Source organism: Prionailurus viverrinus, chromosome B2 (assembly GCF_022837055.1).
Source record: "Prionailurus viverrinus isolate Anna chromosome B2, UM_Priviv_1.0, whole genome shotgun sequence".
Classification (NCBI taxonomy): Eukaryota; Metazoa; Chordata; class Mammalia; order Carnivora; family Felidae; genus Prionailurus; species Prionailurus viverrinus.
The window spans coordinates 50751475-50895653 of NC_062565.1; the positions used below are offsets into that span (position 1 = coordinate 50751475).

At 42.4% G+C, this 144179-nt stretch overlaps 1 protein-coding gene across 3 annotated transcripts; it reads right to left on the reverse strand.

Annotated features, from left to right (window-relative positions):
• Positions 1 to 25252: 25252 nt before the first annotated feature.
• On the reverse strand, positions 25253 to 100888 carry ELOVL5 (ELOVL fatty acid elongase 5). 3 transcript variants are annotated; one of them, XM_047858250.1, is made up of 9 exons: positions 100745 to 100888; positions 96321 to 96865; positions 52717 to 52782; positions 49494 to 49681; positions 34775 to 34852; positions 33864 to 34035; positions 31730 to 31854; positions 28247 to 28381; positions 25253 to 27126 (listed from the first exon to the last, which is right to left on the reverse strand). In XM_047858250.1, exons 3-9 carry the CDS (start codon positions 52772 to 52774, stop codon positions 26983 to 26985), a joined length of 900 nt encoding a protein of 299 aa, XP_047714206.1. In that variant the 5' UTR covers positions 52775 to 52782; positions 96321 to 96865; positions 100745 to 100888; the 3' UTR covers positions 25253 to 26982. The 3 variants fall into 3 exon arrangements, with proteins under 3 accessions (XP_047714206.1, XP_047714205.1, XP_047714207.1); XM_047858249.1 differs by lacking the exon at positions 96321 to 96865 and having other exon boundaries at positions 100745 to 100887; XM_047858251.1 differs by lacking the exons at positions 96321 to 96865; positions 100745 to 100888 and adding an exon at positions 84083 to 84169.
• Between the last annotated feature and the right edge of the window lie 43291 nt (positions 100889 to 144179).

Consider the following 144179-nt stretch of genomic DNA (forward strand, 5'->3'; position numbering starts at 1 on the left):
CCTCAGCCCAAGGGGAAAACCCTGAATGGTGTGAGCCAGGCACTGTGTTCCCATTTTCCTGTTATCCTCACTAGTGATTGGCTTGGGTACGGGTGTGAATTACAGTTCTGGCCAATGTGAGGGAGATCATTTGAGAGACTTCCAGGAAAACACATATTGTGTTGTCAGCATTCAATGCCTTAAATGCCATGGCCATCTTTTGAAAATGAGAGATAAGCTGACAGGCTGAGTGAAGTTGGTTGAGTAGAGAAATGGAAAGAATCATCTGGGTCGTCGGTAATATATCTGAGTTGCTTAATCAACCCTGGAACACATCTACCTCTTGAATTCTGGCTATATGAAATCTTTTTCTTCCTGTTTGAGTCAGAAGCCAAAAACATCTTAATACAGTTCATGCTGGTGCACTGATGAGGCAGTGAGGAAACTCCTGGGCTTTAGAATTATGGGGACCTGGATTTACATATTAGTTCCTCCACTTCTAGGTTGTTGCTGATGAACAAACTACTTTAAAACTTCATGACTTAAAAAAAAACACTAAGCATATATTGTCTCTCAGATTCCATGGGTTGCAAATTTTGGGGATGGCTTAGATTTTCTCCTCTCATGAGATTGGAAACAGGTATTGGCTGGGGTTGCAGTCACCCGACAGCTTAGCTAGAACTGGTGGATCTGCTTTAAGGGACTCACTTGTGTGCCCAGTGGCAGGCCTCAGTTCCCCACTGCCTGCCCTTTCCAATAGGGCTGTTTGAGTGTCCTTTGTTTTATTAATTTTTTAATTTTTATTTGTTTTTTTGAGTCAGAGAGAGAGAGAGAGAGAGAAAGAGAGAGCAAGCTGGGGAGGGGCAGAGAGGGAGAGAGAGAATCCCAAGCAGGTTCCGTGCTGTCAGCACAGAGCCTGACACGAGGCTTGAACTCATGAACTGTGAGATCATGACCTGAGCTGAAACCAAGAGTCATATGCTTAACCGACTGAGCCACCCAGGCACCCCAAGTATCCTCTGTTTTAAATAAAGATCTTATTATTTTGGTATGAGAGGGCTAACAGATCAAGAGATGAATGCCAATGAAAAGATAATTTGTTATACAGTCAGGTCACAAGGGGAAGGCACATCTCCTCCACAGGAAGGCACTGGGATTGGCCTGGGGGGCAGAGGCAATAAGGGGAAGTGGGGGCAAGAGCCTTTACTGTGGTTTCCATGGGAAAGAAGGGGTGAAGCAGGTTGAGTAGGTGTATTAGGATTGGTTAATTTGAATTATTGCAGCAGGCCCTGGGGCATAACGGCCGATCCCTCGTTGTCTAGTACCTGGCCTTGGGGTTTACTAGTGGCCCAGAGTGTGGGAGCTCAAGAAAGGAGGTGGTTGCGGATATGGGTCATGGACTGGTTGACTTGCATGTGAAAAGTGTGCTCACAGACACATTGTTTGTTATCTCTAGGAATTGGCTTGCCCAGGGAGTGGCAGTCCCTCCAGGGTCGTTAAAGCCCTAGATGTAAAAGCATAGAAATACAAAAATAAAAGAAATGATTAATACACCTTCACAACATGGTGGTTGGCTTTGCCCAGAGTAAGCAGTCCAAGAGAACAAGGCAGAAGTTGCAATGCTCTTTGTGATCTAGATTCAGAAATCACACACCATCACCTGTGCCATACTCTACACAGGCCAGTCCTGATTAAACGTGGGAGGAAACTACTCAGGGTGTGAACACCTAAGAGGTGGAGATCATTGGGGGTCATCTTGGGGGTTACCACACATTTGAGAAATTACTTAACCTCCAAGTCTCAGTTTGTCTGTCTGAAAAAGATGGTAATAATATTATGGCAGTCAGACCTCTTGGTTGCAAGCAACAGAAAACAATCCTGGCTTACTCAGGCAAAAGGTGATTTTGCTAGATAAATTCAGGGCAACTCACACAATAGAGGGAGGCCTGGGAGCAGGAAATGTCGTGCAAGGTGAATGGTTTGGTCAGGAAATCGGTGTTGATGTCACCCCCACGGGACACTGGATATTGCTGCCTGAGCTGAATTCCCACCACACAGCTGTTGCTATGAATCACTCTTCTGTCTCCTGAAGGTTCCACCGTGCTGGCAGAGTGGGGACAGGACAGTCTGGCCCCTTCTGCTTCCAAGAATTCAACAAATGTCCACTGCTTCTCGGGATCCTCATGAAGATTAAACAACAATATATGAGTCTTTGGAAAATTGAGAGTCATCAGTAATTGGTTGTTTAATAGAAGGAAGAAAGCAGTCACCTTGGGGGTGACAAAGTGGGTTCAGAGATCTCAGGTAGAGAGGGATCTTACCTTAGACTCCGAAGCATCCTCATAATGTGTCCAGACACACTGATCACTTCTAATCACACCCTCATCCCTCCCCTGCTCTTATACACATGTACACATTCTTTGTTTTTCCACCTTTATTGAGACATAATTGTGTAAGCTTAAGGTGTAGAAGGTGATGATTTGATACATGTCTATATCGCAAATTCATTAACCATAGTAAGGTTAGTTAACACCTCCATCACCTCACATAATTATTATTTTTTTGGTAGTGAGCATATATGCACATTCTTAATTTGCTGAGTTTTATACAAATCCTATCTCCATTACGATGTGGTTGTTCTGTGACCCGGGTTGGAGATTAGGAAACAGTGTGACTAATTAAGAAAAGCTAAAGTAGGGGTGCCTGGGTGGTTCAGTTGGTTAAGCACATGACTTCAGCTCAGGTCATGATCTCGCGGTTCGTATGTTGCAGCCCCACGTTGGGCTCTGTGCTGACAGCTCAGAGCCCGGAGCCTGCTTCAGATTCTGTGTCTCCCTCTCTCTCTGCCCCTATCCCTCCCCCACCCTCCCAAACACGTGTGCACATGCGCGTGCTCTCTCTCTCTCTCCCTCAAAAATAAACATTAAAAAAGAAGAAGAAGAAGAAAATCTGAAGTAAAACCTTCCTGTGAGAATTGCAACCGTGACCCCTTAGTGCTCTGATAGGAACCACCATTAATTGCACTAACTGGTGTTGGTTCCTCATTGTGTCATTATTACGTTTACTTGTCTCTCTGAATCGGCAAGGCATGGTAAGATGCCTCTTCCCCGAGAGCCTGCGCTTTCCTAGCTGCTGGTGTGGGTCTTACTATTCAGACTCAATCATTTCATTCAAAGGGCCTCACCTGTCTTAGGTTTGAACTCACTGCGGCTGATGTGTTTAACTTGTCAGTGGTTCTGAAACTTTAGTGTCCCTGAAGATCACCAGGAGGTCTTGGTAAAACACAGACCGCTGGGCCCCACCCCGAGAGTCTCGGATTATAGTAAGGCTGGGGTGGGATAAACATATTGCCTTTCCCAAGCTTATTGACCACAGAGGCTTTTTAAACATTTTCCTGGACTATCTCCCTGAACTAATTTCCACCAGACTTTTGCCAGGAAACCTTGATCTATAAGGTGTCTGCTACCAGATCCCCCCAAAGTGGAAAAAGCAAATAGGTTCTTCTTGGATCAGTGGGATAGTCCTATCTATTTTCTTTTAAGTTTATTGATTTATTTTGAGAGAGAGAGAGAGAGAGTGTGAGTGTGGGGAGTGGCAGAGAGAGAGGGAGAATCCCAAATAGGCTCTGTGCTGTCAGTGCAGAGTCCAACTTGGGGCTCAATACCACGAACCGTGAGACCATGACCTGAGCTGAAATCAAGAGCTGAATGTTTAACCAAGTGAGCCACCCAGGTGCCCCTAGTCTGTCTTTTTTAAGAGGAAGGAAATTAATATAGGAACAGCTGGTGAGTCAGGACATGGGGTGTGGTGCCTGCCTGCTGAGTGGTACCTGTGTGAACTTGACAAGCCCTTTGTCCTTTCAGAGGTATCCTGTTCTTATTTACAAAATAAGATCTGTAGGAGACTAGGCTGCATCCCAACAAACTAATATTTTGCAACCTCACAGCTCCCAGAAACATCAGAAAGGGATGGCTGAATAATGTTTGTTAATGGGAGACATGGGAAGTAAGGAAAACAGTTTTAAAAAGTCTTTTAGAAGTCAAGGATAGATATGGGGAGAAAATACCTTAATGAATATGAGGGATGGAGAATGTGAGATTGCATTTAGTTTCCAATGGCTGCCTTAACGTAGTACCACAAGCTTGGTGGCTTAAAAAGAACAACAAATTTTTATCAGTTCTGGAGGTCAGAGGTCCAATATGGGTTTACTCCAGCCTCAGCCAAAGTGTCAGCAAGACTGTGCTCCTGCTTGGAGGCCCTAGGGGGTTCACCTCTGTTCATTGTCTGGTTTCTGAAGGCCGCCCACATTCATTGGCTTCTGGCTCCCTTCCTCCATCTTGAAAACCAGCAACATTGCATCTCACTGACCATTCTCCCTAGTCACATCTGTCTCTCTGACCCCAGCCAGGAGGATTGTCCCCTTTTGAGGAACCTTGTGATTAGGTTGAACTCACCCAGATAACTCAGGATTACTACCCCCTCAAGGACATCTGCAGAGTCCCCTTTGCCATGTAAGTTAACATGGCTACATATTCTGAGAACCCCCATCCTTGGGGGATGAGGGGGCATTATTTTGTTTTCTATATGGATGAAATTTTGTGTTTAAAGAAGTGTGGGTGTTGAGAAGACTCACTCTTCCTTTGAGTCCCACTGATGCTCTGTCCATATCTGTACTTTCTCTGTAACTTAAAAAGATTTTTTTAACGTTTATTTTTTAGAGAAAGCACAAGTGGGGGAGCGGCAGAGAGAGAGGGAGACAGAGAATCCAAAGTGGGCTCCATGCTGACAGCAGCGAGCCCGATGTGGGGCTCGAACTTATGAACTGTGAGATCACGACCTGAGCTGAAGTTGGATGCTCAACTGACTGAGTCACCCAGGCACCCCTTTGTATCTTTAATAAAACTGTTCTCACTTCCAAAAAAAAGTTAAAAAAAGAAAAGAAAGAAAGACAGGAAGAAAGAAAGGAAGAAAGAAGTGTAGGTGTTGACATGAAAAATTGAAATTAGACTTCATAATATATGGGGTAAAAAGAAGTAGAAAGAGCTGATATGAAAAAAAAAATCCAAGAAAGCAGGTAAGTTACAGTAGGAACAAAAATAGTTAAGTGTTAGATACACATTAATTCTCTGTGAAAAAGCCAGAGCAAATATTGGAGGCTTAGCATGGGATTGTTTTTCTGTTATATAGCATACCTTCACAAAACAGAACTTAAAACCTAAAACTCACACCATTTAAACAGCAAGCCTGTGTTAGCTTTAATGAAATTAGTCCTGCATGGTTTAGCTTGACTTTCACGGGTGGAAGATGGTGGAGGGAGCCCCACCAATTGTCTGAAGTCATCACAGAAACCCAGACAGTGTTTGAAAGAATTGTTAGGAACCTGGTGAGGTGAGGACAGCCTTGCCTTTGTTTAGTGGCTTCAGGGATGTGGAACAAAAAGAAACACAGTATTTACATTCAAGGTGTGAGTGAGCCTGGGCCCAAGGGGTGGCCAAAGCATCATCCAAAGATCAATCAGATGGTAAGAACTAAATTGAAGTAAAAGTATCCCAGTGAAGGGTGTACACCATGGTTTTCTCAGCCTCAACACTACTGGCATTTTGGACCAGATAATTCTTTGATGTGGGGGACTATCCTGTATGTTGTAGGAAGGTTAGCAACATCTTTGGATTCTACTCATCTGATGCCAGTAGCACCCATTCCCCATGTTGTGACAACCAAAAATGTTCCCAGGAGTTGCCAACTGTCCCCCTGAAGGGACAAAATTGCCTCAGTTGAGAACCACTGGTATAGACGGAGAACAGGTAAGGAGAAGCAGTGAGCCAGTAGGTGGAACCCAAGAGCCTAGAGAGATTTTCAGGACATGAACCAAGGGAACGGTCTCCAGGACCTTTTGCTGGACCTCGTGGGCTGGCTGGGAGCCACCAGGAGCGTCCAGCTGGCTGCATATTGGTCTCTTAGTGACTGTGGCAGCCTCCAGGTCAGAGGAGCTCAAGCACAATTTGTTCAGGTGTTGCACTCTGGCTATTGTCCATTTGTTATGCAAGCACAGCCTTTAAAAGACAATTCACCTGGGCAGGTGACATGTTGTTTGCAATATAAACAGCTTGGGATCTATTATCTTGTTTCGCTCATCTGGGTTAACTGTCAGTCCTCAGGATCCCTGATTTGTAGAAGAAGGACAAAAGGATGGCCCTGGAGAGATTCCTGATGCAGGCCGGGCCACCTCAAACCTATACCGATGATTTGATGCAAACTAGAAAAGTTGCACCCCTTGTGGATCAATTCAAAGAAGGTGTCCCTCTGGGCTGGTCAAGAGTGGGGCCGGGAGAGCGGATGGCACCTGATCTGTAGCCCTGGCCCCACTCAGCATGGCACCCTGCATGGTAAGCACGTGCCGAGCTCTTGGGCTGAAAGGTCAAGCTCTGTGACCCACATTGGGTTTTACATATCACAGGAAACACGTGTGAAGCTTGATTTCAGACATGACATTGGGATGCTCTAGCTATGAGATAACCTAATGCTTCTTTACCATCAGAAATAGAATTTTCCTACAACCTATGGTCAGGAACAAAGGCAATAGATTATGAAGTAATGAGCGAGAGGTGGTTTAGGAATAGTCTAAGGGAGAAGAAAGCAGAATGCATAGCTAGAGGAGGCTGTACCTATTTGCTTCTGTGTGTCTGAACTATTCATTCATAAAGTATAGGACCTAAGTGATGAGGGAGATGAAGAGATAAATAAGGAACCTGTGCTTTTTTTAAAAGTTTATTTATTAAAATTTTTTTAACATGAGGGAGCATGAGTGGGGGAGGAGCAGAGAGAGCAGGAGACACAGAATCTGAAGCAGGCTCCAGACTCTGAGCTGTCAGCACAGAGCCCGACCTGGGGCTTGAACTCACAAACCATGAGGTCATGACATGAGCTGAAGTCAGATTCTTACCCGACTGAGCCACCCAGGTGCCCCAAGTTTATTTATTTTGAGAGAGAGAAAGCAGGGGAGGGGCAGAGAGAGAGGGAATCCCAAGCAGGCTCCATGATGTCAGCGCTGAGCCCTATGTGGGGCTCCATCTCACGAACCATGAGATCATGACCAGAGTTGGAGCTGAAATCAGGAGTCGGACACTTAACCGACTGAGCCACCCAGGTGCCCCTGATAAGGGAGCCGTGCTTTTATGAGTGAGGGCAGACCTCTGAAAGCCCTCCTAAGTTTCAAACACTGATGGCCCAAGGCCCCTGGTTCAGGAGATGCCATTCTGCAGAGCAATCATGATCCACTGCCTGCCTTCCTGTGAACTGCCTTCAATGACTGCAGAAGACCAGCCGTGTTGACCCTCTTCCTGGACGGCCTAGGTGTCATCCTGCCAAGGAGCAGAGAGATTCGAAATCAAGAAAACCTGCATTAAATGCAGACGTTCCTATGTTATACATGAAGACCCTGAAACACAGACCAGCTACTACCATTTGCAAGGACCTGGGCTAAGAATACATGCGGAGACCCACACAGCTCAGGTCTGATGTTTAAAGAGAATTTGTTCCACCCTGTATGTACATGGGCAAATATATTTTCATAGCAACAAAATTGGGGAAAAAAGTGAAATCTGTGGGTTTTATTTGACTGAAAGTTTGTAAAAATTTTTAAAAATGATGATTTTGTGATTATTGCACACTTGTGGGTATTGTTATAACACATTTAAATGAGCACTAAAGAGGGCGACTGGGTGGCTCAGTTGGTAAGCTTCTGACTTTGGCTCAGGTCGTGATCTCATGGTTTGTGAGTTCGAGCCCTGTATTGGGCTCACTGCTGTCAGCACAGAGCCTGCTTCGGATCCTCTGTCCTGCTCTCTCTCTGCCCCTTCCCTGCTGGCACTCTCTCTCCCTCTCTCTCTTTCAAAAATAAATTAAAATATTATTTAAAAAAATGAGCAATAAAGACACACAATTCATGTATAACTATATATTTATCCATAAGTTAATGTTTTTGCTTTAATTTCAACAAAATCAATATGTTGTTACGATTAAGATTTTCATATAATTTGTGTTATATTGATAGTAAAACCGAACTAGATTAACTTTCTTGAATCTTAGGTTGTTTTCCATTTCAAATTGGATAAATGTTGCTCTGCAGAGGCAGCGATTGAAATTATCAGTAACATTCTTTTTTTTTTTTTTTTTTTGAGACAGAGAGAGACAAAGCATGAATGGGGGAGGGTCAGAGAGAGGGAGACACAGAATCTGAAACAGGCTCCAGGCTCTGAGCTGTCAGCACAGAGCCTGACGCGGGGCTCGAACTCACAGACCGTGAGATCATGACCTGAGCCAAAGTCGGACGCCCAACTGACTGAGCCACACAGGCACCCCGTCAATAACATTCTTAATTTTAAATATCAAGCTTTGTAACGGGGTCACATGATCCATTGTCATTATCACACACTATTACGAATATTGAAAATTTCATCCTATAAATTAATTTATATCATGATTTAACAAATCCTTTAGAACAATATCTTAAAACAAATCTGGATCCATATAATATAAAGAGTTGACACCGCGTTTCATGCATATTATGTGGGTACCTACATACACACACATTCAAGAGTAACGTGAGTTGTGTGTGAATATTGTGCTAATTCAGGAGACCCTCTAGAACCCAGAAACTGGAACATGAAGAGGAACAAAACTCCATGGGCGAGGAAGGTCTGAAGAGCTAAGCTGTCCTTCCTCCCCTCCAGGAGCTCCCGCTGCCCGGGTCCTCCCCACTCTCCACGACAGCGTCTGTTTCTGACATCAGCCGCAGTGCACTGTACAGACTTCTGCAGGTTTGCGTGAGCTCACCCATTCTTTGGGGAACAGAGCAAAAGTTAGAGGTTTGCCTGGGAGCTGAATGGTGTCAGCCACCAGCAGATGTTCAGGATTACAGGTTGCACTGAGCCACTGTTTAGAGTCATGTGACAGAGGGCCTCTTATAGTGATGGGCCCTGGCACGCCCAGCCCAGGTCTGTGGCCAGTGCTGTATTACTTGCTAAGTCACCAACTAGATATTACTGTGGAGGGTTGAATGGTGACCCCCCAACAGATACAACTATACCCTAATCCTTAGAACTTGTTGACTGGGACCTCATAGGGAATAAGGGTCTTAACAGACGTGTTAAATTAGGGATCTCAAGGTAAATCATTCTGGATTATCCAGGTGGGTCCTAAGTACCATGACGAGTGTCCTTACAGGAGACAAATAGAGAGTGGGGGGGAGAAGAGATTATATAGATGAGCAAAGTGAGGCTCAAATGGGCCAAGTAACTCACCCCAGGCCACATGGTTGGTAAGCTGAGATTGGAACCCAGGTCTCTTGAATTCCAAAGACCTTTAAGCACACACAGAAATTTCCCTGCTGAGTCATATACCCCGCAGCAACTGAGATACATCCCACGCGTGGTGGTTTCATCTGTGCTACGTGGTCTTTGTCCCTCTGCTTAAAAGGGGGAATGATTCTTTCAGCACGCCCTCTGCCAACACCGGGCTCTTTACCAGCACCTCGCAAATGAGATATAAGTTACAATGGACTGACTATTCTTCCAACTCAGTAGATCACGGGAACAGTGTTTCTGTGTCATAAAGAAACAAAAACTCATAGTTTTTTTTTTTTTTACATCTATTTAGCCTCTGGGTCGTTTGGGTTTATTTGTAGATGTTGCCAAGATGAATCAGAAATCTGGGGAAACTATTTGTCCTTGGAGAAGGACAGCAGTCAGGGTGGAGTTTTGTTACTTTCTTTTTGCTGATTTTGAATGTGTGTTAAGACTATCTCAACTGTCCCAGGAGAAATAGTTAGAAATAAAAGTTTGTGTTCTTAAGACTTAAAATGTATACTCTGAGCTCACTTAAGCTACAAGGGACTGTTCTCCAACTGCTGACAAACCCAAATATACTGTGTGTGTGTGTGTGTGTGTGTGTGTGTGTGATGGTGGTAGTTGGAGGAAGAAGGTCTGGTTGACATGGTTATTTTTATTTCGTTACCATTTATTTCTTTTCTTCCAAACAAAAATTTACCCCATTTTACAGGTGGAAACATTGAGTCTTGCTGAATCAAAAGGGTTTACTCCAAGTTAATCCTACCAGACAGACTTAATTACAAATGCTATGCTTGTCTCCTCAAGAAACCATTCTATTTAGTGAAAACGAGAGCTGTTATACAATGAGTTTTGAGGCTAATTTTAAAGCAAGTCATGTGTCCCTCCCGTTGCTCTGACCCAAATATGAGACAGAGATTCAAAGCTGCGTACAAGGAAAACCAAAATCAATAAGGAGGCCCGACATGAGCATTTTGGTTGATTACGGGAACTCAAGCCTCATTTTTCAGCCGCTGCGATGCTTCATTGCTTGGGATTCACCTGATGTTCCAGTTAGGGCACTGCCCCCCAAGGCTGTGCAGAGGGGGATCTGAGTCCAGAGCCAGGCCCAGAGATGACTTTGTGTCACTGTTCTCTCCAAACCCTGATTTCTAGAGCAGTCAAGAGATGCTAATCTGACCTCTCTCACAAAAATGGCCTTGCACTGTGCTAACATTAGCTAAGAGGTTTGAAACTCCTGTTCTCTCTTGAAGGGCTAATGGTTGAAAGGGAAAGAGTGCCAGGCAGCTGACAGTCCTCACAGTGGCCTGGGCTGGGAAGGGGTAGTGCAGACAGAAGGTGCTGGAAGGTTACTCCCGATCTCACTTTTCTGGATCCCTTCTTTCTGGCCAAGGGTCCTGTACACAATCTTCCTGGAACTTCTCTCTTCTCTCATTTCTCTACACCAAATACCTGCTTCCAGGGAAGAATCTGATAAATTTGTTTGCATCAAGGAGAATGGAAAAACTCTTTTTTTTAATGTTTATTTTTTTATTGAGAGAGAGAGGGAGGGAGAGAGTGGGGGAGGGGCAGAGAAAGAGGGTGAGAGAGAAATCCCAAGCAGTCCCTTCACCTGCCACAGCACAGAGCACGATGTAGGGCTTGAACTCACGAACTGTGAGATCATGACTTGAGCCGAAATCAGGAGTCAGATGCTTAAACAACTGAGCCACCCAGGTGCCCCAAGAATGGGCAGCTTGCATTTTGCAGACCTAAAAAAAAAATAGGGGATCTCTGTGTTTTTCAGATGTCAGGGCAGTCAGGGAAGAGGTATGCGACTGGCTCTGGGGGACTGGGAAGGTATGCACAGGAAGGTTCGGGTGAGAGCCGGACAGGCATTTTCAGAGAGGAAGACAGCCACTAGATAGGGCTCCAGCGGTAAATGAAGGAAGCCGTGGGAGCTAAGGAGGCAAAGAGCAGAAAACCTGGAACTGAAAACTCATGCTGGAAGTATTCGTTTTCTTTCAAGTAAAAGATTCAAGGAAAGAAAATATATGTAAAACTCACTCATTTATACTTTCATTCATTCATTCAAAGGAAATGGTATTTGCTATCAGAGAGGTAGCAGAGAGCAAGCCACGGACAAGATATACATGGTCTCTCTATACCTGGGAGATGGAACTTTCTCTCCAACTAGCAGGGTGAGGCTAACATAATTTCACGTGGTTGTCAGTGCCTTGAAAAGACAAAACAGGGTGAGGAGATAGGAGAGATGCAAGGTAGTTGCTTGGGGCAGGGGTGTTTAGATGAGGTGACTGGTCAGTGTTGCCAGGTCAGGTTTCCAGATTTAACAAATAAAAATACAGGACACCCAATTAAATCTGAGTTTGCGAGAAGCGATGACAACTTTTTCAGTACAAGCATGTCCCATGCAATATTTGGCACATGCAAGTACTAAAAAAATTATTTGTAATTTATCTGAAATTCATATTTAACTGGGCATCCTGCATTTTATCTTTTAACTAACCCTATCCTCTGAGACCCCCGTGAATGAGGTGAGGGAGAGTTTCAGGAGAGAAAACAGGAAGGGCCAACGTTTCCAGGCAGAAATGAACTTGGCTTGTTCAGGAAGCCTCATGTTGGAACAGGGGGATCGGGGGGCGGGACCCTAGAGATGTGGGCAGGAGCCAGATCACATGGGGTCACAGGCCCGTGTGAAAGTTTGGATTTTATTCTCATTTGTGCAATTTTAAGGAAAGCCCTCAGCACGGCAATTACTTATTTCCATGATATTCCAGTTGAGTATTGTGTTTCCCAAAGCAGGCATCACTGACATTGCTTTAAGACCAGAGTTTAGAATGAGAGAGTAGGTGCTTCTGCGTTGGGGGGGAGGGGAGGAGAGAGTGAGCAATGCCTCCCTTAAATTTCCCTGACCTCACCCTTCTTCCTCATTCACTACTGCCTTCAGTTTTCCTAACACTGGAGAAAGCCTTTCATCATACCATAAGGAATGAGCTTAAAATGCTACTGGGAGAAGAGATTTAGGGACTCAAATTCTTACTAGTCTGTAAATGACTACTCTAAAGTGTTTTGAAGGTGATGAATGGGAAAGCACGTAGCAGGAGTCAAGGGAAGATGGCAAAAATATGAAAAAGGGGCATCTGACGGTGCTCATGTCAGGCACTGGCAGTGTGACTAGTTGCTTAGCTGTGACCTTGAGTGTGGGCCAAGTAGAACTCAAAACGAACTCTCCCCACCTCTCTCTATCTAGATGGCCAAGAATCTCTCGTGGAAGAGATATTCAGAACCAGGCTGGCTGCAAACCACTACTGCCAGATGGCGGAGCAGTCAAAATATTGAGCTGTGCAGCCCACACTGTTTGGGTAAAGACTGAACTTGAATTCCTGCTGCAGACCTTGGTGGGCCCCAGTCTGAGGACGCTTCCTGCCGCCTCTGCCATTTCCCTCAGGGACTCACTGAATGACTCACAGCTCATTTCCAGCAGTTTGCTCCTTGCAGGGATTTCTCCCTCCCAACCAGCCTCTTCTCTGGCCTTCTAGTAAAAGACACCCTGTGCCGAAAATGGAGTCTGGACTGTATTTCTGTGAGAACAGACCTACCTTCCTTTACATGTAATATGCATTTTAGGGACCCAAAAAGAATCTTGTGAGGTGAACAGAAAAGCAGCAATGCCCCCATTTTCTAGATGGGGAAACTCCAAGAGGCTGTCTTGTCCCAGGTCCAAGTGGAAGAGTGTGGACTTCTGACTTGTGTCTTTTCTCACACACGAGGAGCCATCAGTCCACCTGAAAATTATTTAATGGGGTGCCTGGCTGGCTCAGTTGATAGAGCATGCGACTCTTGATCTCAGGGCCGTGTGTTCAAGCCCCACGTTGGCTGTAGAGATTAGTTACATAAATAAAACTTTAAAATAAAAATGTCATTTCTGTAGAAAACCATGGTCTAGAAAGCAAGACAGTATCTTCAAGGGGAAATGAGGGTCCTCTCATTCTTACAAAGGCATTTATTTCAGATAGATTGAATCACTCTGTGGTAGACTGGTTTATTCTTTCCAAAAAATGTAATGACTCCCCCATTATACACATAATGTTTACTTCAGAAGCTTTGAAAAGTTAGAAAAACAGAGACAATAAATATCACCTGTAATCCCCCCACTCAGATATAATTGCTGTTGATATTTTGATATGTATCCTTCCTGTCTTTTTTCATACACATAAGACTGTATTTAAAAAGTTTTTTTTTAAAGTTTATTTTGAGAGACAGAGAGAGAAAAGAGGGGCAGACAGTGAGGGAGAAAGAGAATCCCAAGTAGGCTCTGCCCTGTCAGTGTGGAGCCCAACGCAGGGCTCAAACTTATGAAGCATGAGATCATGACCTGAGCTGAAATCAAGAGTCAGATGCTTAACCAACTGAGCCACCTAGGCATGCCACATATGGCCATATTATATTAAAATTTTTTTTTAACATTCATTTATGAGAGACAGAGAGAGACAGAGCCCGGGTTGGGGAGGAGCAGAGAGAGGGGGAGACACAGAATCTGAAACAGGCTCCAGGTTCTGAGCTGTCAGCACACAGCCCGATGCAGGGCTGGAACCCACAAACTGTGAGATCATGACCTGAGCCAAAGTCAGGAGCTTAACCAACTGAACTGCCCAGGTGCCCCCACATACGGCTGTATTTTAACAAATTAGAGGAAAATGTGGTATAAACTGATTGATAACTTGTTTTTTCATTTAATAATACTTCCACGATTTTTTTCTCACATCATAAATTTCTTGCATCATCCTATAAATGAGGTCCCTAATCTACTCAACCCATTTGGACTTTCAGGTTGTCACCATGTTTGTTGTTGTTGTTGTTATAAACACCATCGCAATGGGCACGCTTGGTCTTATAACAATACAGTGATGTTTGTACCCAGTTGTTTGGGTAGAGGAAACAGAGAAAGTTGATAGGTGTCAGCTTGATTTACATCCGTCTTTTGGAGCACAGGGAAAAGTGAGGCCAGGATTTCAAGTGCCCCCACTGTAAATGCTGTTTCCCTCCCATGCACTCTTAATTCTTTTTCTCCAACTTAACTGTCATGGTATTTATGACCCCCACTTCTCGTAGCTCCTTTGCTTTCTCTCCGCCCTGCTGTTGCTGTCCTCATTGCCACACTTGAAACCACCTCATCAGAGCCTCCCTGGTCTTGCCAGCTGCTGGTGAGTGTTTTCTGCGTCTTGACTCTGTCTTAAATTTATTGCTATTTATTTCTATTTATTTCTATTTATTTCTATTTATTTCTATTTCATTTCATTTCATTTCATTTCATTTCATTTCATTTCATTTCATTTCATTTCATATAGAGAGAGAATCCCAAGCAGGCCCACGCTCAGTGTGGAGCCCCTCGGGGCTTGATCCCATGACCCTGGGATCATGACCTGAGCTGGTATCAAGAGTTGGATGCTCAACTGAATGAGCCACCTAGGCGCTCCTGAAAAGTTATTTCTAAGAGCAGTGAATGAAGAATCCTCGACACAATATCTGAAGTCATGCCTATAAAACTCTTTGGCAGACCATGGCACGGACCACTTTGCCTGTGAATACATCCCACCACCTACTTATGCTTGACTGGGGAAGCGGTAAGAATCTCAAAGAAAATTAACAATAGAGTGACCTCTGGATTTCTTTAATTTCTTCACTGGAAGAAGTTACCATCACTCCATTCTCTCCTCATCAAGGCACTAAGACTTTGTGAGTTCTAATAATCAGAAAAATTGGGATGATCATAATTCCCAACCTATAATTCGAGAAGCACTTAAGAAAGGTCATAAAATCAAATAAGGCTCAACTTAAAAAAAAAAAAAACACACACACACACAAAACCTTTGTTGCCGGATCCTAAAAATAGTTCCCATGGTGTCCTTCACCTTCACAATTATTTTAGTCTTTCATTCTAAATCCGAATGGCACAGAGCAGCAGAATTTATACATTAAGTTCATAAGACAGCAGACAGCTCATTAATTCTTAACATTGGTGGGATTTGACTGTTCACTGTCATGTGCTCCATTCTGAAATATATCTGGTCTGCTCTCCTGAGATGATTAAGATGTCTTATTGATAACCTCAGGGCTATTAACAACACAGTGCCCTTCTTGTGCCAGACAAGGTTAAAGCCACCCCCCGCCCCCACCCATGGGAGGGTGTGGGCAACAGCTACACTAATCATCTCAAATTCATTCATTCACAAGTTCATTTATTCAGGTATGTGAGACTTTCCCTAGGTGCCTGGCAAGAGAAGATCTTGTCCTCCAGGAGGGAGACAAAATAAGTATTTAACCTAATGAATATGTTACAAAGGAAAATAAAGCCAAGTAAGAGAATGGAGTGTGTGTGTTAGGGGGAAGGTGGTATTTTAGATCTGGTAGTTTGAGAAGGGCCTCTTTGGGGATGTGGCATTCAAGTGCGGGGACGAGTCATGGAAATCTCTGGGGAAGAGCAGCAAGAATAAGAACCTCAAGAGGGGAAAGGCTCCACCAGAGAGCCAGCAAAGACTTGAGGGTAGCTGAATGCAATTGGAGGGCACGGGGTGATCTGAGGAGGCTGGGGCCAGCTCAGGGAGGATAGGCCATGGGAAGATTCAGCATTTGATTCTCTGTGAAGCAATTGTCTAGAGGTGGCCCTGAGGCAGAGGGAAGCTAGTGACCCTTGGTCTGCTCTACCAGGTCTTTCCAATGTGCTGATTCGCTACAGACTCTCCCAGGCCCTGCACCCAAAGTGACCACCTTGGGTCCCAGCAGGCTGGAAGCATTTAGGGATTTGGGGGAGAGTTTCTGGGGTCTTGGTCACTATGACTGTCATGTTTACTGACTTGGGGGTTTTACAATTCAGATGAGCTGCTCTGGCATCCTAGGTCTATCGGAAACAGATGAGATTTTTAAGGAATGCGGACTTTATTTCTGCTACACCACCACTTTGCATAACCATCAACTATTATGTGGGGATAATTCCTTCTGAGTCCCCCTGGTAGACCATGTGATCCATATGTATTTTCTCCAGCCCTTGACAAGGTCACATTGTGTCTTAGTTCAATACCAAAGTACCATACACAAAGTGGCTTACAGACAGACATTTATTTACTTCTCAAATGTCTATTTATTGATTTTGAGATTGAGCAGAGGAAGAGGAGAGAGAGGGTGAGGGAGAATCCAAAGCAGGCTCCGCACCTTCAATGCAGAGCCTGACATGGGCTCGACCTCAAGAACCATGAGATCATGCATGACCTAAGCCAAAATCAGAAGTTGGATGCTTAACCGTTTAAGCCATCCAGGTGCCCCATAGACATTTATTTTTTTTAAGTTTATTTATTTATTTTGAAAGAGAGAGGGAGAGAGTGTGAGTGTGGGAGCTGTCAGCACAGAGCCCGATGTGGGGTTCGATCTCACGAATTGTGAGATCATGACCTCAGCCATTATCAAGAATCTGGTGCTGAACCGACTGAGTCACCCAGGTGCCCCAGAAACACACTACTTTCTACACTTAATCTTAGCCAAAAGGCCGAGAAGTGATACTTTCTTTTTTTTTTTCTTAAATTTTTTTAACATTTATTTATTATTGAGAGAGAGAGAGAGAGAGACAGAGCATGAACATGGGAGGGGCAGAGAGAGGGGGAGATACAGAATTTGAAGCAGGTTCCAGGCTCTGAGCCATCAGCACAGAGCCCGACGCAGGGCTTGAACTCACAAACTGCAAGATCATGACCTGAGCCTAAGTCAGACGCTTTACCGACTGAGCCACCCAGGCACCCCAGACATTTATTTCTTATAGTTCTGGAGGCTGGAAGTCTGGAACCAGAGTGCCAGCAAGGTCAGGTTCTGGTGAGACCCTCTTCTTGGTTGCAGACTGCCAAGTTCTCATTGTATCCTCAAGTGGCAGAGAGCAGAGAGAAACAAGCTCTCTTATTGCTCTTATAAGGACACTAATCCCATTAATAAGGCTCCACCTGTGACTTCCTCTACTCCTAATTACCTCCCAAAGACCATCTCTTTATACCATTACATTGGGGGGCAGGGTTTCAACATATGAATTTGTGGGGACGCAAACATTCAGTCCATGATACATGGTTATCAAGTGGTGACGGGATCTAAATTCAGATCCAGTTGGCTGGAAAACCTGTTTTTGTTTTTTGTTTTTTGTTTTCTTAACGATGTATCTCACTGGTTAATCTTTCCTGAGTACTTCCTTTCATCACAACATTTATGGAACATGTACTGTTTGGAGCTGTACTAGGTGGGCCCTGGGGATGGAGATACAAATAAAAGACAGTCCCTGCCCTCAAGTGTCTTAGAATAGAGTGGGCTGTCTGGAATCCATACCTCATCTTCCAGAATGGAGTGAGATCATGTAACACACAGATGCCCCACGGCCAACACACAAACCATTTTAGACTTCCTGAAATGGAGATTTGTCTTCTTCTTATTAAAGAACCCTGGGGCGCCTGGGTGGCGCAGTCGGTTAGGCGTCCGACTTCAGCCAGGTCACGATCTCGCGGTCTGCGAGTTCGAGCCCCGCGTCAGGCTCTGGGCTGATGGCTCAGAGCCTGGAACCTGTTTCCGATTCTGTGTCTCCCTCTCTCTCTGCCCCTCCCCCGTTCATGCTCTGTCTCTCTCTGTCCCAAAAATAAATAAACGTTGAAAAAAAAAAATTAAAAAAAAAAAAAAAAAAAGAACCTTGCCAGCTGCCAGGCAGGTTGTGCCATTCATGAATAGCATCCATTGAGCCATTTGTCCTTGGATGACATTGGTACTCCCTGTTCATACTTGGATTTCACTTTAATTTGGATCGTAAACTGTCACTTGAAAAAATCTTCAGCAAGATAGCCCTGCCTATCATGCAGGGCTAGAAAGACAAGTTGTCGATGTCGAAGCCCGCTTGTCACGCTGCGGCAGCTCAACTGAGTGATTTTTTCACCGTTGCTTCCCCAGCAACTGGCAAGATGCGTGGAGCGGAGTGGGCATGTGCAGAGGAAGAACCAAAAACAGGGGGCTGGAGGAAGCGGCATGTGGCTGAGATGCTGTGTAACCTCCCTGTGGCCAAAACGGTTTGGAATCGTCTTTCTTCTGTGTCTGGGAGAAGCTTAAATTCACGTCTTACTGTGATGCTGAAAAAAATAAATGCTATGTGGTTGTCTAAATATAGATTACCGTTAGTTTTTTAAAAAAAAGACTTGTGAACTTTTTTTTCCTGAAAAAATTTTTTATCACATTTACAGATATTATTTGGTATTAGCTTTTATGAGTTGGCAGTTTCTTTTACCCAGTGGCATCCCAGAAGGAAGGGAATCGTGCAATAAGTTAAAGCCCTTTAAATATTCCAAAGCTTTAAATCAGACATTTTAATATTTGGGGTTCTCTTTGAGTGACTCTCCCAACATTCTAATCCATTAACTGATAATGGGTATTTTTCAAATATATAAAATCGCACGGATATAAAACTCGCGGGCAAATTCTCTCCCTGGTTGGAAAGGAAGTAGCCAGCATGATTCCAGTCCATGCAGCCAGCATGATTCCAGTCCATGCAGCTGTAAATGCCCTGAGACGAGCTGGTCTGAGGGGCTGCTGTTGGGGCGTCTCCCTGCACAGTGAGCTCTAAAGGCATCAACATGGGAACAGAACAGCTCGTTGGAAAGCGTTGGAGGCCACGCTTTCCTCGGCAGGTCACGGCAGGTCACGGCAGGTCACGGCAGGTCAAGGCAGGGCACGTACCCTCTGTGGGATTTAGCTTCATCTGTAAAATGGGGAGGATGGCCGCTCACAGCTAGCCTCGGGGCGGAAAGCACCTCTGGCCTCACTCCGTTGGCACTTGGTACTAAGCACGCGTCGGGCCGAGTGGCTTATAAACAGTGCACATTTATTGCTCACCGTTCTGGAGGCTGGGAATCCAAGATCAAGGTGCTGGCAGATACGGTGTCTGGTGAGGGTCTACTTTCTCATAGGTGGTCATCTTCTCGCCGTTACCTACATGGCAGAACAGAGGAGCTAGCTCTCTGGGGAGTCTTGTACCAGGCAGTAACCCCAAGCTAAGGGGCTGTCCCTCATGACATAATCACCCCCCGAAAGCCCTACTTCCAGGTACCGTCAACACTGAGCATTAGGCTTCAACGTATGAATTTGGTGGGGGCGGAGGTGGGGGAGACACACATTCAGACCATGGCGCTGTCCCCACCTGACTCCCTTCTGGGACGCCTGACCCAATCAGAATGCCTTCAGGGATCTGGAAGGCTTGTGAGCACACCATTTCTATTTAGCTCAGATCATAAAAACTGCTGTCTCCAGAAAGGTGCTCCTTCTCTGGTTTTATTGCACTGACGGCTCACTTTTAATCCTTTTATCCAAACTTTGTGCTTTTCTTCTAATCTTTTCCTGCCTCTGCTTCTGCAGAAACCTCATTGCAAATCCTACCACAGGGCCAGGGACACAGTCCATGCTCACTTGGACCTTGGGCCAGAGAAATTGCTGAATTCCTTGACTTCATTTCATAAAGAGCGACATTTAAATCAAGAGTTATTTTCAGCAAAACACGCTGTAAAAAATATAAAGCTCTTAAATTCTCCAAACACTGGGGACTAATCTAAAAGAGCCCAAATAAGGGGCACCTGGGTGGCTCAGTTGCTTGAGCGTCTGACTCTTGATTTCAGCTCAGGTCATGTTCTCGTGGTTTGTAGGATCGAGCCCTGCATCTGTGCTGACAGCATGGAGCTTGCTTGGGATTCTCTCTCTCTCTGCCCCTCTTCTGCTCATGCACTCTCTCCCAAAAATAAACAAACAAAAAATAAAAGAGCCCAAACAAAATGTTGCTATATTAAATCCAGGCTGCTTTTCTTAAGACGTGTTGAGATACATAGGGAAGGCCTTACAGTCTATGGTCCCACAGAGCCAAATAGTATTCCTTGTATCATGCTCTGTGTGTTCAAAGTCTCACCTTGGAGATGAACAGCAAGTATGTTCTGCCTTACGTGTCAATGTCCTGACAAGGCAAGGAGCTATAAGCAAATTCGGGCTGTTGGGAGTCTTACTTTGCAATCACACAATGTTTAAGAGGGAAGGGACCAGAATGCTCCTACAACCCCCTCGTTTATTCATGAAAGACCCAGCAAATCATGATGTATCCTACCAGAATTTCATGCCAGTTGGTGCTATTAATAGATAACTTTTGAGTGACCACTTAAGATTAGACTATTATCCTACTTAATATCATTTTGTGAGGCAACTAAATTTAAGATGTTCAATTCATCCATTTTCCTAAGAAACTTGAGTTCCCTTACCAAGAGCTTTTTTTTTTTTTAATGCTTATTTACTTTTGAGAGAGAGAGCGAGCGAGAGAGAGAGACCCCCATCCATGTGGGGCTCGAACTCACAAACCATGAAATCATGACCTGAGCCACCTAGATGCCCCACCAAGAGCTATTAATAACTGAGCTTTAACCAAGGATAGCTTAGTGCAAATAATTTGTATTGAACAGATTTAAAATTGGATACAGAATTGATCAGCATGCTTCCTTGTTTACTTACCTGTGTGATCTTTTCATCCTTGATAATAAGTGACTTTTACTGCAAGGCTCCGTGCTAAACACTTAATATTTCATCTCTGCAATAAAATTTTTTTTAATGTTTATTTATTTATTTTTGAGGCAGAGAGAATGAGTGGGGAAAGGGCAGAGAGAGGGAGACAGAGAATCCCAAGCAGGCTCCACACTGTCAGTGCACAGCCAGATTCAGGGCTCAAACTCACAAGTCATGAGATCACGACATGAGCCGAAATCAAGAGTCAGATGCTTAACTGACTGAGCCACCCAGGCACCCCTCATCTCTGTATTTAAGTTCAGCTATCTATGCTAGGTATCTATATCTCTCTTTACAGTTGGGGAAACTGAGGTTCAGAAGAGCGAGGTAATGCTTGCAATCGCACAGTAAATGGCAAAGCCTTTATTCTAACATGTACACTGACTGTGTCACTTCCAAAGATACATAGACCCCTTCTAGAACAGGTAAGAGTGCCTTTTGTGCCCTAAGACTTACAACCCATTGCACTCAGTTCTAAAATAAGGGTGGAATTTAGGGTCTAGGTTGGGGCCACTACAATTCTCTCTTCTGAAGCCCTTAGGAAAGCTTAATATTTGAATTCTGACTGCTCTCTTGTTAAGGGCATGGCATGACTTTGGGCCTTGGTCTTCTAATACATTTTACTCAGTAAAATGAGCTCTGGATGGGTCCATCAGCAGGCAGGAGGGGCTTTGACAACCCCTGGTCACAAAGTTTTACAAAGAACTGACAACTGATAAGGGAGTACAGGAGGGTGTGAGATTGTTGGAACCTGGTACTGACGGTTTGCTACAAACAGGTACCTGTTTCACTGGGGACATTGCTGAAAAGGGCTAGATCGGTTAAAGCATGATCAAATTCATCAGTCAAGGGAAACCCACATCTATGCTTATCATTTGAACACAGAATGCCAGTAGTAATACGTGTTGACATAGTTGCTTACGAATTTGTTTACAAGCCATCATGGAATCCCACCTGTGACCCTTCCTCCAGGTGCCCCAAGGTTTTTAGACTTCAAGTGCTAGGTCTTTGGCTGGAAAGAACTGTCACCAGGGTTGAGGCCCCCTTTGCATCTGCTCAATGGACAGGCTCCCATCAGTTAATAACTAACAGGAGAGTCCCAAGTCTTATCATAACCACCGCCAGGCCCTGCCTCAGCACTGCTAGTAACAGGGAGCAGGAGGAGGGCGTCTGGGCAGGAGGCATAGCTAGGGATAATCTTTTCGAGGCATAATTACTACTTCCCCTGGGAACTCTGAGCACATGTCATCAGTGGGAACACCCAAATTCCAACCTCTTCCCACTTCACCTTATTTAAAAAATAAGCAGTTTCTCTCACACAATCAATAGTTGGGTGCCATGTGTCACCTCACTGGCTCAGCCTTCTGCCCATTCGCTCCTGCAGTCTCTCTCAGGCAACCTCAGCCACCACCTACCTAAATCCAGATGGTCTGCAAAGGCTCAGATTAAGCCCCCACCTTCACAGAGCTCTTCTCAACCAACTTGTTAGAAAAGTTCTCTCTCCCCGGGCTTTTACAGTGGTCGGTTTACATCCGTCTCGTGGCACTCACCACAAACCACCCTGTGAAATCATCTGTGTGCATGTTTGATCCCGATCCAACAAAGGCTTCTTTAGGAACTGAAGTATTATGTCACAGATCCCCGTTTGCTCAGGACACCTCCCTCAGCCCTCTGTACCAAGCAGTCTCCCAATGAGTCCGGATGATCTGGGAAAGGGGACATTCAGTGACAACCGTGTGATTGGTTCTCTGCCACCACTATATCGTCAGGTACTGGGTTCCAGTTGGCTTACTCCTACAACTTCCACCGCAGAGCCTGAGCCATCTGCACAACCTTAGACCACAAGCTGAGTCCAGACATTATATGAAAACAATGGCAAAAATCAGTCCTGGGAACTTTCTCCCTTTGGGTGAGTGCCATGAATATGCTGGCACTCAACATATTTATGGCACATATTCCTCAGAAAAGGAAGCTCAAAAAAATGTTAAAAATGACAAAATGAGGGGCGCCTGGGTGGCGCAGTCGGTTGGGCGTCCGACTTCAGCCAGGTTACGATCTCGCAGTCCGTGAGTTCGAGCCCCGCGTCGGGCTCTGGGCTGATGGCTCAGAGCCTGGAGCCTGTTTCCGATTCTGTGTCTCCCTCTCTCTCTGCCCCTCCCCTGTTCATGCTCTGTCTCTCTCTGTCCCAAAAATAAATAAACGTTGAAAAATGACAAAATGAGTTTTTTCTTTTTATTTTGAGAGAGAGAAGGCATGAGTAGGGGGCAGGCAGAGAGACAGAGAGAGAGAGAGAGAGAGAGAGAGAGAGAGAATCCCAAGCAGACTCCACGCCCAGTGCAAAGCCTGACACAGGGCTCGATCTCACAACTGTGATATCATGAGCTGAGCCAAAATCAAGAGTTGGATGCTTAACCGATGGAGCCACCCAGGCACCCCAATAGGTGGTAGTTTTAAGAGATGAGTGGAGTGAACAGGATCTTGAAGGTAACAGCTAACAACTTAGTTTACTCTGTGCTTGATGTGGTTCCAAGGGCTCTGTGTTGTATTTGCCTAAAGGCCATACAGGCAGAACAACAACCAGGCAATTAGGTCTCCACACTGTGCTTCTCACATGAGGCTGCACTGCCCCTCCACATACATGGGAAGGCTGCTAAGAAGAAGGGAAATGTGAATCCCCCCTCCCCCCCACCCCCTCCCGCCCTCCCAATTCCCTATATAGAGAGAAAAGGATGGGAACAGGTGCGGCCTCGCTCTGCTCTCTCACCCACTTACGTCTCTGAGGAGAGGAGGGCGACTCTGGCGGCCGAGATTGGGAGATACACTGAACATACTTTCTCAGCACGGCAACGTCACCAGGACAGAATCTGACGCTGCAAGGGGAGCTTGGAGTTAAGGTGGGTCAATTACTGGTCAATGCAAAATATTTTAATGACCTCATCACCAGACCAACAAATACCACAAACCACTGGTGCGCTAGAGCCAGCCCTGCTAAGTTTACGTCAGTAGGGTTATCGGCCAGGGTAATAAGTAAGCCCTATTGTAATCTTAGCTTCACCCAGCCAGTCTTTCCAGTGAGATGAACTATTTTGATCTTCGTTCATCTGATTTCTAGGTCTTGTGTTTTTTTCAAAGTGTTCTGGATTTAGAGGGGAAGGGCAAGGATCGGACTAATCACCACCACCAAACCCCCATAGCCCTCTGTATTTTTCAGACGATATCCCAAATACTGAATGCAGTCTCACATGACGTTTTTAAGGTGATATTGACAAGCTGGAAGGCATTCAAAAGCTAAGATTCCAGGGCCGCCTGGGTGGCTCAGTCGGTTAAGCGTCCGACTTCAGCTCAGGTCACAATCTCATGGTTTGTGAGTTCGAGCCCTGCATCGGGCTCTGGGCTGATGGCTCAGAGCCTGGAGCCTGCTTCAGATTCTGTGTCTCCCTCTCTCTCTGCCCCTCCCCCATTCATGCTCTGTCTCTGTCTCAAAAATAAATAAACGTTAAAAAAAAAATTTAAAAAAAAAAAAAGCTAAGATTCCAGCCTACACTGGGGACCACGTGGTACGAAGGGGATGGAAGGAACATATCAGTGCTCTGTGTACATGGTTGGATCTGTAGGTCAGACTGGGGGACACGAAATGGTCTTTGGCAAAGAAAGCGACGGGGCTTTGGGACTAAGGTGGGCTCTCATTACTCTAGAGAAGGGGTCAGCAAATTTCGGCTGCAGGTCTTGTGTTTTGCAAGTAAAGCTTTACTGGAACACAGCCATGCCCATCCATACACGTATTGTCTATGGCTGCTTTTGCTCTACACAACGGCATAGAAAGTCGTGGCAGAGACTGTATGGACTGCAAAACCTAAAATTTGTATTCTCTGGCTCTTTACAGAAAAAATGTGCAGACCTCTGGTCTAGACCTAGGAAAGTAACTAATCGCCTGAAGGTGTGGGGAGGGAGAGAGGATGGGAGGAAGGGGGAAGAGGAGAATTTTGGTAGGGGAAGAGGTGAAAGTGGGGAGAAGGGTGGAATAGAGGATGGGAGGAAAGGGGGAAGGGGGCATGGAGGGGAGGGGGTAGGGGGAAAGGGTGTGCTTAGAAAGCTGGGACCTTTGGTTGGGACATCAGAAAAAGGCCGAGGAAACCATTAGTGGGGACTGACCACCATGCCTCACTACATGGGGATCTGTCCTGATGTGAGCTGAGCAACAGGATAACCTTTCCCACTGAATTATTTACATCTACCTGGGTGAGTTCCTACAAGGTGAAGAAAGTGGATTTTCCTCCAATGTGTCAGAATTGGTAGCATACAAACAATGTAAAACGCGAGCACAGGTAATCAAAAATGTTTTAATGATTAATGTTCAGACATTATTTAACAGTGTGGATATACCCAGGTGAGCTAAAGCACACTTTGACAGCACACTATTGAATGTTATAGTTTCTGTATTGAAATATGTAAAGACATTCGCAAACTAGTACCTAGGAAGACACACATTTACAAATATACACATTCTAGATTTGATAAGGTAAATGTAAACAGATGCTGTGACTCCTTCCAAACAGAAAACCCACAAGACTAAGAAGAGAACCTCAGCTCCCTATAATATGAATGTGCAAAATTAAAGCATGATAAACTGATATTTACATAAATATCAAACCAACAATTAGTTTATACATTGTCGATGACCTTCTCAGATGCGTCACGAGTGGTTCAATGACTGTTTTTTCCCCGAATGGAGAAGATATTCAGAGACTAAATTTCAACACTTTAAAATGACACACACAATAGTCCTTATTTGTTTGACCACTGCCTCAAGTGTGATAGACATGATTTTATGATAAGCAGTCTTATTTTTAAATAAGCAGTTCTACACAAATCTTTAGATTCTAAGCAGAAAAAAAAAATGACAGATACCATTAGATTTACATTAAACAAATTATCTCTATCCAATTTCCCAGTTCTCTTAGGCTATAGCTATCTGTTTAATTTTACCTTAAAATTTTTTAAGGTCCCTTTTCCCCCCGGTTTATTCATTTTAATAAGCTAGGCACATTTTAAAAGAAGTTTGTGTCAAAACAGACAGCAGCACAGGAATCAATCCAAATTTGGACCCTGGCCAACTAGTTCCCCATTGTTCATCTATGGGATTCCGTCAAATGGTAAATATTCAATCATCTCTTTTGAAAAGTGTACATCCTCCCTCTGACGAGTGGAAAGCAAAATGGGCGTTGTTTCCTGTATAAAAACACTTAGCACTTCAGATATTTTAAATGTCCCACTCGCCCTACATACTTCCTAAAATCTTGAAGACAAAGAATATATACTTAGGTTTCATCAAAACTGCTTTAGAGCCCCCCCTCCCTTTTTACATTATTAATAGTGGCACTCAAAATAAAAAAATAAGATCTGTTAAAAAGTTAAACTGACTGTTCCACTAGAATTGAGCCTGCCTGATTTAAAGCCAATATTATAAAACTGAAGGTGCCATTTCTGATTTCACATATACAAGTCACTTGACATTATGTGTCACACGCTAGTTCAATAAATCATGGTCTTTGATTTTTCTAAACAGAGCTATTAAAAATGAATAAAAACTTGAGACATATCCTAATTTAAATTAATAAGCTTTGGGCCCTGCTTTTTAAATTTTAAGGCATGTGTGTTTTTCTACTGTAACAACATTGTACAAATTTACAGTCACATGCATGATCTACAGTAAAAAAAAAAGTTTGGATTACAGTGTTTTTAAATTGTGAATCACAATTCAGCACCTATCATGTTATAACTAATAAGGCAACAGCAGTGTCGTATACTACAATAATACGCCCTCCACAGTCTAGCGCAGGGTCGGTGAGAGCCCAGAAATGTTAAAAATCTTATGCCTACGTGTATAATCTGTATAGGTATTCTAGGGGTTTTGAACTGATGAAAGAGGTCCTACATGAGTCACACTATTGTAGGCCGGACTAGTTACAGCAGCTGTTAACGAGCATCGGGCACAACTCATACTGTGCTTACAATCAGACGATGGGTTTTGGAGGTCTTCAACTCTTCCGCTTCAATCCTTGCGCTGCTTCCTTGGCTTCACATGGTTTTCCAGGGAAGAAAAGCTGTTGGTGTGTCCGTTCACAGCAGCCACGGACCCATTCTGGTGGTCTTTCAGGTGCTCTTTCCTCCGCGAGGCCCCCTTCTTGTTGTAAGTCTGAAATGAAGAAGGGCAGACAGGCCGTGTGAATGGGTGCTCTGCTGGTGGATGGGGGTGCCCTGCTTCCCTAACTCCAACCTAGTTTCCTGCTAGCATCCAATACCACGAGGTCTGCAGTCAGGCGACCCTGGGTACATTTTTTGCCACCGGTTTTAATCACTTTTTCTTTTTTGAGGCGTAGCATGAGGTAAGTTCAGGGAGGTATAGGCTGCGATATAAGTGCTATTCTAAAAATTAAGTAGAAAATTCAATTTGCGCTTTATTTGGCTTCGCCCTGTCTGTATCCGGATGGCAGGTTATTGAGGTTACAAAGCCACACCAGCTTCTCCCACTCTGTAGTAGTAGCTCTCCCGTCACTCACATCTCTTATCTTCAAGGTCTGCTCACGAGCTCACTCAAACACACCATGTGCAGGGGTGTGTGAAGAAAGGTGCCTGTGGGCACAGGGAAGGGGCTGAGCCCCCAGGTGGCTGGTCGACGGACTGGGCTTTACTGCCTCCCCATCCATGGCCTCTGCCCTTGCTCCCGACCTCTGGTGCCTGCCCAGAACCAGGCACTGCACGGGAGCAGGAACACACGTCATCCAGGGGTGGCAGGAAGCCACCAAGTGATCCACGGGAGGCAATCTACCCTAAATGGACCCTTCTGTGAGTAAAACTTACCTCACATCATGCACTTGGGAATGAACTGAGCCCCCAAACCCAAGCAGTGGATGTGTGAGAAAACTGGGACAAAGAGGCAGATTTCTATCTACAGCTGAGAGCTGTGAGGGAAATTTCTTTGGATATTTAATTTCATCACAAAGTTCTGAGCAGTAGGGCTGTGAGACTGACTGAAATCACCCATCACGTGTCTGCAGGGGGCCCTGAGCCATCCAACACGGAGCTTATTCAACAGCTCTGCTTTCCCACATGAATCCCGAGCCCTCTTTCCAAAGATGGAGCCCTCTGGAGGTTTGGGACAGATTTCAGCATCTCCTATGTTGGCAGGAGTCCCCCTCCTGTAGGCAGGGGCTGCCCTGTCACTGTGACAGCAAGGGTCCCACGTGTTGTGATGGCCCCCTGAAATGAACAGATGAGGGGCTTTTTAGCAAAGGCCACAGAAGAGTGAGATTTACCTGAATGTAGAAGTTTGTGAAGAAAGCAATCAGAGAGATCATGTATCCGATCTGGAAGTACAGCCACCCAAGAGGGAACGAACACGGCCAGATGACCCCGCAGCTGGTCTGGATGATTGTCAGCACAAACTGAAGCTGGTGGGAGAGAGGGGATACAGCTGATCAGCCATGGCCCATGGACACAGTGCCACCCCAGACTGGCTCTCCATCCAGCACTCCTCAGTCTGTGAATGAATACTTACAGGCCTTTCTGGTGCAGAAGTCAGTCACTTCATAAACACTATGCATACATTTATACATAAATTTATCCTACACTATATATTTGCCTTTGTCTTAAAAAAAAAAAATTTATTTATTTATTTATTTATTGGGGGGGGGGGAGGGGCAGACAGAGAGGAAGAGAGAGAATCCCAAGCAGGCTTCAGGCTGTCAGTGCAGAGCCCGATGTAGGGCTCGAACCCATGAACTGTGAGACCATTACCTGAGCCAATACCAAGAGTCAGAAGCTTAACTCACTGAGCCACCCAGGGACCCTGTGCCTTTGTCTTATATATATTCTTCTCCCCTTCCAGGCTACTTCAATCACCTTTTCTCTAATTCAGAACATAGGGATGCCTGGGTGGCTTAGTCAGTTAAGCGTTGGACTCTTGATTTCAGCTCAGGTCAAGGTCTCATGGTTCATGGGTTCAAGCCTCATGTCGGACTCTGCACAGACAGCATGGAGCCTGCTTGGGATTCTCTTCTTCAATCTCTGCCCCTCCCCTGCTTGCACTCACATGCACATGTATAAGCATGCTCTCTCTCTAAAGTAAAATTTAAAAAAATGCAGAGAATAGTTAAAAATACCATATTGTACATACGCAAGCTGTTAAAAGAGAGTAGATCTTAGAAGTGCTCACAGCAAGAAAAAAACTGGACCTATGTATAGTGACTCTAGAGGTTAATTGAACTTAATTGTCCTAATCATCTCACAATACATACATATATCCAATCATTATACCATATACTTCATACAATGCTACAAGCTTATTATATCTCAATGAAGCTGGGTAAAGAAATGAAAACTTAATCCCCCCTCCACATACAAACTTTAGGGACCCTGTATAGAGAGATGCAAGGTATTTAAAAACAATGTTTACTTATTATTTTTGAGAGAGAGCAGGTGGGGGAGGGGCAGAAAGAGAGAGAGAGAGAGAGAGGGAGAGAGAATCCCAAGCAGGCTCCACACTGTCAGCGCAGAGCCCAAAGCAGAGCTCGAACCCACGAACTATGAGATCATGACCTGAACAGAAATCCAGAGCTGGATGCTTAATTGACTGAGCCACCCAGGTGCCTCATAGAGATGAAAGATATTTTTTTGTTTGCTTTACCTTTTTAAGGGAGAAAGGAAGGGTGTGGGGGGTGTATGTTTAAAGATAACAGTGTTATCTCTGTGGGATATGCAATCCCACTGGACACTCTTCTGATTCCTTATCCATGTACCATTTGGGTTTGAAGAAGGCTGGTCTGAACTTCTATCGGGATTTAATGCTAAGTCCATAGATAATTTCTGATGAATAAATCTTGAAAAGCATGTGGAATTGCTTGGAGAAACAGGGAAAAGGAGTGAAAATGAGGTGTGGCTCCTGAAGGGTGTTGTCTTCTAGAGGAATAACAACAGGGGGCAGGTTTCTGTCCACCACATATCCCAGCTCCCAGGGTTTTTATGTAGAACTGTTTTTTGTTTTTTTTTCCCTTCTTCTCTTTTTTAAGGTTAAGTATTCCCGGCTAAGAAATAACTAGGAGTGGTGCTTAAATCTAAGCAAACTGAGTGCAATCTTCTACTTCAAAGGGCAGAGCTTAAATGGGGAACCAACTTTCCCAGTCTGTTCTTTTAAATGCTGCTTCTGCGTAGCCAGGGCTGGGTGGTATAAATCAATTTCTGCATCACTTCTCAAGTGTAACAAGAAGGTTAAAGAACAATTATCCCTTCTCACAGGTGACTGAAAAAATTAACAAGGACTGCAGAGCAGCTGGCAAAGAGGTGATAATGAAATGTCAAACACATAAGTAGTTCAGACCATCTTCTCAGATTTTTTTTTTGCCAGATTATTAAATATTGGAAAATCATAATTGACTTGGAAAGATTGGAATCAGCTTGGTTTCTTTAGAAAAATGTGTTGATAGGGCAGGGCTAGGGCTAAGGGTTTAATGTCTAAACCCTCAATCAGCTAGCATTGGCCTATTGCCTCAGCATCCTCATCCACAAGATGGGGATAACAACATGAAATGAGACTATTGGAATAGTCCACGTAAAACTGCTTCCTTACATAGACTCAACAAATGTCAGTGTTTAAGATTAGTAGTAATATTAATAATTAGTTCACGAAAGAATTCACAAGGGGAGAGAAGTATGCGTCTGTAATATGCTGACAGCTCGGGGAAGCTTAACAATGGATGGTGAGACAAAACCACCAATGCAACAGTTGCCCTGGTGTGGTGAATCTCAGGAAGGAGGCTGTCATCTGAAGCACAGCAGGTGCCATTCTCACCAACAGGTGCTTTGCTACACGGGGGCTGAGAGGTCACCTGGCACCTGCCTTAACAGACATCCTCACTGCCTAACAGCTACAAGTAGCTGGGACTCCTGCAACCTCGCCCTCCAGCTCCTTCTAAAACTCCTGGAAACACACACACACACACACACACACACTTTGTGCACAAACTAAGGACAAAGGGCCTAACTTGAAGTCAGGAAATTAAGATTCTAGTTCTCATTCTACAACCCAATTAGCTGTGTGCCCACAGGCACAATTTCCTCACCAATTAAAATTAAGAAAATTTTCCTCTCTGCAAGTAGTTTAACTGGATCAAATAAGAAAGGGCGCGAGAGGCACATGTTAGATGCTATTACTTTATTTTTATTTTTTAAAATTTTTAATCTTTATTTACTTTTGAGAGAAAGAGAGAGAGAGAGAGAGACTGTGTGTGTGTGTGTGTGTGTGTGTGTGTGTGTGCGCGCGCGCAAGCAGGGGAGGAAGAGAGAGAGAGAGAGAGAGAGGGAGACACAAATCAGAAGCAGGCTCCAGGCTCTGAGCTGTCAGCACAGAGGCAGACACAGGGCTCCAACTCACAAACCGCGAGTTCATGAACTGAGCCGAAATCGGATGCTTAACCGACTGAGCCACCCAGGTGCCCCTATTTTTAATTTTTTTTTTAACGTTTATTTATTTTTGACAGACAGAACATGAGCAGGGGAGGAGCAGAGAGAGAGGGAGACACAGAAACCGAAGCAGGCTCCAGGCTCTGAGCTGTCAGCACAGAGCCTGATGTGGGGCTGGAACCCACAAACTGCAAGATCATGACCTGAGCCAAAGTTGGACGCTTAACCGAATGAGCCACGCAGGCGCCCCCTAGAGGCTATTAAATAACAATACAGCCAGGAAGAGGTGGGAGGAGCCACCGAGTCCGGGGAGGAGAGTCCTGGGAGGGAGAGTTACGTACCAGCTGGCCCTGAGTGATGTACTTCTTCCACCAGAGGTATGGGCGCATGGAAGGGACAGATGACAGACCGTAGTACGAGTACATGAGGACGTGGATGAAGCTGTTAAGTGTGGCACCAAAATAAGCTGAAAGAACAGAGGGGATTTGGGAAGGAGAATGCATCAGTGTTCTACACATAACAAGTTAAAAAAAAATCCAAAATTCTTTTCAAATCCCAAAAAAAGATGCTTTCGAATAGGGGCTGGCAGATACTGCAGCAATAAGCACTTCACGGACCTGTACTCAGAATTCAGTTGGCACTTGGGCAGGCAGCTGCTGGGATGCTTTAAGGCCAGGGTCAGCTGGAGCTGCCAGGGAGGCACTGAATACAAGAGTCAGGAGGCCGCCACCCCATTCTGGCACCAAATGGTTTTGTCGCCAGACTCCTATCACCTAGCTGCTTTTCTTTACATGCCCAAGTGTCTCAGACTGCTGTGCTGAAGGCCTGGGGAAGGGAGCCGACCAGCAGTATGTTCACAGCTGGTTGTCTGATACACGTGCTTAGGTTTGAAGAGGCCTTGGAAGGCCCACACACACATATATGTGTGTTTATATATACATATATTTTTTTTCAGTAATACAATCCAGAGTCTAGTTCCTTAGAGACAAAAGACTCCTCTTTTATCACATGATTTTTAAATTCCAGTAGAATCACCAATTCTTTTTTTAAACTGTCCTCCTCCTCCACAGCAGGAAACACAACAGAGCTCTCCAGCTTTCCCATGAGCCGCGGTCCACAAGACTGGGATCAGGGAGTGCATTTCTACTCCTGGCTAGCACAGTAACTGGCTGTGTGACCTTGGGCCAGTCACGTGCAGCTCCTGTGGTTGTTCCTCATGGGCCCAGCGGGGCTTGTTAAAATCCACCATCCTGCCAGTTCTTTGAAAATGTAACCCACTCTTCAAATGCAATGAGACACTGTTTCTTTTTCTTTTCTTTTTTTTTTTAACATTTATTTATTTTTGAGACAGAGAGAGACAGAGCATGAACGGGGGAGGGGCAGAGAGAGAGGGAGACACAGAATCGGAAACAGGCTCCAGGCTCTGAGCCATCAGCCCAGAGCCTGACGCGGGGCTCGAACTCACGGACCGCGAGATCGTGACCTGAGCTGAAGTCGGACGCTCAACCGACTGAGCCACCCAGGCGCCCCAATGAGACACTGTTTCTATTAGAAAGTTAAGTCATTAATCCCGAGCCATAAGATGTGATGGTGGGGGAAAGAAAAAAAAAAACAAAACATGAGAGGCCCTGGAACCTGAGCTCTACCAAACCTTCTACTATCTCCATTTCTCCCAAACCCAAAGGGAGCTGAGTTTGGCAAGTTCCCTTTCTAGTCTTAAAATTCTATGACTGCGTGAACCTTGGTGGGCCGAATTAATCAAGGTCAGTGCTATCCTAGGAAAAAACACATGACTAGACCCAAAGGTTCTCAAACTCCTCAGTGCCGGATGGCAGAAATTTTGATCAGAACATTTGTTAGAACTCCCAAGCTAAATCTAATGGTGACAATTTAATCTCTGAAAATTATGAGACTTCAGACCATAAGCTTTCTAAAAACAACACCCATCCTTCTTTGAGCATTTACTTCAAATGCTGGTGCTTGCCCCTGAAGATGCTTTGGGAGGGTCATTGTATTAGCATATATGCAAGACTTCTTAGGTGCCCCTCAGCTAAATCTGTGCTTCACCAGTAGTCTTACTCCCTGGTACTCCCTCAAGGGTGTGCTTCTGTCTTCTTGGCCTGCCTGTATCAGTCAAACACCTTCCACACTGTAGAGAAACAAGGACTAGAAATTACCTGGAACAGCTGCCCTCTATGACAGAGGACACTGCCCCTATTTATTAATATGCCCCAGGCTGGAAATCTGGTCTTTCCCTCACTTTGCCAAGTTAGCAGAGGATGGTTTATTAGCTAGAAAAAGGTTCTATCAGCTCAATGAGTGCACAGCCACACTATCATGAAAGCAACTCAGACACAAAGTTCAAATGCTTGACCTAGAAATCTACAGAGGCAGCACCTTCTCTAAAAGCCTTGGTTTTAATTCAGCCCCTCTGCTCGCACCTGTTCCCAGACCCCGCCTCAATGTAAGACTTACAGTGGCCACAAGGGACCCAGTTCATCACAAACCACCAGATGTTCAGCATGGAGGCATGGTGGTAGACATGCAGGACCGTGATCTGGTGGTTATTCTTCCGCAAGATGAAGAAGAAGGTGTCCATGAATTCGATGAGCTTGGAAAAATAGTACCACCAGAGGACACGGATAATCTGAGAGAAAGAGGTCATCAATGTTTCTCTGGAATATCACTCCTGACATGTTTTACTAACATCTCAGAATCCCAGGTTCACTCAAAGCCTCACTGGCTCAAGTCGTTCAGCAGCTAGGAGCTCTGGTCATTTGGAGAGCATCGCTAACTAAAGAATACTGGGGGTGGGGGCAGGGGGCGAGGAGCTTTGAAATGACAACAGGGAAAAATTTTAAAAGAACCACTGACATCCTCTAAGATGAACAAAAAAAACGACATGTTGAGATGATGACCCGAGCTGAAGAGTCGGACATTTAACCAATGAGCCACCAAGTGCCCCATCAAATAGTTTTAAGGAGCGGAAGGACTGCCATGCTGAACATATAGCAGCAGCTTTTATGTAAAACACTCAGAGTGGAAGTCACAATGTACAAATAGACCACTCTCCCAGGGCACTCTGAGGAATGATTATAGCATTTAAGGCATTATTCATAACATCCTGTTTATATAAATGCTGAGAAATGCATGCGTTTCCCCCCCACCTGGAAACTAAAATTAATAGGACTTAATTTTACTAAATGAAACTGTAGTTTTTATCTTAAATCTTTCATGTTGTTCTAATTTTCATACCATGTGTATGTTAAAAAAAATTCTTTTAAAAATGTCAGTAGGAATTACCTTGGGCAGTGAAGTCATGAACTTTTTGTTTTTTGTACAATTTGTTAAAAAGAAAAACTATTAAAAAAAAAGAGAGACCATACCTTCATATCTGCTTCTCCTGCGCTGCGTGTGCCCTGACAGAAGAAGTTGTAACTGCCTTCCCATACTCCTGTCACTAACTAAAACAAACAATAAAAAAAAAAAAGAAACAGAAAAAGCCAATCACCAACAATATCAGAACATATAAAGCCCTATTCAATTAAACTTCAATTAGTTTCTGAATTTGTGACAACTGACCTTGGGCTGGCTGAGGCAAGTCTGCTCTTTGCTCCTGAGCAAAAATCAGGATGACAGGGAGTGTGGACAAAGGGAAGTTTAGATGACCTAAGTCTCAATTTCACAAGGGGTGAACTGGGAGTCACTCCAGGGTGCTGCCTTACCAAGCTGGCTCTCTCCACAATTTTCAATTCCCCAGGCTGTCACAAGGCCTCGACCAGCTTGGTGGCAGGCTCTCTGGGTCCTGCCCACCAGGCAGCCTCAGCCCTTCCTTAAACCAGGGGCTTCTCAAACTTGACTTTGGGGCATCAGAATCCCTGAAAGGGTGTGTTAAAACAGGATCACTGGGGAATGTTTTTGATCCAGTAGGCCTGGGGTGGGGTCCAAGAATTCCTAGGTTCCCGGGCAATATGGATGGTGCTGGTCTAGAGACCACACTCCCAGAACTGGTGCTGTAAAACCTAGGATCATTCAGTAAGCCTCGCCTTCATTATTTCCTGTTGCTGTATCATCCCCTGGGTCCATGAAGCAGACCTCCACAGTGTCACAGAAAGGACCCCAGAATTGAGCTGCAAGCTCCAGGTATCACCAGTTCAATATAAGGGCCTCAGTTTCCTCATCTGTACACAGTGAGGACACCTGGTCTAGATGAGACTTAAAGATCCACTGTAATGTCCAGAGAAGAGATTTAATTTGAACACCTGTGCATGTCCACAGTATTTTTTTTTTTAAGTTTGTTTATTTTTGAGAGAGAGAAAGACAGAGTGTGACCAGGGGAGGAGCAGAGAGAGGGAGACACAGAATCCCAAGCAGGCTCCAGGTTCTGAGCTGTCATCACAGATCCCAATGTGGAACTTGAACTCATGAACTGTGAGATCATGACCTGAGCCGAAGTTGGACGCTCAACCAACTGAGCCACCCAGGTGCCCCCACACTATGTTCTAAACAAACACCTACGGGGTGCTACTCCTTGTCCAGGTAAACTGTAGCTCACTGCTTCCTCCCAAAGCCTATGGTGACCTTGAGTTTTCCTGGTGACTTTCTCTCTGGTGGCCAACTGGCACTAGATGGGTACAAATGTGGTGGCCTGCCTCGTGCCTGATCTCATCTGGTATCCAGCATAAAAAACTGGCCTTGGGTCTCAAAGTGTGTTCCCCAGTCCAGCTGCATTCACATCCCATGGGAACTTACAAGACATGGAAATTCTTGAGCCTACCCTGGACCTTCAAAATCAAAACTCTGGGGGCAGATCATCAAGATAGGGCTTCAGAGTCATGATCACAGACCTTTGGAGAATCTAATACTGTGGTTTATCAAGTGTGGTCCCTAACCTAGAAGCATCGGTATCTGCCAGAAATTTGCTAGAAAAACAAAATCACAAGCCCCACCCTAGACCTACTGAATCAGAAATTTCTGGGTGCAAAGGCCAGCGGTGTGGTAACAGGCTGTTTTACAGGTGACTTTGATGTAGCTAAAGTTTGAGAACCACCGGCTCAAAGCTGTGGTTCCCATTCTAGTTGCATAACAGGATCACCTGGGGAGTTTCTAAAAACTAATGCCTGGCCTCGCCCCAGATCATTAAACCAGAATCTTGAGGGGCCTTTTACAAAGCTCTCAAGCTATTTCAACATGCAACTAGGAGTGGAAACCATGGGTTTCACGGTGGGTGAGCCACGAAGGATGACAAGGGCCTGAAGACAAACGGTTAAATTTCCACCCAGTCTGACCTCAGAAATGTCGGTAGTGGGTGTGGCCACTGCACTCTCACTGGACACCCAGCTTAGAACCTGCTTTTTTTCCTATTAACTTTCTTTCTGTGGTTTGCTTTCTGGCTTTGTCATCGTCTATACATAAAAAAGCATCAGGCATTAACATGGTCTTCGTGGCCAAAAACCAGTACAGGGGTTTGGAGCACACATGAGGGAGGCATCATTACGTGATGAAGAGTCTGCATTAGGAAGCGAAAGGTTGGAGCGCTGGGCTAGCTAGGCTGCTATCCTATCCACCAAGGCCCAGGACCTGAGACGAGCCCGCTGAGTTCCTCAGGCCCTGGGTACTTTAAAGTAAAAAGATGAGGTTGGACTAAATTATCTCTAAAGGTTCTGTTCTAATTTTCTACAATTTCTATGTTAAGACTTAAAAAAATAAACCACACACAAACTACACTGCACTATCTTTTAAATAAATTTTTTAATGTTTATTTATTTTTGAGAGAGAGAGACCAAGTGTGACTGGGGGAGGGGCAGAGAGAGAGGGGGACATAGAATCTGAAGCAGGCTCCAGGCTCTGAACTGTCAGCACAGAGCCCAATGCGGGGCTCGAACTCACAGAATGAGAGATCATGACCTAAGCCGAAGTCAGATGCCCACTGAATGAGCCACCTAGGTGCCCCTACACTGCACTATCTTTGAAAAACCAACATCCACAAGGTAATTTATAAGGTCTATTGTCCTCTTAAGTCACAGACAGTGAAGCACACCACATGCAGACCTTATTTCAAGTTCCAAGAATCAAGACACAAAGCCTGAACCCCAAGAAGGGTTGGGAGTCAGTGGTGTTGGCATGTGTGCCCTCAGAAGAGCTGCCACTTTTCCTTTTACCCCTTGAGGGAACCAATGAATTCTCTTCTGTGGCTGGACGATACAGAAAGGGAACTAATGGTTCTCGATGAGATTTTCACAGGACTCCTGAAAATGATAAGGACAATACAGCAAAGTTCTTCATGAAGATAAATTTATGCCATTTAAAAGATACATTAACAACGATAGCCTTACTGAAATTTATTAACAGTGACTGTCCTCATGTATCTAGGACATATTTTTGAAATTTTAGCATCTTATTAATTTAAAATTCTAGGACCTACCATCACTGTTTTCCAGCTACTATTTTGGTTTATAGTGTCTTGAGATACCCTGGGTTGGTTTGCTTTTGCCAACTTGAGAACAGAATGGTGTGTGTGTGTGTGTGTGTGTGTGTGTGTGTGTGTGTGTACGCACAAAATTAAAGATGGCTATATCCATGAATGCCTACCTTGGTGGTAGAGGGGAAAAACAAGGGAGCTCTCTCTCTGAGGAAGAGGAGGACTAATCCTTCCCTGTAATCCTGCAGCCACTTTGACTGAGGAAGGGTCTGTTATCTCCAGCAGAAGGGACTGACACATGCCTTTCTTTCAAAATGTCTTTCAGAAGGCAGCCAGGTTGGACTGCCTTGCTCCTTAAGCTAATTACCTTAAAATTCCATTTGCCCCTTTTCCTTTAAATGGGGGTAAATATCCTTATCTAAAATACCCACCATCTCTAGAAGCTCAAGAACTTCAGGTCTTGGGTGGATGAACTTCCCCAGCACTGAGACGTGAAGCAGGTACACCAACCAGAAGCCCTCATCCGTCCAGTGCCATTTCAAACTGCCCCGGGCCCGCCATCCTGATCTCCTAGTAAACTCCCTGCCAACCAGGCATCTCTCCCTTGCTCACCACTGCCACCCAGCACTTCCACTGGGGCCCCAGGGTCTCCCAAACCACTGAATTCTGGGTTTAAAACCCTTCAGACTCTCAGTGCCTTCAGAACCCAATCCCAAACCCTAGGCAAAGCATTCAAGTTCTTCCACACACCCCCCCAAGCTGACTTCCCCTGCTCCTTGACCTAAAGTCAGAGGGGCCCCCTTTCCTTCTCCAAGCATGCCACTCCTCACCCACCTCGATATGGCCAAGGGCACAGAGCACAGGTTTGGGCACTAGCCAGGAGGAGGTTAAATCCTAGCATCCCACATTTAGCTAGGTGACCTTGGACAAAGTATGTCCATCTCTATACACCTGTTTCTTCATTCCCCAAACAGGACAAAAATAGCAGTCCGACCTCTTCAGGCTGCCCTGAGAAATAAATGAGATGCATGGAGTGTACAAATGCTTATCCTACCCAAGCTGGCACATGGGACAAACACAATGAAGTTAGCAGTGACCATGAACTTATTCTTTTCAACCTGAGTGCTGTCTGCACCCAGGTACCCCCATCTCTAGCTCTAAAAATCCTATCTACCTTCAAAGCTTGGTTAAAATTCTCTTCATGATCGTTTGCTTGAGCACTCCAGCCTGAAGTCTATCCTTCTTCCTCTAAGCTCACCTTTGTGAGCTTGTGGTATGTGCTCATATGCTCCTCCTTTCAGCCCTTTGTTAAAGGGTCTGTTTTGCTCCCTTTGGTAAGCTCACAGAGGTGGGGACTGTGGCTCCTGCATCCACAGAACCCAGCCCAGGGACTTGTACACTAGAGGTGCTGAATAAATATTTGCTAAACTAATGATAAAGAGGTCAAGCCATGGCTTTTTGCCCCTCAAATTAAGGCCTAATGTGTAATAGCCAAAAAACCCCCACCAAAACAAAAAAAACCCCAAACCCCAAAAGATGCCATTTGCAAATGGAGAAATTGAAACAAAGTATTTTAGTCAAACTTGAATTTGACAATATTCGTCTGAATTCTTCTGTTCACAAGATGGAAAAACCAGTCCCCATCAAATGTCATAGTGGGGGGATATGGAAAGTTCAATTCTCAAGTATCCTCTGCTTTCGAAGGGATAGAGTAATTTAACACACGAGGACCAAGCACCTGACTTAAAGTTTCTCCATAAGACTCTCAGCAATTCTCCATAAAATGGGCCAGTGCCAAAAGGTTCTGTTCCCTCCATCCCCCATCAGAGGGAAACAGCATGGGGTTTTCAAGGCTATTCCCTCCAGCTCCACTGGAAACACATCAGAGGAGACAATGCTCTAGTCAAAGTCACCTTAGCTACCACTTCCCTTCAGGGCTCAGGCCTGGCTTCTTTCCAGAGAGCTGCTTTGGTCAGTTCCCCAGAAATCTGACACACTGCTGCAGACACTGCAAAGCGAGAGGGCCCAGGAGGCTGGACAAAGGTGAGGCACTGAAAGTAAGGGTAGGTCTCTCTGTCTTGGGCTTTTGGGAATCAGCTCAAAAGAGGGCAGGACTATACCTCAATGAAAAAGCGGCCACAACGCACAGCTTGCCACTACCTGCACAGTACAGCTACTCCAAGAGCAACAGTGTGCGTTATTTACCTGGCTTTTCCCAAGTAATCAAAACACAAATAGCACTACTACAAACCATATGTGCTTTCCCCTTCCTTGGAGTAAGGCAAACTTTAATTAAGCCAGGAGCATGGAAAGAGCTATAATTAAAGCTGAGCTAGAAGCTTTTTCTTCTTAGGAGACAAATTCAATAACCAAAGGTGGTTTCATGCATCTTTCCATTTAAAGAAGAAAAGTTAGGTGAATAGCACAGCTAGGTCTGGATGATTCACTTCGTGGAGTTAATCATTTCTAATATTGAGAGAGGTGACTTTTCTCATCTAACACCACAGTTAGCCACAAATGAGGCATAACCTCTAGCGTGATAACCACTTCCAGAGCACTTTCTGGAATGCCACCAAAGCATCTCAAGAAACAAGGTCATTTAACATTTAAATAAGCAGAAGAATGTCTTCTTGGGTAGCCACGATCAGCCATTCACCCCAATATTCCAAGATGTCAGAGCCACAAGATAACCCTTTTCCAAAAGGGCTGGCTGCTTTTAGTGATAGGGGTTTGGTAAGCTGTGTGGTCATTACCCCCAAGCAGACATCCATCCAGTAGAAGGCAATGAGACTACAGACTGTCCTTACTGGAATTCAATTGCATCTATAGGACCCAAAGGGGATTTCTAAGCAACACCAAGTGTGTGGTTGACATGTTCATAGTTTTTATGGTTTCCATGTGAATGTCCAAGTGTGTGTTTTTTAGATTTGTGTATAAGTTCATGTTTTCAATAGGGAAACAAAGATGAGAAGTGATATGGGTGCCCCAAGGTCACACAACTTTTTGGTGATACCACCAGGCACCCAGAATTCTGGCTCTCAGTTCACTTGCAATCTCAAACGGGAGTTCAATCCTTAATAAGAGCACGATGGGGTGCTCTACCCACGAAGAATTCTCTGCAAAAGCAGACTTGTTACCTGCATCTTTACTTCAGCAGTGGTTTGGTTTGAAATTAACCACCAGCTACTCCAAAATTCAAAGTACCTATTTCTTCCAGGGTTTGGCTAGTCACTCTTGGCTGTGCTATTATGAAATAGGGTCAGATCGAAGCATGTGGCCTTGAATTTAAAATCTTTCATGTCCGGACTATAAGGATGCCCACTTAAGATAATTCACACTCATAACTTTCAAAAGTGTTTTGTTTTTTTTCCTTATTACCAGAAACACCCTTGGGTTACTGCTGAATGAAATACTCTTAAGTCATAAGGACAGGCTCTATACACTAGAAAAGTCTTCAGAACAAAGCACAAAGAAACAGCTTGTCCTCATCCAAACCCAAAATAGGTATGTCTGGCATTTTTCCCTGAACCCTACACCCTGCCCTCTTAAGCTGGTAGTCCTTTTCTCTCACTTTTCAGGCCTCCTGAGGAGTGGCTTCTACTAAGCTGCTTTCACATATACAGCCAGAAATGCTCATTTTATATTTCATGGGGATGTTAGTGGCTAGGGAGAGCAAGACCTCAAGCTAAGACTCAGCATCCTGAGACAGTGGTGCACAATGGTTTAAGGCACAGGCCTGAATCCCATGCCTACCTGGGAAGTCTCCGTCCACAGAGAGGGCAGTGGCAGTGTGATGAACAGTCAGTGAGCTAGCCCACTACCTGGCATAAGGCAGGCACCTATATAAATCTTTGCCAAGATTCTAGCCAGATGTTTGCTCCTTCTGCTTCCAGAGCATGAAAGCCCATGAGCAGGCCTGAGGTGGTGTTGCCCCTCCTGTTACAGAAGCCCCAGCCAGGGCATCCTTTGAATAATTTAAAGAGATATCTCCATCTCTCCATCTACCAACTCTTGCTTTGCAGATTAAGTCTGCTTTGGTTGAGGATTTGTAAAGTAATGTGTTTTCTCATGCCGCCAGGCCGCCAGGCCAAGTTACACCAAAGGCTTGTGGGGTCAGTTTAGAGGTGTCAGGCCTGGCTTTGGACCAACTCCAAAGCTTGCTCTCAACTGGCAGGTAATCCTCCCCTTTCTGCTGGGTGTGGGAAGTGAAGGGAAGGCTGCATCCTTTTCTCCATTTGCCCAACATAAGGCATTCTCTCAGGGCAGTGCCAGATCAACTGAGGGCGCATAACTGCGTGGGGTGTTTCCACTCATTGAGGTAAGTTTCCTTCTGAGCAAAGAGCTTCTGTTGCAGGGGAACCGAGAGTGAGAACTATTTTATGGCAATCATTAGGCCTTTCTGAGAAGTATTAATCTCACCAGATGATTGAACTTCTCTATACCTCTGTTAAATGAGAAAAGCAGAATAGTAAATATTGTTTTCAAAGTACTTTAGTAAACAAAATCTTTTTTTTTTTTTTTAATAAAATTCAATGATCAACTACCAGGTCTTTTCAGTGTTTTTCCAAATCCTATTTCCCCACAATAATATTTCTATTTTAGGAAAGGCTGAAGGGAAAGAAAAACAAGACAGTTTAGAATATAGTGTTTCCAAAGCAACTGCTCTGTGGTTCTATCAGGACCTTTAAAGCCCGAGCCCTGGGAGGAACAGGCTGTCAGGTGCTTGCCCAGCTGCTTCAACAGTGTCAACCCCACAATTACAGAGAGGTCAGAAGGCACAAGCAGAACACCCATCTCGCAAACTTCTTTCATCTTTCCAATAAAGAAGCACCAGAAGCATCAGAAGTCTTCAAAAGAAGATGCAAAGGAAAAAAAAGTACGGACGTCTGGTTCTGGCAATGCAGCAAACTGAACAAAAACAGAACCCACTCCCCCACTACAAACTCATATACAGAAAAGCTGCACAGAACCCACCAAAACAAGTGCATCACCTCTGATGCCTAACTGTAAGGTGAGGCCCCTCTCCAATGCATTATTCAGAAAGGAGGAAGTTTGCCTACATCGAAGTCCTTTTAAAATCTTTGACTTGGGGAAGACACATTACCTGAGATAACCCCACCCAGCACAACTAGTCTGGGATGCTTATCCAGAACACCAAACTCTTTTTGTTTTCAAAGAAGAGATTTCACGAAGATTTAATAATTATTCCCAGAGGTATGACCTCACAGATGTGGCTGAAAACAAATGGTTAAGTTTGGAGAGAACTGTCATACCTCGATCACAGAGAAAAAAAGACCCGCGATGCTCCTACGTTATGGAGTGAAACAAAAGACAAGTGGCAAACTTTCAGAAATGAATGATATACAGCCATTTGAACTAAAAACTCAATAGATGGATGAGACAGGAGACACAAATGAAAATGTGGGTGAATCAGAAGAATGCAGAGGACAGAGATAAAGAGGCACAAATATTCAAAAGACAGCATGTGTGGAGTCTGGGACTATCTAGCATGTGTCTAACTGCGGAGAGAGGAGGAGAGGCCAGAATCTAGCAAACGATGGCAAAGTACTTTCCTCAACTCATGGAATATGTAAACTTTTGGACTGAAGGCTCACAAGTCCTGAATGAGTTACATGAAAGCAGAGGGCTACCCAGGCAACTGTTTTTAGTTTTTCATGCAACTTAACAAGTACCTGGAACAAAAAAGATTACCTACAAATGAACAAAAACAAGACTGCAGCTGACCTCCCTGGAATAAATCTTCAAAGTACTGAAGAAAAATAATCTAGAATTCTATGCCCCACTAAAATACTATTCAAGCTTAGAGACAAATAAAATGATGCTCAAACGGAGACTAAGAGTTTAGTCTTCACAGGAAAGAACTACTCCAGAAGAAGAAAACTGAGACTCAAAGGCAAGAATAAATTTCACAGGTCAATAGCACAGAGAAGAGCAACCCCAGAGTGTAAAGATGACGACTGTTCAGGACCTTGGAACACGCTGGGACTCAACATGACAACCGAGACATGGAAGATGGGATCAGAGCAGAAACTTCTAAGGTCCTGTGTTACTCAGGAGGATAGAAAGAATAATTCACTTTAGACTTTATGAAATCATAAAGGCATATTCAAAACTTATGGGTAACACTAAAATATACAATTAGAAGGAATGATTTTTAAATCAGTAAATGAAAAAAGAAATGTACACACACAAAAAAGGTCAAAGAAATTATTCCAAAATAATCACTACACTAAATGAAAATAGGTTAAATTTCCCCACTAAAAGACAAGAGACTATCAGATTCAGTCATTAAAGTCCTATGTATATATCTAGTAAAACAAACAAAAACAAGCGACATTTGCACAAGGAGACCACGAGTACTCAATATAACACTGTCAACTGGAAACCTGTATGTCCATGCAAAGAGAACTGCACAAAATGGTATGATAAATTGTAACACCGAAATAATAAAGAAGTTAAAATTAATTACCTAAATCTGTAAGTTTCAACATGGATTCATCCCAAAATACAAGGACTAAAAGGAGGCTATTTGGAAGAGTAGACACAGTAAACCATTTACATAAGTTAAAAAAATTCCTCACAATATATTACGTGCTATCAAGTATACATACATATGTATTGAAAAGTATAAAAATATATCCAGAGAAGAAACATAGGAACTTTGGAAGGAAGTTATATTTGGGAAGGGACTGTACTTCAGATGCATTTTTGTAATATTTTCTTTTTTAAGTGAACAATTCAAACTGATAATAAAAGATCAGTATTTATGAGGTAGATATTGTTTATGTGATTTTATTTTTCATATTCTGAAGTAGTTCTGAAATTACAATTTATTTATTTATTTATTTATTTATTTATTTATTTATTTATTTTTAACGTTTATTTATTTTTGAGACAGAGACAGAGCATGAACAGGGGAGGGGCAGAGAGAGAGGGAGACACAGAATCCGAAGCAGGCTCCAGGCTCTGAGCTGTCAGCACAGAGCCTGACGCGGGGCTCAAACTCATGGACCGTGAGATCATGACCTGAGCTGAAGTCGGACGCTTAACCAACTGAGCCACCCAGGCACCCCTGAAATTACAATTTAAAATAAAAAATTCAGAGGGTAAAAAAGAATACGTTTTAGATCTATGCCAATCCAGATCCATCTATTCAGTCAGCTATCAATCATTGCTTGCTTATTTATGTATGTATGTATATCTTTGAGAGAGAGAGAGAGAGAGAGACACACACACACACACACACACACACACACACACACACACACACAAAGTGAGAGCAGGGGAGGGGCAGAGAAAAAGGGAGACACAGAATCTGAAGCAGGCTCCAGGCTTGTTGTCAGCACAGAGCCCGATGTGGGGCTCAAACCCACAAATTGTGAGATCTTGACCTGAGCTGAAGTAAGAGGCAAACGACTGAGCCACCCAGGTGCCCCTCAATCGTTGTATTAAAATTACATGTTAAATGTTCTGAATGCTTGAGACAGTTCTAACTGCAAGGGAATACAGATACATAAGTACTCAAAAAATAATCTTGTTTGTAATCTGTGATTTTTGTTGTTAATAAAGTAAAATGGTGGTTGAGGCCTTTTCTTTTTTCTTTTAGCATTTGCAACTGTTCTATCCCAATGCTCAGGATACATTTGATGGAGCCCTACTAACAAAGGGAAGAGACACGGAGATTACAGCCATCCTGTAAGTGCATCATCTGTGTGAGGGACAGGAGGCAGAGGCCACACCCACGGAGCAATTTAATGGAAAGCCATGTGTCATGTTTGTTGGGAATAGCAGGAAGACAAGAGAGGCTAAAGAATCATTGCCTTTTAGAGCTTGAGTCTTCTGACTCAGTGTCCTCCTGCCTTCACAGGGGAACTGATCCTTGAGTAGTTTTCAAGAATGAGATGGAGACTGTCAAATAGAGGTGGGCTTGGTTAGGTCTGAAAGGAAGTTTCTTGGGGGTAGATGGGAAAAATGAAAGACACTGGTATTGGGGGGTTTGAGTAGAGCTAAGCAGAAGGCGCAGGCTGAGAGATCAGTGTCTCCTCCTGAGGAAAGGGGCCAGAAGTTCTTAAAGTTCAAAGCCTACCATGCAGTACTGACCCTGCTTCCTCTGCAGCTACTGCTGAGTCCCAGGATGAGTGCACGAGACCCAGGCTGATCAACAGGGATGCTCCCTTTTGGACTGTAACAAACCAAGCAATGAGGTTCTCTCAGCTTAGGGGGACAAGAGACCAGAGGCAGGTGGAGAGCAGATATACCAAAATGGTTGGCATACAGCAGCTGCCCGAGTGGGACTCCCATGTTTGGCACATTAACAAAGGAGTCAGAAGTGGCTCAGAAAGCCTGCCAGAGGGGACAGTGGAAACAAGTCCAACTTGGACATACACCACATGGTGAGGAAAAGCCACAAATGGCATTGTCTGGTTGGGGGTTCTCAATCTGGACCTCGGGGACATACAGATAGTTTGGAGAAACAGTGGGGCTTCCATAAAGCATGAAATATGCCCTGCCTCTCAGAGGCACATAAGATTTTTATATTTGCTACTAAGGATAGAGATTTACAATGGTGAGTGACACAAACCAAGCTGTTTTCTATTAACTGAAATTTTATTTCTGAGCCTCGTCACTGACTGTGATTTTAGGTAACACCTAATTTAATACGTAAAAGTTAAAAGACTTGCCATAAAGCCCTAGACTTTCAATCTAAAACATACCACTGTTCAAATCAGGGATCCAGAAACATTTTCTTAGAAATAAAACACCAAGCTCATGAGGTAATAAGAAGTAATGCCATGTCTCTCCTTTCAATTTTCTTGCTATCAAATGCATTAACTATAAAAAAGTCTAATTTTTTCTACATTTTAAACTCCATTTCACAGTTTTAAAAGTCATTGTTATTTTCCTTCTTCTGGTAATTTTAAAGCTATAATGACTCTCCCCCTTTTACTTCCTCGTTACCTTCCTTCTTTCAAGATTTCTTTGTCTCCTGTGAGTGACAGTTAATTTTATTTGTATTAGCCTAGAACTTGCCAAGGCAGCTGTGAATTCATGCCACAGGATTAAATACACACAAATATCAATGACTACGTATTTATTTTTTAAATTCCTTATGGACCCAAGTATACAGATAAGCAGAAGGGTAAATAACGACTAATAATCATGACCCTGCCAACCCTGCCAACCCTGCCAACCCTGCCAACCGTGTGACCGCAGACAAATGGCTCCAGCTCTTGGGACCTTTCTGTGGGATGAGGGGCCCAACTGGGATCTGTCCTCTCCTCACTTTGTTTGGTCATAAAACCCCATGACTACCCTCCTATGTTTTAATATTCAGTGGAATATAAATGCTAAGTTAAAGAAAAACAGTAGCTAAAATGAAATGAAAAAATTGACAAAGGTTATGTTACAGTGATATTATTGATGGGTTTATGTAAATACAGAAAAAAAGTCACACAAACATCAAATGTAAATACTATCTAACTTGGGAAGTACCAGGGCTTGTTTTAAACTCAGGCAGATCTGATTTGGGTTTATTTTTAGAAACTTGATTTAAGGAATTGTTTTTTTGAAACACTTTTTAAAATCTTTTTTAACATTTATTAATTTTTGAGAGAAGGAGACGGAATATGAGCGGGGAGGGAAACAGAGAGGGAGACACAGAATCCAAAGCAGGCTCCAGGCCCTGAGCTGTCAGCACATAGCCTGATACGGGGCTCGAACTCATGAGCTGTGAAATCATGATCAAAGCTGAAGTTGGACACTTAACCAACTGAGCCACCCAGGCACCCCAAGGAATTATTATTATTACTGCTTAATGTACTCACTCTAAATCAGGAGTTAAAATTGTTTGCCGACTGTATATTTCTTAAGCCTCTTTATCCAGTGCTGAGACTGCTCAATGTCTTCTCTAGTCCTCACCAAACTGTTAGGGAAAATCTGTATTTCCTACTGTGGTGCTTCTCAACCCTTCCAAGTTCAGTCACCTGCACACAGCAGCAATTTATACAACACTTTGCTTCCCCTCTTTACCCAAGAATTATCTGTTTGAGAGAGGTGAAATGATGAGGTTATAGCTCTGTCTCCAGGGTTTGGGAAACAGAAAAGGCAGATCCTTAACCACTAGAAGATTTAATAATCTTAAATATTTTTTTGTCTAGAATATTGTTATGCATAATAATAAACTCTATAAAAGCTTTCTTAAGGAAATGGCTGTATCATCTATCAATTGTGGGATAGTAAACAGTTCACTCTGAAAAACCTGACAACCTGCTGCACTTTTGTTCCTTAAACACAGAGATGTGCACAGTGCTGGGCCCGGGAGACACTCCTGCGCACCGTCCCTGCCTCCAGTCCTGCAATATCCACCTTGGAGGCTAATTAAACTGCCTTCATTCTAGAACAGGACAGAAAAAAGCAAAAAGGGAGGTTGTAAGCATTTCACAGAGTACCAAGCATAAAAGTAATGATAGTAGCATCTACCGTTCTAATTGTAAACTCTTTCGCTGCCTTCTGAAACCTACCTGGGAGAACAGGACACAGACCTGGCCCAGGTCCAATCAATACCTCTCGTAATCAGACAGTGTTTCACACCGGCGTATGAACCCAGACACACTCTTGCACACGGCCACATGCAGACAGAGATGGAGAGGTCTGCGGCTGATGGGGGGGGGGGGGGGGGGCTCATGCTTTCCTCTAGACACTAATTTCAAGATTCATCCTGGTTTCTCCCCTCCCTCACCTCCCCTATTTCTTCTTTACTATCCCATGGAGAATTAAAGCCACCATAAAAGGTTAAAAAGCTAAATGGAAGTGCTTGCAAATGTTTATGTATGGCTTAATTCCCCACCCAGAGATTCAGCGACACTTTTGTGTGGTGAGGCATTTGTGTTGCAAGCCTGAAAGGTGAAGTCCCCTCCCCTAAAAATGTACAGAGGCCGTGCTTACCCTTGGAGGGCAGCTTCCCTCCCCCACTTGGCTTTGAAGGCTGTGTTACATAACTGCGGGAAAGAGGGAGGACCTAAGTTTTGATTCCAGTTTCTTTCCTTTTTACTTCAGCTACAATGCTAGCCTTTGAGATCATCAAACATGGCTTTCAACATCCCAGTTACACAGAAAAAATAACTTGGCCCCAACTTAGACCATTCAAATCCTAAACGCAGATCTCACTATCCTCTCTTCTTAGCTTCTAAAAAAATAACTTGTCAAATCTCAAAGCTATTTACAGTTATCAGACCAGGCAAGAGGCTGACTTACCATAAAGCACACTGAACACAACTGCCACCCACTTCCTTCCTCCCCACCTCCAAACGAGAACCCTGCATTTATTAAATGCTCAACAATCAAATGTTCACAGGTCTGTTTTTTTCACATTTTGTTCATTTGCCATTCTTTGCTCTGCTTGCGTAAAAGTATTTCTGAAAATATTTAAGTCTGAATATGAAACATAACCAAAGAATCGATAGCAAAGGCTATTTTAGATGTTCTAAAAGGCATATTTGTACAAACAACTCTTGCATTTTGAAAAATCAATTTAAAACATACTCAAAATGGAGTCATGTATTTGACCTCCAGGTGCACCCATCCCACCCCCGACACACTGCCCTTCTTCATGTAGGAACACAATTCAGGACGGCGACTGGAAGGCATTTAAGGAAGAGACCTACCTCACAGAACATATAGAGAGACAGCAATGTGAGGCCAAGGTTATACACCAGTAAAATTCTCCGGCAAGAGAATGGCTGCCTATTCTTCATGTATTTTGGTCCCAGCCATACAATTAGTAAGTATATGACAGAGCAGATAAAAGTAGGTATATAATTGTCCAGAAGAAACCATCCTTTTACTCTGGTATCTGGAAAATAATAAAAGGAAAACACACAGTGATTAATAAGGCAGATAAAAAACCACAACTTTTTTCAAACATTAAAAATCTTTCCCCATAATTTTGTAACAGTCATCTAATACTCAAGCTCCTAATGCCAGCAAAGCAGTTGGAAGAGGAAGCAGGAGTTTTCAATATTTGTCATATAAGGTGAAGCTCTTTGTTACACGTTCTGAATAATAACATGTATATCATGCATGGCTTCTACATAAAATAAAAACATTAAAAAAAAAATCCTTTCCAAAGCATCTTAAAGAAAGCAAGGACAAAGCTAAAGTTTCTACTAACTGTATTTATGGACCAGATCTGCTGAATGATGCACAGACAGGGTAATGAAACTCCAGAAATGGCAGTCTTTGAACTCCAAAGTCCTCATCTTAAGTCAAGTGTCTGCCAGTCTGCCCAGCATGTGCAGACTCAGAGAAAACATGCTATTTATCTAGCTTAGCAACAATTACTGATTAGAAAGGCAGCATCTGCTATGAGTGCAATGGTCAACAACAGAGAGGACAATAATTTTAAAGAAAAAAAAAAAGACGAGGCAATAATGACAGTGAAGTGACTATTTAAGGAACCATGTGAGCAGCAGAAGCTTGAGAGGGAAGACCTACACTGATTCGGGGCAGGGGAGGGGGCGCTACAGGTGCAGGACAGATCTCCCTTCCCCCACCCTTTTCCTAGGCAGAGAGGAGGAAGATTAGTTCCACAGAGTCGCCAGCAGCAATCTGACAGCCCTCTCCTTGGATGGGGAGAAACTCTCTGGCAGCCAGACCCCCTAGGCGTTAACCTGTCCCCTGCAAGAGTCAACTTCTGCCTGTGGCTGACTCCCAGGAAGCCACTTCCGCAGCATGTTCCCGTCTGCATGCTACTTTGATGAGCCCCCAAAACCTATTGCTCCTCAATCTGATCTACCCTCTAAGGCCACCCACTCTGGAGCTCAGAGGCGCATGCAGTTTTCGCCTTCTGCAGCTTCAGAGAAGCAGCATCTAGTGGGGAAAGTCTCTGTTCCTTCTTGGACCTCCTGACTGGACCATCTTGCTACATTCTCCAATGCTTTTTCTCTTGATCTTGCAGGAAAAGCACCCATCCATTTGGGGAATGGATTGTCAGTCTCCTTTCTTAGAGACATTCTAAATTCTCCCTGGGTTTCTCTGTAGTGCTCCTCTCTTGGCTTAAGAGGAGATGCCCTCCACCCTCTCCTCGCTACTTATGCTAAGGTGGTAGAGGGGGTTACCACAGTTCTGCTGAACTGGTAGTTCTTAGAAGTCCTTCAGTGAACTTAAAGAGGAGATTCGTAGCACCTTTTGTTCTTAGCTCCAGGCCCTGGTTGTCAACTGTGAGAAAGCAAGTTCCCACACAGCAACTAACATTAGACAGTTACATAGGCTTGTGTGTACATACATATCACAAACACAATAAATGTACACACAAAACCCTCTCATTTCCTTTTATTTGATGTTCTATCTTACATCTTATTTTATTTTTTTACACCTTGCTTTTAAAATCTTGTAAGGCCGTATCTGCAAGTATCCAGCCTCCATCCATACTGCCAAGTGCTGCCAGAGCGGCTGGCTGCCCCAACGGTGTCCCCAGGCAGTAAATCTTTAGGGATCTAGCCAACCATGGCAGTCCTCGCCCACTCTCTGGTGACTTGTTCAGACAACGGCATGTGAAGCAATTGTGGCCACTGAGCTTTGAGGAGATGACAGCTGGGTGAAAGGCCCTGGTGAAGAGTTTCCTTCTTAAAGGCATGCAAATGAACAGATTTTTCCCTCCTCCTCCATAGGTGCTGCCTGGAGCTGCTGTGGTCATCCAGTAACCATGAAAGGTGGAGGGATTTTTCCAAGGGCAGAACTGCTGATATACTGAGAATGTGAAGTAGAAAATGACAAGAACAAGTGTGCTGGGTCCCTGAAATAACTCAGGAGTTGCTCAATCTTGATAATGTAAACGGATCATTTTTGTTACTGTTTCAGCCATTTAAAGTTGGACTTTTTTTGTTCTATGAAGCTGAAATAAGGCATTATCTCAACCCAAGAACACATAAAAAAATGATCTAATTTGGTTTTGCTCATTTGGCTGTACACTAACTTACTGAATCAGTTCCCCTACTGATGGGCATGTAGATTATTTCCAATCTTTACAAGCAATGCTATAAAGGAGTATCCTTATTCATATCTTTGCAATAATGATCAAGATTAGCTATAGGATCAAGTCTTAGGAGTCAAATAGCAGAGCAAAAAGGCATGTGCTTTTTGATTTCAATGGAAGACACAACTACCCTCCAAAGAGGTCTTATCAATTAAGACTGTTTCTCCACACCCTCATGTTTTATCTCTACCATACTAAGAAATGCAGTTTCTTTTGTTTTCTTTTGTACTTTAAAAATCGTAAATGAAACTGACAACCTTTTCATTTGTTTAAAAGCTTCTTGCAGTTTTTTAATGACTCTTTCTGTGAACCTATAAAGTTCCTTCTTTATAGACACATCAAGAGACATGACAGATGACGTTCAAAAAAAGCAACATGGAGCCGATTTACTTCCTAAAAGGAAACAAAACGATTAAGCATAAAAAGTGAGATCAGGTGTATGTATTTACCCACTGATGTGACACAACGTGAAAGGACAATAAGCCCTGAAGATTATAAAAGGGGAAGAGTTTTAAACCACCACAGCAGTGCATTTTGGAAACCAGTTTCAGCTGGATACTCAGAAGAACTGAGGAAAACCCAGCACCAATAATGGTGAAATGTGCAGCATTCTCAGGCTACAAGCTTTCCAGCACAATATGATCTCCAGCTAACGTCACCAGAGGGTCACAGCAGCTGTGTCACAGGGGACACTGCACTGCTTCAAGAGTGTCACAGGACCTCTCCAAGCCCCTTGTTATCCAGGACAAAGCACTGGTCTTATCACAGAAGACGCTAATGTTTTCTAGAATCTCTTCATGCAATATTTATAAGTGTCTCTAAAGGGAGGGGAGCAAAACCAAAAACCACCTTACCTCGGGGGCCTAGCAATGCCTTGAAATAGGTACTAAGTGATGCATCAAAATTTTCCATTTTAAAACCTATTAAGAAAAACAGACATTGATTAATCTCTACTCAAAATGCTTTTTATACAGTGTTTTTTTCATAAAAGAACAAGAACAAATTCTTTTCAAAGATGTGCTATGGACAAGGTTATGTTCAAACTTTTTTTTTTTTTTCTTGAATTCCCAAAGTAACTTGTGTGCTAGGTCTAATTTGGAAATCAAAAGTAAAGACAGAATCTCGTGAATTCACGTTATAAATGAAGTGCCAGTTTTCTGAACTTCTTTTCGCAGTTCCATAAAAATGCTTCCCGTGAAGCTGGAATCTCAGTGGGGAGAAGAGTGGAACCGGGCTGAAAAAGGTGGCAGACGGGAGACGATCCCATCTGGGCAAGAACCAAAGCTTGAGGAAAGACTGTAGCCAAGACAGGAAGAGCCATGTTAGGAAAGGAAGGCCACAGTACAGAGATTTGCTATTTGCCTCAATTATTATTTAAAAATACTTCATGTCCATGATAAAAAATTCAAATATTAAAAATGAAAAGAGACGGTAAAAAAATTTCATCGCTTTGCTCCAACCACAATCCCAAAGCCCCACTTTTCAAAGGACCCTAATGGTAACTTTTCTTGGACATACCTCTAGAGATTTTTCCCTTCTGAGCACAAAAGGAGTGATGCCAAATGGGTGTTTTTACAATTGTGGATTTCAATCCATTAATAGATGATAGGTCACCTTAGCATTAATAATTTTATTAGTAATAATAGAAATAATAACCAAGACTGCTTTGCCCCTAGTGAGAACGAACATTTTCCTGTCTTCAGTGTTACTGTATTACATTAGTATGATGATGTATAAGTACTATGTACTCTGTTGTAATATAAAATATACTCTTGCTGTGGAGGTCACAGTAAAAAAAATTAAACGGAAAACAATGTTATATCAAGGGGAGTACATACTACCTGCTTGCCTTCACTTGAAACATCTTAGAGATACTGTCTCCTCTCAGTAGATACACGTCTACCTTCATCTTCGAAGACTTTATAGCTCCCTCCAACCCCTCCATTTAAGATTTCCATTTATAGTATAGCTAAGCATCTTTTCACATGTATATTGACTAGATTTTCTATATTAAAGTTAGAAGGCATACATTTTCAATTTTCCTGGTCAGTACTCTTACAGAAATAACCACAAATATTTTACCTGCAAAGGGCAAAGGCAAAATTGGTTTTATTAACTAAGTAAGCTGTCGATAACTTTTTTTTTTTTTAATTTTTTTTTTTTTCAACGTTTATTTATTTTTGGGACAGAGAGAGACAGAGCATGAACGGGGGAGGGGCAGAGAGAGAGGGAGACACAGAATTGGAAACAGGCTCCAGGCTCTGAGCCATCAGCCCAGAGCCTGACGCGGGGCTCGAACTCACGGACCGCGAGATCGTGACCTGGCTGAAGTCGGACGCTTAACCGACTGCGCCACCCAGGCGCCCCAGCTGTCGATAACTTAATGATACTTCTCTTCTTTGGCTTATGGCACTGAAGTATACATATTCTTTGACGATTTATCCATGGACTCTAGTAGTTACAATTGAGTCAGTCCAGCCGGCAGTGAGACAGAGAATCCAGCCGGGAGTGAGAAAGAGACAGGTGGAACCAGCAAGAACACTTAGAAAGTAGTAGTTACCAGGTTCTGTTCTGACATCTGTCCTGCCCCCCAGGGTGGGGGTGGGGGTGAGCAGGGAACATACTGACTCTCTCAACCCATGGCTGGAAACCATGAAGCCACCAACTCCCACATGTCAGAGTGTCAACAATTAGGTCCCTTAATAAGTACACAATCACAGTACTAGGTCCCTTCTGAAACTCAGAAATTAGACAGCTTTTTAACATACTATATTCCTAAGACCATTCTGGTCCTGAGTCATCTTCCTCTCCCAGACGGAACCTCTTTGGGGGGTAGATAATTCTAAAAAATCTTGAGAGGGGTGGCTGGGTGGCTCCTTCAGCCAAGTATCCAACTTCAGCTCAGGTCATGATCTCACAGTTCATGAGTTCGAGCTCCTCTGTGCTGACAGCTCAGAGCCTGGAGCCTGCTTGGGATTCTGTGTCTCCCTCTCTCTCTGCCCCTCCCCGCTTGTGCGCGCTCTCTCTCTCTCTCTCTCTCTCTCTCTCTCTCTCTCTCTCTCTCAAAAACAAATAATTGCTTTATCTATTAAAAGTCCTGCAGTTAAAAAATAAATTAACCATATCCAATTATTTTTTATCATCTACTGGAAATTATCTAAAATACTTAAGTTTTAGAAGACAAACATCATGTTTTTGTGTAATCAAAATCACTCTAATACAGTTAGCTTCAACTGTGATGGATCGTGGACCATCCCTTTTGCCTCCGATCAGAGCAAATAAGCACAAGGAGGAACGAGGTGGTGAACACCATGACTACTGGATGAATTACTGATGGATAAGCTGCCCACCGGGGACAAACCCACCTCTTCCACAACAGTTTGAAATCCAGATCCGGCTATTACTTAATGGGTATATAGCTTATAATGGAGCTCATTACACATATAAAACTCAGGTATTAAACACAAAGGGGCTGAGAGCAGGTATAGAGGTGTAACAGGTTAGCAGGTGATTAGGTGGCCCAGTGCTGGGCTCTTCATCACACAGTTTGGGTTTGAAACCCATTTTTCCACCTATTAGCAATGTGACTTTGGACAAGTTATTTAATCTTCTATCTATAAAACGGGGGGAAATGTAAAGTAATTGCCTCAAAGGTTAAGAAAATCAAATGACTTAATATACGTAAGACCTTGAGAGCAGTGCCAGGCATGCAGTGAGCCCTCAATAAAGGTCTCCTACTGTATGTCTGCAATAGGTTCAACTCCATAATGAATACTGCCAACCATCTGTGGCCATTGGCACTTCTCAGGAGGGGCACTGCTGGCCTTCCATCCCTGACCCCTGTGTACTCAATACTATCAGTGAGCCCCCAGTCATCATGAAACCCACCCACAATGTCCCCTTCAAGTCCTAACAACCCCTATGGGGACAGCAATGGAAGGTGGGTATGTTGATAACATCACATGAGAGAGGAGCTGGTCAGTGTGAGGCATTGTCTGAACAGGGAAGACAAGGCTAAAATGAACGTACTAATCAGATACACAAATTATCAAGCACTTACTATGTACGAGGGATAGGAACAGACACAAAGGAGCATACCTAGACACCCAGAACAAACTAGACATTCGTGGTGCAGGAAGAAGCCACATGCTATAAACCAAGACCAAAACTCATCTAGCAAATGAGCAGATGTTAGAATAATGCATACTAAAACAAGTTGCATACTTAATAGCAAGCCATGAAGATAACACTCAAGTAACAGTATTCTGGGATCTACATTAGGAAACTACCTGACAAAAGCAATAAGGGAATCATTCTAAATTTTAACCAAGAGGACTTTCAGAGGGGCTGTAACCACTTTTTCTTTTTTAATGTTTATTTTTTCAGAGAGAGAGAGAGAGAGACAGACAGACAGACAGCATGAGTGGGAGAGGGGCAGAGAGAGAAGGAGACACAGAATCTGAAGCAGGATCCAGGCTCCAAGCTGTCAGCACAGAGCCTGATGTGGGGCTTGAACTCATGGACTGCGAGATCATGACCTGAGCCAACGTTGGACACTGAGCCACCCAGGCACACCCCACCCTTTTTTAACATAAGGATACAAGAACAACATAAGAAGGAAGAAGGAAAAAATGTTAAAAACGATTGGAAACAGATCCGTGGGAAGGGGTTGGCAGGGGGTGGGGGGTGGGGTGGGGACATCAGCGGTCTTGGAGAAAATGGTAGAATGACCTATCGTCCTAAGACCAATGCCTAGCACATAGTTCAATGTGACAATCCAGGCTACTGTCACAGCAACAGAAAAGCAGCTTGACTAAACATAAGGTAAAGTTTCAGTCCAAGAATATGGAAGCCAGCAGCAGGTTACCAGAAGAAACTGTGAAATTTAGTATTTGGAGATATTAAAGAATTCTGTCACAAGCCATCTGCCCTGAGTAATCCCAGGCTAAACCCATGCTGCACAGAAACCCCTCAGAAGCTGGCAGGCACAGGAGCACTCTTCTGTCTTTCTAAGATGAAACATCCTTACAAAAGCACACACAAGAGGTGATTTTCTCACAAACAGCACATCTGTTCTTAGACTACATTTCTTCTTAGCTTGGGAATTCTTGTCTTAGGTTGGCAGAACTTCTCCCAGTCAAATTTAGGAACATACGAAGCACCCAGCCAAACCTCTCTGAAAGGACACACATGGAGAGTAACAAGAGAGTGGTGCATTACTCCTGAAACGTCTACAGTGAAGGGGGAGAAAGGAAGGGCAGAGGAGGCGCCTGGCACACAGGTCCTCAGTCAGCAGAGTCCTGACTGTGAACCACAGGCCCAATTCTGGGCTGGATTCTTGACGCGTTAAATGTTTCCCCCAAACTCTCCCCCACCACGCCCACAGCCGGACACATACCATAGACATGGTTGTTATTTTCACAGGTTACCAAGAGACAGTCACCCAAGGTTTACTTTCATTGTTGACTCAGCGTACGCTCCGGTTCTGTCCAGCCAACCACACATCCAGCATCCCCCGGCACCATATAGTCACTTTCTCACCCACACCGTCCACTTACCAAAGCGCCTACTACATGCCTGGCATGAAGGCCCTGAGGGGTGGAGCAGGGAACAAGACAGAATTCCAGGCTGACGGAGAAATACACACACACACACACACACACACACACAAACACACACACACGCATACACATGTACAGATAATCTGTTATGTAGAGTGACTATCAGCAAGAACATCATATAGCAGGGGAAAGGGGGTGGGACCATGGAGCACGAACTACTTTGGAAAACGTAGTTAGAGAAAGTGACAAGAGAGCAGGCAGGCACCCGGGTGGACAGAGCATCAAAGCACAGGGCATTCCAGTTAGAGTGACAGGAGAATGCAATGGCTCCAAGGCCAGCGGGTGCCTGGCATGCTCACAGGCCCCAGGCTAGGCCAGGGGTAGTGGATGACAGCAGTGAAGGAGGCCTTCTGTCCCCCACTCCACGCCTGGCACCCGGAGCTCACTCAGTGCTGGTCCACAGAAAGCAACCACATGGCGCAACTTGCAGAGAGCATGTGCCCCAAAGGCGGAGAACAGAAGATGCCAAACCTTAATTGCTCTCGCTGCCACCGTCCCCTCATCCTCCTGGCTGCAGCCTGCCTGCCAGCACCATGCCCTTTTTCTCCTCATCTCCCTTGCTGAGCCTATCTGCCGTGCCACGGGAACAGTACAAAAGGTCTCAGCAAATGAATTCTTCACTGCCAGGCTGGGCTGGTGCACCCTGCTGGGTGAATTGGGCACTTGCTGAGTGGCCTGTGGGCCCACCTCGACAGTCTTGCACTTTTCTAAAGGAACAGGAGGGGCAAAGGGCCCTGCAAAACCCCTGACACTTTGCTAGTGATCTGGAATCCTGGGAATGGCATGACCCACTTTGCACAAGACATCCAAACGTACTGCCAGGTCTGCGGCTTGTCCCCTGTCATCCAAGCCACCCACGGGCCAGAGACATCACTTCTCAATAACCTGAATCATCCTACCAGCAGCTTGGGCAAGCTGGGCCAAGTGGGAACACAGCTGTTCCGTACAATTGTACTACCAGGGGCCAAGCCCAGGCACTGGGCCCATGGAAGAGGAGCTTGGGTCCTAAATGAAGCAAAAGAATAAGCCATTCTTTGGTCTGGCTGGTTCCCCACACAGACAGGAAAAGGGCATGGTCAGCACCTCTCAGGAACCAGATCATGCTGAAATCAAGCCAAGCATCGCTTCCCCATCCTCTGTAACCCTAAGTCTCTGATGCCCACTCAAACTACAAGGCTTCCCAGAATTACAGGTCACGATAGGGAGGAACAGGATCTGTTAAAAATAAATTCCAATCTTAACAGTATTCAAAGTGTTCACCAGTTCATAGGCCACACACAGAAAATAAGGACAATAAAAATGGGATAAGGGTAGGAAACAGAGGCAGGTAAATTAGAATAGATTTTAAATTATTCCTCTTTTATGCACATTTTCCAAAAGACACCCTGAGTTGAAAGCCACTTCCTACTATCAAATTCTGGAATGTCTTTGGTAACAATGCAACTGTATTATAACTGTGCCTCACTGTAAGGATCTCACTAAGGAAACTGATTAATCAAGGCTGGTCACTTTCCATAAATTACTAGATTATAAGAGGGTGTGAGAGAGTTTAGCATACCTGCATCTGAATCGAGTATTAACTCTGTGTCCTGGTGCAAGTTCCCGCCACATATACTAAGAGTTTTAGGACTGAGGTGAGCCTCAGGCCTGAATGTAAGAGAAAACATCGGAACTACCACTGCACAAAATGCAGAAACCTGGACGTACTGACGAAAGCAGAACAAAAAAAAGGGCAAAAACGGCATTCTCCAAAGAGAGCCCTGCTTATGTGGAAAATCCATCTGTCAGCTCCCTCCATGAGGGGGTTATGCCCAGGTGAATCACCTGCATGAGTTTAAATAAGCATTAGTGTTCTCTTTGATCTATTATCAAAGAATTTGCTAGAGGCCTGTTTGGGGGGGGGGGGGGGAAAGACATCAAAATAAGCTTTTAAGCAAATCAGTGTGCCCCTCTCTCTTTCTATTTGGGTCCCAAGAGGGGCAACAAAATGTGACAGAATGGAGGTGTGTGTGACAACAAAAGGGTGCTGGGGTAAATGAGAGACAGTGTAGAAAGTTGCTTTCATCACAGTTCTCAAGATGAGCTTTTGGTTTTGATAAGAATGCAAACGCTGGGGCGCCTGGGTGGCTTGGTTGGTTAGGCAGCTGACTTGGGCTCAGGTCATGGTCTCACAGCTTGTGAGTTCAAGCCCTGCACTGGGCTCTGTGCTAACAGCTTGGAGCCTGGAGCCTGCTTCAGATTCTGTGTCTCCCTCTCTCTGCCTCTCCCCTGCTCGTGCTCTGTCTCTGAAAAATAAATCAATGTTAAAAAAAAAAAAAAAGAGAGAATGCAAACATGAATCATGTTGGCTGTTTACCTCTGGAGCAGGAGGAAGCGGGAAGGCTGATCAGCAACTGTAAAGTACTAAGATCTTAGGGCAAATTGGTTTTAAAAGACAAGATTTTTTAAAAAATGATGATAGTAAAGAAAGTTAATTTCCTAAACTCACAGCAGGAAAGATCTTCAGAGTCAAGTCTTGGCTTTTCTTGCTGCTAAGGCAATGGTAGCAGGCAGCTTGCTGTGAAAACTCCTTTTCCTGTGGTATCATTCGAGTCACATTGTTTTTGGCTTAAAAATGTGTTTACTGCAGACGTTTAACTACTGTTTAGCATAACTTCCATCATATCCTGTTGTATTTATTTTTTGAATTGTCACAGTTCATCTAAAAATGAGTCACTGGAGCTGATGAGCTGTAAGGGTTCAGGATGAAATTTCCCTCCATTTTTTCTTCTCCTACCCATTCATCTCTTTAACAGTCAACTTGCATTAAGCAGGCATGGGAACATTCTTCAGGTTGGCTGCCAATAACACGAAAAATCAAATAGTGCTTTAATTTGGTAGTCACAACACTGTTTCCGGAACGTAAAAAGGTTTCTCTAGGTTGGAGAAAATCAGGTCCAGAATGAGAGGAGGAACATGAGCCATACCTTGCTCAGAAATGTTAACATTAAAATATAAAATATGAAACTCTTGTTAACACTCTGACACAAGCATGTGTCTTATCATACATGTACAGAAAACACAGTCCTATTTGGAGCTTCAGATAAATAACTGCCAAATTCGGGCGCTAATATGCACTACAAAGGACTGCTTCAGGTTAGCCACATGGTTAAAGAAAGCTGAACAGCTTCATTCTGGTATGTTTAATTTGGGGAGGGGTGGATTTTAAATATTGCAATAATCAGGTTTCCTTAGTACATGGTACTAAGGATCAGACAGGTTAAAAGAGAAGTGCCCATCTCCCCATCCTTGGTTGTCACCAGTTACTTAAGAGGTACTATTTTCGCCACTGTGGGAGAAGGACAGTCTTCCAAAGGAGCGGAGTCACTCTGGTGGCTTTGCCCTCCAGTGAATCAATCACCTATGGATCTTTCCTCTCTCCTCTCCCTGGTCTTCACTTCCAACCCCTCTCTAAGGCCCAGATCAGGTGTTACAAAGGCTCTCCCTTTGAACTCTTACAGCTTTGCTGTCTTGACAACTCATTTAGCAAACAGCAAACTTCAACTTGGATACTTATGTTTCCAGGTATTATGGAACATACTCTGCACTTCCTCAGGTAAAGCCCACATCCCTCAAAGGGCAAGTACGCCAGTTTGTTCTATGTGTGCAATGATTATCTATTGGGGATACCTAAATGAGGAGATAAACCTTCTATTACAAAATAAAACAGAAGGAAGACAGCATCAAGCAGTGGCACACACTAACCCACAATAACAGCTTCCTAAAACACGGACTAAGTCCTAGTTGTAGAAGGTGTTCCCCAGAGAAGAGCTCTTCCATGCTAGGGATGTGGAGCTCTGACAGAGATGTTCTCCTCATAAGGTGTGAAACAAACAATAACAAAATACCACAATGATTAACACACACACCCTTAAACAGCAGAAGGAATTTCTTCAGAGAGAGAGAGAGAGATGTGTTTTTCTAATTTTGGAAGGCAATACAAAAATATACTCAATCCGAGAATTCAGATGTAGATACATTTTTCAGCAGTGGGAAGAGGGAGAGTAACATAACCTTCCAACTTTTCTCTAGGGGAATTCTTATCCATAGCTAAAGAAAAGACTGTGCCACCAAGTTCAAAGGTCTTCCCCCCCAGTTCTCAGGAGGGGGAGGAAAGGGCCCCACAAACCAACCCATTTATCCAACAAGTGTTTGGAGAGGGGTTCACTGAAAAAAAAAATTACTCTTGTAGAATTCTATTACCTTAAAGATGACAACTTCATTCTCACTTAACACCAAAATTAAGAACTGGTGATGACTTCTACTTGGGTGAAGCACACGGTCATTGGGAAAAAGACCAGGCTAATGTACACAGAGAATACTCCTTGCAGGTGGATGAAGGCCAGATGGCTGCAGATGGCTCAGAATTCTGCTCTCACGGTCTTGCTGACAATAAATAATTAATCCCCATAAGGCTGCAAGTGAGAGACCAAGGCAAAAAAGATCAAGTGCAGGGATTGGGTCAACCCTGTGACTGGTTTTATTTTTGCACTCCCAAAAATTCTCACAGGACTGCTCTTCACTCTACCAGTCATCTGAGTTAACAAATGCCTACCATGTGCCACACAGCACACTGAAGCAACAGTGACCAATACAGACGTGACCCTATCTTCTTGAAACATATAGTACTAGATGGTGTGAGTCAATCACTTTGGGGAAGCAGTGGTTAGGAGCACATGCTCTGGAGTCACACAACCTGGGTTCAAATCCCTGCTCTGCTCCACCATTTACTAGCCATGTGAGCTTGGGCAAGGGACTCACCCTTTCACGCATGCCTTTGTAAAATAAATATAATTACAGTACATTCCTCATACGATTAAATAAATCAATACATGTCAAATACTTGGAATAGTGAGTGCATGGCATACAATACATGTTGCATATATATGTGTTATTATCATCACTACAAAAGCCTTTGGCATTGGCCAACTTCACACTCAATATTTATGAAAGTTTTGCTAAGTCATAATCGGAGTTCCCCACAAAGGTCATGGGCAATGAAACATGCTCATATCCACAGCTCACAGCTCTGATATTCTATATTTTGGACGGATCACATGCCATAATGACACTTATGAATATGGAGATTTTTAAGAGACTCTAGGTAAATCTCTCCGGAATGTAAAGGGGATGTGGTCATAGACTCCTCTGTGAGTGGAAGAGAAGATCGGAGTTCATACCATCTTTAGTACAGAGTGAAAGGCCGTCTGTATCTGAGACGCCTTTTTTGTATTCCCAGCAACTAGCATATGGAAGATGCCCTATGTAATTCATTTATTACAACTGGGGAGGTAGCTGAGTTGACAAAGGTCACAGGGCTTGGGTGGAGACAAAATGTGAAGCCAGTTTTCCTACCCTATGATCTATTGCTCTTAACACAGCCCATGTAAACTTTCACAGAAGCATTTTCATATGCTTATTAAAAGGAGGGTGACAATATGTATAAAGATTGTCTGAGTTCATATCCATGAGATAATTAACTTTTGTTTTTTTCAAAATTTTATTTATTTTTGAGAGAGAGAGAGAGAACACACATTCACAAGAACAAGTGCAGGAGAGTGTCAGAGAGAGAATCCCAAGTAGGCTCTGTGCTGTCAGCACAGAGCCAAAAGTGGGGCTCGAACTCGTGAGTGGGACACTTAACTGACTGAGCCACCCAGGCACCCCGATTAACTTTCTTTTAAACAACATCAAGTTAAAAAACCTCACCTATGATGCTTAGTAACAGAGGCCCCAGACATCTTCCCTAGATGGGAAGATGATGGAAGAGAGCAGCAAAATCCTCCTTGCCTCCTTTTCATGTGCCCATCACCACTTCCACTATATCTCAATCAGTGATAAAATTATAGGCTTATATTTTAAATGATGTGATTATCAGTTATACTGTAATTATCTGTTCATTTGTTCACAATCCTAATTAAGCGTTAAGCTCTTCAAGGGCAACCTTCTGATGTTCCCATTTGTTATCTCCAAAGAGCCTCCTGGATCGATGCCCGACAGATGGCTGATTACTGGTTGAAACCATGAATGAATGAGTGAATGAATGCCTCTTGCCTTTTAGAGTTTCTTACCAGAGTTCTCAAATTCGTGTGCATCTGAGAATTACCTAGGAGCTTTAAAAAATACAACGCTGTGGTCCCACCCCTAGAAATTTCTGGCACCCACTCTTAGAAATAGTCTAGAGACTGAGAAATTTGTCTTTTTGAAAAGTTACTGAGGTAATTAAGATGAACAGCCTTCTTTGGGAACCACTGCTATATATATATATATATATATATATATATATATATATATATATATCAATTGGGCTTGCGAACGCTAGTAAATCCCCTGTAGTTCTTCAACTTCTGTCACCCAGACAGTATCCATATATTGCATTACACCGACAGAGTCTAGACAAGGACTGTGGTCTCAAGGACAAACTATTTTTCATTCTAACAAATTTTGTTACAATTCCCGGTTTGCTCTAACTCCACCCACCAGAAAAACACAACAACAAAAAATCATTTCAACTCATCTCTCAAGCTGAAATAAAACTCCATTAAGTTAGAAATCAGTTCTCTTATCTTTCAAACACTGTGTTACACAGCACACATCACATATAACCAGCATGCATTAAATCACTCTAAATTCTCTTTCCCCATTCTGGAATGTCTGTCAGTAAGAGAGAACCCTAATGCCTATCACCACCTCCTGAGCCAGGCATCAGTGGTGGCCAAGTATGCAAAGCTCCATGAGGGCAGCAAACTTCTCTCTCACTCCCTACAATCCCCAGCAGGTGTTCTTGGCACACAGAAGGAATTGAGTAACTACTTGTTTAACTGGATTGGACTAGGCAATGTGGGATGCCACTGAATGGGTGCCACCGCCAGAAATCATGGTACATACTTACTTGGCCACAGCCAATTGTGTGTCTTCCTGGGAAGGAGACGAAGTGGGCAACCGTTAGAATGTAGACATTGGCTGGTATGTAGGCTCTGGCTTGGACCCTGTTACCATCAGTCCTAAACTAGCCATTTCTTTTCTTTTTTTTTTTTTTTAAGTGTTTGTTTATTTTTGAGAGAGAGAGAGAGCATGAATGGTGGAGGGGCAGAGAGAGAGAGAGAGAGAGAGAGAGGGAGACACAGAATCCAAAGCAGGCTCCAGGCTCTGAGCTGTCAGCACAGAGCCTGATGTGGGGCTTGAACTCACAAACTGCAAGATCATGACCTGAGCTGAAGTCAGACACTTAACCAACTGAGCCACCCAGGTGCCCTGAAACGGAGCCATTTCTTACTGGTTTCATTATCTGGATTAGATGGTCAAGGTTCCTGGGTGCCTGAGTTGGTAAAGCATCCGACTTCGGCTCAGGCCATGATCTTACAGTATGTGGGTTCAAGCCCCACGTCATGCTCTGTGCTGGCAGCTCAGAGCCTGGAGCCTGCTTTGGATTTTGTGTCTTTCTCTGCCCCTCCCCTGCTCGTACTCTGTCTCTCTCTGTCTCTCAACAATAAAACAATAAATGAATGTTAAAAAAAAAACAAATTTAGATGGTCAAGTTTCCTTATAGTGAATGTGGTATCTGTGAAAGGGTGGCCTTTAAGATGTCCACCCCAAACAATCCACTCCCACAGTGAACAAGGGTTCTGTGCATGACCAACAGAAAACAGCAAAAGGGATGGCATGACCCTTCTTGGATTAGGCTTTTAAAATCACCGTGACTTCCATAATTGTCAGTCCCTATGTTTCTCTGTCTCTTTTTCAGATCACTAGCCCTGGAAACAGCCAGCTACATGCTGTGAGCAGTCCTATGGGGGAGGCCAGCATAGCAAGAACTGAGGCCCTCTGCCGATGACCACCTGAGTGAGTCTGGCAGCAGACCTCTGGCCCCAGGGGGCTTCAGACGGGGGCAGCACACCTTTAGCTGCTTGAAACACCCTGAGCCAGAACCACTAGGCTAAGCCTCTGTGGGATTCCTGAACCCCACAGACTGAGGGAGACAAAGCATTGCTGGCTTCAGCTGTTAAACTTCACAATAATTTGTTACTCAGCAACAGATGCAAGCAACGCTTAGAAACTAACAGGTCAGTGGGGTTGGGAGGGGAGGTTCTTCCACATCTACTCTCCTTTCTCCCTTGCTAGCTTTCCTGTTGCTTACTGACACATGATCAAGGCACCAACTGTCAGGACAGCCCTTAAGAATAAATGCTCCCCTCATCCTGATTGAGTTGGCACTGCTAAGAAAATGAAAAGGTTTGTTATCTAAAGTATAGAATTGGGTTATGAAAACAACATAATACTTTTGTTACTAGCCTGAGGCTTAACAGACAAGGAAGCTAACTTTTTTTGATTAACTGCATACCCAGCTTTTCAAAGACTCAGTAAGGAATTATCCTTATTTTTTAGATGAGGAAACTAAAAGTTCAGAGTTTAGGTAACTTGGTCAAACAACAGTCATTTACTTATCTGCAGGTTTAAAAAAAATTTTTTTTTAAACCTTTACTTATTTTTGAGAGTGGGGGGGGGAGGGGAGACTGAGGGAGGGAGAGAGAGAACGTGAGCAGGGGAGGGACAGAGAGAGAGGGAGACACAGAATATGAAGCAGGCTCCAGGCTCCAAGCTGTCAGCACAAAGCCTGACGCTGGGCTCGAACTCACAAACCGTGAGATCATGACCTGAGCCGAAGTCGGATGTCCAACTGATGGGGCCACCCAGTTGCCTCTCTGTAGGTTTTATAACTAGGGGTGGCCTACTGTCCTGGTTATTGGAATTCCAGGGTTTCCTGAGATACAAAGTAAGTGGGGAAAAAAGACCCTGGAAAGTCCCAGGCACACTGAGAAGAGTTGATTACTATATTCACATCTTGGGCTCTTTGCAGATCACCCTGCAGTTGATTTTTTTTTTTAATTTTTTTTTTTTTTAACATTTATTTATTTTTGAGACAGAGAGAGACAGAGCATGAACGGGGGAGGGGCAGAGAGAGGGAGACACAGAATCGGAAGCAGGCTCCAGGCTCTGAGCCATCAGCCCAGAGCCTGACGCGGGGCTCGAACTCACGGACCGCGAGATCGTGACCTGAGCTGAAGTCGGACGCTCAACCGACTGAGCCACCCAGGCGCCCCGATTTTGTTTTAAGTATATTTTAAAACTATAATTTTGTCAGCTCATGACCTGCAAAATATATTTTGAAATGTCCCCTATGAAAATAAAAACCACAAACCTTTCTATACCTCAAGCCCATTTCTAGATTACCAGGCATTTAGAGAAATGAAAACCTATATTCACACAAAAACCTATACCTGGTCACAGCTTTATTCATAATAGCCCCAAACTGGAAAAATCATACCATGAACATTACTCAGCAGTAAAAAAAAAAAAGAGCACTCTACTGATACACATTAACAACCTAGGTGAAGTTCCAGAGAATTATGCTGAGTGAAAAATGCCAATCCATGTATATGATAATTTTGAAATGACAAACTTACAGAGGTGAAGAAGAGATGAGCGGCTGCCTGGGGTTAGAGATGGTGCAAAGGCACGAGACAAGCAGATGTGGCTAGAAGTCTGTATATTGACTATGACAATGTCAGTATCCTGCTTGTGACACGAGACTACAGTTCTGCAGGGAAACTGGGAAAAGGGTACTTGGGATCTTTCATTATTTCTTACAACTGCTTGGGGATCTAGAATAATCTCAAAATAAAAAGTTTAATTAAAAAAAGAAAGATCCACAAAAGTGAGGAAAACAAACCAATAAATAAGACTAAGCTTTGTGATTAAAAAAAAACAAACTCAAAACACCATTCCCTACAACCCCTCCCCAATCCAATGACACACGGCTCTGACCTTCTGACATCTGTAATAGTAAAGGAAGGTTTGTGCTGGGAAAGAACTGTGTGAAATATGATTCCATTTATGAAAGATTAACCCTTGACCTAAATACTGGTATTTTACCTTAAGTTTTATTTTCACAGTCTAACAGAACTTCTCAGTAAATGCTTATTTATATCCAGACTACCCAGGCAATGGGGAATACTTTTTTTAAAAAATATTTTACTTATTTTTTGAGAGAGTGCAAATGGGGGAGGGGTGGGGGGTGGTGGAGAGAGGATCCGAAGTAGGTTCTGTGCTGACAGGCTGACAGCAGGGAGGCCGATGCGGGGCTCAAACTCACGAACCCCAAGATCATGACCTGGGCCCAAATCAGGACATTCAACTGACTGAGCCACCCAGGTGCCCCGGGAATACTTTTTGGATCAGCCTCATGTTCTGATTCACTTCGAGGGATCATACAGCTTAACATGGGCCAGTATTCATAGCATAAGAAAATGACTAAATATATCAAATAAAATCTACCTAGGGGTACTCAACTGGCTCAGTGAGTAGAGCATGTGACCCTTGATCTCAGGGTCATGAGTTCAAGCCCCACAGTGGGTGTAGAGCTTAAACAACAACCAAAAACTAATAAAATCTTCCTAAATAAAATTTAATCTCACAATTCTGAGGCATTTTGTGATCTGAGTGTTTCAGAGTCTGAATGATGAATGCTGAATCCCGTTTTATTGGACTGCAGATGAGCAGGCATGGAGAACTGGGATAAACCTGTAAATACACTATGCCTCTATCTTTTAAATAAGTTCCTGCAACCTGTCGTTTCCTTGCAACTTTCATTCCTCATAAACGGAATGCAGAAAACTTTAGATAGCAATCGCTGTGAGCTGTCAGATTCTAGATGTTTTATGATAATGAAAGATATTAATAAAAGGTTTACTGCACTATGGAAGATCAAAACTGTGCTTTCGTCTACCTTTTGGGTCATTTTCGTGTCAATGCACTGAGAAGGAAAGTGGTAAAGAAGCACTTTTATAACATGAAGCACTTTTGTGACATGCTTTCGCGGTTCGGTGGGATGAGCTGCACACAGTGGTCACACGTGTGATCCACAGAGGCTCTCCGGAGGACAGCTTTCCAGAAAAGGCTGAGATGGCCTCGTCTGTAGCTCTCTGGAAATTCTCTGACAAATCTCCATCTCTTCCTAGCAATGTTTTGCTTCTTTTCACCAAGTGTTAGTTTCAACAGGTGCACCACTGTGTTTAAACCCCCCCTTGACAACCATTAAAGATGAAGTGCTGAGAATTGGGCCCTAAGGTGATTACATTTTAGTGGAAATGCAAGCATTTTAGCAAGTCATATTAATGTAACTGAATATTCTGACTGGCTAATAACAAGACTTCCCCTTCATTTCAATTCTCCCCAAGTACCAATATTCAACTCTGAGCTGTCATAAAAGCCATTTTTTGCTGTAACAAAATGAAAAAAAGGGAAGCCAGTGATCAAATTACATGGAGTCAATTAGGTGCTCACCTACAGCCAGAACACCAAGAGAGAGACACTAACAAGTCCCCAGATGAAATTTAAGAACATAGTTAAGGAGGAAAAAACAAACACCTATTTGTGCACAGAACTTATCAAAAATTCTTTCTGGGAGATGTCGATCAGGTGAAAATTTTAGGCAAAGAATTTAGGTTGCAGAATGGCATATATCATTGTTTAACAACGTGCCTTTACTGAACACTAGATATGTTTACGGGATTACGGTAGGTGGTAGAGACAAGAGAACATGGTCCTTTCCCATAAGCTCAGAAATCTAGCTTTGGAATCCATGTTTGTCAGTTCACTTCAAAACACAAATTTAGCACAAATCAGCAAAACAGCTCAACAGCCCCCCCATCTCTGAAAGGCAAGAACATTTAGTTAGTGGTGGTGGTGGGAAGGGGCGATACATATAAAATGATACTTAATAACCTGCTTCGATCTGGAAAAGCTATCACATTTTCTATGAAGAATCAAAGGAAAACAGTTACTTGAAGAAAATTAATGTGACTACAGAAGCAGTGACATGTTTACAAATGTACTATGGTTTTTTCCAGTGTTTTTTTTTCACAGACAACAATAATACAGGGCACCATCTAGGAGAAGGGAAGGGAGAGGGTTCTAGCTCAGGCTGCTATAATAAAATCCCACAGACGGGTGGTTTCAATAACGGCCATTTATTTCTCACAGTTCTGGAGGCTGAGACATCCAAAATAAGGTGCCAGCAGATAAAGTTCCTGTTGAGTGCTCCCCTCCTGGCTTGCAGACAGCCAGGCACCTTCCAACAGTCTCCTCACAAAGTGGGGGACACAGCACTCTGGTCTCTTCTTAGAAGGGTACTAACCCTATCATGGGCATCCTCATGACCTCCCCTAACCCTAATTACCTCCCAAAGGCCTCACCTCCAAATACCAAATCACTGGGGGTAGGGATGGGGTGACAGGCTGGGGGGTGGTGTTAAAACTTCCACGTATGAATTTGGTGGGGAGGGATACACACATTCAGTCCACACCAGAGAGGCAACTTGCCATTTAAGATCTAACAAGGCACCTAGGTAGCTTAGTTTTCTTTAGACACTGTAAAACATTAATTCTCATTAGGGCTTTTTTTTTTTTTTTTTTTTTTTTTTTTTTTTTTTTTTTTGAGAGAGAGACAGTGAGAGCAGGGGAGAGGCAAAGGGAGAGGAGGGAGAGAGAGAATATTAAGCAAATGCCACAACCAGCACAGAGCCTGAAACAGGGCTCGATTCCACCACGAGATCATGACCTGAGCTGAAATCAAGAGTCGGGACACTTAACTGACTGAGCCACCCAGGTTCCCCAAAAACAAATACTTAAAAAAACAACAACAAAACACCTGATATCTGAGGTGAGTCATTTTCATTCATCTAAGTTATCAAAACACATAATCTTGGTGAAAGAAAAGGCTATGTTCCAGATGTTAACTTGTAAACTAATCTTCTGGTCTTTGGAAAATTCTATTTTCTATAGAAATAATGCTGTATCAGTAGTTATTAACCTTTTGGGGATCCCACACCAATTGTAAAAATTTGACTAAAGCAAAAGAGACCTCCTCTCTCTCTCCAAATGATAAAACTACCATTTAGAGTCTTCTAAATCCTAGGGGACCCCCTGTCACCAAATTAAGAACCCTAGCTGTAAGCGGTTGATAGATCTCCAGATCGGCCCTATATCACCTAACTGATAGTGAAATGGCACCTGCAGGACTACAGAGTCTCAATATTTCCGTAAGAAAATATAATCTGTAATATTTATAAACTGAATTATAATCCTGTGCTCTGACACAACACTGTAACATAAAAGGCTTGGAAAGCTGCTACCTTGTATAGACCTCAGTTTCCTGATCTATAAACATGTGCAAAATAATGCTTATACCTCATGGGGTTGTTGGGAGAATTAAATGAGATTATATAAAACACCTGGCACAATGCACCGTCCCTCAATTCATCGCAGCTCTTTTATTATCAGCAGCAAACATCCATCAAACATACACTGAATGCATCACGACAGAGAAATCCACAAGACCATAACTCTGCCTCCAGAGAGGTCAGAGTCTAGCAAGGGAGAGAGAAGTGATAAATAACTGTAATAAAGTGACAGAGGTGCCTTGACAAAGGACGTACAGGGGGAAATGGGAGAGTAAAAAAAGAACAATTTTACGTAGGGACAAGTGGGTCAGGTGAGGCTTCACAGAGTAATGCTTGGGTTAAGGCTTGCCAGTGGAGGATGGGATAGAGGGGAGAGGGGTGAAAAATGCTGGAGAGCAGGTAATGGCTCTAGTATTTTAAGCTGGGGAGGGAGAGCAGGAGTGGGGGTGTGCAGGAGGCTGTAAAGAAGGGGAGATGAAGGTCACATCACTTAGAAGACTACTGCCATGGACAGAAGACTCTCTAAGGCCATGTTGGGGAGGGAATGCAGGTGCCAGAGGGAAGAGATGTCCAGGGGCGGGCCAGGTGAGGGAGAAGAAGGAGTCCAAGCTCTGGCTTCCCACTCTGCACCCTGGATGGGGTGCTGCTACTCAAAGGAGTCAGGGAGCACTGGGGCAAGCAGGCTGGAAGAAAGGAGCAGGGAAAGTTCTGGCCACCTAGAAATGTACTGCTCTACTACTAGTCTAGTTAATCACAGATCGATGATACAGTTTCAGATGTGCCTGTTGAATTATTGGGGTGCAAATTACTGAAAATTCACTACACTGACATGTTCTCTTTCAGGGAAGACATTTAGAAGATGAGCTGTGCACTGAGTTCATGACGTTAAGTACAAGAAGTTCAAGCTTATGCTGGGACCTACGCCATACCTTTATTTAGGGATTCACGCACCCTTGTCCAAAAAAACGACATTAAGCCCGCTATGTTACTACATGAATTACAACACACTTCAAGGCTGAATTCTTTAGCAAGCTGCTATTTCCCTTTACTAAATGGTCTGCTAATCACTGCTACAAGATGGCTTCTCAAGCCACTCTCCTAACACATTAACATCTCTCCATGCGAAGCTAATAACCACTGAGAACCTAACCGGCCCACCATTTCAAGTGATTTTTTTCTTATTTTCAAATCCATTTCTTTGAGGATCATAATGATTGTAATAGCAACTAATACTCAGTCCCTACAATGAGTCAGTAGTTTTTCTGCTATAAATTTCCAAGGATGATTTCACTTAATTCTCCTATCACTCTTTCACACATCCCCTTTGCACAGATAAGTACACTGAGGCAGAGAGCAGCTGAGCCACTTATCCAGGCCAACGCCAGGGCCTGCTCTCTTAACTACCACACCTACTGCCCCTCCAATGTTACAACAAAAATAAAAAAGAGATATTTACTGCAGGAAATTTGGAAAAGCAAAGGGTTTTTGTTTGTTTGTTTGTTTGTTTTGTATCATTTTAAAGTAAAAACAGGGGCACCTGGGTGGCTCAGTTAGTTAAGCATCTGACTTCAGCTCAGGTCATGATCTCGCAGTCCTTGAGTTCAAGCCCTGCATCAGTTCAAGCCCTGCATCAGTTCAAGCCCTGCATCAGTTCAAGCCCTGCATCTGTGCTGACAGCTCAGAGCCTGGAGCCTGCTTCAGATTCTGTGTCTCCCTCACTTTCTGCCTTCCCCTGCTCACACACTGTCTCTCCCTCTCTCTCAAACATTAAAAAAAATTTTTTTTAAATAAGTAGAAAATAAAAAAGCCCATACTTATAATCTTGCATTTCAACACTGTAGCAATCATTTTCCTCAGGAACCTAATTTGAGTTCTGGAACAAGACTTCTATAAATGCCTTAATTATTCCTCTATTATTAGTCATTTAATCTGTTTTCAATTTTTACTATTCTTGTTTTCTAACGTTTATTTATTTTGAGAGAGAGAGAGTGCACACAAGTGGGGAGAGGGGCAGAGAGAGAGAATCCCAAGCAGGCTCTGCACTGCGAGCCCAGAGCCCGACATGGGGCTCAAACTCATCATCCATGAGATCATGACCTGAGCTAAAGTCAAGATTTGGCTGCTTAATGAACTGAACCACCCAGGTGGTCCCCACCTTTTTTTTTTTTTTTTAAAGTTTGTTCATTTTTGTGAGAGAGCAAGAGAGAGCGAGAAACAAAGAGAGAATGTGCCTGTGCTCCCCCCACCAGGGGAGGGGGGGAGAGAGAGAGAGAGACAAGAGTATCCCAAGCAGGCTCTATGCTGTAAACCTAGAGCCCAACGTGGGACTCAGGGCTTAAACTCGCAAACCATGAGATCACAATCTGAGCTGAAATCAAGAGTCAGATGTTTAAACCACTGAGCCACCCAGGCACCCCTAAGTTTTACTCTTTTAAAATAACACTGCAATGAACATTTCTGCATGCTAAACTTTAGCTACAACAAGCATGGATTTTAAAAAGCATAGTTATGGGAATGCAAGCTGGCAAAGCCACTCTGGAAAACAGTATGGAGGTTCTTCAAAAAATTAAAAATAGAACTACCCTATGAGCCAGCAATTGCACTACTAGGTATTTATCCAAGGGATACAGGTGTGCTGTTTCGAAGGGACACATGCACCCCCATGTTTATAGCAGCACTAACAACAATAGCCAAAGTATGGAAAGAGCCCAAATGTCCATCGATGGATGAATGGATAAAGAAGATGTGGTATACATACATACACACACACACACACACACACACACACACACACACACACACTGGAGTATTACTCGGCAATGAAAAAGAATGAAATCTTGCCATTTGTAACTACATGGATGGAACGAGAGGGTATTATGCTAAGTGAAATTAGAGAAAGACAAAAATCATATGACTTCATTCATATGAGGACTTTAAGAGACAAAACAGATGAACATAAGGGAAGGTAAACAAAAATATAAAAACATGGAGGGGGACAAAACAGAAGAGACATAAATATGGAGAACTGAGGGTTACTGGAGGGGTTGTGGGAAGGGGGATGGGCTAAATGGGGTAAGGGGCACTAAGGAATCTACTCCTGAAATCATTGTTGCACTATATGCTAACTAATTTGGATGTAAATTTCAAAATAAATAAATAAATAAATAAATAAATAAATAAAAAGCATAAAGCATTTGTTGAGTTTCTATTTTGTCTGGGCACATGGACTGTTCTTTTTAAAAATTTTATCTATAACCCAACCACAAAGGAGCCCTATAAAACAACAGTAAATTTGATTCTAGTAAGAGAGGGTCATTAAAGTAGCTTTAAAATAAGCAAATGTTAAAAAGAAGCAAAAAAACCCACCCAAATGTTTCATGTATTTAATAATTCAAAGTAAGAAGACTACCAGTTGGGTTTTTTAACTGTGTACATAACATTTTGCAGAAGATAGGTCATTTTTTGCTAATTGGTAGCAGAAACAGCCAAATTCAGTTTATGTCATTACTAGTGTTGTCAATAAAGTATCATGAAACAGCCTGATTCTTCTCAATCCATGAGGGAGGAACTGATTAGGCAATTTTGACTTGCTCACAGAGAATTTCGTACACATTTCACAGGACGCAAATGAAAAACCCCAAAGAGTCCTCTCTTTTGCCCACACTTTTTAGCTCAGTCACCACATCCAGAATAAATAAGTGGCATAAGACCCAACGGCTTCAATTTAGAAATGAACCACCTGCTACTTGGGTCACAAAAATCCTCATGACGACAAGAGGCACACTATCCAAGAATTAAGTCACAATGAAAGGAAAACTTGATCAGCAAAATGTCAGGCAGGCCCTAGGATAAGCTATCCAAGGTCTAATAGGATGAAATGGCATTAACTCTGGCCTAATTTGTTCCAGCATCAAACAAATCTCCCATCATTCTAGATTGTAATGCCTCACTAATGAGTTAAGAGGATTTCATTATGAAACCATAATATTCTTCCTTTAGAGAGTCCCTGGCTTGGGGATGGTAACATCATTAAAAATAGAAAACACAACAATGATAATCATAATTGTAACTAACACTGAACACTTAGTACTGCTAAGCATCATATCACACATTTCACATGCACCATTTAATTTTCTCAGTAACCCTGTAAAGGGTTATTTCCTCACTTTACAGAAAAGAAAATGGAGGCTTACACACTAGAAGTTACTGCACACTACCACTGAGCCTGTGCCTGGTTTATGGGATTCAAACCCTGGCCGCCTGCTTCTACAACTTGAGCTCTTTAATTTTTTTTTTTTTTTAATGTTTGTTTATTTTTGAGAGAGAGAGAGAGAGAGAGGCAGAGCATGAGTGGGGGAGGAACCTAGGTGGCTCAGTCGGGTGAGTGTCTGACTTCCACTCAGGTCCTAATCTCACAATTCGTGAGTTTGAGTCCCCTGTTGGGCTCTGTGCTGACAGGTAGGAGCCTAGAGCCTGCTTGGGATTCTCTCTGTCTGTCTGTCTCTCTGCTCCACCCCTGTTCATGCTCACTCTCCCTCTTAATAATAATAATCAAAATTTATCTACAAAGAAAATAAAAGTATTTGCGTAGGTTTGACATATGAAAGAACAGGCCCATGGGGATGTTGCATAAGTAACATCCTACCTCTCTTCAATGGCTGGGAGCACAGATCCACCTGAAGACAAGGATTTTGTCAGAAACGGATAACCCTATTCCACACAGCCTGAATAAAGGCAGGAGAGCACTGTGTTAAAGTCTCCCCATTTTGCCCCACCCTCCAGGTCTACTTTCTAATGTGAAAATCCTATCCCATAGTTAAGTTCTTTCAGGAAAGTCAGTTTCCAACTTCTCTTCCAAAATTCCATTTGTTTCCCACTCAATTTACTACTGACCAACTTCTCACATGTTTAGATGTTCTATCCCAGCACAAAATAATTTATGGAAAGAAACAGCAAGTAGAATCATTTGGGCATTAATCATCTGAAACACAAATTCTAGGCTACCCATTACCATGTCACAAGCCAAATGTATGATATTTATATCCAAATGCTGATTTTTTGAAGTGCCATATCTTATCTATCACTTGTGGGAATTTACTAGGACTAGAAGCCATGTGTAAATAGTTGCACATGCCAACTATTTACAGGTACTCTTTTGGATGGAGAAAACTTTGAAAGAGTCTGTAATTATCTACCGTAACTGGGATTACATATACATGGAAAGTCAACACCACAAAAGCAACCAGTAAGAGGAAAGCCAAAGAGGTGAGGGCTGTGGTAAGAAGAGAGAGAGAGATCTGGTGTTGGGACATGAAGAGAGCCCAGAGCAATGGCTTGACCTGACACAGGAGTAGTAGGTGTGGGCAGGACAAGGAATGAGGGAAGGGTATTCTAAATACCAAGGGGTGGAGGGATAAACAGGCTGCCATACTGTGGGAAGAACTACAATACTGGGCGGGCCTGAGGAATGTTTCAGATTTTACCTCAACTTGATCAAGCAGCTTGAATAATTGACATGCAGGTGACAACACTCCCGCCTTCACTAGAAGATCAAGTCAGCAACGAGTTAAAGCACTTTGAAACATGTGACAGCCCCCTAAATATTTGTGAAGTAGACTGCTTCTGAACAGGACACAGGGGAAGCCTACACACAGGTGGTATGTGACCAGGTTATGAAGGGTTTTACAAGGTGGAAGGCCCAGGAGGCCAAGTGTTGATGCGTACTTCAAGCTGAAGGCACAGCACCAAAAGGGGTATGGAGACATGAAAAGATACAGTAGGAAGAAGGGGCAGGGTAGCAGAGCACTTGAGTCATCTCCTCACCTGCTGGTACCATCTCCTGCTATCCTTATCACATCCGCTTCCCATCTGTGCAACAATTCCAGACCAGGGCACCATTGTCTTTCACATGGACCCCAGCGGGATTCCAGGCACCCAGTCCCATCCCTGCCCATCCATCTCCACAATGCACCACAGTATTCTTTTTAAACCAGCAAAGTTGATCAGACCACTCCTGCCCCATCTTGGATGCAACTATGTCCCTTGATCTTGGATGTAACGTACAATCGCTCACTTAGCTTATGAGTGCCCTCTTCATGCACTGGCTCACCCCGGCTTCCAGCTCAGCTTCTGCCCTCCCCTCCTTCACTCTGCACCCCAACCACACCTGCTTCCTTCTCTCTTCTCCACTGCAGCCTTTACTCTGGCAGATCCTGCGCATGGAAATGCCGTTGTCTGCCTGCACCACTTCTTACTTCCCTTTATTTAGTCTGCAACCCTCCTATTAAAGATCAGTTACCCCAGAGAAATCTTCCCCGACTCCTCCCTCAAAGCCCCAGGCTAGGTTAGGTCCTTCAGTTTACTCTCCACCCCAAATGCAAATGAATATTTAATTAGTATCTAAGGCTTGAGGGCTGTGCCTGGTCTGGTACACCAGATCCCAACAGCTCAGTGCTTGAGACACAGGGGGTACCCATGGTCTATCTGCGGAATGGGTGGTGTGCTGGGTCGTGAGGCTGGAAAGCAGACTCAGGACAAAATGGGGGAAGGTCCTGTAAAGCCAGTAAGTCCTTAAAACTTTCTTCTGTAGACAGTCAGGAATGTAGACTTGCTGTCAACACTACTGGCCTCCATCACTAATCTCAGCACCAACCAGAACGGCTGACTCGACTTCATCAGAGGAAGCACAAAGAAACTCTAGGTCCACTTTCTACCACCCTGCTTCCAGCTGAGTGAGCAGACCTGACAGCAGCAGGCTCTGCGTCACCACCTGGGAGGCCTTCCACCTGACTTGCCTCCTTAGAAACTTGGGTCTGCCCACCTACTCGCCGCAGTGAGCAGTTCTGGGGGGCCCTGAGTGACGAACACATGACATTAACCCCCACTTTACATGGGCTCCTATTTCCACATCTATTCTCTAACTTGTGACCCTAAATTTACCCTATTTTGAAACAGGACATTCCGTTCCCTCTTAAAGCAAGTTCCTTCCTATCCACTCCTTCCCATTTCCCCCATGGCAGTCATTTTGCTCCTGGTTATTAGCATCAGGAGATTCAGACCTCAGCTCCCCACCTCCCCTGCTCTGGCCCCTGGGAATGCATTTCTCTGCTCAGACTGGACCTCATGGTCAGCCACTCCATAAATGCTCTTGATCCTCATCTATCTCTGTGGAGCCTTAATCAACTCCAACTGGACGAACTGATGGTTTTGCTGAGACTCAGGGATGCCAAGATGACCTCCTTAAAACTCCTTTTTTTTTTTTAATGTTAAACACTTCTTGTAAAAAAAAAAATTTTTTTTACATTTATTTGATTATTTTTGAGAGACAGAGCACAAACAGGGGATGGGCAGTGAGAGACGGAGACACAGAATCCGAAGCAGGCTCCAGGCTCTGAGCTGTCAGCACAAAGCCCGACGTGGGGCTGGAACTCACAAACCGCAAGATCATGACCTGAGCCGAAGTCGGATGCTCAACCAATTGAGCCACCCAGGCACCCCAAAACTCCTTCTCTTTAAGTCATGTCACTTTTTACATGCTGCTACCTGGATGAACCTCAAAAACATTATGCTAAATCAAAGAGGCCAGATACAAAAAGTCACATTTTTTTAAGGGTTTTTTGTTTTTGTTTTGTTTTGTTTTGTTTTGAGAGAGAGCATGCATGACTGAGAGCACACAAGCAGAGAAGGGGCAGAGGGAGATGGAGGGAGAGAATCCTAAGCAGGCTCCATGCCAAGTGCAGTGCCCAACATGGGGCTCGATGTCACAATCGTTAAGATTTTGCCCCAAGCCAAGAGTCGGATGCTTAACTGATTGAGCCACCCACAAAAGGTTACATATTGTAGGATTCTACTTAAATATGCAGAACAGGCAAATCCAGAAAGATAAAAAGATAAGCAGTTGATCAGAGGCTGCAGGGCGGGGAGAACAGAGTGACCACTATTGGGCACAGGGTCTCCTTTGGGGGTGGATAACAATGTTCTGAAATCAGAAGTGATGGAGCATAGGAGCGCCTGGGTGGCTCAGTCAGTTAAGCTTCTGACTTTGGCTCAAGTCATGATCTCGCAGATCATGAATTTGAGCCCTGCATCAGGCTCTGTGCTGACAGCTCAGAGCCTGCAGCCTGCCTTGCATTCTGTGTCTCCCTCTCTATCTGTCCCTCCCCTGCTCCCACTCTCTCTTCTTCAAAAATAAACATTAAAAAAAAATTAGAAAAAAAAGTGATGGAGCACAACATTGTGGTTCAACTAAACACCACTGAATTGTCCACTTTAAAATGGTTAATATGTGAATTTCAAAAACATTCAAATACTTAAAAAAAATCATTCTTTACCTTCAAATTCATAAAGAGTGGCTCTCCTTCCTCCTACTTGCAATCTGGATCCTTTCCTGCCTCTTTCAAGAATTTATTCAACTCTCATTTTTTTTCATGTTTATTTATTTTGAAAGAGAAAGAGTGAGAGTGCGTGAGGGGCAGAGAGACAGGGAGACAGAATACCAAGCGGGCTCTGTGCTGTCAGCACAAGAGCGTGATGCAGGGCTTGATCCCACGAACCGAGATCATGATTTGAGCCGAAATCAACAGTTGGACGTTTAACCGAATGAGCCACCCAGGTGCCCCAACTTTCATTTCCTTTTACCTTTAAATTCCCTTTTTCTGCTGACAGATCTGTTCAAGCCTTCCCAGCCTAAAAATCCTTCCCTTAACTTTGTTTTCCCCTTAAATCTCATCTAGATGCATCTCAACACCTCATAAAAAGCAGCCAACATCAACAGCCTCCATTTCTTCAGCTCCAATACTCCCTCTAGTTCCCTCTCCAGTGATAAGGCAGTCTACAGATAGTGAAACTTAACTGCTCTAAAATTGGTAAGATACACAAAAAGGGTTGTAAAAATGAATAGATGAGCCTGTAAGAAACTGAGGTCAGGAATGAGCCAGGCATGAGTCATTAAAAAGAAACATCCAGACATCCCTGGAGCTGCACTGCCCAATAAGAGGGACAGGAGCCCCATGCGGCTGAATGTAAATTAATTAAGGGAAAAACTCAGTTCCTCAGTTGCCCTAGCAATATTTCAAGTGCTCAATAACTACCTGTGGCTATTAGTGACTATTACATTGGTCAGTGCAAAATATATCCCTTAGAAAATCTTGGTATATAGAAATAGTGCAGCTCAATATGCACCCGATGTAGACAACATAGAACTGGAGAAGATAAACATTTTGAAAGAATCCGCTAGAGTAAAATAAAGGAGAGGCACATGTAGGGTTTACTAGTCCCCAAACTAGACCTCTACATGATCAGACATTACACAAAAAAGGCTAGAGAAACCTTTAACACACGAAATTATTAAGGTTAAATGGGTAAACAGAACAAGATGGAGAAGTGGGACATGATGCAGCAATTTTTTATTAAAGCAAAAGCACTGTCCAAAATCAACAGTTAACAACAAGAACAAAAAGTAGTATCAAATAGGCATGAACAAAAAAAGAAACCACCTATTTTAAAAACTATTCCAAAAGACAGCCAACCCAAAAGCCCAAATACTATAATGCATAAATAGCAAACAGGATAAATAAAAAAATAAAATGAACATCTACAAAGCTCTATTTATGCTCTTGAGACCTTAATCTCTTTTTCTTTTTTAAGCATTATTTATTTTTGAAAGACAGAATGCAAGCAGGGGAGGGGCAGAGAGGGAGGGGAGGGGACAGAGGATCTGAAACAGGCTCCAGGCTCCGTGCTGACAGCAGCGAGCCTGACGTGGAGACTGAGCTCACAAACCACGAGATCAAGACCTGAGCCAAAGTCGCATGCTCACCCAGGTGCCCCAAGACTATAATCCTGGAATTTACCCCTTTCTACTTTGGATTTAAAAAAACTGACTAATACAGTGTTTCATGAGCATCCACACAGTGACCAATACTGTTAGAGGACATGGATTTACTTTTAAATATTATCCTAAATAGGGTACCCCACACATTTATTTGATAAAATGACCAAAACGAGTCTACCTAATGATGTTCAAATATGAAGATGACATTTAGAGATCCTGTGGCATAAATCAAGAAATTTACTCAGGCAGAGAGAAACAGGAGGTAATCGGTGCTGAAATAAGGAAAAAAAAAAATGTTTTCATAGCAAAGTAGAAAAGTAGTCCTTATTTAAAAATAAAATAGCCTGGGTGGCTCGGTTGAACATTCGACTCTTGATTTTGGCTCAGGTCATGATCCCAGGGCCGTGGGATGAGCCCTGTGTTGGGCTCCACGCAGAGCATAGAGCCTGCTTAAGATTCTCTCTCTTTCTCTCTCTTCCAGCCCCCCAGCCTCTCTCTCCCACTTGTGTGCTAAAAAATTTAAAATAAAATAAATAGGATCTGATTAGAACAGAGGTTCTCAAAGTATAGCACAGATACCACTAAGGGTCCTTGGGCCCTTTTTTTGGGTTCCACAGGACCAAAACTATTTGTGTTACATTACCAAGAGATTACTTGCTTAATCTCATCTCTCGCATCATTGTAAAGTGTCTCAGAGACTGCATGATGTATGATAGCTCAAAACACTGAATGTAGAAGCAGATAAAAGAACCCAGCTCTCTTTCCTTAAGCCAGATATGTAATATGTTGGCAAAAATGTCAAAACAATGCCTGTTTGCACTAATTTTCTTGTTTTGGAAAATATATTTTTCATGAAAATATAGGTTTTTTTTTAGGTTTTCATGTAATGGGCTCATTATTTTTAGATGTATTATTCAAATCGTTACTTAAAATCAATCTAAGAATAATTTCGGATAGAGTAAATAGTAAAATATAACCCACACAAACAACAGCTCTGACTTCTCAATACTTTTTAAAAGTGTAGGTCCTGGGGCGCCTGGGTGGCTTGGTCGGTTGAGCGTCCGACTTCGGCTCAGTTCATGATCTCACGGTCCGTGAGTTCGAGCCCCGCGTCGGGCTCTGTGCTGACCGCTCAGAGCCTGCAGCCTGTTTCAGATTCTGTGTCTTCCTCTCTCTCTGCCCCTCCCCTGTTCATGCTCTGTCTGTCTCAAAAATAAATAAACGTTGAAAAAAAAAAATTAAAAGTGTAGGTCCTAAGACCAAAAGTTTGAGAGCTAATGTATTAAGAATTGCATACAGGGGCGCCTGGGTGGCGCAGTCGGTTAAGCGTCCGACTTCAGCCAGGTCACGATCTCGTGGTCTGTGAGTTCGAGCCCCGCGTCGGGCTCTGGGCTGATGGCTCAGAGCCTGGAGCCTGTTTCCGATTCTGTGTCTCCCTCTCTCTCTGCCCCTTCCCCGTTCATGCTCTGTCTCTCTCTGTCCCAAAAATAAATAAGTGTTGAAAAAAAGAATTGCATACAGAATCTTTCCTTCTCTATAAGGTTTTATTTCTAAAAATATATTATAAATTTATATAAATTTATATTATAAATTTAGCGGCAAATATCCCAAATACACTTCAAAAAGGTTTTGTCTTTATACTTTAGTAGGGGTTAAATTTAACTTAGGAGTACAAAGTTTAAGAAGTCATTATACAGTCGGTTGAGTGTCTGACTTCAGCTCAGGTCATGATCTCATGGTTCGTGGGTTCGAGCCCCACATCGGGCTCTGTGCTGACAACTCAGAGCCTGAAGCCCGTTCTGTGTCTCCCTCTCTCTGCCTCTCCTCTGCTCATGCTTTGTCTCTCAATGAATAAACATAAAAAAAATTTTTTTTAAATGTAGTCATTGTGAAAGGAGGCTAACAATAATGAATAAACCTTATAATAAACAGATTTTAAAGTACTCCATGAGATAATTAAATTCTTACTGGTTCTCCACCAGCTCATCACATTATACATAATATGGTACGCTGAGACACCCAACACAAACAGGATGAGCTGATTTTCACGTTACTATGTGGACATAAGAACTCTGAAAGTTCCTTTAGTCAAAGCGTGATACTAACTTCCCTTTCAAATGAGGATACTCCTTGTGGAAACTCTTACCAAAAACTAAAATTTTAAGTCATAAATTGCGAGAGATCCAAATTTGCTGTGGCTAAATCACATCAGACAGTTCTGCAAACAGAGTATGTTCACTCATCAACCACTATATAAAAAGCTGATGTCTTTATACATTTTTATAAAAAGAGAAAATGCTAGCTTAGAAAGTCAAAAATTCATTTTCCTGACTTCGATTTGCCACAGCAAAACACCTTTTACACAAACACTTTCCTTTTGTCTGCTGTCACCTCAGTTGTCCAATTTTCACCAGGTCCCAGGTTTCTTTGACTCATTTAGCAATTCAGTTCAAGCCACCAAGTAGGAGGCTTTTCAAAACTTCAAAATGCCGCCTCCTCAGACAGAAAGCTTCCCCCCCACGGGCTGTGGCACGGCCACGATCTACTGGCGGCATCACTGGCTGGCCTGTGGGCTCACCTCCTTTCTTCCTCTAAATGGGGTGTCAGGTGCAGGCACGGCCCTGGTATTGTACAGGAATATAATTACCAGAAGCAAAGCAGAGTCCCAGCCGAAGGAAGAAAAAGCAGGTCAGCACAGAGAGACAGAGAATGAATATGACTGAAAGAAGGGGAAAATTACATGACACTCCCTTCTCCTCTAAAATAAGAATCTGAGAGTGACATTTCACCTCTCCAAGCATGACTTCCACTGTTTGAAGCATATTTATTTGAAAAGAGCAGTGACAATGAGAGAACAAATCTTGTGTGAAGCTTAACACTTACTTGGGAGTACATTACATACTCCCATCTGTTATGAAGACTCCATCATGCTTTTCAACTAGAGCTCAGAGCATTCACCTTCAGGTCATAGCCACAGAGCAGTCATTTGTAGGTTTCTCTCTACAAAATGTTATCTCTAGTTGCTTTCTTAGTTTGGAAAATGTTACAGAGAAAGGCCTATAAGCCAAGCAGACTGTTTCATTAGGGGAAACAAGAATTCAATTCAAGGGGGAGAAAAGCCACACGACCTTGTTTACAGTGGAGAGTATAGTTGAACTGTTAAAGCACGCAGCACAGGATCAACATTTCCTCCTCCCTCACCTCCTTCTCAACAGGGCTGCAAACTGTGGTGCACTTGGTGCCTACTCTCCAGATGTTTCGGGAGCTCTGTCTTACAGAGATACCGATTAATGTAAATGACAACCCACGATTTAGCATGCATAAATCTTAATCGAATCAAAGGGCAGAAAGAACAGAAAGTTTAGTTGGTCAATGAATGAGATCTCTTGTTTCAATCTTACTTCCTTTTCTGGAGAATGAAGTAGAAGTATCTCATTGAAATCAAAGTGATTTCACGTGTGGCTTATGGAAGTCATTATTAGTCATACCTCCTATCTTTATAGGCTTAAAAAAACTTAAGTTGTATTCAGCACAGTCTTCATTGAAACATCTTTCTTCTCTCTTTTAAGCTTCGATTACATGGTGCAAATGCCACCAAGTGGAAGGACACTGATGAAACAGATAAAACAGCAATTACAGACAGGTCAGAAGGCAATGTGATACACAGAAAAAAATTTTGTAATCTCAACACATTCTACATAGTGGCCATGAGATGGTTTCTCTCCCATTTCTCAGAAATAGGCTGTAATTTCAATCATTACAACCAAGCACTTTATGAAGAAACAAGAAATTTGGAAACCATAACTTTCCAGATGTAACCACATCTAAACTAAGTGTACATATAGTTCAACAGCAAATTGATACTTATTTTTATTTGGCTTATTTAAATGTATTGGTCATTTACTTAGTATTACCTTAATTGTATTTATTAAAAAATTTCAGGGTATAAGGAATTCGAATGGCAGCAAAAATAATTTGGTAGAATACTAGGAAAAACTCCTTAATTTTAAGGAATATAATGTAACTGGATTTTTAAAAAAGGGTTGCCAAGTCTCTATACTGGAGAAATTTCAAGAAACAGTACAGATAAAAATCACAACCAATGATGCCCATTCCTACATCCCAATCCCAGACATCAAGGGCCAGTTTGCCTCTGATCTCTCTCCACCTACACATGTGTGGTGCTCCTGAACTTCAGAGTCAATAAGCCAGAAACTGAATTCATTATACTTGTATAACCTTCTCTTCCGATTCCCCTATTTCTGTTACTAGCCCCAGAACCTTCCCCAGAGTCCAGCCCCCAAAGTATGCTCCATTCCTCGCCTGCCCTGGATACCGGGCCACCAGGGCTTCGGGTCCGAGTCCTGTAAAGGTTCTGCAGTTTCACCCACCCACATCCCCACCCTTTCCCCCTCCAGTCTCACCCCATCACCTCTCTACCAGAACAGTTTTCTACTCGGCCCCCAGAACCTCCTCCTTGCCAATCCCTGTTACAAGTCAATCTGTCCCATTGATCTTTCTTAAAGCACAGCTCTCATTCACTAGGTAAACAAATACCGACCACTGTTTTAGTTTTCTATGGCTACTGTAACACACTGCCACAAAGTAAGCAGCTTCAAACAACACAATTTTGGGGCACCTGGGTGGCTCAGTCAGTTAAGCGTCCGACTTCAGCTCAGGTCATGATCTTGTGGTCTGTGAGTTCGAGCCCCGTGTTGGGCTCTGGGCTGATGGCTCAGAGCCTGGTGCCTGCTTCCAATTCTGTGTCTCCCTCTCTCTGCCCCTCCCTGACTCATGCTCTTTCTCTGTCTGTCTGTCTCTCTCTGTCTCAAAAATAAATAAATGTTAAAAAAAATTTAAAAAAAAAACACAATTTTTCTCTTACATTTCAGGAGATCAGAAGTCCCAAATGAGTCTCAATAGACTAAAATCAGAGGTGGCAGGAGGGCTGCACTCTTTTCTGAAGCCTCTATAGGAGAATCCTCTTCCTGCCTGCATTTCTTGGTTCCCAGTCCTTACATCCACCTTCAAAGCAAGCAACACTGGGCCAAGTCTCCCTGTGCTGCCACTGGTCTGGTTCTCTCCTGCCTCCTTCTTCCACATTTTAGGACACTTGTGATTACACTGAGCTCACCTGGATAATCCGGGCTGGTTTCCCCATTTCAGTGAGCTGATCAACAATCTTAATTCCATCTGCAACCTTAATTGTCCTTTGCCTGTAACCTAACATATTCACAGGTGCTGGGACTTAGGACGCAGCCATCTTCGGGTGGCCGCTGTTCCGCTGACCGCAACCACCCGCAAAAGCACCGAGACAGGCAAAAGTTAAACAAAATGCAGACGCTGCTGTCAAGATGACATTAAGTCCTCTGATACTAAGTGTTAACTGGCTCCCTGTTGCTTAAGGAATGAAGTCTAATCCACTTAGTCTTATATTAAAGGCTTCCACGATTTCAAAATACTTCTGCAGCATTATCTTCTACTACTTCCTTGAAGTTTTCTAGAGCTGTACTCACACTGCAGAACCCAGGAGCACCAAACACAGCTGAGCTCCACACCCAGGCTCAGGTAATCTGCTTTATCCAGAGGCCCCTGTCCATTCTCCTGTGCACATTATTCTCATCTCTTAAGGCCCAGCTCCAGAGTGGCTTAGCTTCTCTTTAACTCTGCCTTCTCTAAATGCCCACAATGCCCTGTTCTGCCAAACTGGCATATCAAGCAGTGACCTAAGGGAACGAGTTTAGGCAGAGAAAGTTTCCAGGTGCTGCTCCACAGCTAGCTGGGTGACCCTGAGCAAGCTATTTAAATGCTTAACCCTGCTTTCATCATCTCTCAAGTGAAAAAGCAGACCATGGTTATTTCTAAATTCTTTCCCAGTTCTTAAACTCCATGAAACTGATAGGAGTTGTATCCATCCACTTCTCTCTATCCCCAAAGCCACTGTTCTGGTAATGCCCTCCCTCCTGATGGATCATCTCTGCCTCAAGGCTTATTCTGCTCCCCACCCCCAAAAGACATCTTTCTAGGTTATTCACCTCCTCACTACCGGTTAAAAGTTTTCAGAAAAATGTCCAAACTCCTCAGTGTGGTTCCCAGGGCTCACGTGATCAGGCCTCTGCTTCCTCCTCTGGTTTTCCTTACTGATTTTTTCAGTTCCTCACATGTTCCTCCCTTCCCTAGCCACCTGCCCCTCTCTCTTCAGAGCCTTTGCTAGAATATTTGGCCTATTTCCTCTTTCCATCAGACAGATTCCTGCTTCTCCAGGCAAGCTTTCCTGATCCCGTATTAATTAGGTGTTCTTCCTGTTTGTTCTCATTCATATGAAGTCACATAGTCCCCATCACTGCAGTACTCGTATCTGTTCATCTGTATCTTCTCCTGAATCTAAATTTCACATGGGCAGGACTGTCAATCTCATCCACCACCTGTGGTACAGACTGAGCGTTATTGCCTAATTTCTGTATATAGAGTAGCAGACTTCTGGCTGCCTATGGCCAGGATCAAATGAGACTTTGCCAGCTTCACGTGGCCACATGCTGAAGTTCTGGCCAAGGAAACAAGCAAAATTATCCAGGGGCAGTTTCTGGGAACTTCTCCTAAAAGAAGGCACAATACAAATCAAAACCACACCGAGATACCACCTCACACCGGTCAGAGTTGCTAAAATTAACAACTCAAGAAACAACAGATGCTCGCAAGGATGTGGAGAAATGGGAACCCTCTTGCACTGTTGGTGGGAATGCAAACTGCTGCAGCCGCTCTGGAAAACAGTGTGGAGGTTCCTCAAAAAATTAAAAAGAGAATTACCATATGATCCAGCAATAGCACTACTAGGAATTTATCCAAGGGATACAGGAGTGTTGATTCAAGGGGCACGTGTACTCCAATGTTTATAGCAGCACTTTCAACAACAGCCAAATTATGGAAAGAGCCTAATTGTCCATCAACTGACGAATGGATAAAGAAGATGTGGTTCATATATACAATGGAATACTACTTGGCAATGAGAAAGAATGAAATCTGGCCATTTGCAGCAACATGGATGAAACTGGAGGGTATTATGCTAAGTGAAATAAGTCAGGCAGAGAAAGACAGACATCATATGTTTTCACGCATATGTGGATCTTGAGAAACTTAACAGAAGACCATGGGGGAAGGGAAGGGGAAAAAATACAGAGAGGGAGGGATGCAAACCATAAGAGACTCTTAAATACAGAGAACAAACTGAGGGTTGATTGGAGGGGGCGGGGGGGGGGGGGATGGGTGATGGGCATTGAGGAGGGCACTTGTTGGGATGAGCACTGGATGTTGTATGTTAGCGATGAATCATGGGAATCTACCCCTGAAACCAAGGGCACACTGTATGTTAGCCAACTTGACAATAAGTTATATTAAAAAATAATAATAAAATAAAAGAAGGCCTGGATGACCCCTGTGTCCCTTCTTTGGTCTCTTCCTTCATCCTGCTAGTTGGAAGACAGGGATCACAACCTAGGCCTGATGCACAGTGAGCTAGAAGTGAGTCTATGGAAGGTTAAACCAGCCCTGGACTGCCTCAGCAACCTTTTATGGGAGATAATGAATTTCTATTTTAAGATCCCACTGTTGACTCCACTATTATTTTGGAAGCTTCATCACTTACAGCCAAACCTTACTGCAAAAAAAAAAAAAAAAAAAAAAAGGGCATATCTGCAATACCAGTAATTATGTTGACTCAAGTACATACTTCACCTCTTCTCCTGAACTACAATCTCTTTGCCAGTGGGTGTATGGTCATGTGTTACTACAGGATTTACGGTCCTTAGCAGAGGGTAGCACACAAAAATCCTCAATGGGGAGTGTGAATGATCAATGAACTAATGGCCATGGGGCTACTAACACAGATAGGCTCTGTCCAACTTATATGGTCTACTTCAACCTCAGATCGATGTTGTGGCCCACCAAAACAAGGTTAGAAAAGTATGTCAGTCTCCATCATTATTTTCTCATGGAATAGCCAGGTGCCTAAGACACCAGAATTTACTATTCCTTCCTTGGGCGCAGTGCCACTGGAGTGGTATATCACTGTCATGCTCTACTTGAATGCTTAACAAGGTTAATATGCAAATAAGCAAAGCTCTTTAAAATAATAGCATGTGTCACCTTTGCTCCTGGGTGAGTGGATATTTAGCAATTTGTATGGTCTGAGATTATTGCTGCTTTACTCCCACAGCTTAGAGTGGGAGGATGGAAACATTACAGGGAGGGAAGCCCATCCTTCAGAGTCTCCTGCCCAGGTGGGCTCCTCATTCATGAATTATGTATTCTCAGGCTACCCAGGTACACTCATCTTCACACAGCCATTAGCACAGATTACTGTGCTGTACTGTACTGAATTGATCCTTGAAAGCTACATCTTTAGAGACTCATTCATGCAAATAATTTCTAGACAGCTACCACATAGCTGATGGCATATAGGTACCGAGGACACAGAGATAAACATGCCAGACATTGAGCAAAAAGAAAAGCAAAGCACTAGTTATTCTCACTTTAAGAATGAGGAAACTGAGGCACATGAAGGTTGGTATCAGAACCAAGAACATTTGATTCCATCAAAAGGATCAAAAGCTCTATGCTGTGAGGATTTGAAGAATTCATGAAAAACAGGGCTTTTTTTTTGCCATTAAATTTACTTTGCTCTTGTGTTCGTTTTTTTGGTGGGGAGCAATCGATGAGGAGGCATCCAAATACAGCCTATGTGGAGTAGAAATGGGACATTTGTTCTATTTCTTCTTTTATTTAAATTTTTTTGAAGTTTATTTATTTTGGGAGAGAGAGAGGAAGAGAAAGAGAATCCTGAGCCAGGCTCCACACTGCCAGCACAGAGCCCAATGTGGGGCTTGAACCCACGAACTGTGAGATCATGACCTGAGTTGAAAACAAGAGTCAGACGCTTAACCAAATGAGCCACCCAGACACCCCTAGACCAGGCACATTTGGAGAAATGAAGTCTGTGGTGTGTACAGAGTGAGAAGTGCAGGTAGGAAAGTGGCAGGAAATGAAGTTGGATGAAGGACGGTCCAGAAGAGGGGGAAAATGAAATTTTTAGGATGAAGTGAAATGATCCTATTAATGTGTCAGGAGACCACTGTGGCAACAGAGTAGGAACCGGACCACAGGGAAGACCAGAGGAGCCAGGGAGAAACTGTAGTTATTCAGTTATCCAAAAACTCACGCGCTGCAAGGGTTGGGCCCTAGGAGGGAAAGGGGCCGTGGAGAGGGACAGAGAGGAGCCTGAATGGACAACACTTGGTGACTGACAGCAGGAGTAGAAGGAAGGACATCGCTGATGAGAGAGAAGGACTCAAACACTGCAGCCAGCTTGAAGGCTTGGGCAAACTGGTAGATGGTAGTGCTCTTCACCATGCTGGCCAACAGGACAGAGCAGTTAGTAGGACATCTAGGTGAAAACTAGCTGATGAGAGGTTCAGTCTGCAGCCCAGACGGGGATTAGAAATAAAATGGACAGTGGGTGGATACTCAAGTCTATGGACAAGGAGAACACCCACCGAGATCGGTCTTCCAATGATACTTTGCAACTACTCACCTAAATCTTGAATTTGGGGAAGTCCTTTAACATATGCCAGTCCAGTTTCTCAAAGATGATGAACTGAAGCATGAGGCTCTATCTCTATCAATGCTCAGTGAGAAGCACCTATCTCACGGCACGCTGCAGTCACAGCCGTCTTCCTTTGGGGTCACTGAGCCTATTCCAGACCTACCACTCCTTGCCAAGTCAACAAAAAGGAGCTGCTCTGGGGCGCCTGGGTGGCGCAGTCGGTTAAGCGTCCGACTTCAGCCAGGTCACCATCTCGCGGTCCGTGAGTTCGAGCCCCGCGTCAGGCTCTGGGCTGATGGCTCAGAGCCTGGAGCCTGTTTCCGATTCTGTGTCTCCCTCTCTCTCTGCCCCTCCCCCGTTCATGCTCTGTCTCTCTCTGTCCCAAAAATAAATAAACGTTGAAAAAAAAAATTAAAAAAAAAAAAAAAAAGGAGCTGCTCTGAAGAGGAAGTGAGTGCAGTATTTAAGGGGTTCATCTGGAGAAGCTCCAACCTGCTTCACAGAGCAACCACCGTCTCCTCTACAAGCATGATTCAAGAAAATCAATGGCCAAAGCAGATCATGGCCATCAAGACCTTCTGCATGCCTCTAATGGTTGCTTTAAAGACTAAGCTTAAAGAGGCTGAGAAATGCTTCATATTCCTAAACGTCTGAGACTGCCAATTGCAAATAACTGGGAGACAAGGGGGCCTTTAAGCAACATTTTCTGCCACGAGCAACTACTTATAATTCTTATCTGATTGCAGTCTCTTAAGTGATGTGATTACTTGAATATTCAAAATAAATTATCATGTTCTTCAAGCTAATTTGTACAAATACACAAAGGCAGCATCACAGCCTCAGCTGAAATTAAAAGAGGGTGGAAAAACATAATTAACAAAGATAAGTTATGCAACCCCCAAGAGAAAAGGTCTTGAAAGATTTAAATTCAAACCTGTGTAACATACATAAGGCATGTGACATGAGAACACATTTCTTTGTTTAAACTGAATCTAAACACCCACATTTTACAAAGGTTATTGGGTAAGGAGGTGAATGGGGAGAAGCAGAGTTAAAATGTTTAAAAAAAAAACAGCTTGCTACAATGTGGCACTTTAAAAAGCAAATACAATCTAGTAATCATTTATTCATCTCTTCTAAAGAATGTCTCCAAAGTCAACAGTTATCACCTGGTCACATTTCATGTTACTATGTAGGCCACTCCGGGAATTTTGTGATTCTCTTATTTGAGGAACCGTGGTACTCATAATCATCATAATGTTGTCAGATCTACTGACCCAAACCCAGAAAGAAAATGAAGTTCTAAAAGAGTCTAATAATCCCAAGAGAACTAAGGATGGTGATAAACGTATCCATCTTGAGCCTGAACAGGTGGCCATTAACGGGGCCTGTGTTAGAATGACCTAGTAGATGTTTTCAAAATACACATGACTTACACCTCCGTCCAAGGGAAATCAGACAATCTGGAGACAGAGGCCCCCTAGAGGATTTGGGTGCCCTCCCCTCCCAGCTCACACCTCTCAGGTCTTATACACCTTGTAAATCAAACCCAGGTGGAACGAAGGCCAGGTAAGGAAACTGATGCTGGATGTCCTTGGCCAGTCACACTGGTTCAGCCTACTGGCAACTGGGTTTTTGATCACTGATTTTTTTTTTTTTACACCAAATAATTATAGAGCTCTTCTGTGATCTATGCTTCTGATTACACCCAAGAAGAGAATGCTTCAGTGCAGAATTTTGAAAAAAAGACTCAGAATAAACAAAAGGTTACTCTTTCAAGGACTAATCATAAGTATTATTCTTTTAGCTTTCTTTCTAAAAACTTTAGTTACTGTCAAAAGTCCTATATTGGTTATGCTGTTAACCTCTCAGAATGTAATGATGAAGAAACTCAACTTTGTTTCTTCTAGTTCTATGGGTAGAACTGCAAATGCAAAGATGACTACTTAGGGTCTAATAAGCATACAGCATAGCAGGGTAGCTAAGGTGACTGCAGCTGGACTGCCTGGGTTCAAATCCTGGCTCTGCCAGCTACTGGCTGTGGAGCCTTGAACAAGTCACTTAACCTTTCTGTGCCTTAATTTTCTCATCTGTAAAATTGGAGTACCTACCTTGTGGGGTTTTGTGAAGCCAAAATAAATCAATGTATGTAGAGCACCTTAGAAAAGTGTCCAGTACACTTCTCCAAAGAAGACATCCAGATAGCAAACAGACACATGAAAAAATGCTCAACATCACTCATCATCAGGGAAATACAAATCAAAACCACAATGAGATACCACCTCACACCTGCCAACAGGTGTCAGAATGGCTACCTTAACAACTCAGGCAACAACAGATGTTGGTGAGGATGCAGAGAAAGAGATCTCTTTTGCACTACTGGTGGGAATGCAAACTGGTGCAGCCACTCTGGAAAACATATGGAGGTTCTTCAAAAAATTAAAAATAGAATTTCCCTATGACCCAGCAATTGCACTACTAGGTATTTATCCAAAGGACACAGGTATGCTGTTTCAAAGGGGCACATGCACCCCAATGTTTATAGCAGCACTATCGACAATAGCCAAAGTATGGAAAGAGCCCAAATGTCCATTGACAGATGAGTGAATAAAGATGTGGTATATATGTACAATGGAGTATTACTTGGCAATCAAAAAGAATGAAATCTTGCCATTTGCAACTAAGTGGATGGAATTGGAGAGTATTATGCTAAGTGAAATTAGATAAAGACAAATATCATATGACTTCACTCGTATGAGGACTTTAAGATAGAAAACATGAACACAAGGGAAGGGAAGCAAATATAATATAAAAACAGGGAGAGAGAGAATAGAGGGTTGCTGGAGGGGTTGTGCGAGGGGGAATGGTCTAAATGGGCAAGTGGCATTAAGGAATCTACTCCTGAAATCATTGTTGCACCATATGCTAACTAACTTGGATGTAAATTAAACAATAAATAAATTAAAAAAAAAAAGAAGAAAAGTGTCGAATATATGCTATTGAGCAGCTACATTCAGTATATACAGAAGAGGTTCATTCTTTTTACAAGTTGCAAAGTATATTCCATTGGCCAGCTGTAATTTATTCTTCTGAAAGGCATTTATTGTATCTTTCAATCTTTTGTTATTATAAACAATGCTTCAATGGACATTCTGTACAATAGAGAGATCTTTTTACCATAATCATTAAATTCAGTCCCCTACTTAACTTTCATGTTTAACATTGATGGTTTCAACACCCTTCCAAAGTAGGCACCTGTATTATCACCTCCAAGTTCTACATATGAGTCTCAAAGAGAGGAAATGACTTACCTACCATAGCCTACCCAATCCTAAGTGGCAGAGTTGGAACCCCATCCAGATGTGTGGCTGCTAACCTACAAGGCATCTTCTTCAATCTGCTTCCTACAGCTTTGCTTACTTAAAAAAAAATAGTTTCTCTTATAAATGCACCTCAGATCCACAGTAAATATCTACAAGTTCTGAAAGAAGTAAAATTCAAATTTTCAGAGGTGCATATCAGCTCACAAATATAGCAGATGGAGGTGTCAACAACTTCTGTAAATATCAGTAATTTATTTCTTCTGCCAAAGGCCGAAGCAGAGGTACCCTGAACACTATCCCCTAAGGATGCACACCACACTGCCAAACTCCCAGAGAAGTAAATGAATATTATTGAATTTGGTATCATGAGAACTGTTCTTTGGGGAAAGAGAAATTCCTAACGATTACTCTGTGGTAGTATTTGCTATTCCAAGACAAGAGGAGAATAGATACTCTGGGGTTTAGCATTAACAGATTCAGTAGAGACCTGAATGGCCAATTCTCCAGCGTGGCTTTAATTAGGTCTTTTTAGTATGGGCTTATAAAGATTTGTTCTGACTGGGTGAAACTGTGACAATGGGGATAGGAAAGGGCAAAGGGAGAACTTCACAGAGATGGAAACTTTAACCAGAATGTGCTAGCAGGAGGGTTCTAACCAAGTATTAGGATTATAGTTAGAAATCACAGGCGTTTCAAGAAAATGGTTATTTTCCTAACTAGAGAAAACATGACTGTACCAGGGCTAAAAATATTTTTTAAAAAAGAAAAGATTTCCTAAATCCCTGTCAGCAAAGACATCAAACAAAAGGTACAAAAGTCTAATTTAAGAAAGGTTACATACCACTTTACTTCAAATACAACTGGCAGGGGCTAGGGAGAAGGAAGGGTGGGAATTTAGTCTTTCTGAACATTCAGCAAGTACAAATAATTTATATCCAGGGACCATACAATTCTAAAAGGAAATACACATGAGACCAAAAAAAAAAAAAAAAAAAGTTCCCATTGAGAAAATATGCCAGCAGGAACCCAGTGGGAACCAAACAGTTTGGAAATGATAACATTTATGAGTTCAGATAGGGGTCGGGGATGTGTGTCAGGGGAAGGAGGGGTTCTATTACACAAACTCAAAATTAGGTCAGGTTATCTTCCTAAATATAATTCACTTTGCTAGGCCAGAACATGTCCAGTAGTTATGGTTAACAACTAACTTCCATCACTGATCCTGATGTTGCCTAAGACCTAAATGATTTCAACTTTCCCTCTCTATTCCTAGTCAAACAGAAACAAAGGGTTTGCTCTTGGCAAAAGTGAAAATAAAAAATTTTAGTTCTGAAAGGGACTTGGAAAGCACCTCAGTTTAATCTTTTAAAGAAAGAAACCAATACCCAGAGTTGATCTGCTCACGGTTGGTGGCAAATTAGGACAAGGAATCATGGCAGCCAGGTTCTATACAAGGATGAGGCACCCTACTTAAACTATGCCTTCCCATCTTCTCAAATTATTTCAGTTGTAATAAAGAAATATGCATATGTTTTACTACAATCCTGTATCATGAGGCAACACTGATTTTAATATCTGTCATATAAACTGAGGAAACTCAGCTGATGGATGGAGCCCAGAAGTCATGGTTCTTCTTCCTGGCTCTGCCAAGCAATCGGCTGCACAAGATTTACCAATACAGGATTTTCCTTCTCTCACCAATGACACTTGATTAAAAGTTGGGAGGCAGTAGGATAAAATGCGGAGAAATACCTGCAGTGATTTTACGATGCCACTGATTATAAGCTGCATCTCTACCAACATATGTTAAAATACGAAAAACTGTCTGAAAACGGATGAAACATGGAAACACATACTTGTAGACGGGCAACAAAAAGAAGTGGCTGCAAAGACTGTGGGAAGAAGCAACCTGTCCAGATACGTGTCTGGGCTGTTTGGATATTACACCTGATTGCAAAGCTTCCTCCTTCTCTCTTTGTAACATCATGTTTCTTCTACCACCCAGTCTTACAAGTGTTGTCTTGTTGGCCCTCAAATCCAACTGGTCTCCAGGTCTCATAGATCTTAACCTAGAAATGATCTTGTACAATTGATTAGTGCTCTCCAGTCTGTGCTCATGGCTGTAGTTCCCGGTGGGGCTTTATTGTTCTCCTAGGCTACCTCTAACAGCTTCCCAACCCCTCTCTACATTCTTAGCCTCTGTCCAGGCCAATCCATCTTACACATTCTGATAAGAGTCATATTCCTGGAGTACAGCATTCATAACACTCAGTTCAAAAGCTTCAGTGTTACTGTTACCTCAGGAGAGAGGGCAGGCTAGGGGATCAAGATGATCTGGGCTGGAATGTTTTGTGACCTTGGCCAAGTATCTAAACTTCTCTGAGCCTCCATTTCTTTACCTGTAAATGGGGAATGCTCACAGTACCAATTAATAGTAACTGAGACAGGGGCGCCTGGGTGGCTCAGTCAGTTAAACGTACAACTTTGGCTCAGGTCATGATCTCATGGTTCGTGGGTTGGAGCCCTGCATTAGGCTCTGTGCTGACAGCTTGGAGCCTGCTTTGAATTCTGTGTCTCCCTCTCTCTGCCCCTCCCCTGCTCACGCTCTGTCTCTGTCTCTCTCTCTCAAAAATAAACATTAAAAAAAGTTGTTTAAATAAAAAAAAATGAATAAACATTAAAAAAATTTTTTTAATAAAATAAAAAGTAGTAATTGCGATAAATCCATATAAAGTGTCCACTGCAGGGTTTGACACATAAGAGCTCAATAAAAGATAGCCATTATTATTATCATCAACAACTTGCCTTTCTAACTTTTTCTTCCACTTCAGCACTGTCAACTTCAGCCAGCTGGGCTGGGCTACTTGCTTTTTGCCCAATGATTCCACATTGTTCTCCAAACTCCTCCTCTCCTAGAATGCCTGTCTTCTCTCTCCAAATCAGTAAGATTCCTCTATGAAATGTAAGGCTACATTCAAATGTTGATTCAGTTCTTCTTACTTTAATCTATTCATCTCTTTAGAACTGGCATCCTTGGAGGCCTTTACAGTCCCCATAGTGGCTGACTTCCGCCATGTCCACACTGGCCCTTAGTGAAGGTATGGCAGCGGCCAAACAGGTGAGGTGGGATTTAAACCGACTTCTTCAGTTCTGAGATGGGGCCCCCAGGTTATCAGATTTCCATTGTTCTAGTTACTACTTCAAGTGACCAGGCCGAAGTTAATCACCTCAACGCCAAGGGCCCTCTTTGGAAGGTGGTGGGAAGTGAAGTTCCCATATGAGAATATGGTAACGGGGGTCCAGACTGTTGCTGGCAGTCATCTTGCAAAATCAGCCTGTGGACGTGACACCTAAAAGGACCACAGAGAAACTGATAGAAAGTTTTGCCCTCAGGACCTTTCAGGTGGTCATTTAAGCCCATCCGAGTTGGGTTTCCAGTTTCCTGTACTGAAAGCATCCTAACCAATCTTGCAGTGGTAGGCACTGATATGTCTCATGTGGATAGCTCTGCCACAGAAAGCTTACCCAGACACAGTTACACAAGTCTCCCAGAAATCTGCTTCTGAACCCTCTTCAGTCCAAGGTATAGATTCAGTATGGGTATGAAAGGATTAAAGTGTAAACTAATGCAGGAAGACCTTTGGAGTCAGAACGATGTCATTAAACTTTGTATATAAACCTCTCCCAACACACACACACACACACACACACACACACACACACACACTACACATTCAATTAACTGACAAGCCAATGGATTTGTAAAAAGTGCATTAAGTAAGGAAAAAAAGGATGGGAACAGATTTCAGGTAGATCGGAAAGATGACAAACTGTTAATCTTGGGTTGACTACCTTAGGTTTTTAAGTTACAGAGTAACAGGATTTCACAAATGGCACACAGCTGACTGAACAAATCCTGGCAGTACAAGGATAGAAGAAGGAGCAGTACGATACTGGAGACAGAGCTTTGTGAATTTGGAAAAGTCACTTGACATCTCTAGGACTCAGGTCTCAATTTTTTTTGTTGTTTTTTTAAAGTAGGCTTCATACACTGCACAGAGTCCAATGCGGAGCTTGAACCCATGACCTGAGCTGAGATCAAAAGTAGGGCACTTAACTGACTGAGCAACCCAGGGACCCAAGGTCTCAATTCATTAAAAAAAGGAGGCAGGGGATAAGGATGTTATAAGAATTATATATGGCAAACAACTATTAATTGAAAGGTGCTCACATCAGCAATACCTGAAACTGAACGCACACACAAAAAAGACATATTTATGGATAACTAATGGAAAGATCATCCCATCAGTAACAGAAGAGTTAGTAGCTCAGATGAGGAATTAAAAAACAACATTTCTTAGGGGAGAGGAAGAATGTGGCCAAATAAAAAAGTAAAACTGTCGCTCACACTCTATTATCTACTTGAGCACCAAAGTTATCCGAAACGAAGTTAACAGTTTTGCCTTGATTTGTATAATTCATGTTGGAAATAAGACGCCCAAGGACTGAGACTCACCTCTAGAAGCAAGAAGACAATCAATAACTATGCTGAGAGTAAAAGAAAAGGTAGTGAAAAAAAGATCCTTGCAATCCCCAAAATTAAGTTCTCTAACCAGGGAATAAAAAAAAAAAAAAAAAGAGGCTCTGCTGATCCAAGGGAATAACTTAGCTCATTTTCAAAAGTGACTTCATAGGCATACAGGAATAAGTGTAAAAAATCTAAAGTTTTGAATATTTTCCCATTTATTTAAAATTCTTGAGATTTGGGGCGCCTGGGTGGCGCAGTCGGTTAAGCGTCCGACTTCAGCCAGGTCACGATCTCGCGGTCCGTGAGTTCGAGCCCGGCGTCAGGCTCTGGGCTGATGGCTCAGAGCCTGGAGCCTGTTTCCGATTCTGTGTCTCCCTCTCTCTCTGCCCCTCCCCCGTTCATGCTCTGTCTCTCTCTGTCCCGAAAATAAATAAACGTTGAAAAAAAATTTTTTTAAATTCTTGAGATTTATTCTTGGCCACATCCTTTAAATCTCAGTTCCTCTTCCCCAAGAATAAGGAAGCATTTATTAAACCACTATTTGGTGGACCCCAAGACGGGCTTTCATTTGTATCCATCTCCTGAAATCCATAAAAATTCTGCATCAGAGGGGCGCCTGGGTGGCTCAGTCCGTTGGGCTTCGGACTTCAGCTCAGGTCATGATCTCACTGTCGGTGAGTTTGAGCCCCATGTCTGGCTCTGTGCTGGCAGCTCAGAGCCTGGAGCCTGCTTCAGATTCTGTGTCTCCCTCTCTCTTTGCCCCTCCCCCACTCACGCTCTATCTCTATCAAAAAATGAATAAACGTTAAAAAAATTTTTTTAAAAAGTTCTGCATCAGAAAACACCCACGTATACACAAGGAAACTGAGTCAAGGGAATGAGGTCAGCGTTTGAAGTTATGAGGTACTTTTCTTGAAAAATCTGACGAGTTTTAATACGCTTTCCACTTTCACTTTTCAGCAAAATTCTATATTCTGTAAAATTAGCCATCTGTAGCCATCAGTAACATTTTCCTTTTTGTCTTCAGTTAGAAATAGAAAAGAAAATGCAAAAAGAGAGAACAATACAGGAAAAGCTCCTGGCAATGAGAAGTTACAACTTTGGGGGTAAGAACCTAAAAGGGACATGAGTTACATTTCTCTTTCAAGTGCGGGGCTTTCTGGGAGAATCCCAGGCAGCATCTGAGCTGACTAAAAAAGTGATTGACTTGTGTCCTAACCGAAGATGTAAAGTTAAAGTGTTTGTCCACAGCCATCGAATGCAAAACTCGCTACGTCGGTATCTGCAGATTCTGCACCAAATGTTGTTGGCTGAGACATGCAAGCAAAACAAGTGCAAACCAACAGGTTATCTACCTAAGTGGTGAGGGGAACCCGTTACAAAACCTAACAAGCAACATTAGCTCCACCGTACACCTCTAAAAAGCACTTCCTGCCAAGGGTCCGTTCTTAAAGAATTAAGGCTGCTCGCTCGCCGCAATTACCTCCTCGCCCGAACCTCCTGGTTTCCCAGCCCAGCTAATAAGTCAAGCACTGAATTCTTTCATACAGGACCCCTACCCCCACTCCAAAATTGGCCTAATACGCTCTCCAAATCTGCAATCAAGAAGCCGGGAAATGAGCTTAACTACAGTTGTGAGAAGAGGAAACCAACACCCTTAAAGTGCAAGAGCACGGAACGGTTGCAAGAGACAGATTAAAAGAACTCTTGCTCCAGGCACGACCTCCCCCACCCGGACGCAGGCGGGCAGACGCGGCAGAGAGGGGCAGGTCTTATTGGCGTGGAGACTGTACAACGGCACTTTTCCTTACAACCCCCAACAGCCGCGACCCTAAGGCTTCCCCGGCCCGGAGCCGCTCCCGCGCCGCGCGCCTCCCTCCTAGTCCGCCGCTCCCGCGCCCGGATTCCCCAAAGGGCCGCCCAGGTCGCCCTCGAGTCCCCGCCCCCCGCTTCCCCGTCGGCCTTATCCCTCCCGGAGTACAGCTGGGCTGCAGTTCTCTGGTTTTAATAAAACCCGAGTGGCCCCGGGCTAGCGGGCTTTCCTCCTGGAGGCAGAGGCGGGGAGAGGAAGGGAAAAAAGGAAAGGCCGAAGGGTCCCCTCACCGCCCTCCCTAAGCTCCGCGTGGGGCGAGGGCGGGCGCGCCCCGGCTCTCGGTGCCGACCCGCCCCGCGACCCCGCAGAGGCTCTCTGAACTCAGTCAGGTTTTGTTCTGCCCGAAGAAATCACTCGCTCTCCCAGACGGCGCTTCCCTGGACCTCCCATCCGCGAGTTCGTCCCGACAGGGCGGGCGGACCCGAGCTTACAGACCCATCCCTGCCGCCCGCGCTCAGGACACAGCGTGCGGCCCCGCCGCTCCTGTCAGCGTGCAAATCCGCCCGCCTGCTGCTTCCTCCGCCGAACAGGTGAGACTGCGGCGCGGTGGGAACTCCCGAGACGCCCAGCTTCTCCCTGGCGGCCGGCGAGCCGCCTCGCGCCCGCCCGGAGCTCCCGCGCCCGCCGTCCGTGCCCGGGGAGCCGGGCTGGGGCCCGACAGGCTTCTCCGCCACGCGGGCGGAGCGCGAGCCGCGCGGGGGGCTGTAAATCGGCACTGGGTCTGGTCCTAACGGCGGTTCGCAGCCGTCGCGTCCCGGCCGCGCGCTCGCGCCGGTGTCATGGCCGAGCGGCGGCCCCAGGCGAAGTTTCCAGGAGCTGACGGCTTACCTCGTAGTCCGAGAGGGCAGCGGTAGCTTTGAGAGGCGGCGCGGCGGCCAGGAGCGCCCGCGACCAGCGGAGCGAAGGAAGACGTGGGAGGGAGGCACCGGTAGCGAGGAATCGCGGCGATGGGAAGAGGAAGGCGCCGGGTATCTACAATCAGAACGTGGGCTGACCGTGACGTCACAATGGCGCGGCCAGCCAATCGGGGCCCGAGGGATGAATCAAGCGCTATGATGTCATGCGGCCCTGGAGCCAATAGCGAGACAATAGAACTTTCGTGATTGTAAATTCCAGAACCCGTTGCAGTGGGGAGCCAAGGCCGGGGTTGGTGCCCTCGGGTTCACATGTGTCCTGGCAGTTTTATCCCTTTTCTTCCTAACAAGGCTGCGCGGAACGCAGAGCCTGCGCAATAGCTGCCGTGAAGTTCCTGATGCCCTGAACTCTGAATCTCTCCAAGCCAGGCAAGGCAAGGTTGAGTTGCCGCGTTTTGGACCGCAGAAGCCCACTCTCGGAGCCATCTCCTTTACAATTGTGGAAAGGGATCAGTTCTCCTCGGTTTTAGCTGAAAGGGTTAAATGCATACGGGAGACCACTGGAGCGAAAGTGTGCTGTTGAACAAGATAAGACAACAGCGAAAAGCACTCAAAATTGATGTTACAGCTTCACTCCCTTATGATAGACTTAATGTGATTTTTATTAAGGATTCATACTTTTTCTTAGAGGTCACTGCCAACTTTATGTCTGCTCCAGAGATTATTCCAAAGGCGTTTAAAAGGAGGAAAGGTGAAGTAAGCAACGCCTTTTTCAGCTAGACAAATGTAAGTACTTTTAAGACAGTGCGTTGTGGTCAAGGCACGAATAGAAGATCCTTGCTGTTTTTCATTGATATTGGATAACTTTGGGCCTTCATCATCCTAATATCCCACACTTTCCCCATATCAAGCCCCAGAAATTGTGTCTCTCTCTTTGTGCCCTCTTATTAATCCATGCCCATTGTCTCAACATAGTCAACCAGTTAATGTAGGCAAATTTATTCTTTTACATAATTACAATGTAATGTTTATCCTGTGCCAGCTGTGTTGTTCCAGGCACTGGGCCATTGCACTAAGAATACAGGTGTACAAACTGTATACAAATTAGGTAATTTAAACATACACAAATAATTGAGATTTTTGATAGTCAATTGTCATTCAACTCCATAAACACTGAATGGTTTCAGTTTGTTAGATACGACCCTAGGTTTTAGGAATAAAAAACTTCAAGGACCCCTGGTGCCTGTAAAGTGATACAGTCAGGAAACAACTACCGTGCAGTGGTAAATGCTACAATGGAAACCAAGATACACAGATTAAGAGATTTCTGATAAAGGACCTGTGAAAAGCCTCAAAGAGTTTAGTGAAGGAATTTCCTCTGTTCTTCACTCTTTTTCTTTTTGTTTTTAAATATTTATTTATTATTTTTTTAATGTTTATTTATTTTTGACAGGAGAGACAGAGCATGAGCAGGGGAGGGGCAGAGAGAGAGATGGAGACACAGAATCCGAAGCAGGCTCCAGGCTCTGAGCTGTCAGTAAGTGTTTATTTATTTGAAAAAGAGAGCACTAGATGGGGAAGAGGCAGAGAGAGAGGGAGACACAGAATCCAAAGTAGGCTGCAGGCTCTGAGCTGTCAGTAAAGAGCAGAGCCTGTCTTGGGGCTCACACTCACCAACCATGAGATCATGACCTGAACCAAAGTCTGATGCTCAACTGACTGAGCCACGCAGGCACCCCTGTTCATCACTTCTGCTATCAGCCCAAGGCCAGAACTTGTTCAGCTCTCTATTACCCTATCCAAGTCCTGTCTTTCCAGGTTTTAAAAGTTTCAAATTTAACTTAGTATTCCAAAAATCTCAAGTTTTACACTACAGTTGCTTTTATTGTGGTCACTTATCAATAAAGTATTTTAAGCCTATACTACCAAAATATTTGTGTTTATTTTTAAATTATGGACTCACATAACTGTCAAGTCATACATGAAATATTAAACTTTTTTTCTTATTTTAAGGTAAAGGTAAATATAAAGTGATACTATTTTATGCATGTTGTTTTCTGACTACCATCTTGCTCAATCCATGGGATGCTTGTACCCCCACTTTAAAGATCACTGCTTTAGGTTGTAAATTCCATTAGAAGGGGAAACATGTTGAATTTTGCTCATTGTTTATCTGCTGATCTTAGTACAGTCCCTGGTATATAAGCTTAATAAATATGTTTTGAGTGAGTGAATGAGTGAATTCTTACTCCCTCTCATCCTCACCATCATCCCCCTGGTGCTTCCATTTTCTGTTCTAGAATTCCAACCCCCCACCCCCTTATAGTCATGTCCCAGGACTATTGATTCCTCTTAATCCTAAATTAATGAAGTCATGTTCTCTTTCTTCCTCCAGCCAGAGACTTAGGGTTCTGAATACATATATGATTTAAGGAGAGTTTCCACCCCCCCTCCCACAACCACACCTCATCTTACACCCTACAGTGTAAACTACCATGACCACAGTACGAATTACTGTAGATTGCAGCACCATCACATTCATGGATGAAGCTTCAAGGAAAGCACTAGAACTGAAATGAATCCCCAACTTAACTGTGGGTTTTTTTTTTTTCAAAATAAATCAAAAGAATGCCTAGGATTCAATGCCAGCATTCAAGAAAGGTGTTTTAGTTAGAGTCAGAATCAGATTCTTGGCCAACCAGGTTCTAGACACTGCTGGAGCCATCCCAGTCCTTATAACCAGCATATCCAAAGTAAGCCCACGTAGGGTGCAGTAAAAAAACAAACAAGAAAACCTGTAGCTCTTGCCTTTTCCTTTACAATGTCCATATGATAGCTCCCCAAGAAGTGATTACTGAATTATTTTATTCCTTTTAATCTTCCTCCTCCTGCTTTTCTTTATTTTTAAATTCTGGTAGCAGAGTTTCTGCTCTTAGTTTTCATCAACAGTTTGAAACCTCCTGCAACCACACACTTCCAAGCATCTGGGAAAGTCACTTCAATATTGCTCTTGAGAAAGAAAGTATTTAACATCCTGGAAAATACGTTCGTTACTATAGCATCTGTAGTTGAATTAAGAAATACAATTGAAAGTTTCATTAGAATGCAATTCTGATGAATGAGACATGTTTCATGTAAGGATGAAACACTATATCACTTAGGGGATATTTGTATAACATAATATCTGACTTTTGAGTAATGTTTGCCTGTGGATGTTTGACAGTTGACTAAAATATAGGCCAAGTATAAGCTAGTTTATGTTAAGGACATCACTATGAAGTCTCTGATGGCTCCTACTGTTTCTTTCTCCCTATTCTTTATGATCTTACTTTTTTTTCTTATCTTCTAATTTGTATTTTCTGTTATCTTGGGTTCCCATTGGCCTGGCTTGTCTTTGTGGGAAGCAGATAGAGACTAAAGGCAGTTTCCTTTCCTCCCCAGAACAAGGAGTAATTTCTAGACTTCCATTGTTACTTTGCTGCTACTCGTCTTCACTGTACTGGGGTTTATCTCTATTCCTGTCCTTGCATGTTCATCTTGACAGATGTGAACTACTTGAAGGCACTGTCCAGGTCTGGTCTACCATATTGTTTTCCCAATGGCTAGTAGAACCTCTGGAAAACAGTGTATGTCCATAAATATCTGTTGAGTCAATGAACAGTTTGAACTATTTCTGGATTCTCTAGCTTTCTTCTCCCCTTCTTTTTATACTCTTTAGTACTCTATCCGGGAGTGAGTGGACAACAAAAGGGGTCTGCAGCCTCAGTCCTCTCTATATACATTTACTTCCTAGGTGTTATTATCACCTCTTTCATGGCTTTGGATTTTATCTATACTCTGCTGACTCCCAAATGTGTTTCTCCCAAATGTATTTTTCCCTGAATTCTAGACCTACATACATAACTGCCTATTAATGACTTCTCCTCTTGGGTGTCTAAAAGGCATCTCAAACTGAAAATAACAAAAAATGAACCCTTGATTTTTTTCCTCAAATCCATGGTATATCCCTCCTTTATAAATGACAATTCCATTCATTCGTTTTCTCAAGCCAAACACCTTAGCATTCTGTTTAGCTCCTCTCTTTCTCTCACATCCTACGTCCACGCATTGGCAAAATTCTGTCTACTCGGTTTTCAAAATATATCCAGAATCTTACTACTTTTCACCATGTTTACCACAACCACTGGTTTGAGTCACTATACACTGATGCCCAGAATTTTGCAATAGCCTGGACCTCTACTTGTGGTTTTGCCTCCTACAGTCTATTTTCAACCCGGCAGCCTGAGGGATCCTCTTAAACCAAAGCCAAATCATGTTACTTGTCTGCTTACCATCAATCAACCTTTCCTCTCAGTAAGAGTACAAATCAAAACCCTTACAATGGTTTATTGGGTCCTTCATGACTTAGCACCAGGCCATTTCTCTGACCTAATGCTACTTTGTCTTCACCCACAAAAGCCTCCTTGGCACTAGACCTGCCTCAGGGCCTTTACACATACTCTTCTGCCATGCCTAGAATAATGTCACCCAGAAATCTCCAAGGCTTATATTCTTGCTTCATTCTGATCTCTATAAATGTCATTTTAGAGAATTCTCCTTAAACTCTCTAAATTTGCAACATCTCCCTCCCTGCCTCCCATTTTCTGGAACTCTTTCACTCTGCTTAATTTGTCTCCTTAAGCACTTATCACTATCTGACATACTATAGATTTATTTTTATTATTAAGATTGAATTCAAGTTTCAGTTCTCAACTTTTTCAAAGGTTTAACTGTATTAAAGATTTTAAACCAGGACAGATTCTCAATATGTCTTTTACTTTGCTGGCTATCAACAGATAACTTTCATAATTGATTTTTTAAAATTCTATAACATATTAAAGAGCTAAATATTTTTAGGGAGTAGCCAAAACCAGACAATAACCAAACTTCTAGCCAAAAACTATGTGCAGCTGGCAAAGAATAGCCATATGGTGTCTGTTGTTAAGGAGTATGTCTAGTAAAGCAGAGTGTTCTGGTAAAGCAGTGTGTTCTGAAAGTGCACTATATGATTTTGGTGCTGGTGATATACAATGGAATATGCTTTGCTCTTTTCTATCATTTATGAAACAAGTTCTCCAATAATTAGTCATATGCTTTGCCTTTTTCTATCATTTATGAAACAAGTTCTCCATAATTAGGTCATGTTATATTTTAGTTATATGCGCTATAAAAGACGTGGCTTGTGTGCACCTGCAATATTAGACATGCTCTTACATGTCACAAAACCGGTAGTACAATTTCTTTTTGCAATCTTAAATTCACGGTTTGCCAAGAGTGAATGTGGCAAGTGTGTGAAGTTATGAAATTCTACAAGTGTGTGTTGCACTTCAGTTATTTTTGCAAACTATTGCTTGGCATCTGATTGTGAAGCACATTTTTGTTTTTCAAATTTATGTGTATGTCCTAATGTTAGGTTCACTAAGTCAATTCTCGTTCAGCTAAATAGCATGCAGGATTGTCTTCTAATTCGAGTGATCAAATGACACACTGCACTCTATCAGATGTATCTCAATAGAATAAAACTTAGGCATAAAACTTAAAAAGCTGTCAGATACCCTATATGCATCTATCAGATGTGTCTCAATAGAATAAAACTCAGGCATAAAACTGAAAAAGCTGTCAGATACCCTATATGCATAACATTGAGGCAATTTTAAGCTATTTAAGGTCTAGAAATAAAAGGTACGATAGTATGTCATTACTTCTGCATTTTGCTGATCAGTAAGATTAACTTCTACATAGTCTTAAACTTTTTTTTAAAGTTTATTTATTTTGAGAGAGACAGAGACAGGGTGAATGGGGGAGGGGCATAGAGAGAGGGAGAGAGAGAATCCCAAGCAGGCTCTGAGCTGCCAGCACAGAGCCTGATGCAGGGCTCGACCTCATGAAACCACGAGATCATGGCCTGAACCAAAACCAAGAGCCAGACCCTCACCTAACTGAGCCACCGAGGTGCCCCAACTTCTACATAGTTCTTAAAGTATATGTAATCTTTTCATTTTTTACCATTTTTATTTCTCTACCTCTCCTATTCTTTCTACTTCCTTGAATGTGACCTGGAACAGAATGTTTCTTTCCGATTCTCCCCATAATCAGTGCACTCTATGCAGGCCTTTTTTTTCTTTTGATGACTTATAATATTAGCATTACAATTATTTGCTTATACTTCTCTTCCCCAGCTCAAGGTGAGAAAATGTGTCATGTGTCATCTTTGTTCCTCTAGTTTTGTGCTATGCCAGATATTTAGCAGGCATTCAATAAATGTTTACTAAACGAGATTCTCAAAAGACCATTTGCATTCTTGATAATGAAAACAGCAAATGAGACATGGTAAGCTGTTTCACATTACACAGGAAAGACTTTTGGAGCCCCAAGTTTCTATCATCAGTTTAATGTGCTCTGATAATATGATTAGCAACTTCTGAAAGTGCTCCCAAAGATCTTTGGCACCTGGACTGGACCTAGTGACTTACTTGCTCCTAACAGACAGAAAGAACATGGCAAAAATGATGGAATGGCCTTTCAAGATTAGGTTAGAAAAGAACTGACTGCTATCTTACTGGCATTCTCTATCTAGTTTTTTGGATTACATACTTAAAAAAAATGTTTATTTATTTTTGAGAGAGAGAACACGTGAGCATGAGCAGGAAAGGGGCAGAGAGAGAGGGAGAGACAGAATCTGAAGCAAACTCCAGGCTCTGATCTGTCAGCACAGAGCCCCACCTTGGGCTCAAACCCACCAACCATGAGATGGTGACCTGAGACGAAGGTAGACACTTGACTGACTGAGCCACCCAGGTGCTCCTGGATTGCATACTTTGGTGAAGCAAGGTGCCACATTGGAGATGCTCACAGGACAAGAAACTAAGTATGGCTTCTGGCTAGGAACAGAGGTCCTCAGTATGACAGCACACAAGGAACTGAATCCTGCCAATGACCACATGAGTGAACTTGGAAGTGCCTCCTCATCAAAGCCTTAAGATGACTACAGGCCTAGTGGAGATCTTGACTACAGTCTGTGAGAAACCCTGAAACATAAAACCCAGCTAAGTAAGCAATGCCCAAATTCTTCACCTACAGAAACTTTGAGAGAAAAGAATGTTGTTTTAAGCCACTGTTTTGGGATAATTTGTTACAAAGCAATAGATAACTGATGCAAAGAAAATCAATAGTTTTACTTTTTAAAACAGAATCAGAGACAGAATAATTGCAGTAAAGTTTATCTACATGTCAGAACAGTCAAGGAATGCCTAGTATTTTGATAACTATGTCAATATTTTAGTTACAAGAAATTTGCCTTTCCCAAAATGGTTTTTCTCCTATCTCAGAAAAACATTTACACATATGGCAATAGGTTGCCAAATTGCAGTAGAAGGAGGTAGAGATCAAGGCAGGCCACTTTGGAAACAAATCAAGGTACTGACTGCGCCAGGGAAGAGGGCTTACGGTGAAGGGAACTACATTCCCAGCCCAACGTCAGTAAACACTTCTGAATGCAGGGGGCTAGTCAAGTGCTTTAAATTTTCATTTATTACTTTGAGTTAAGGCATTGCACGTTACTAATAAAACACAGAAAACAAACACATTCTATAAGAAGAATGATCCACTGTACTTTCATTCACTAATAGATAGGCCTAATTAGTTTATTGGATGAGCCAATTAAGCTCTGAAAGTGTGAAAGCCTGGTAAATTTGTGGTTAAGTAATCAAGAAAAATCCCAAAGGCCAAGGATAAAGGGTGCCACGGTGGATGTACAGGACAGGTATAAAAATACAAAATTAATATTCAGGAAGCAGTTATGAATGCTCAGTCCACTTTTTAAATTACTTTGGGCACCTCACCTCACAGCATATCTGGAATCAGTGGATGCTGAGTATATATTTACTGAATATTCTTTGGGGACCTGGTATGTGCCAGGAATTGAGATAACGAAACCACAATACTTGGTGAAAAGTGATGTATCTTTAGAAGTGCAGAAAAAGTGCCATGAAAATTCAGATGTTGCAGAAGATGAGAAAAAGGGAGTGAAGCAGCAAGGCCTTTGGGAAGGCTACGCTCTCTCCTTAAAACTGCTCGACTTAGAAGTCGCCTTGTCAGATAGGTCTTTCCTATTACCCCGGGTGAAAAGAGTCCCCTCTTTTCATTTCGGCTCTCTTGGCCACTAGTCAATACTTAGTTCTTAGCACTTTGCACAATCCGTAATTGTTCTGGTTATTTTTATCACTACCTTACTAATTAGCCTTTAAACTTCAGGATGTGCGAAACAAGTCTACTTTGCCTAGTGGGGTGTGCCAAGCATAAAGTATGCACAAAATAGATACTTGTGGAGTGACCGAATGTAAAATATGAAGTCAAAAAAGGGTACCGGTGTAGGAATGGAAAAAAGCTGCGTGTCCAGACAGGGATGTCCAGACATGGATTCCAATCATAGCTCTTACTCCGGTGAGCGAGGCCCTCTTTTGCACAAGGTGCTTGGAGCACCCGGGAAGGATTCTCAGGGGCGGGGACGCCCTTTGCCAGTGGCCTGAGCAGCAGGCGCGGCTTTTCCTTTCCCCACCCCCACACTCCTAGTCAGAACCGCAGCTCCTCTGGGGCCCCCATCGCTCCCGAGCCCCCACTCGCAGGCCCAGCCCGGGGACCAGAACCCGCCCAGCGGGTCCCCTCCTCCACTCGCACGCTTTGGGGACCGTTAGCCGCCCGCGGCACAAGGGCGGTGCCGCCTTCGGCGCGCGCCCCTCGACCGCTCTCCCCCGCCCGGCGCTCTCCGCGTCCCCGCCCCGCTCCCCCACCGCGGTCACCCCATTCATCCCGCGGCCGCACCCGCCAATCACCGCGCACCAACGGCGCCGCATCTGGCGATAGGGCGGGGCCTCGCCAGGCGCGCGCTCGCCCCTGCCCCGCCCCGAGCTCGCGCCCGGGCTGGGTTATTCCCGGGCATTGACCGGCCTCGTCCCAGCACTGACCCGGCCGGGGACTTAGGGTGGGGGAGGCGCTGAGCGAAGGAGCGGAGAGTCGTGCGGTCCGGACTGCCGAGATCGGAGAGATCGGAGGGTGGCCCGGGCCTTGGGAGAAGAATGGAAAGTGGCTTTGACTCCAGGGGTCCCCACGCCCCTCACATCCAGCCCAGAGCTTCCAGATGGGCGCGTATTACGTTCTCAGTCCGGAGACGCGCGACTGGGTGCAACTACGTGGGCGGGATAAAAGGGGGAGATGAGGCAGCAAAAAAAAAAAAAAAAAAAAAAAAAAAAAAAGTGTGTCTGGGCAGCTCAGCCCAAGGCTGGTGCTGGGAAAAGCCTCTAGAGAGAAGCTTTAAATCGTTACTCATCTTTTGGTCATTTTTTAATAATCTGTGAATTAGCCTTGTGCTGTATAGACTTCGTTAACTTGTGTCCTCTGCCGTGAGAGAGGTATAACAAAAGGCTGCTTCTGTCGAGGTTAAAATTGTATTTAATTGTTGTATCCTCATAAATTGAGATATTGAAAATATTTCTCTTGGATTATTTCATAAATGCGCTCCCTCCGCCGCCGTCTGATTTATCTTCCATAACGTCTTATTCACCGGGAAGGAAAAGAGGAAACCTAGTGGCTTTTCTATTGGCGGCAAAGGTCACTCCCTCACTGCCCCCCACCCCCACCCCCGAAACACTTAAAGGCACAGAAAGCAGTTTGATCGCAAACTGCTGGCTAGATATTTTCACTTCTCTTTTTAATTCTGCTAACCAGTCTGTAGGAATAGGTATTATCACTCTTTTCAGATGTCAGAACAGGCTCAGAGATTAATCCGGCCAAGATCACAAGTTTGTAAATTAGAGTTTGGTCCCTGTCCACATTTCCTTCCCCCAGGTTATGAAGTTTCAATCCACAATAAGTGTAAGGTGGAAAGGAATCCAACGCTTTGAGAGTCCTTAGCTAAAGATGGTGCATCTAGCCAAGTGCAAACACCTCTTGGAGATGGGTTTGTGTTTCTTGAGAACTCTGTTAAGTGCATAGTTTTCTATGAACTTTGAAGGGTTCTGGAAGGAGAGTTCCTTGAAGTTCTGAAATACCGGGGTCACATATGGGCCGATGCTTTTTGCAACCCTAGCTTGACCTGAAACAAAACTCCTTTTTGTAATTAAGTATTGCCAGTGGGGATGCTGGAAGGCTGCCCAGGTCTTGTTCAGGGACTTCAGTCTTTGTGACAAGCAGAGTACAGAAAAGTTGGATCAAAGACAGAGTTAATTAGGTCACAGAATGCTTTTTGTGGGTAGAAAGTAGCAAACTATGATCAGACTTTTAACTCAATCTGATTTAAAAGATTGGCTGAGTATATCTGCTCCATGCTGCATGCTGTGGGTACACAAAGATGAGTGAGAAGCTCTTCCTGCCTGCTGGAAAGGATCACAGTTGGCTTAAGCGTATTATTGAGTCCAGTGTATGAATAACAGTAAAGGAAGGCAGCACATAAAGTGACAATAGCTAAATACAGGCAAGAATTATGGATGAGTTTTTACCAAGCAGTGTAGGTCAAAATGCAGAAGGAAAGGAGGCCCCTTTAGGCTCCAAGTTGAAGAGTCAGGACTTTCTTCACCAAGCAGCCAGAATGGCCTTAAAAAAAAAAAAAAAAAAGCCAACCCAATATCATTAAGCACTCTTTAATAGTGTTCCCATTGCACTTGGTACTAAATCCCAAATCCTTACCATGATGTGAAGCCCTGCATGAACTGGGTCCTGCTTACCTGCCCATCCTCCTGGGACACCACTGTCTGTACTTGTACCATACTCTTCATCTCCTTGTTTCTCAGAGATGAGACTTTTTCTTACCCTGGCCTTTTACACATGCTGTCCCCTCTGCCTGGTCACCTCACTACCCTGGCCCCTGTCTATACCCCTTTCCCTAGCTCATCTGTTCTTCCATCTCAGCTTCAAGTTGCTTCCTCTGAGAAGTTCCCCTTCTAAATAAAGCCCACTGTTATAACTCTCATCAGATCTTTTTGGCCAGTGCACTTAACAAAATTTGTAATATATTGTTATTTGTGTGATTATCTCTTTGATATCTGCCTGTACTGTCATGGAACCATTTTTTCCTCATAGGGCTTATAACAATTTATAACATATATTTATTTGGGAAATGATTTGTTTTTTATCTGCTGGCCCCACCTGTTTTGGGCTCTGTGCAGACATGGTTTTATTTCTTACCATGTCCTGTGGTTAGCACAATGCTTAGCACATTGTCAGTGCTCAATAAATATTTCTTGAGTAAATGCTCAGGGGGTGCCTGGGTGGCTCAGTCAGTTGAGCGTCTGACTTCAGCTCAGGTCATGATCTCATGGTTCGTGAGTTCAAGCCCTGTGTCAAGCTCTGTGCTGACAGCTCAGAGCCTGGAGCCTGCTTCGGATTCTGTGTCTCCCTCTCTCTCTGCCCCTCCCTCACTCACGCTCCGTCATTCTCTCTCTCTCTCTCTCTCTCTCTCTCTCTCTCTCTCTCTCAAAAATAAATAACCATTAAAAAATTTTAAATTAAAGCTCAGAATCTGTCCACCTAGAATACATGCTGAGGAAGAGTGGGAGGCAGGCTGAGAAGGTTGGATGGAGCAGATGCAGGGGCAGAGAGAAGTGTTTCTACCCTGTTGTTTGGATCTGCCCTGTTCAGTATGGAAGGGTAATGAAATGTGACTGAGGAACTGAATTTTAAATTCTGTTTAATTTTAATTAATTTGCATGTCCTAAACTATATCTGGAACAACATGGATATGTAAATCTACTTTTTCAACTATAAATTTTGGGAAATCTAAATACAGATGAATTTTGGTGAAAATTTATCATCTGAACTGGATTTTGACCTCATAGAAAAGAAGATTATAAAAGATCTCATTTTTCTCTACTGATTACATGTTGAAATGGTCCTATTTTGGATATATTGGTCTAAGTAAAGTATATGTTTAGAGTTAGTTTCACTAATTTTGGTATATACCCAAAGGATTGAAAACAGGGATTCAAACAGATACTTGTACACCACTGTTCATAACAGCATTATTGATAACAGTTAAAAGTTGGTCAAACCTAAATATCTACCAACAGATGAATCCATAAACAAAACAATATATGTATGAATATGTGAATATTATTCAGCCTTAAAAAGGAATGAAAAAAAATTAACAATCTTTTTCTTTTTAATATTTTAAAAATATTTATTTATTTTTGAGAGAGAGAGAGAGAGAGAGAGAGAGAGAGAGAGCACCAGCAGAAGAGGAGCAGAGAGAGAGGGAGACAGAGGATTCAAAGCAGGCTCTGTGCTGACAGCAGAGAGATCAATGCAGAGCTGGAACTCACAAACTGTGAGATCATGACCTGTGTGGGAATCAGACATTTAATTGACTGAGCCACCAAGACACCCCAGGAATGAAATTTCAATACGTGTTACAACACAGATGAACCTGGGCAGTGAAATAGATGAAATAAGCCAGTCACAAAAGCACAAACATTGTTTGATTCCTCTTATATGAGGTACTTAGAATAGGCAAATTCATAGAGGCAGAAAGTACAATAGAGGTTACCTGGGGCTGGAGGTATTGAGGAATTATTGCTTAATGGGTATGCAATTTCTGTTTGGGATAATGACAATGTTCTGGAAATGGAGAGTGGTGACATTTGCACAGCATTGTGAATATACTTAATGCCTCTGAATTGTACACTTAAATATGGTTAAAATGTGAAAGGTATGTACATTTTACCACATTTAAAAATTATATTCACATATTCCTTTTTACTTTTAAAAATGCAGTTACTAGAAATATTTTATTTTTTTATTTTTTAAAATATAATTTATTATCAAGTTAGCTAACATACAGTGTATACAGTGTGCTCTTGATATTAGAGGTAGATTCCCGTGATTCATCACTTACATACAACACCCAGTGCTCATCCCAACAAGTGCCCTCCTCAATGCCCATCACCCATTTTCTCCTCTCCCCTACCCCCCCATCCACCCTCAGTGTGTTCTCTGTATTTAAGAGTCTCTTGTGGTTTGCCTCCCTCCCTCTCTGTAACTATTTTTTCCCCTCCCCTTCCCCCATAGTCTTCTGTTAAGTTTCTCAAGTTCCACATATGAGTGAAAACATATGATATCTTCTTTCTCTGACTGACTTATTTCACTTAGCATAATACCCTCCAGTTCCATCCACGTTGCTGCAAATGGCAGGATTTCATTCTTTCTCGTTGCCAAGTAGTATTCCATTGTGTATATAAGCTACATCTTCTTTATCCAATTATCAGTTGATGGACATTTAGGCTCTTTCCATAATTTGGCTATTGTTGAAAGCGCTGCTATAAACATTGGGATACATGTGCCCCTATAAATCAGCACTCCTGTATCCTTGGATAAATTCCTTGTAGTGCTATTGCTGGGTCATAGGGTAGTTCTATTTTTAATATTTTGAGGAACCTCCACACCATTTTCCAGAGTAGCTGTACCAGTTTGCATTCCCACCAACAGTGCAAGAGGGTTCCCATTTCTCCACATCCTCGCCAGCAGAAAAATTTTAAATTGTGTATGTGGCTTCCTTGTTATGTTCTATTGGACAGCACTGGGTTGGGTTAGACAATGGAGACCTTGGGAGAGAATGAGTAAATTTCTGTGGTGAAGGTTTCACTAATGTCTGTGGCACCAGGAAGGCTGCTTGTAAGGAAGGCAAGAGGGTAGCACATTATGAGGAATCTAAGTATTTAAGAATTGGAAGAATAAGTTATGTATAAAAAGATACATACAGAAAAGCCTAGATGGGCAATGGGGGGGCGGGTGATGCACAATAGGACTAATCTGAGAAGGGCTTTCTTTATGGCCGAAGTGGGAACCTTCTAGAGGTAGTGTTTTCTCTGCTGTAATGGGATAACTTGGCAGTTATCCCAGCGTGATGTTCCTTAATTGTTGTGGGATCAAATGAGTACCACGTGTGAAAGAGCCTTCCGATCTGAGGTGAGAGGTACAGGTGAGGTGAGAGGCAAGAGGGGGAACAGGTAAGGTTAATCACAGGCATGGGATTTCTTCAGTGTGTTCATGGTGATGCTTTCCATCTGCTCCAGTTTCTGTAAAGCACTAGTTTAGGAGGAGTTCAACAAGTGCCACGTGATCTTTGGTATAAAACTGTGAACAGGCTCCTCCATCTTGACTCCCTCCGTGATAAAACCCACTCCTCCAAAATTGCTTCAGCATGATATTACTCTTGGAGATGGCTTGTCTGCACACATTCAGCATTGTCCTGTTAATCATGAAGTTTTCAATCACTCAGAAGCCAGGTAAGTACTGACCCAAACTCAGGAAGGAACACTGGGCCCAAGGACAAGAGGTATAGGAGAAGGTGACAGTGGGAGATGAATTTGATTGTTCAATTTGGTTTGCCACTCAGGGGAGCCAGTGTAAGATGCATGATCCAGAACTGCCTGAGGGCTGATCTTGTGGGTTCTTGGAGGTCTGAGTTACACTGGTCACCTGGACTTGACTCCTTATGACCCTCCAACATCCTTATGACCCTCCAACACTTTAGGAAACAGTCTGGTTCTTTGGACTTGCCCCAAATTAAGAATGGCCATTGCTGGAGCTACAACACCAAGTCCACCCTGGGTGGAATGACATGTGCCCCTCCCGAACTAAAATTTCACCTGAGTTGGGCCGAAAATGGCTCTGGCACGGGAAGAGGCCTATAAGGGGAGAAAGGGAAGTTCACTGGAGAAAAACCCATATACTCAAAATATGAGTTAATATTCTGCAAAACAATGCAGGGACATTCTCTGCCCAAATGAAATCAGAAGCATGGTAGAACTGCTAAAACATTTGTACCAAATGTTTGTTTTTTTTTTTTAAATCTATGTACATTTATATTTATTGCTGTTTTTAGGTTAGTTTGGTGTGGCTCAGTTCTTTTAAAAGATCCCTGGAAGGCCTAAGATTATGTTCTGGTCTGACCATTTCAATAGTTATCAGAAGTTAGTTCCTGAACCAACTGTGTATAGCATGGTTGCTGGTATGGGATGAAAGAGTAGGTTTTTAATACCATCCAAATTCCTACATCCCAGCTCTGGCATAAATAGTGCCTTTGGTGGGACTTTACCCTTAGCTCTGGTTGTGTTGGCCAGATCATGGCTAAGAGTTTTCTGCTTCTAGATATCACAACTTACTAAATTGTTCCTTTTTGTCAGTTCTGAGAAGAAAGCTATTAGTGTGCTCCACTATATCTAAGGCATTTCATGGCTAGGTTTGCTCTCAATAAAGTAAGAATTAGAGGTGGTAACGTGAAAATAGAGAAGATCTACTTTGGCTTGAATCTCTTAAGTCACAGCTGATTTTATTCAACCTGGTAGTGATTCCAGCATCCACCAATTCCCACTTCAATGGGACATATAAGCGTGACACAGATTCCCAGGGAAATGAAGAGGCATGGGGAAAAAGTACTCATCTATTAAATACTTATATTGCCCGAGATTAACTACTGAGATTGGGATCCAAAGTAGTAGGAGACTACTAAACACTCACTATTTTATAAATTAGCAAACTTGTTGATTCATCCTTTTTTTTGTTTTTAAGCATATTTATTTATTTTTGAGAGAAAGAGGGGTGGGTGGGGAGCAGAGTGAGAGGGAAAGACAGAATCCCAAACGGGCTCGGCACTGTAAGTGCAGAGCACAATGCAGGGCTCGAAACTCACAAACCACGAGATCATGACCTGAGCCAAAATCAAGAGTCTGACGCTTACCAGCTGAGCCACCCAGGTGCCCCAAACTTCTGGATTCATCTTAACTGCAGTGTAGAGAATACATTGCAGTTAAAGGTGCAAAAGGATTAAAATCTAGCAACACCAGTGAATGTTAAAGTCAAAGTTCCTTAATCTTTTGAATGGTTCTGGGAGAGCCACAGTGGTCTTACATGCATGTGACTGTAATATCTGCACACTAAATTGTCAAGATGCCAACATTTCTGGGTTCTAAATTTCTGGTAACAGTTGCTGTAGTTGTCCCTTTGTTCTTTCAGAGGTTAATGGCATGATCTGTATTGTGTTTTGTCCTCTTATCTACTGACAAATCTAACCTATTTTGCTAAAGCCCAGTAAGTATTTACTCACTACACTAATTAGAAGTCTTTATGGGAAAGGCAGAAACCACTGCTTTTAGCTGTTTTTTTAATGAAAGATGCATAAAATCTCAAATCCACGTATTGCTTGGTTCTGAATGAATACAGATTTTTAAATTCTGTAAGTAATTACAATTAGTGGTTTTCCATGTGCTACATTATCATTTTAAAAATGTCCATTTAATAATTGTCCCATACTGTTGCTTAAGCCATTGTTGCTCAATGCACATTTCTAGGTGTTGAACCAAATCTACTGAATCCAAATATTGGGGGTGAGCTAAAGAATCTGTTACATAACTTGTGGTTTTACAGAGCTGGCTATGAAAGTCATGATTTTCCATTGTTGTAAATTAATTTTGCAATAAATGTCTTTGTAAACTTTTGTTTTCTTTGGATAATTTCCTTATTTTTTGACATGTCTTTTTTTTTTTTTTCTGAATGAGATGAACCAAAAGTATGTATGACTTTTAATCTATTTTCCTAACTTTCTTGAATTATTTTGTCATATTAATCAACAGATATTTCCAATAATCTCGATTTTTTTAGCCACATTTTAAATTCTAGATGTGAGACAGCCAATAGTTTAAATCTAAGGAGGTAAAGAGACAAAAGACCATGTTTCCACACTCTACTTGATTGACTAGGTTAGGAAAGAAGGCAGTGAAGATGCAAAGTGGATTTGTAGCCAGCCACATAGTGGTCATAATATTCACTAATGTTAGTGAATGTTCTTCATACCTAGAGAGCAATTTCATGTTCATTATCTGCTGATGTTCTCTTAATGCTGTGAGCTAGGTATGATTATTCTAGTACTACGTATAAGGTAGCCAAGGCTCAAAGTTACTAAGAAACTGCTCAAAACAGGAGTTATTATCTGAATGTGAAAGCTTCTCTGCCTGTTGTGTTCTGTGCTGCCTCACCTCAAAGGATTTCTTTAGAAAAGGGGTACCCTTTTCTTAAGAGAATTATCAGAGATACTCTTTATCTCTAATTTTTTGTTTTAAAAATTACACAGTTGTGGCCCAGTCAGTTTAATGACAAAACCAGTTAATAGCAACAACTAATTACAAGGTATTCTACTAGGTACTGTAGGGAATATAAAGATGAGAGGGCACAGCCCAGGCCTGTAGGGACATTCATCTGGGAAATAGAAACCACATGTTTAAGACAAGACACCAGGGACCATAGGAGATTGAGAGGATTTCTTCCTTGATGGTTGAGTAAACAGAGGCCTAACATCAAGGATTCCCCACTTGAGTTACTCCAAATAATTACTCTATGCTGGTCTCCTTTCATGAAGTCAAAGCTCCCCAAGAATGAGACATGGTTTCCCTATGCCTTTGGCTGTCTCCAGGGCTCATTCACTGCCAGCTACAGAGTGGGCACACATTAAATGCATCTTGACCTCAATTTCTTCCATATACAATATGCTTCATGACCTTTGCCCTCATGTAACAGGTATTTATGTAGTTTCTACTATGTGGCAGGCACTGTTCTAAGAACTTGGCAGATGAGGGAACATAATAGACCAGAATCCCTGCCCTCACAGAGTCAAAATGTATAATCATAGTTGTGTTTTCCAGGAGTTAGATACCTGCATGATGTATAGCACAGGGGAAATGTTGAGTGTCTAGGCTTCCGGCTTTAGTTCTTCTGTACTCTGTCAGCTAAAGAAATGCGTGACTACTAATAGCTGGAGAAGTTTCAGGTATCTTCCTTTCACTCTGTTAAACTTGACTCTACATAAATCAGCTTCATTTGAAATTGTAGGGACATGTCTGGGGAAGGACATAGAATCATGAAGGGTCTGTTTGGAGGGCATGGCTTGTAATGATGATTAACTGGAAATTAGAGCCCAGCTAAATCAGACTAGAGGGCCTTGGAGAAGCCATTTGGGTTTTGGGTAAGTGAGAGTGCTTTGAAGTTTTGAGGAAGAAACTAAAGTCTCACCTGTACGAGGAAGGCTTCCTTGGTGGTGGTGAGAAGGGTTCACCAGAGAGGACTAAGACAAATTAGGGTCTTCCACAGAGCCGGTTAGGAAAAAATAATCCTGCAGCAGGACAGAGGAAATGAGCGAGAGGGGAAGATGCACCAGTAAAAACAAAACAACTAGGGGCTGTTGGGGAGAATTGGGGAGAGTGATAGGTATCTGGGAGAATGTGGATGACCTTTGCCATTAAAAATGCAGGGCAAGGGGTGCCTGGGTGGTCAGTTGGTTAAGTGTCTGACTTCAGCTCAGGTCATGATCTCAGAGTTTGTGGATTTGAGCCCCACATCTGGCTCTCTGTTATCAGTTTGGAGTTTACTTCAGGTGCCCCTCCCTGCTCATGCTCTCCTTCTCTCTCTCAGAAATAAAAACATTAAAAAAAAATGGAGGGCAATGAACAGGCTTTTAATTCAGAAATGTGAATGATACAATGAATGCAATTTTGGATATTTTGCGCCAGTTCTGTAAGACAGTATAATTCCTATCATTTATGCCAAATAATTACATTAAATTCATCTCCATGCACATTTCTAGGGTTCCTACCACTTGCTAAGTATTACAGATCACACAAATATGAATAAGACAAATCTTGCCTCAAATAGCTTTCAGCTTGATGAAGGAAATACAAAAACAATGATAGAGGTAAAACACACTATTTCATGAGAAGTATAGGAACCATCCAGACCTGAAGAAGATTATAGTCCTTTAGGGGCAAGCTGTGATGGTTAGGAAACAATTTTTTTTTTAATTAAAAACCCCTTTTCCCCCTTAAATGCGAAAAATATCCATTGAAATAATCAAGTTCAGAAATATTAACAAATGTTAACTCTTTGCACTCAAGTGTAGTGAACAGACAATGAAAATCTTAGTGAATTCCTTCCAGGGGGATGGCATGGGATGCTGTTGGTTTATAATGCCCCTGAATTTCTCTGGTGAAATCTGAAACAGCAGCTGTACCCAGAGGGCAGGGAGAGACTGAAGAAGAAAGAGGCAGGATGCCTCAGGTTCATAGATGGCAATTTTAATAAGCAAAGGGGACTTGCATACAAGGTTTATCTTAGAAGGCAGGAAGATGAGATTTTTTTTTTCCTGAATACAGATACAGAAGTTTGCATGTTTTGCAAATACTGCTTCAAAGCAACATTTCTATATACAGCACCTTCTGTTCTGACAGCTTGTAAACATTGATGTGTATCCACAGTGCAATGTTGGCACATCAAGGGTCCACCTTGCATAACACCCATCATTTGAAGAAACAATGATTCGTCAAACCAGAACTGTTTTTGTCCAGGCAGTTTGTTTTGTTTTGTTTTTTTAAGGTGAATAGTTTTTCTCAAAAGAAAACTTAGGTAGTGTACACATTTTGAAATGGTAACAGTAATCTTTGCAAATAAGTTACCAGTGCTCCAAAGTGGGGTTAATTCACCTTGACCCAGGAATTGGGGATGGAGCCCCTCCACATGGCTTTAAATTAGAGAAGCACACTGAGGTTATCAGAACTTGGAATCTGCCCTGTTTCCCTAAGGACAAATGTTACAATGAGTGAAATGGGATTATTTCCTTGATGGAATTTAAGCAATAAACCCGATAGCCACTTTGCAAAATGAAGGTAATTCAGGTTCCACTTCCATTTTTGAAAAACACATGAGATTGACTCCCTTAAAGTTGTAGCTTCCCCAGATGTGATGCTTAATGTATTTTCAGAGAAGAAAGATCAGTAATCTAATAGAACAGTCATACCTCATACCTTTTGGCTTGCACAGGCAGGCCAAATCTTAAAGTTAATAAAGTGGCCTTCACCCGGTTCAGTCATGTGTATGGTGTCAGTGTTCTCAATAACCACATCACTATCTCAAGGTTATGTCCTTGGAGCAGCCTCTGGGAGAGGCAAGCACAACCCACATCCCAGGGACAGAGGTGGGAGTGAGGAGCCTCCGGCAATCATGTCTTTTTTGATGACGTTCCCCAACAGATCTGTGAGTGAAAATCCAAGCCTATAAACAGCTAAGAAAAAAACTTAGCTGTTTTTTTCTTAGCTAAGTTAAGCTAAGAAACTTAGGCAAAGTTGATCTGGGAGATTTCAACTTACTGTGGTCTATACACTTGGAGCCTGTAGGCATACACACTTGAGCAGCCTCTACTGCTCTTGAACACTGACCTAAACACCACAGTTTAGGCTTCCTTTGGGCTGGTCCATCCCCAGGCAACTTGGCTGATGAGGGCAGCCTCTTTAAAGACTTCCAGGGACATTGTAAGCACTGGGACAAACCTCTTTTGAAACTCGTGGGTCTTTCAGTACTATTTTCTCTAGTTTGAGAAAAAAGATGCATTTTCTTCTAAACTGTTGGTAGTAAGTTCTTCAGTAAATGGTATGTGATAGCCAGGTTGTATTGCAAACTGGCCAGTGTCTATTTCCTTCCGCATATATAGCTGTCTCTAGAAGTTCATGCCTAGTTGAGCCTGATACAGGTACAGATAGTGTATTTTTTTTTAAGTTTATTTTGAGAGACCGAGAAGGAGAATCTTAAGCAGGCTCCACACTGTCAGCACAGAGTCTGATGAGGGGCTTGAACTCACCAACTGTTGAGATTGGTGGCCTGAACCGAAATTGAGAGTCAGTTAGATGTTCGGGGCACCTGGGTGGCTCTGTGGGTTAAACTTCCGACTTTGGCTCAGGTCATGATCCCACAGTTACTGAGTTCAAGCCCCACAATGGGCTCTTTCCTGACAGCTCAGAGCCTGGAGCCTGCTTCGGATTCTGTGTTTCCCTCTCTCTCTGCCCCTCCCCTGCTCACACTCTGTCTCTCTCTCAAAAATAAGTAATCATTAAAAAAAGAAAAAAGAAGGATATTCAACTAAGACACCCAGGCACCCCCAGATAGTGTATTTTTAATTTTTCCTTAAAATATTCAACCATTGCCTTAGAGTAGACAAATACTTCAGCAAGTATCAAGCATTATATCAGGTCCTGCTCTTTTTTTTTTTTTTTTTTTTTTTAAGTGTATTTATTTTGAAAGAGTGTGGGGAGGGGCGGGGAGAGAGAATCCCCAGCAGGTTCTAGGCTGTCAGTGCAGAGCCTGACTTGGGGCTCCAAGTCACGAACCATGAGATCATGACTTGATCCAAAGTTGGACACTTGACTGAGCCACCCAGGCGCCCCAGCTTCTGCTCTTTCTGACCAGGAATGCTTCAATCCATGTACTTTCTCCTCTTCTCCTCATGCAGTTTTGTAGTGGACTCTTGCCTTTGCAGAATAACAAGCTGTCTCATGTCTTCCAGCCTGGCAATATTTTTTTCACACCTCTAGGTTCTTTGCTTTATTTAATAATCGTGTGGCTGGCTGCTAATGACACGATCATTACTTGAAGACTGAGATCGGAAGGTATGATTCTGTGTCCTCATAATAGAGCTGATGAGTCATTGATTTCAATTTTGATTGTCATTTGACCATCAAGCAAGAGAACCTGTACTCTCATGTTTTCCAAGTCTCAGGACTAGGAGGGTTATTGGGAACACTAGCCAAACCAGACTTCCCATAATCTGGCAGCCAAAGCCTCTGCCCCATCCCAGACAGGATGCTGGAGTTAGCTTTGGCTAAGAATCGTGATAGGGGCTCTATAGTAGGGAGTGTTGAATTTAAATTTCGTTTTTTTACTTTTTAATTTTTAAAGTGATTTTTAAATTATTTCTTCAATGTTTATTTATTTTTGAAGGAGAGAAAGACAGAGCATGAGCGGGGAAGGGGCAGAGGGAGAGAGGTGAGACGGAGACACAGAATCTGAAGCTGTGAGCTGTTAGCACAGAGCCTGACTCTAGGCTTAAACTCATGAAGAGCCATGAGATCATGACCTGAGCCAAAGTTGGATACTTAACTGACTGAGCCACCCAGGTGCCCCTTTGCTTTTTAGTTTTTAAAATTATTATTTTTTTGCTTTTAAATATGCACTGATTCCAGCTGTTTGGATTGAGCATCTATTTAGTTAAAAAAAAATCCTATTTCCTTTTTGTATGTGTTTTGGTATATAAAGTAATATAGATTCATTGTAGAAAACTTGAATTATAGAATGCTAAAGTGGAGAAAATAACCCAAACTACCCATCATATCGTAACCCATTATTGTTTTCTTTCCTGTCTTCATAAAAACATAATTTATACCCATATGTTAGCCATATATGGATGGATATATATATGCATATGGATATGGATATCTATCTATCATATATATTCCTAATTTTTCTTCTTAATTTTGCTTAGCAAATTTTGTGTTTTTTACATTTAAACACCTGATCCTTTGCACCCTGGTCACCTTTGGAGTTGTCTTTGTTTCCTTCTGTTATACATTTACTCAATACCTGGGTCTTTGTGTCTGGTTCGCATGGGACCTTTGGCCACATTTCATTAATAAGGCAAATGCCCAGGACAGGGGAATTGCACCACTTTTCCAATTCTGATTAAAGTATCCTAGTGCAGAAGCTTTCATTTTAATAGCATAATGTAGACTTTGATTATTCTTCTATAGGATGAGTTGTGCCAGGAGCTGTGAATTTCATAAAGGATTTTGACCTGACCAGAGGCTATTCCGTCAAACAAACCCATACAATGCATGCCTGAAAAATGGCTTGCAGAGAATTTATCATTGTTTGGTCAGATGCTCAAAATCCCCAGTTGCTGTTGTCATATTTATATAAACTCAATAGTCTCATGGTTGATGATTGGCTGCAGCCGTGGGTGGAAACTAGTGCATTCAGGGGGTATGAAATTAAGGGAATCACCTACCATCATCTCCACATTTTTTCTCTTTTGGAACTTTGCTCATGGCCACTTCAGTGCAGCCCAGGCCTAGAACTTCAATTGTGTGATTGTGTTTCTAGAAACCATATGTAAGGGGTCACTGTGATCAGTTCTTATCAGGTTCAGCTGGAAAGAAGGAAAGACCATTTCTGAGCTTTATTGATGTGTGGAATTTTCTAAGCAAGGGTATCTGAAAATTCAGAGAAGACACCATTTTCACCTTACTCCCTTGAAGAACATCCGCTTAGCTGAAACTGGCTGTAAAGTCAGCTTCCGCATTGCTAAATCCATGCTTCGTGTCCACTCAACTGCCAACTGTAAGCATTATGTACTTCCATAGTTGATATTTAGACAAAAAAGCTTATGTTTTCAAAATGTCTTGTTTTAATTGATTTCGGTTTTCTGTGTAGTGTTGGCTCAAGAGTGCTTCACTTCCTGACAGAGAAAGATGCTATTACAGAACCTAGCAAATATCAATATTCTCTAACATTGTACCCAGTGCAAACTAGAAGAGAACATGGCACAAGTGTGTATGTGTGGCTCATGACAACAGCAGACACTCTGGCCAATCTCAGAAGTGACTCTGTAGTTGAAGGCCTCCGAGACATCGTCTCACCCTAGAAATCACTGGAGAAGCCAGCTGTGTGAAGACACCATCAGTGCGAGGGCAGTTGGCCTCCATGAAGTCAGGGCAGCACGCAGGTGCTGAGCTGGTCTTCTCAGCTGCCTTGAACATCGGATAACTGCTGGCCAGAGAAACCCTTGAATTGCAGACAACCGCTGTTTGCAGTCCTCTTTGCAATAGCAAAACGCTGGAGACAATCCATTAAGATAAATTATAGAACAAGATAACAAACAAGAGCATTCTACCTGGTGGTTGAGAAAGAAGATGTCTCCTTAAGTTCTGACACAGGAATGTATTTAAGTGTATTTTTAAACAAATGAAAAAGATTACATAATGGTATATATGTTATGATTCCATGGCGGAGGGGGCAGTGGAGAATAATACTATATGTGCCTGTGCCTGCATATAAGAGTTCTCTAAGGATATAGAGAAAACCTGTTGGCAGATAATTGTTGAAAGCTCTGAGGAGAGAAGGGGGGAAGGTAAGGGGAGGGCAGATTTTGACTCTTTACCTTAGGCACATCTGTAGTACTTGAATTATTTTGAATGCACACACACCATTTTTTTTTTTTAACATTTTCAAGAGAGTGTGAACAGGGGAGGGATATAGAGAGAAAGGAGACAGAGAATGTGAAGCAGGCTCTGCGCTGAGAGTAGAGACCAGATGTGGGACTCGAACTCATGAACCGTGAGATCATGACCTGAACCGAAGTCTGCTGAACCACCCAGGTGCCCCCACACATACCATTTTCAAAATGAAAATTAAACGGGAAAGGAAACATTGTGTTTGTAGTTAACAATATTGTTTTGTATACTTAAAAAATGCAAGAGGGTAGATCTCATGTGTTCTTACCACAATAACAAAGTATAAATGAGACATGCTTGAGGTAGAAACTTAAAAATGTAAAGAAGTATAAAGAAAAAGGGAATTCATCTGTGAGTCTATCAACTAGAGACAACCACTGTTAATATTTTGTGATGTTCCTTCCAGTGTATGTTCTGTGGACATAATTAGAATTTTATTTTGCACGAGAGTACACATAAGTATGGTTCATCACGCTACATTTTATTGAGTCTCCTTTTCCAGATTAAAGAAAACCTCTCTAAAACACCACTTATGATTATATAATATTTGGTTTTGTGGTGATACTAGAATTTGTTCACCCATTTATCTGTTTCTTCACTAGATTTTAAGCTCTTTTCCTGTATCCCTTAAACAATCAAATGTGCCTGTTACTGGCAAAGCTCTGGGTTTTAACCACACTGTTTGACTTACTCCTCAGACCAGGGTGAGGATGGCCTCGGGGACCTCCTGGCAGCATTTCATGCACAGGTTAGCATCCCCTTAGAGGGAACTACCCACCTGATTACCATTCCCAAATATCAGTGCCCTTTATCACTCTTTAGCTACTTACCCAGCTTTCTATTGTTACTAGTAGTGTAGTGGGTAATGTTTTTGCTTGCCAGCATTGTGGCCACCTGGCCATGCCATGTATGCCTTTGTTTGTCTGTCTCCCCACCTGACTGTAATCTCCACAGATGGTAGGGCCTTAGAGTGGTTTTGTTCTCTGCTATATCCCTTGTGCTTAGATCAGTGTTGGGCATGTGATGGGTTGTCAACAAGCACAAACATACAGGAGGAGGATCTCCATCGCTCCTACTTCTCTTTTGTCTTTAAAAAAGGTAATCACTGTTTGGTTCCTGAGTATAAATACTACCAAAGCAGCCCTTGTGAAGTCCGTATGATGTACTTCTTGGGTTCCTACTGTTTGCTCTTAGAGTTACCAAATGTTAGACCCAATCTACCTTTCACAGGTAGAACGATAACCTAGGTTCATCACAACTGTAAGGGTTGAAGAAGTCAAAGAGGGAACAAAATGATTTAACTCTTCAAAAAGTTCACAATCTAGATGGAAAGATTAAGACCTATGAACAAATAAATGTAAACATGTTGTGACAAATCATTGTGTGTCAGATTTGGTGTGTAACTCCATTTCTACCTTTGGGGATTTTATAATCTGGTAAGAAACTATTTAAACAAAGGATGCATTTACAGTGTTAAATAAGGCTGAAGCAGTAAGAATTGGAATAGAGAGGTAAGTTGGGGAGCAGACTGGAAAATTCATTTTGCCTGGAAAAGTCGAGATGGTTTCGAGTTGAGAAGGAATATTTCAGCTGGTGTTGAGGCCTATCTAAGGAGTACAGGTCAGAGGTGGAGTGTGGGGAGGAAAGTATCAGGGGCAGAGGATACTATACAAGCAAAAGACAGAATAAAAACCCTTGGCGTGATTGAAAAATGGTCGCTCTGTTGCACTTAGAAGACAGAAGGAGAGGGATATGGGTGATGAGGGCTGGCCCAAGAGGGAAGGAGTGATGGACTATGAGGCAGAAAATGGTCTTGGGCCAGATGCCTCTGTGCTGCGGGTTTGGATTTACCTGTGATGTAGTGGGGAGACAGGGTTTCTCAGCAGAGATGTGACAAAAAAGGATCTGTGTCTTAGATGATTGATAGGATCAATGCCATTCTGGGATTGAGGTAGAAGAGCTAGAAACAGTGGAAAAATGAAGACTCTTGCAGTTGAAGATTATAGCGTAATGGAGGACTGAATGAGGGAACCCCTTGAAATGAAGCAGAGATGGTTTTAGATACTCCCAAAGTAAACTGATTGGAAGGCCTTGGAGACTTCCGAAAGCCCTCAGAATGTGTTTTAGGTGACATAATGATGGACTGTGCTATCGGGTCTGGAGAATCTAAGTTTTCAGATTGCTGCCTTGGCCAAGCAAACTAGGGGAGCAGCAAAACAAAACAACACAACAAAACCATAATAGAAAATGCTGAAAAGTAAAAGGAAACAAAGTGAATCTCTACCTTCACCCGGACCTCAAGTAATGACCTCAAGTAGTTTGGGTCCTTTGTGTTCTGAGTCCCAACACAAAAGCTGCAGGTTGAAATGCCCAGGGAGTCTGATTTAGCTTTTCCTCTCCCCTGAATCCCTGGCTTCTTCTCAGAATATGCTTCCAAGAGTCTCTGCCTGAGGCAGAAAAGCCTTTCCTGGTTTGCACAGTCTTCCCCCTGCATTGGGTAGATCCTTTCCTTGGCCATATTGGGAAAGAGCCCATTGCCGCCCAGGATGGTGACCACTGGGGAATGCTCTGTGACTAATCCAAAAGCAGGTGTTCACGAGGCTAGAGTCATCCTAGGGATTTGGCTTTGAGCTGTTAGAAACTAAGTTAATGTTTGTCCAAGTCTTTACAGGCTAAGAGGGGGACCTAGTGAGGGGAAGGGCTCAGAAACCTGGCTAGAGTTTGGATCAAGCAGAGAATCTTTGTCAATAGGTTAAGAAAATAAAGAAAAAGTGGGAAAATGTCTACTTGGATCTCCATAGAAAGTTTTGAGTGAGACCAAGAGAGGAACACTATAAAGAAACAAAACAAGGGATAGTTTTAATTACACCACCCACCAAAATGACTGCTAAATTCTAATCACCAAAAACTAGGTTTATCGTCCATACTGTGTGCTGCTAAAATCCAAACAAATAAACTGTTACTTCATCTATATCTAGTTTCCTAAAATGAATAAAAATTAATATTGTGAGTGGTATTTTAAATACCTTGCACATTGTTAATTAGTTCCTAATGAAGCACAGAAGTAACGGTACAGTTTATGACTTGTTACTTAAGACATTGCTCCCTTAAAACTAAAGAAAAGTGACCTTTGCTTTCAGATATCCAGCTTGATCATTTACAAATAGTTACATATTAGCTCATTAGCCTTTATTATGTGTACTTTGTAAATGTACAACGTTCCTTTTTATTTCATGTTTCTTTCTATTTGAAATTGGTAATTCAATTTATGTTACTTGAGCTTCTGGACTGCTGGTGGTTTATAGCCAGTGACATAGGGACCCCTATTGCCCACATGGTGTTCCTCCCTTCATCATAACTCCCTTCATCATGGTCCAAAAGGCAAAAAGGTGAAGTGGGTGTGTATAGGAATAGACTTCAAATATTTATGTACTCTTTATTGAAAACAAAAGTATTAAAGTGCTAGAGAATGCACAATGCAGCTCTTTGCGGGAAATGAGTTGTTGTTTGATGGAGATAGAATTCATACATAGTGAAATGCACATATCTCAAGCCTACATTTAAACCAGTTTTGCAAATGTTTACGCCCATATAACTCACACCTCTATCAAGATAATCAAGATAGAAATATATTTCAATCAACCAGTTAGGTCCCGCACACCCTTTCCCAGTCAACACCCAATACTTACAGAAGTAACCACTATTCTGTTTTCTTATAAATTGATTTTTTCAGCTACAGAACTTCATATACCTGGAATTATACATTTTGTACTCTTTTGTTTCTGACTTCTTAAACTTGGTATAAAGTTTTTGAGATTCATGTTGCTAGTAGTTTGTCAATTTTTATTATTGAATAGTATTCTATTGTATAAATATGCCAGAGTTATTCAATTGGTGGACACTTGGGCTGTTTCCAGCTTGGGGCTATTACGAATAAAGCTGCTATGCACATTCTCATACAAGGCTTTTTGTGGACCTACATCTTATTTCCTTTGGATAAACAGTAGCATTAGCATTGCTGGGTCATAGGATTAGATGTATGTTTAACTATTTAAGAAATTTCCATGGGGCGCCTGGGTGGCGCAGTCGGTTAAGCGTCCGACTTCAGCCAGGTCACGATCTCGCGGTCCGTGAGTTCGAGCCCCGCGTCGGGCTCTGTGCTGATGGCTCAGAGCCTGGAGCCTGTTTCCGATTCTGTGTCTCCTTCTCTCTCTGCCCCTCCCCCGTTCATGCTCTGTCTCTCTCTGTCCCAAAAATAAATAAACGTTGAAAAAAAAATTTTTAAAAATTTCCAATTTTCCAAAGTAGATGTAGCATTTTACATTCCCACAAGCAATGATAAAAGTTGTGTTTGAAAAAAAAAATTCCGTTGGCTCCACATCCTTGCTGGTAGGTGATGTTTCCACTTTTCAAATTTTAATCCTCCTAGTGAATTTGCAATGATATCTTATTAAAGTTAGTTTACATTTCCCTAACAAATAATCCTCTTGAGTACCTCTTTGTGTGTTTATTAGACATTTATATGTTTTCTTTTGTGAAGTGTCTGTTCAAGTCTTGTAACCATTTAAAAAATTGGGTTGTTGATCTTTTTATCAAAAGTGGTCTAGTTTCAGTCTTTTGCATGTAGGTCTCCAGCTTTCCCAGCACCATTTATTGCAGAGAGTGAATTTTCCCCATTGCATATTCTTGCCTCCTTTGTTGTGGGTTAATTGACCATATAAGTGACCATATTGAGCTCTCTATTCTGTTCCATTGATCTACGCATCTCTTTTTGTACTGGTGCCTTTTGATTACCATACCTTTGTAGTGTATCTTGAAATCTGGGATTGTGATACTTCCATCTTTGTTCTTCTTTCTCAAGATTGCTTTAGTTATTTGGAGTTTTTGTGATTCCACACAAATTTTAGTATTTGTTGTAGTTCTGTGAAAAAAATGCTGTTGATATTTTGATTGGGACTGCACTGAATCTGTAGATTGCTTTGAGAGGTATGGACATTTTAATAATCAACATTAATTCTTTAAACCTATAAGCCATAATATGTCTTTGTGTTGCCTTCAATTTCTTTCATTCGTGTCTTAGAGTTTACAGAATGCTTTTCTTTAACTTGTTTGGTTAAATTTATTCCTAGGTATTTTATTGTTTTTGATGCAATTGTAAATTGAATTGTTTTCTTAACTTATCTTTCTGCTACTTTGTTATTGGCATATAAAAATACAACAGATTTCTGTATAATAATTTTGTATCCTCAACTTTGCTGAATTCATTAATTACTTTTAATAGTTTCTTGGTGGAATCTTCAGGGTTTCTATGTATAGTATCCTATCATCTGTAAATAGTCATAGTTTAACTTCCTCTTTACGAATTTGGGTTCCTTCTATTTATTTTCCTTCTCTTATTGCTGCAGCTAGGATTTCCAGTACTGTGCTGAATAAAAGTGATGGCAGTGGACATCCTTGTTTTCCCTAGAGAAGCTTTCAGTTTGTCTCTATTGAGTATGATATTAGCTGTATAGTTTTCATATATGGTCTTTATTATGGTGTGGTATAGTCCCTCTAAACCCACTTTGAGAGTAGAGAGTTTTTATCATGAATGGATGTTGAATTTTGTCAAATGCTTTTTCTGCATCTAGTGAGATAATATGACTTATATCATTTGATTTTGTTATTGTGGTGTATCACATTGATTTTGTGAATATTGAACCAGTCTTCCATCTCCAGAATAAATCCCATTGGATCATGGTTAATGATCCTTTTAATATATGGTTGAACGTGGTTTGCTAATATTTTATTGAGGATTTTTATATTAAAACAATTTTTTAAGTTTATTTACTTTGAGGGAGAGAGTGAGAGGAGGAGGAGGCGGCGGAGAAGTAGTAGTAGTAATGGGGGAGGAGCAGAGAGGAGAGATAGAATCCCAAGCAGGCTCTGCACCATCAGTGCACAGCCTGATGTGCTCAACTCACGAGCCGTGAGATCATGAACTGAGATCAAGGGTTGGTCACTTAACCAACTGCTCCATCCGGGTGTCCCTTATTGGAGATTTTTATATCTCTGTTCAATATGGCTGTGCCTTTCTTTTTATATTTTATATAATTCCTCACTTACTCTTCATCCTTATCCTTCTCCCTGACTTCTATTGTCATCCATATTGTTCTTTTAACTATTTACTTTTTTCTCTTAGTATACCATTTTCATTCCCTAATGTTCATCCTACAAACCATATTGCTATCTCCCCCACTAGACTGCAAGCTTTGTGAGGGAAATAACCATGTGTGTTTTATTCATGACCATGTTCATAGGCTCTACTAAGTGCCTGACAAATGACATTTCTTAGTAAATCTTGCCAAATGAAGAAATAAATGAAAAAATAAGATCTATTATATGCAATTCCTTCCCTGTTTTATGAGGCAGGTTTTAAATTTTAAAGAAAGAAATTATTTTATCTGGGTTAGGTTGGGGCCAGAAGATATTTTGTTTGAACTTAAGCATACTATAGTACCTAGCATGCACCTATATGAAAGTGACTATACATGTTTTTTTAAATCTGATAATAATTTAAAAATGTTAAATAATTCAGGTTTGTGTATATGAATAGTTTGAGAACACACTTTGAAAAAATTATTTTAGAGAGAGTGTGAGCAGAGGAGAGGGGCAGAGAGAGAGAATCTTAAGTAGGCTCCATACTCAGTGCAGAGCCGATGCAGGGCTCAATCCCACCACTCTGGGATAAAGAGTTGGATGCCCAACTGACTGAACCACCCAGGTGCCCCTGAGAACATACTTTTAAAAGCAGAACATGGAGCACCTGGGTGGCTCGGGTGAAGTGCCTGACTCTTGGTTTCAGCTCAGGCCATGATCTCACAGTTGGTGAGTTGAAGCCCTGCATCAGGCTCTGCTCTGCCCATGTGGAGCCTGCTTAGGATTTTCTCTCTCCCTCTCTCTCTGTCCTTCCCCCACGCATGTTCTCTCTGTCTCTCAAAATAAATTTTAAAAAACTTAAAAAAAAGCAAAGCAGAAATAGGGTATACTTATTTCTTGACTCTTTAATGGTAGCCATCCAAGACAACATCTGTGAAGGACCAGGTTCCTCTGCAAACAAAAGTTTCTGCTATCTGATTCTGTTCTTGATGGATTTGGTCTCAGGAGGCATCCCTGGACAGGCACATCAATTTTGGTAAAAGGAAATCAGGTTAAAACAAGTGTCAAGGAGAGCACTAAAGAGAGAATAGAAGCTTTAAAATGATCAAAGACAGCAGATAGTCTTTTATGCTCAGTCCTTACCCTTTTTCTGGCTGTACTAAGTCATGCCGTGGTTTCGACCTAGCACGCTGTTGATGACTCCCATCTCTCCAACCACTTTGTTCTCTCTGATACCTCAGATTCAACATGTCTAAAACAGAACTCACTATTTTGCCTCTCCCCTCACAAAAGTTTAGCTCTCTCTGCATTTCCATCTCCCTTCCGTCACTAAAGGAAGATGCTGCTGAGTCATACTTGATGTCTTCCTCTGCCGTGCTGCTAAAGGTCCAGTGAGTTAAACTCTAAAACTCCTCAGTCTTAAGTGTTATGCTAAGTGAAATAAGTCATACAGAGAAAGACAGATACCATGTTTTCACTCCTATGTGGATCCTGAGAAACTTAACAGAAGACCATGGGAGAGGGGAAGGAAAAAAAAAAGTTAGAGAGGGAGGGAGCCAAAACATAAGAGACTCTTAAAAACTGAGAACAAACTGAAGGTTGATGGGGGGTGGGAGGGGGAGGGGAGGGTGGGTGAGGGGTATTGAGGAGGGCACCTGTTGGGATGAGCACTGGGTGTTGTATGGAAATCAATTTGACAATAAATTTCATATTAAAAAAATAACAAAATAAAACTCCTCAGTCTTTTCTCCTTGTCCCCTTTCTCGTTTCTCTGGCCTTGATTCAAGATTTCATTAATCTCGTTGCAATACTTTTTCACTGGCATGCCTGCTCTGACCTAATCCATATAACTTTTGTTCATTTATTCAAAGCGAAGATATTTGGTTCTTATTGGGTGCCAAGAAGTAGGTCAGGCACTTGAAGTGCCAAGGACACTAAGACAGCCCTGGGCCTCAAAGGGCCACAGTCCTTACCCCATGGTAGATAAGTGAACAAGTGAGTAGAGTGGGTAGAGAATCATTTGATAATTGCAGTGATAGAAAAATACCTAGGGTATTACGGCAGCATCGAGAAGGGTACGCAACCTAGCTGGGGTGGGAAGTGTGTACGCATATATATGTGTGTTCAGATTAGTGAGGATGTGTTATAAGGTGATGACTTGGTTGGGACTTGGAGGAAGGTTTGAGTGAGGTTGTGAAGACTGATGAGACCATAGGAGGTTGGAGAGAAGAGACGTTTCATGCTGAGGAATAATCCAACCAAAAGCGCAGGAGCAAGAAACAAGACGGTATGTGTGTGGACCTACAAATATTTTTAAAAATATTTTTTTTAATGTTTATTTATTTTTGAGAGAGACAGAGACAGAATGCGAGTGGGTTAGGGGCAGAGAGAGAGGGAGACACAGAATCAGAAACAGGCCCCAGGCTCCGAGCTGTCAGCACTGAGCCCATCATGGGGCTCGAACTCGTGAGGTGTGAGATCATGACCTGAGCCAAAGTCAGACGCTCAACCGACTGAGCCACCCAGGTGCCCCTACAAATATTTTTTATACTGCTGGTACATGTAATGTCCAAAGGGGGTGGTGAAAGATGAGACTGTGTAAGTAGGCAAAGGCCAGATTATAGAGGGCCTTGTATAGCCAGTAAAGGAGTTGGGACTTAATCTAGAAAAATGAAGATCCATTGACAGTTCCATGACTCAGGATAACATGGACTAAACACTTTAGGTAGATTATTCTGCTAAAGTGTGGCAGGTGGATTTGAAGAGACATCTGCTGTAGTAGAAAACCTGAACTGTGACACAGAGCTAGGCATGGAGTTGGGAAACATATAGGCCATGTCCTCAGCAGGACCTGGCAATTCCCTAGATGTACAGTTTGAGGAAAAGAGAGAGTAAGGATAACATGGGTTTCTAGATTAGGTGTATGGAGGTACCATCATTAGAGCTAGAACATGTAAGAGGAGGAGAAGGCTTAGAAAAAAAAATGATAAAGTCACTTTTGGATGAGTCTGAGGTATTTATGGGATGTTGAAAAACAGCTGGATATAAATAAATATCTGCAAAGGAAGGGATGAGCCCCAGCGTCCTGGTGAGAGGTCATCAGTTGCTTGCATGCAGCTGTCCTGCTAAGGTGCTCAGTGGCAGGCAGGTACAGCCCTCAGTGGACAGGTGCAAAGTGAAGGAGGTGCTGATTCCCTCCAAGCACTTCTATAGGATTTAAACCTAACAGCATGATCCTTGCTCTCCAGCTGACTCCTACAAGAATGGCAGATCGTTGGTTAGTTAAGGGTGAATTTTCATTGGTGAGCATGGTACCTTTGATCCTAGAAAGAATATGGGTTAATAATTTTAAAAACCTCTGCACATAACAAACCTGTTTCTGACTTTTTTTTTTTTGTCCCTGGCCGATTTGCCCATTATAATTTATCCAGTGTGTCTGGAGGATAAGTGGAGTGGACCTAAAATGACGACTGTTTTCCCTTTGGTTGGAGGAGGAGGTTGGGTGACACAAGAGGATGTGGTGAAGTTGGTGCAGAAGGCCATTGGGCAGGCTGCAGTTTCTTAGTTTATCTGGTCTTCATTTGAGGTTGTAATATTTCTTCAGTCTTCCTCATCTTCCCCATGTCCAGTAAAAATACAGAGTGCTATCCTTATAATTTCAGTATACATTCAATGTTACAGAGACTGTCCTATGTGCCCAGTACTGCTTGAAATATAAAAAGGACCATGACCTAGCTTTCATCCTTAAGGAACTCAGCCTATAGTGTTAGTTCTCAATGATAGCTATACTCTAGAATTACCTGGAGCTTTAAAAACCTCCCAGTGCCCTATCCCAGACCAATTGAATAAGAATCTCCAGCATAATGTTTGAACATTAGAATTAAAAAAAACCTTTACAATGGAAAAGTTAAAAATAGAACTTTAACTATCAAGATAAAGGTAGAATAGTGTAATGATGCCCTTCCCTCTATATGTATCATCCAGATTCAACAATTATCAACGAATGGCCAATTTCACTTCTTCCATAATCTTCCCTACTCCTCATCACTATTGAATTGTTCTATAGAAAATCCCCCAAAGCATATATCATGTCATCTTTGATGACTTAGATATGTATATCTAAAATGATATGTAAAGCATGGTATCTTTATCATACCTCAAATAATAAAATCCCTAATGTAATAAAATATCCAGTCAGTTGTCACATTTCCCCAATTGTCTCATAAACAATTTTTTGAGGTAGGGTTGTTTTACTTAGGATCCATGCAATGTTTACACATTGCATTTGGTTAGTGTACCTCATACATTTATTTTAATCTAGAGGTTCCTCTACACTCTTTTTTTTCTTTGCCACTTTTTTTTTTTTTAAGGAAACTGGTCATTGGTTTCGTTGAGTTTCCCACATTTTGGATTAAAAAATATATATATATGTACAATTTTTGTCAATTATGCCTCAAAGCTCGGGGGGAAGAAAGAAAGCTCTGGGTACAAACGGCTTTTCTTATGAATTGTATCAAACACTTAAGGAGGGGTGCCTGGGTGGCTCAGTTGATTAAGTGTACAACTTTGGCTCAGGTCATGATCTCTTGGTTTGTGAGTGTGAACCCCGCATTGGGCTCTTTGCTGACAGTGTGGAGCCTGTGTGGGATTCTCTCTCTGCCCTTGCTCACTTATGCACACTCTTTCTCTCTCTCTCTCTCTCTCTCTCAAAAATAAATTTAAAAAAAACCCCAAAAAACCCTGAAGAACATTTAAGGAAGATATAATTCTATGATACACAAACTCTTCCAGAAAATTGAAGAGAAGAGAATATTTCCCAACTCATTCTATAAGACTATCAAATCTTGATAAAGGCCAGATAAAGATAACACAAGAAAACTACAGATCAATGTCCTTTATAAACATAAATTAAAAAATTCTAACCAAAATTTTAGTACGTCAAATCCAAAAATATCCAAAAAGGATGATACTTCAGGATCAACTAGAGTTTCCCAGGAATGTGAGGTTGTTTTTTCCCTCATTTAAAAAATGGTGTGTTTTGTTTTTTATTCAAGTATAATTAACATGCAGTTTATATTAGTTGCAAGTGTACAGAACATTGATTTCACATAGATTAATTGACCATATAGGTGTGGGTTTATTTCTGAGCTCTGTTCTATCGATGTATGTGTCAGTACCATACTACTTTGATTACTTTAAGCTTTGTAGTATATCTTGAAATCTGGGATTTTGACAGCACCAGCTTTGTTCTTCTTACTCAAGACTGCTTTGGCTATTCAAAGTCTTTGGGGTTCCATACAAGTTTTAAGATTATTGTGATTCTGTGAAAAATGCTGTTAGTATTTTAATAGGGATTGCATTGAATCTGTAGATTGCTTGGGGTAGTATGGACATTTTAATGATATGAATTCTTCTAATCCATAAGCACGGGATATCTTTCCATTAGTGTTATCTTCAATTTCTTTCATCAGTGTCTTAAAGTTTTCAGAGTACAGATGTTTCACCTTTTTTGTTAAGTTTATTTGTAGGTATTTTATTTTTGGTGCAATTTTAAACGGAATTGTTTTCTTAATTTCTTTTTCTGCAACTTGATAGTGTAGAGAAATGGAAAGTATTTTTGTATATTCATTTTGTATCCCACAGCTTTCCTAAATTAACTTTTCAGTTGTAATCGTTTTTTGGTGGAGTTTTTAGGGTTTTCTATATATAGTGTCATGTTATCTGCAAACAGTGGCAGTTTTACTTTTTCCTTATCAGTTGGGATGCTTTTTATTTCTTTTTCTTGTCTTGTTGCTGTGGCTAGGAATTCCAATACATGTTGAATAAAAATGATGAGGGTGGACATCCTTGTCTTGTTCCTGATATTAGAAAAAAGCATTCAGTGTTTCACCATTGAGTATGATGTTAGCCGTGAGTGTCATATATGGTCTTTATTAGGGTGTGTTTTCTCTAAACCCATTTTCTTTAGTGTTTTTATCATGAACAAATGTTGGATTCTGTCAAATGCTTTCCCTGCATCTATTGAGATGATTTTATGGTTTTTATTCTTGCACTTGGAAATATGATGTATCACATTCATTGATTTGTGAATATTGAACCATACTTGGAACCCTGGAATAAATCCCTCTTGATCATGGCAAATGTTTTTTCAAAGGTATCATTGAATTTAGTTTGCTATTATTTTGTTGAGGATTTTGGATTTATGTTCATTGGGTATATTGGCCTGTGGTTTTGGTTTTGTCTTTAATGTCTTTGGTTTTGGTATCAGTGTAATGCTGGCCTTGTAGAATAAATTCAGAAGCTTTCCTTTCTCTCCCTCTGTCTCTCTCTCTCTTGCAGTAGTTTGCAAAGAATATGTAATAACTCTTCTTTAAATGTTTTGTAGAATTCACCTGTGAATACATCTGGTCTTGGACTCTTGTTTGTTGGGAGGTTTTTGATTACTGATATAATTTCATTATAAGTAATCCCTTTGTTCAGATACTCTATTCCTGATGCAGTTTTGGAAGATTGTGTGTTTCTAGAAATTTATCCATTTCTTCCAGTTGTCCACTTTGTTGACATATTATTTTTCATAACATTCTCTTGTAATCCTTTGTATTTCTGTGGTATCAGTTACTGCCACTTTTTTGTTTCTGATTTTATTTATTTGTGTCCTCTCCTTTTCTTGATTAATCTGGCTGAAAGTTTATCAATTTTTTTTTATCTTAAAGAACCAGCTCTTGGTTTCATTGATTCTCCCCCCTGCCCATTATTTTGGTCTCTATTTCACTTATTTATGCTCTGTCTGATATTATTTTCTTCTTTTAGTTAGCTTTGAGCTTAGTTCTTTTTCTACTTCTTTTTAGATGTAAGTTTAGGTTGTTAATTTGAGATTTTTCTTATTTCTTGAGGTAGGCCTCTTTCTCTATAAACTTCCATCTTAGTACTGTTTTTGCTGCATCCCAAAGATTTTGGACTGTTGTCTTCACTTTCATTTGTCTCCATGTATTTTTTTAAATTTTCTCTGTGGTTTCTTGGTTGCCACATTGGTTGTTTAGTAGTGTGTTGTTTGGCCACCACAATTTTTTAGTCTGATTTTTCTCCTTTAATTGATTTCTAGTTTCGTATTTTTGTGGTCAAGAAAGATGCATGATACGATTTTAATCTTCTTGAATTTATTCAGACTTGTTTTGAGGCCTAACGTGATCTATCCTGGAGAATGTTCCATGTGCACTTGCAAAGAATGTGTATTCTGTTTTTGGATGGAATGTTCTGTATCTCTTAGGTCTATCTGGTCTAGTGTGTCATTCAAAACCACTTTTCTTGTTGACTTTCTGGATGATCTATCAGTTGCTCTGAGTGAGGTGTTAAAATCCCCTACTATTATTGTATTACTGTCAGTTGCTCTCTTTATATGTTAATTTTTTCTTTTTGTACTTAGGTGTTCCTATGTTGAGTGCATAGATATTTATCATTGTTTTATCTTCTTGTTGGATTGATCCCTTTATCATTATGTAGTGCCCTTCTTCGTTTCTCATTACAGTCTTTGTTTTAAAGTGTATTTCATCTAAGGATTGGTACCCCAGCTTTTTTTTTCTACTTCCATCCCTTCCCTAGTAGTCTGTATGTCTCTTTAGGTCTGTAGTGAGTCTCTTGAACACACCATAGGATGGGTTCTGGTTTTTCATCCATTCCATCATTCTATATCTTTTGAATGGAGCATTTAGTTAATTTGCATTTAAAATCATTATTAATATGTATGTACTTACTGCCATTTGCTAGTTGTTGATGGTTGCTTTTGTAGTTCTCTCTTCCTCTTTTGCTCTCTTCCCTTGTGGTTTAATGGCTATCTTTAGTGCTATGCTTGGTTTTCTTTCTCTTTATTTTTTATGTATCTATTATAGATTTTTAATTTATGGTTACGATCGGGTTCATACATAACATCTTATGTGTATAGCAGTTCACATTAAGTTGATGGTTGCTTAAGCTGAAGCATATTCTCAAGGCTCTAAATTTGGGGTGCCTGGGTGGCTCAGTTGGTGGTTGTCCTACTCTTGATTTTGGCTCAGGTCATGATCCCAGGGTCATGGAATTGAGCTCCACATTGGGCTCCACGCTGAGCCTGGAGCCTGATTGAGATTTCTGTCTCCTTCTGCCCCTCTCCTCCCCCCCACCCCTTCCTTCTCTCCCCCTCTCTCTCTCTATCGAAAAATAAATAAAATCTCTAAATTTTACCCCTCATATTTTAGGTATATAATGTCACTTTTTACTTTTTTATTGGCATACCCCTTGATTATTTTTTATAGATAATTGATTTTACTACCTTTGTGTTTTAACCTCCACGAATGACTTAGAAGTGATTAATCTACTTCCTTTGTTATATGTTTGCTTTTACCAGCGAATTTTTATCCTTTCATAATGTCCTTCTCCTTATGGCATTTTATTTTTTTTACACTTAAAGAATTCCCCCTAACATTTATTACAAGGTTGGCTTAGTAGTGATAAACTCCTTTAACTTTTTTTGTTTGGGACTCTATTTCTGCTTCAATTCTGAATGATCATCTTCCTGTGTAGAGTATTCTTGGTAGTAGATTTTTACATTTCAACACTTTGAATACATCATGCTACTCCCTTTGGCCTGCAAATTTTCTGCTGAAAAATCATCTGATAACTTTATGGGGGCTCCTTTGTATGTACCTGTTTTCTCTTCCTGCTCTTTAAAATGTTCTCTTTATCACCACTTCTGCCATTTTGATTATTATGTGTCTTGGTGTGGACTTATTGGGTTCATCTTGTTTGGAGCTCTCTGTGATTCCTGAACCTGGATGTCTCTTTCCCCAGATTATGGAAGTTTCAGCTATTATTTCTTTAAATATGCTTTCTGTTCCTTTCTCTCTGTCTTCTTCTTCTGGGATTCCTATAATGCAAATGTTACTGTGTTTGATGATATTGCTGAGTTTTCTTAACCTATTATCAGTTTTTATTACTCTTTTTACTTTTTGCTGTTCAGCTTGGTTGCTTTCCATTACCCTGTCTTCCAGATCACTGATTTGTTCTTCTGTCCATCTAATCTGCTCTTGATTCCCTCTAGTGTATTTTTTTTTTTTTTTTTTTTTTAGTTTTAGTTACTGAGTTCTTCTCTGGTTCTTTATTTATATATATTTTTTATCTCTCTTTTTTTAATGTTATGGGGTGTGTTTTATTTTCAAATGACTGTGGTATTGACAATATATTGGTTTATTAAGATACTAAGGGAAAATTCTAAATTTACCAAAATGTGTATTTTTTAAAATTTTTTTAGTATGAAAGTTATTGTCAAATTGGTTTCCATACAACACCCAGTGCTCATCCCAACAGGTGCCCTCCTCAATGCCCATCACCCACCCTCCCCTCCCTCCCACTCCCCATCAACCCTCAGTTTGTTCTCAGTTTTTAAGAGTCTCTTATGGTTTGGCTCCCTCCCTCTCTTTTTTTTCTTTCCCCTCCCCCATGGCCTTATGTTAAGTTTCTCAGGATCCACATAAGAGTGAAAACATATGGTATCTGTCTTTCTCTGTATGACTTATTTCACTTAGCATAACACTCTCCAGTTCCATCCAAGTTGCTACAAATGGCCAGATTTCATTCTTTCTCATTGCCAAGTAGTATTCCATTGTATACATAAACCACAACTTCTTTATCCATTCATCAATTGTTGGACATTTAGGCTCTTTCCATAATTTGGCTATTGTTGACAGTGCTACTATAAACATTGGGGTACAAGTGCCCCTATGCATCAGTACTCCTGTATCCCTTGGGTAAATTCCTAGCAGTGCTATTGCTGGGTCATAGGGTAGATCTATTTTTAATTTTTGAAGAACCTTCACACTGTTTTCCAGAGCGGTTGCACCAGTTTGCATTCCCACCAACAATGCAAAAGGGTTCCTGTTTCTCCACATCCTCTCCAGCATCTATAGTCTCCTGATTTGTTTATTTTAGCCACCCTGACTGGCATAAGGTGAGATCTGAGTGCGGTTTTTATTTGTATTTCCCTGATGAGGAGTGACGTTGAGCATCTTTTCATGTGCCTGTTGGCCATCTGGATGTCTTCTTTAGAGAAGTGTCTATTCATGTTTTCTGCCCATTTCCTCACTGAATTATTTGTTTTTTTGGGTGTGGAGTTTGGTGAGTTCTCTATAGATTTTGGATACTAGCCCTTTGTCCAATATGTCATTTGCAAATATCTTTTCCCATTCTGTCAGTTGCCTTTTAGTTTTGTTGATGGTTTCCTTTGCTGTGCAGAAGCTTTTTATCTTCATGAGGTCCCAATAGTTCATTTTTGCTTTTAATTTCCCTTACCTTTGGAGATGTGTCAAGTAAGAAATTGGGGCGGCTGAGGTCAGAGAGGTCTTTTCCTGCTTTCTCCTCTAGGGTTTTGAATGGTTTCCTGTCTCACATTCAGGGCCTTCATCCATTTTGAGTTTATTTTTGTGAATGGTTTAAGAAAGTGGTCTAGTTTCATTCTTCTGCATGTTGCTGTCCAGTTCTCCCAGCACCATTTGTTAAAGAGACTGTCTTTTTTCCATTGGATATTCTTTCCTGCTTTGTCAAAGATTAGTTTGCCCTACATTTGTGGGTCCAGTTTTGGGTTCTCTATTCTATTCCATTGGTCTATGTGTCTGTTTTTGTGCCAATACCATGCTGTCTTGACGATGACAGCTTTGTAGTAGAGGCTAAAGTCTGGGATTGTCATGCCTCCTGCTTTGGTTTTTTTCAATATTACTTTGGCTATTCGGTGTCTTTGGTGGTTCCATACAAATTTTAGGATTGCTTGTTCTAGCTTTAAGAAGAATGCTGGTGCAATTTTGATTTGGATTGCATTAAATGTGCAGATTGCTTTGGGTAGTACTGACATTTTGACAATATTTATTCTTCTAATCCATGAGCATGGAATGTTTTTCCATTTCTTTGTATCTTCTTCAATTTCCTTCATAAGCTTTCTATAGTTTTCAGCATACAGGTCTTTTACATCTTTGGTTAGGTTTATTCCTAGGCTATTCCTAGGTATTTTATGATTCTTGGTACAATTGTGAATAGGATCAGTTTCTTTATTTGTCTTTCTGTTGCTTCATTATTAGTGTACAAGAATGCAACTGATTTCTGTGCATTAATTTTGTTCTGTTTTTTAATATTGTAAGATATTTATTTATTCATTTATTTTTAATATGAAATTTATTGTCAAATTGGTTTCCATACAACACGCAGTGCTCATCCCAAAAGGTGCCCTCCTCAATACCCATCACCCACCCACACCTCCCTCCCACCTCCCATCAACCCTCAGTTTGTTCTTAGTTTTTAAGAGTCTCTTATGCTTTGGCTCTCTTCCATTCTAACCTCTTTTTTTTTTTCCCTTCCCCTCTCCCATGGGTTTCTGTTAAGTTTCTCAGGATCCACATAAGAGTGAAACCATATGGTATCTGTCTTTCTCTGTATGGCTTATTTCACTTAGCATAACACTCTCCAGTTCCATCCGTGTTGCTACAAAGGACCATATTTCATTCTTTCTCATTGCCACGTAGTACTCCATTGTGTATATAAACCACAATTTCTTTATCCATTCATCAGTTGATGGACATTTAGGTTCTTTCCATAATTTGGCTATTGTTGAGAGTGCTGCTATAAACATTGGGGTACAAGTGCCCCTATGCATCAGTACTCCTGTATCCCTTGGGTAAATTCCTAGCAGTGCTATTGCTGGGTCATAGGGTAGGTCTAGTTTTAATTTTTTGAGGAACCTCCACACTGTTTTCCAGAGTGGCTACACCAATTTGCATTCCCACCAACAGTGCAAGAGGGTTCCCGTTTCTCCACATCCTCGTCAGCATCTATAGTCTTCTGATTTGTTCATTTTGGCCACTCTGACTGGCGTGAGGTGATATCTGAGTGCGGTTTTGATTTGTATTTCCCTGATGAGGAGCAACGTTGAGCATCTTTTCATGTGCCTATTGGCCATCTGGATGTCTTCTTTAGAGAAGTGTCTATTCATGTTTTCTGCCCATTTCTTCACTGGGTTATTTGTTTTTTGGGTGTGGAGTTTGGTGAACTCTTTATAGATTTTGGATACTAGCCCTTTGTCCAATATGTCATTTGCAAATATCTTTTCCCATTCCGTTGGTTGCCTTTTAGTTTTGTTGGTTGTTTCCTTTGCTGTGCAGAAGCTTTTTATCTTCATGAGGTCCCAATAGTTCATTTTTGCTTTTAATTCCCTTGCCTTTGGGGATGTGTCAAGTAAGAAATTGCTGTGGCTGAGGTCAGAGAGGTCTTTTCCTGCTTTCTCCTCTAGGGTTTTGAATGGTTTCCTGTCTCACATTCAGGGCCTTTATCCATTTTGAGTTTATTTTTGTGAATGGTTTAAGAAAGTGGTCTAGTTTCATTCTTCTGCATGTTGCTGTCCAGTTCTCCCAGCACCATTTGTTAAAGAGATTTTTTTCCATTGGATGTTCTTTCCTGCTTTCTCAAAGATTAGTTGGCCATACTTTTGTGGGTCTAGTTCTGGGATTTCTATTCTATTCCATTGGTCTATGTGTCTGTTTTCGTGCCAATACCATGCTGTCTTGATGATGACAGCTTTGTAGTAGAGGCTAAAGTCTGGGATTGTGATGCCTCCTGCTTTGGTCTTCTTCAAAATTACTTTGGCTATTCGGGGCCTTTTGTTGTTCCATATGAATTTTAGGATTGCTTGTTTTAGCTTTGAGAAGAATGCTGGTGCAATTTTGATTGGGATTGCATTGAATGTGTAGATAGCTTTGGGTAGTATTGACATTTTAACAATATTTATTCTTCCAACCCATGAGCATGGAACGTTTTTCCATTTCTTTATATCTTCAATTTCCTTCATAATATTTCTATAGTTTTCAGCATACAGATCTTGTAAATCTTTGGTTAGATTTATTCCTAGGTATTTTTATGCTTCTTGGTGCAATTGTGAATGGGATCAGTTTCTTTGTCTTTCTGTTGCTTCATTATTAGTGTATAAGAATGCAACTGATTTCTGTACATTGATTTTGTATCCTGCAACTTTGCTGAATTCATGTATCAGTTCTAGCAGACTTTTGGTGGAGTCTGTCAGATTTTCCATGTATAATATCAGGTCATCTGCAAAAAGTGAAAGCTTGACTTCAT

Coding starts and splice junctions, on each gene's coding strand:
- ELOVL5 (XM_047858250.1), bottom strand. CDS start 52,774: ATGGAAAATTTTGATGCATCACTTAGTACCTATTTCAAGGCATTGCTA. Junction 34,036..34,774: donor CAGGAGAAGCAGATATGAAG/GTATGGTCTCTC, acceptor TCTTTCTCTCAG/ATTATCCGTGTCCTCTGGTG. Junction 28,382..31,729: donor ACATCACTCAGGGCCAGCTG/GTACGTAACTCT, acceptor CTCTCCCACCAG/CTTCAGTTTGTGCTGACAAT.